Below are 144,179 nucleotides of genomic sequence, written 5' to 3' on the forward strand. Positions count from 1 at the left end.
CCCCTGTGTTCCATCTGCTCATCCCTCCCTAACCCCTGGCAAACACTGGATCTTTTTACTCAATAGTTTTGCCTTTTCCAGAATGTCACTTAGTTGGAATCATACAGCAGGTAGCCTTTCCAGATTGGCATCTTTCACTTAGTAATATGCAACTGAATTTCCTCCTTGTGTTTTCATGGCTTGATAGCTCTTTTTTAGTATTAGATAATAATCCATTGTGTTGATGTAGAACAGTTTATTCATCCATTCATCTATTGAGTCTTGGTTGCTTTCAAGTTTTGACAAGTTATGAATAAAGCTACTCCAAACACTCACATTCAGGTTTTTGTGTACATGTAAGTGTTCAACTTATTTGGGTAAATGTCAAGGAGTGCCACTGATGGATGATGGTATGGTTTCTGGCTGCTCATTTTTAAAAGGATTATGTAGGTAGTATTGGTCATAAATATTTGTTAAAATCTACTTAACCTTTAGTCCCTAGACCCATGATGGGTTTCAGGTATTCAGAAATCCCACCAAAATAATACACAAACTAAAGGGTAATGTGCATTTTCTGGGAGTATGTTTCATTGTTTTCCTCAGACGCTCAAAGGTGCATCAGGAAACAGCTCTCTGGAAACTTTGAAAGGAGTATAGCTGAGGTGCCCACACAGGTGGTATGCCCACACAGGTGCCCACACAGGTGGTTCTCTTTGCCACCAGACATCCGTTACTGGGAATTTGCCATATTCCTGATACTGTTAGCTCCCATATTAAAAAGAAAATAATAATAGTAATGCTAAAAACAATATCTGGGACTTACTAAGAATCTAATTAATAAGTTAAACTTTACTTAAATAAAGTAATAAAGTTTAACTTATTACTATATGTCAAGTCTTACAATGACCCTATGTTTAGAAACTATTTTCAGTTTATAAAAATGATGAAGGATCAGAAATATGACATTGCTCAAGTTTGTACAGCTAATTATGAGGCTGAAATTCAAATGCAGGACTATTCAGATTCCATTCCTGTATAATGAAGACAGTAAATCAAAATTCCTGCCTTTGATGACTTACATGAGGGAAGACTGAACTGGTTCCCTCTGCTGGAAGGAGACCTGCTGCTGCTGCTGCTGCTGCTGCTGCTAAGTCACTTCAGTCGTGTCCAACTCTGTGTGACCCCATGGACCGCAGCGCACCAGGCTCCCCTGTCCCTGGGATTCTCCAGGCAAGAACACTGGAGTGGGTTGCCATTTCCTTCTCCAGTGCATGAAAGTGAAAAGTGAAAGTGAAGTCGCTCAGTCGTGTCTGACTCTTAGCGACCCCATGAACTACAGCCTACCAGGCTCCTCCATCCATGGGATTTGCCAGGCAAGAGTACTGGAGTGCGGTGCCATTGCCTTCTCCGGAAGGAGACCTAGGGATCCCCAAAGAGAAGGAGAAAACGTCTGAACTGAATCTTTAAGGGCAATAAAGACCTGGCTAGGCAAAGAAGATGGAGGCAGTGATGGAATTCCATGTAAGAAAGCATCACTTGCCATGACACAGAACATGAGAAAGAGACTGAATTTAAGTCATACTGACTACATCCCAGCAATGCCTGGCAAAAATAACTTGCCAGCTCTTGGGGCAATAGGACAAAGATCAATCATCTCTGACCTTAAAGAGAAGAAATTTCAAAAGTGGATCGAAATAGATAAACCAGACTTCACTAAAGTTATAAATCTTTGTGTTTCAAAGGACACCATCAAAAAAGTAAAAAGACAACACACAGAATGGCAGAAAATATTTGTTAGTCCTATATGTAAAATGGGACTTGTACCAGAGTAGATAAAGAACTTTTATAACTTAACAGTAAGACAACTCCATTTTAAAAAGGGCAAAAGATTTGGATACATTTGTCTTTAAAGATGACATACAGATGGCATATAAGCGTATGACAAGATGATCGACATCATTAGTCATCAGTTCAGTTCAGTCACTCAGTCATGTCTGACTCTTTGTGACCCCATGGACGGCAGCACTCCAGGCTTCCCTGTCCATCACCAACTCCTGGAGTTCACTCAAACTCATGTCCATTGAGTTGGTGATGCCATCTAGGCATCTCATCCCCTATCATCCCCTTCTCCTCCTGCCTTCAATCCTTCCCAGCATCAGGTTTTTCCAATGAGTTACTTCTTCCCATCAGGTGGACAAAGTATTGGAATTTCAGCTTCAACATCAGTCCTTCCAGTGAATATTCAGAATTGATTTCCTTTAGGATAGACTGGTTGGATCTCCTTGCAGTCCAAGGGACTCTCAAGAGTCTTCTCCAACACCACATTTCAAAAGCATGAATTCTTCAGCGCTCAGCTTTCTTTATAGTCCAACTCTCATATCCGTACATGACTACTGGAAAAACCATAGCCTTGCCTAGATGGACTTTTGTTGTCAAAGTAATGTTTCTGCTTTTCAATATGTTGTCTAGGTTGGTCATAACTTTCCTTCCAAGGAGTAAGCGTCTTTTAATTTCATGGCTGCAGTCACCATCTGCAGTGATTTTGGAGCCCAAGAAAACAAAGTCTGTCACTGTTTCCATAGTTTCCCCATCTATTTACCATGAAGTGATGGGACTGGATGCCATGATCTTAGTTTTCTGAATGCTGAGCTTTAAGCCAACTTTTTCACTCTCCTCTTTCACTTTCATCAAGAGGTTCTTTAGTTCTTCTTCGCTGTCTGCCCTAAGGGTGATGTCATCTGCATATTTGAGGTTGTTGATATTTCTCCTGGCAATCTTGATTCCAGCTTGTGCTTCATCCAGCCCATATCTCATGATGTACTCTCACTGGGGACATGCAAATAAAATCCATAATCATTTTATGCCCACTAGGATGACTAAAGCAAAAAAAAGATGATAATAAATGTGAAGAAATTGTAACCATTACACATTGCTGTGGGATTGTTTCCTGTCCAAACTCATACTTCTTGCCCCACAACAGGCCAATAAATTGAGAGATAAGGTGTTTGGACAAGGAATATTCATCTTATTTGGAAAGCCAGTAGGCTGAGAGGATTGTGGATTGGTATCCTCAAAACCCATCTCACTGGAGTTAGAATTCAGACTTCTTTTACACTAAAAGGGGAGGAGGTGTGTGGCTGGTTGTTGCAAACTTCTTAGTGCTGGCCAGACCCCAGAGGGGAATGTAATGATCTTTTGTTCTTGCATATGTCCATGTAGATCTGCTAACAAAATTCCTGAAAACCTCCAACAAGATAAATGTTCTCTGTTCCATAACTTTTTATCTCTATATGAATGAAAAGTGTTATACCTTTAAAGGCTTGGGAGGCAGAGCCTTGAGAACGGGCTACGATGTGTATTTCAGGCTATAGGCAACATTCCTTTACAGAAGTGCAGGGCCAGCACGACCAAGCAGAGGCAACAGAGCACAAGGGCTAGAGCTAAAGGACTGGATCCAGTATGGAGTCAGGTTTGTTTTTCTCCGTTATAGAACTGTAAATGGGCAGACACTTTGGAAACCAGTTCTTCAAAATGTTAAATATAGAATTACTATGTGATCTAACAATTCCACTCCTAGGTATGTACTCAGGTGAATTAAAAACATGCAACCACACAAAAACCTATACATGACTGCTAATAGTGGTATTATTCAGTCAAATGGTAGAAACAGCCCAACTGTCCATCAACTGATTGTATAAATAAAGTGTGGAATGTCCATATACTAGAATTTTATTCAGCCATAAAAAAGAATGAAGTGCTGGTATAGGCTAAGCATGGGTGAAACTTGGAAACATTCTATGCAAACTGAAAGAAGCCAGTCACAAAAGACCACGTGGCACATGATTTTATTTATATGAAATATTCAGAATAGGCAAATTCACACAGACAGAAAGTAGATTAGTGGTTGCCACAGGCTGGAGGGAGACGAGGGAGAATGAGGAGTGACTGCTACTGGTACAGGGCTTCTTTTCAAGGTGGTGCAATTTTAATCCTGTCCACCACCTATGAAGGAAAAGGAAATGGCAACCTACCCCAATATTCTTGCCTGGAAAATCCCATGGACAGAGGAGCCTGGTGGGCTGCACCCCACGGGGTTGCAAAGAGTCAGATACAACTGAGCGACTAACACACCACCTATGAAGTAGAAACTGCTATTATCCCCATTTTTTTACTGATAAGAAAACTGAAGTAGAGAGAGAGATGGAGCTGGTATTTAAACCCAAGTATTGTCCTTTTATAACAGTTTATAACTTTTCAAAGCTCTTTCATACAAATGGAATAATATATGCAGAAGTGCTTTGTGGATGATAAAGTACTATGCAAATGAAACTAATTAAACTATTTTAATGTAATCTGATTTGACCTCCATGATATTCCAGCGAGAGAGATAAGGTGTGTAATACTAGATCATTCTGTATACAAAAACAAACACACACAATTGTGAAGTTCAAAGTAAAGTGACTTGGCCAAGGTCACAAAGTTAGTATTTTCAGAACTAGTGCCCACATTTTTTAAGTTTTATCTCTTAGGATGATAAATACTGTAAGTATTTTTCTTGCCAAGTGTATTTATAACTACATTAATTATTAGAATTAAAAGCATTTTAGTGCTCATAAATAAATCTTCAAATTATCCCTTCTGTATTTTCAATGCCAGTCACTCCATAGATATCTTCCTGCTCCTCCCCATTTTTCCCCTATTCTCTAATACCTGGACTCTGACAGACTTTCTCTTACCCACTCCAGGAATTAGGGAAGAGCCATCCAGGCTTCAGATTCCTCAACGCAGGGAAGACACATTCATCCTCTTAATAGAATGAGACCAGATCATTAGCTCTTAAGACAGAGTCAGAGGGCAGTCACTAGGAGAAAGATGGATGTCTTCAGGTGACTACACAGCATTTGAAAATCACTCTTCAAATTAAAAAAAAAAAAAAGAAAATCACTCTTCAAAGTGATTAAATGTACTTGAATTTAGATGCTAGGGATCAGAAGGAATTAGCTAAACTCCAAAAAAAAAAAAAAAAAAGGTCGGATGAGTGAACCTAAATCTGGTGAAATCCTACACACTTGGGCTACATTTATAGAGCTGTAACAACGATTTGGCTTCCCCAGTGGCTCAGCGGTAAAGAATCCGGCTGCAAAGCAGGAGACACAGGTTTGATCCCTCAGTTGAGAAGATCCCCTGGAGGGAAGAAATAGCAACCCACTCCAGTATTCTTGCCTGGAGAATCCCATGGACAGAGGAGCCTGGCGGGCTATGGTCTATAGGGTCACACAGAGTGCAACACACGCACACAACAACCACTTATTGAAGACCTACTGTTGCCAGGCATTGCGTCGGGGAACTTTCATTTACTAAGCACACACACACAAAGTTCTTTCCATTTCACAGATGAAATTAAGCCATTTCCCTAAGGTCACATAGGTGGTAAGTGGTAGAGCCAGGATTTAAATTTTAAACTCTAAGCCCAAGCTCTTACCTTCTATTCTCCCTTGCTTTTCTCCATCTACACTCTAGCTATCTTTTTCAGTTGAACTTTGGCTATCTCAGTTCTGTCTCATCAGATTTGGTCTGCAATTGTTTCCACCTGTGTTTCCTCAAGTACTATTTTTTATGATGTGTGGTAAACTTTATTGTGTCCTGCCTACATGAGAGACACAGTCACCTATCCCTTCTATCTTAGCCTATTTGGTATAGCTGTATATTCTTCTGCTGCTTTTATTTATTGACACTAGATTTGGGGGACGATCTATAGCTTTGCTACTCAAAGTGTAGTTTGAAGTCCAGTAGCATAAGCATTTGGAGAAGGCAATGGCACCCCACTCCAGTACTCTTGCCTGGAAAATCCCATGGACAGAGGAGCCTGGTGGGCTGCGGTCCATGGGGTCGCTAAGAGTCGGACACGACTGACTTCACTTTCACTTTTCACTTTCATGCATTGGAGAAGGAAATGGCAACCCACTCCAGTGTTCTTGCCTGGAGAATCCCAGGGATGGGGGAGCCTGGTGGGTTGCCGTCTAAGGGGTCGCACAGAGTCGGACACGACTGACTCGACTTAGCAGCAGCAGCAGCAGCATAAGCATCACCTGGGACTTGTTAGAAATGTGGACTCAAAGGTCACACCCTGGACTTACTGAATTAGGACTTTCAATTTATTAAGATTCCCCAAAGGAATGTCTGACCAACTCTTTGTGACCCCATCAACGGTAGCCTGCCAGGCTCCTCTGTTCATGGAATTCTCCAGGCAAGAATACTGGAGTGGGGAGCCATTCCCTTCTTCAGGGGATCTTCTCAACCCAGGCATCAAACATGTGTTTCTCTCATTGCAGGCAGATTCTTTATCATCTGAGCCATATTTAAGTAAATGAATGAGTGCTTAAATGATTCTGAAAAGGAGCACTAGGGAGCTGGAGGAAGGAGCCAGCAAGCAGACTGTCTCCCTCATTCCTGGCTTTTGACCTCCTACTCAGACACAAATTATAGTCAGACATCCAACTAGTACAACATATTTTGTTTCAATAAACTTGACATATGACAGACAAATTAGGAAGTGGTTATTCATTGTACAAAAAGATGACAATGATTCTCTAAGACAGTGTGGCTTCCAGACTAGCAGTATCAGCCTCACCTGGGAATTTGTGAGAAATGCAAATTTTCAGACTGCCCTTTACTGCCTGATTCAGAAACTCTGGGGGTGGAGCCCAGCAATCTGCATTTTAATGAGCTTTCTAAGTGATTTTCCTGCAATTGAAATTTGAGAACTACTGTGCCAGAGGATTAAATGAGAAGCTCCCCACCTGATAAAAGAATGTTGAAGAACATATTTACTGTTGAAGGAGACCTTATTTGTATTCTATGATTGAGTTTTTCTATGGGGCTTCCTAGGTGGCTCAAATGGTAAAAAATCTGCCTGTAATGCAGGACACCCAGATTCGATCCCTGGGTTGGGAAGATCCCCTGGAGAAGGGCATGGCTCCCTACTCCAGCATTCCTGCCTGGAGAATTCCATGGACAGAGGAGGCTGGTGGGCTATAGTCCATGGGGTTGCACAGAACTGGACATGACAGAGTGACTAAGAAATGGATCTTCAGAATCTTCCAGATTGTAGTTGTGTTTCTTTAATAAAGCATTTAACACATAAATAAATTACTACTTATACATTTACTATGAATAGATGTATAGGGTACAATAGAAAAATATCACACCACACTGCACATGATGAGGGTTAAGTATTCTTTTATGACACTTCTACTGAGCTATTACGTAAAATATACCTCTTGCTATAAATAATGGTCAAAAACAATGTGAAAAGCATGGCTGTATATGGCACAAGGTTTGGTAGTTCTCATCCATAGCAACAGGAAAAGAACTGTAAACAGGCACACAAAAGAGTTAATTTTAAGGATCAAATTAGTAATCCTTGCTAAAGGAGAACATTCCTCAGGTTTTAAAAACACTTTATATTTCTGTGCTCCTGTCTCAGATTCAAGCAGCAAATTTGATTTCTTAGGTTGGTTGGGTGGTTGTTTTTTCCTGAGTGTCTGGGTTTTAGTGAGATGAGATGAAGGCACCCAGCAAATTATTAAAATCCCTATGCTAGACTACTATTAATACTATGTATGTCAACAACTATTAAAAGCAATTCATTGTTTTGGGATGAAATGTCCTATATATATCAATTAGGTCTATCTGGTCTATTGTATCGTTTAAAGTTTGTGTTTCCTTGTTAATTTTCTTTTTAGTTGATCTATCCATAGGTGTGAGTTGGGTATTAAAGTCTCCCACTATTATTGTGTTATTGTTAATTTCTCCTTTCATACTTGTTAGCATTTGTCTTAAATATTGCGGTGCTCCTATGTTGGGTACATATATATTTATAATTGTTATATCTTCTTCTTGGATTGATCCTTTGATCATTATGTAGTGACCTTCTTTGTCTCTTTTCATAGCCTTTGGTTTAAAGTCTATTTTATCTGATATGAGTATTGCTACTCCTGTTTTCTTTTGGTCTCTATTTGCATGGAATATCTTTTTCCAGCCCTTCACTTTCAGTCTGTATGTGTTCCCTGTTTTGAGGTGGGTCGCTTGTAGACAACATATGTAGGGGTCTTGTTTTTGTATCCATTCAGCCAGTCTTTGTCTTTTGGTTGGGGCATTCAACCTATTTACGTTTAAGGTAATTATTGATAAGTATGATCCTGTTGCCATTTACTTTATTGTTTTGGGTTCGAATTTATACACCCTTTTTGTGTTTCCTGTCTAGAGAATATCCCTTAGTATTTGTTGGAGAGCTGGTTTGGTGGTGCTGAATTCTCTCAGCTTTTGCTTGTCTGTAAAGCTTTTGATTTCTCCTTCATATTTGAATAAGATCCTTGCTGGGTACAATAATCTAGGCTTTAGGTTATTTTCTTTCATCACTTTAAGTATGTCTTGCCATTCCCTCCTGGCTTGAAGAGTTTCTATTGAAAGATCAGCTGTTATCCTTATGGGAATTCCCTTGTGTGTTATTTGTTGTTTTTCCCTTACTGCTTTTAATATTTGTTCTTTGTATTTGATCTTTGTTAATTTGATTAATATGTGTCTTGGGGTGTTTTGCCTTGGGTTTATCCTGTTTGGGACTCTCTGGGTTTCTTGGACTTGACTGATTATTTCCTTCCCCATTTTAGGGAAGTTTTCAACTATTATCTCCTCAAGTATTTTCTCATGGTCTTTCTTTTTGTCTTCTTCTTCTGGAACCCCTATGATTCGAATGTTGTAGCGTTTAATATTGTCCTGGAGGTCTCTGAGGTTGTAAGACATACAGATGGCTAACAAACACATGAAAAGATACTCAACATCACTCATTATCAGAGAAATGCAAATCCAAACCACTATGAGGTACCATTTCACGCCAGTCAGAATGGTTGAGATCCAAAAGTCTACAAGCAATAAATGCTGGAGAGGGTGTGGAGAAAAGGGAACCCTCTTACACTGTTGGTGGGAATGCAAACTAGTACAGCCACTATGGAGAACAGTGTGGAGATTCCTTAAAAAACTGGAAATAGAACTGCCTTATGATCCAGCAGCCCCACTGCTGGGCATACACACTGAGGAAACCAGAATTGAAAGAGACACGTGTACCCCAGTGTTCATCGCAGCACTGTTTATAATAGCCAGGACATGGAAGCAACCTAGATGTCCATCAGCAGATGAATGGATAAGAAAGCTGTGGTACATATACACAATGGAGTATTACTCAGCCATTAAAAAGAATACATTTGAATCAGTTCTAATGAGGTGGATGAAACTGGAGCCTACTATACAGAGTGAAGTAAGCCAGAAAGAAAAACACCAGTACAGTATACTAACGCATATATATGGAATTTAGAAAGATGGTAACAATAACCCTGTTATTGTTAATGAAGATCATGGCATCTGGTCCCATCACTTCATGGGAAATAGATGGGGAAACAGTGGAAACAGTGTCAGACTTTATTTTTTTGGGCTCCAAAATCACTGCAGATGGTGACTTCAGCCATGAAATTAAAAGACGCTTACTCCTTGGAAGAAAAGTTATGACCAACCTAGATAGCATATTCAAAAGCAGAGACATTACTTTGCCAACAAAGGTTCGTCTAGTCAAGGCTATGGTTTTTCCAGTGGTCATGTATGGATGTGAGAGTTGGACTGTGAAGAAAGCTGAGCGCCAAAGAATTGATGCTTTTGAACTGTGGTGTTGGAGAAGACTCTTGAGAGTCCCTTGGACTGCAAGGAGATCCAACCAGTCCATTCTAAAGGAGATCAGCCCTGGGATTTCTTTGGAAGGAATGATGCTAAAGCTGAAACTCCAGTCCTTTGGCCACCTCATGTGAAGAGTTGACTCATTGGGAAAGACTCTGATGCTGGGAGGGATTGGGGGCAGGAGGAGAAGGGGACGATAGAGGATGAGATGGCATCACTGACTCGATGGATGTGAGTCTGAGTGAACTCTGGGAGTTGGTGATGGACAGAGAGGCCTGGCGTGCTGCGATTCATGGGGTCGTGAAGAGTTGGACATGACTGAGCAACTGAATTAACTAACCACTGGAGGAGACTGTCTTGTCTCTACTATTTTTGTAGCTTCTTATGAATCTATAATTATTTCAAAATAGAAAGTTAAAAGAAGAAAAGGATCCCTGGCTGCTGTGTAGAGAACAGATGTGAGGCAGGACAGAGGTGGGGAAGCAGGACTGGAAGTAGGGAATGAACAGGATGTGAAATATAGGGGCCAGCAGAGAGAGGTATGTCAAAGTCTTTTAGGGGACATAACTATTGATATTGAAGAGTGAAAACTATATGGTGGGTAAAGGAAGAAAGAAAAAATAGAAATGGTGACATAGTTCACCCTCTTGTATTCTGTAGGCCCATACTTAAACTATGTTAGTTAAAATCATTTTTGTCTCTCTTTTTTAAGGTATCCAATGGAGATTGCAATGTCTCCCACTTATGAAGTCCTTTAACAAAGCTCATTAAATGGTAATATTGCTAACATGTTGCCTGTAACCTGGACTTAAAAGTATTTTCCCATATTTGTGATTCCCATTCACAGCCAGACTGGACTTCATGGGTTTCTCCAAATGTTCTCTGAACTGCTTCTACCTGGATTTTTTCCTTCAATTCCTATTTCAGTTTCAAGGCCTGGTTCAATTGCCACCTCTTCTTTGAAGCCTTCTGATTCTCTCTGCCAAAAGAAAGAACTCTTTACTATGAACTCAGAAATAATTTTATTTATATATTTCTTAAAGCATTTATCAATTCCTTTCTCTGGTTTTTGTTACTTATTGGAAAAGTATGTCCTTCTCATTAGACTGTAGACAAGTTTCCAGAGGTGAGAGACCCTGTCTCACCTAGCTGCTAGAGAGTAGTCCTTGCTGGCTCCAACTAGAGAAGCCCCCACACACAGCAACGAAGGCCCAGCGAAGCCCCCACCAAATGTTTAAAAAAACACAACATTCCTGTGCTCCCCATGGGGAAAAATTGCTTTACAATGTTGCAGTAGTTTCTGCCATAGAGCAACCCAAATCAGCCATTCAATGAATGTTAAATGTTGAATGACTGAATGATATCACTGGGTGATGTTTTCATGTAGTTTACAGTTACTTCTGTGTATAGCTGTTAGCACTTCCAGGAATACTTCTTCCACCTCCAACCCTGGGGCAAACTTACTTAGCATTGCAATGTGAAAGAGTGATACATCTTGATTCATGATATGAATATATTCCATTTGGCCTGGTACTTGAAGTATGTAGGTAATGGAGGAGAAATATTGTTTGAAATGTTCAGAGACAGAGAAGACCACTCTGCAAAATTCTTCCACTCATGAGATTTTCAAATTGTATGCAGAGGATTTGGTTGTCATTGGAGCCTTGTCAAAAAGGAAAAATCTTCAGTTCAGTTCAGTTCAGTTGTTCAGTCATGTCCAACTCTTTGTGACCCCATGAACTGCAGCACGCCAGGCTTCCCTGTCCATCACCAACTCCTGGAGCTTGCTCAAACTCATGTCCATCGAGTTGGTGATGCCATCCATCCATCTCATCCTCTGTTACCTATTTCTCCTCCTGCCCTCAATCTTTCCCAGCATCAGAGTCTTTTCCAAGGAGTCAGATCTTTGCATCAGGTGGCCAAAGTATTGGAGCTTCAGCTTCAGCATCAGTCCTTCCAATGAATGCTCAGGACTGATTTCCTTTAGGATTGACTGGTTGGATCTCCCTGTAGTCCAACGGACTTCCAAGAGTCTTCTCCAACACCACAGTTCAAAAGCATCAATTCTTTGGTGTGCAGCTTTCCTTATGGTCCAACTCTCACATCCATACATGACTACTGGAAAAACCATAGCTTTGACTAGACGGACCTTTGTTGGCAATGTAATGTCTCTGCTTTTTAATATGCTGTCTAGGTTGGTCATAGCTTTTCTTCCAAGGAGCAAGGGTCTTTTAATTTCATGGCTGCAGTCACCATCTGCAGTGATTTTGGAACCCAAGAAAATAAAATCTGTCACTGTTTCAATTGTTTCCCCAACTATTTGCCAAAAAGTGATGGGACCAGATGCCATGATCTTCCTTTTTTGAATGTTGAGTTTTAAGCAAGCTTGTTCCCTCTCCTCTTTCACTTTTATCAAGAGGCTCTTTAGTTTCTCTTCGCTTTATGCCATTAGGGTGGTGTTATCCACATATCTGAGGTTGATATTTCTCCCTGCATCTTGATTTCAGCTTGTGCTTCATCCAGCCTGGCATTTCGCATGAGGTACTCTGCATATAGTTAAATAAGCAGGGTGACAATATACAGCCTTGACGTACTCCTTTTCCAATTTTGAACCAGTCTATTGTTCCATGTCCAGTTCTAACTGTTGCTTCCTAACCTGCATACAGATTTCTCAGGAGGCAGGTAAGGTGGTCTGGTATTCCCATCTCTTTAAGAATTTTCCACAGTTTCTCTTTTAGTAGAAATATATACAATATGTAGCTTATACAATTGAAATGAGTCATATTTTTAAAAATCCTGGTGAAAATCATGCAAAAATAGAATTTATCAGACTTCATTTGTAGAACACAAACCTATAGCAATTATAATTATTACAAATAATAGCTATTTTTAGTAGACTTTATTTTTTTAGAGCAGATTTAGGTTCACAGCAAAACAGAGTGGAAGGTACAGAGATTTCTCATGTATTTCCTACTCTCCCCCCCAACTCCACCCCCATGCTGTCATGCAAAGCCTCCTCCATTTTCAACATTCCTCACTAGAGCAGTACATTTGTTACAAGTAATGAACCTACCTTGACACATCATCCCCATCAGAGTCCATAGTAAATACGAACTTTCTGAGCTAGTGGTAAAGAACCCGCCTGCCAATGCAGGAGACGAAAGAGATGCAGGTTTGATCCCTGTGTAAGGAAGATCCCCTGGAGGAAGAAATGGCAACCCACTCCAATATTCTTGCCTGGAGAATCCCAAGGACAGAGAAGCCTGGAAATTTACAGAGCATAGGGTAGTGAAGAATCGGACATGACTGAAGAGACTTAGCATATTTATAATAATAATTCTACGTATTTTTCTTAATTAATGCTTTCCAATTTTATAAACTTCAGGACCCACAAATATTTGCTTTTCAACAAGGTGATTAATGTTTCCTTTTAGGTTCTAGTCTCTATTGAGAATTATTCTTCTTATGCAAATATACAACCTTGAAATTGCCTGAAGTGATCTCTCCTGTTTATTTCTGGCCAGTCTTCCAAATTATATTTCAATCTGGGTGGGAAATTTCATTAAGTGCTATTTTAAGGCTTACTGTGAGATGTCAATCCTTTTTTTTTTCATTAAGAATTTAGATATGTTGGTAATGAATACAATTAATTCATAAAGGAATACTCTAAGTTTGTTGATACATTGTTGACAACTAGCTTTAGTGCAATAAATTATCAGCTTTGTAATCATAAAAGTAGGGATAGAATAAGAACAATATTGACAAGTCCAACAAACTCATGCAAAGAGAGGAGCCAAAATGCAAACCTGCTCCCAACACTAAAGAAAACCACAGCCTTCAATTTCTTTCTTAACATGGTTTTCATGATTTCAGATTGGAGCTTCAGTTCAGTTCAGTTGCTCAGTCATCTCTGACTCTTTGCCACCCCATGGACTGCAGCACTCCAGGCCTCCCTGTCCATCACCCACTCCCGGAGTTTACTCAGACTCATGTCCATTGAGTCGGTGATGCCATCCAACCATCTCATCCTCTGTCGTCCCTTTCTCCTCTTGCCTTCAATCTTTCCCAGCATCAGGGTCTTTCCCAAGGAGTCAGTTCTTCTTATCAGGTGGCCAAAGTATTGGAGTTTCAGTTTCAGCATCAGTCCTTCCAATGAATGCTCAGGACTGATTTCCTTTAGGATGGACTGGTTGGATCTCCTTGCAGTCCAAGGGACTCTCAAGAGTCTTCTCCAACACCACAGTTCAAAAGCATCAATTCTCTGGTGCTCAGCTTTCTTTATAGTCCAACTCTCACATCCATACATGACTACTGGAAAAAACATAGCTTTGACTAGATGGACCTTTGTTGGCAAAGTAATGTCTCTGCTTTTTAATATGCTGTCTAGGTTGGTCATAACTTTTCTTCCAAGGAGCAAGCATCTTTTAATTTCATGGCTGCAGTCACCATCTGCAGTGATTATGGAGTCCCCCAAAATAAAGTCTGTCACTGTTCCCCCATCTATTTGCCATGAAGTGATGTGACCAGTTCTATGAAGACCTACAAGACCTTTTAGAACTAACACCCAAAAAAGATGTCCTTTTCATTATAGGGGACTGGAATGCAAAAGTAGGAAGTCAAGAAACACCTGGAGTAACAGGCAAATTTGGCCTTGGAATATGGAATGAAGCAGGGCAAAGACTAATAGAGTTTTGCCAAGAAAATGCACTGGTCATAGCAATCACCCTCTTTCAACAACACACAGAAGACTCTACACATGGACATCACCAGATGGTCAACACCAAAATCAGATTGATTATGCTCTTTGCAGCCAAAGATGGAGAAGCTCTATACAGTCAACAAAAACAAGACCAGGAGCTGACTGTGGCTCAGATCATGAACTCCTTATTGCCAAATTCAGACTGAAATTGAAGAAAGTAGGGAAAACCACTAGACCATTCAGGTATGACCTAAATCAAACCCCTTATGGTTATACAGTGGAAGTGAGAAATAGATTTAAGGGCCTAGATCTGATAGAGTACCTGATGAACTATGGACTGAGATTTGTGACACTGTACAGGAGACAGGGATCAAGACCATCCCCATGGAAAAGAAATGCAAAAAAGCAAAATGGCTGTCTGGGGAGGCCTTACAAATAGCTGTGAAAAGAAGAGAAGCAAAAAGCAAAGGAGAAAAGGAAAGATATAAACATCTGAATGCAGAGTTCCAAAGAATAGCAAGGAGAGATAAGAAAGCCTTCCTCAGCGATCAATGCAAAGAAATAGAGGAAAACAACAGAATGGGAAAGACTAGAGATCTCTTCGAAAATTAGAGATACCAAGGGAACATTTCATGCAAAGATGGGCTCGATAAAGGACAGAAATGGTATGGACCTAACAGAAGCAGAAGATATTAAGAGGTGGCAAGAATACACAGAAGAACTGTACAAAAAAGATTTTCACGACCCAGATAATCACGATGGTGTGATCACTGACCTAGAGCCAGACATCCTGGAATGTGAAGTCAAGTGGGCCTTAGAAAGCATCAGTACAAACAAAGCTAGTGGAGGTGAAGGAATTCCAGTTGAGCTATTCCAAATCCTGAAAGATGATGCTGTGAAAGTGCTGCACTCAATATGCCAGCAAATTTGGAAAACTCAGCAGTGGCCACAGGATTGGAAAAGGTCAGTTTTCATTCCAATCCCAAAGAAAGGCAATGCCAAAGCATGCTCAAACTAACGCACAATTGCACTCATCTCACATGCTAGTAAAGTAATGCTCAAAATTCTCCAAGCCAGGCTTCAGCAATATGCGAACCGTGAACTTCCTGACGTTCAACCTGGTTTTAGAAAAGGCAGAGGAGCCAGAGATCAAATTGCCAACATCCGCTGGATCATGGAAAAAGCAAGAGAGTTCCAGAAAAACATCTATTTTTGCTTTATTGACTATGCCAAAGCCTTTGACTGTGTGGATCACAATAAACTGTGGAAAATTCTCAAAGAGATGGGAATACCAGACCACCTGACCTGCCTCTTGAGAAATTTATATGCAGGTCAGGAAGCAACAGTTAGAACTGAACATGGAACAACAGACTGGTTCCAAATAGGAAAAGGAGTTTGTCAAGGCTGTATATTGTCACCCTGCTTATTTAACTTATATGCAGAATACATCATGAGAAACGCTGGACTGGAAGAAGCACAAGCTGGAATCAAGATTGCCAGGAGAAATATCAATAACCTCAGATATGCAGATGACACCACCCTTATGGCAGAAAGTGAAGAGGAACTAAAAAGCCTCTTGATGAAAGTGAAAGAGGAGAGTGAAAAAGTTGGCTTAAAGCTCAACATTCAGAAAACGAAGATAATGGCATCCGGTCCCATTACTTCATGGGAAATAGATGGAGAAACAGTGGAAACAGTGTCAGACTTTATTTTTTTGAGCTCCAAAATCACTGCAGATGGTGACTGAAGCCATGAAATAAAAAGACGCTTACTCCTTGGAAGGAAAGTTATGACCAACCTAGATAGCATATTCAAAAACAGAGACATTATCAAAAACAGAGACATTACTTTGCCAATAAAGGTCCGTCTAGTCAAGGCTATGGTTTTTCCAGTGGTCATGTATGGATGTGAGAGTTGGACTGTGAAGAAGGCTGAGTGCCGAAGAATTGATGCTTTTGAACTGTGGTGTTGGAGAAGACTCTTGAGAGTCCCTTGGACTGCAAGGAGATCCAACCAGTCCATTCTGAAGGAGATCAGCCCTGGGATTTCTTTGGAGGGAATGATGCTGAAGCTGAAACTCTGGTACTTTGGCCACCTCATGCGAAGAGTTGACTCATTGGAAAAGACTCTGATGCTGGGAGGGATTGGGGGCAGGAGGAGAAGGGGATGACAGAGGATGAGATGGCTGGATGGCATCACTGACTCAATGGACGTGAGTCTGAGTGAACTCCGGAAGTTGGTGATGGACAGGGAGGCCTGGCGTACTGGGATTCATGGGGTCGCAAAGAGTCGGACATGACTGAGCGACTGAATTGAACTGAACTGAACTGATGGGACCAGATGCCATGATCTTAGTTTTTTGAATGTTGAGTTTTAAGCCAGTTTTTTCACTCTCCTCTTTCACTTTTATCAAGATGCTCTTTAGTTCTTCTTCACTTTCTCCCATAAGGATGGTGTCATCTGCATATCTGAGGTTATTGATATTTCTCCTGGCAATCTTGATTCCAGCTTGTGCTTCATCCAGTCCAGCATTTCTCATGTTGTACTCTGCTTACAAGTTAGATAAGCAGGGTGACAATATACAGCCTTGACAGACTCCTTTCCTGATTTGGAACCAGTCTGTTGTTCCATGTCCAGTTTGAACTCTTGCTTCCTGACTTGCATACAGATTTCTCAGGAGGCAGGTCAGATGGTCTGGTATTCCCATCTCTTTCAGAATTTTCCACAGTTTATTGTGATCCACACAGTCAAAGGCTTTGGCGTAGTCAATAAAGAGTGGAACATAACCCATTCTAATGTCTTTTCAACCCATACTTCCCTTCACATTCTCTCCAGTGTTAAGACTGAGGTTTCATTGCACCCTAAGGGCCTTAGGAAGCTATGAAATGAAAGGACTGCAATGGGTTAGTACCTTTTACCTTGTCAAAGTTCCAACATGTGGGTCATGCTCTCAAATTTCAACTGGAATAATGTTGAGGAAGCTTTTTGTAAATAATGTGTTGTACAGGGATATCCCCGGTGGTCCTGTGACTAAGATTCTGTGCTCCCATTGCAGGGGGCCCAGGTTCCATCCCTGGTTAGGGAACTAGATCCTACAGGTGGCAACTAAAGATCCCTCATGCTGCAATGAATATCGAAGATCCCACTGCTGCAACTAAGACCAGCACAGCCAAACAAATAAAGATTTTTTTAAAAGTGTTGTACAAATGTTACTTTGTTGATGTTATTGTTGTCATCATAATGCGGATAACTTTTCACCTCTGTGAAACCAAATAATATCCTTCAATTTATATTAGAGGAGATTCAGCTGTTAATGGGGAAAATCCTGACACTGAAATCAAGTAATGAGGTATAATGTTAAAGAAGATTTGCTAAGCTTTGATAGTGAAGGTTATCCTAGGGTGGAGAAGGGGGAAAAGACTGGAAATAATTGCATGTATCTTATTAATTTGGTTCTTTCCAGTCTCTTTGAGATTAATTACATTAAGCAGAAAATTAAATCATGTTGACTATGGCTACACAAATGTATTTTGGTATGTATAAATGTAAGTCAACACCAGTAGTTGCAAGCATGAATGAGTGAAAGATTCACTCTAAGGAAAAAGCAAATTATTAGGAGGAACCAAAGAACAGCCAGGCTTTTTACATTTGAGAGGAAATATCTACCTAGCAATTAAAATGAATTGGTGAAAATTCTCACCTACAGAATAAATTTACATATAGAGAAAACTTTAAAAATGTCTTTTAACATGTCCTGTAGACTAAAGAAAATGTATTTGTAGCTCTAGTTCAACCATATTCACTGCTATTATATCTTTCATTTAAAAGATATCTTGAAAGAAACAATTGTCTAAAAACAATTAAAACAATTAGAGTCAGAAAATTGTGATTAATTAAAGGTATGATTCGGATTTGCCTTGGAGAATATTTGGGTGACCTGAGTTCATCTATGATGAATAACATTAAGTTCTAAGACAAAGTGAATTTATACCTTTGAAAATAGAAGATACATTTTCAAATCTTTAATCTTTTAATTTGGTAAAAAAATTCATATTTTAGATTGGTCTAGAGTTTAGCAAATAAATGTGATTTGTTCAAAATTTTGTTTCATGGTTCAGTTCTGTTCAAACCACTCATATGCATGACCCAAAGCTGCAGCGAATTACTCCTGCAGAAAAAACATCATAAGAGGAATATTTATCATGAATAATTTATATTGCCACAAGGTTATAAAACTGATGTATTATCTTTATACAAATGCTGAGTAAAACCTATAATCAGAGTAATAAAAAACAACCATTTCAGCAGTATTAAAACCTGGGAAAACTTATTACAAATTCAAGAGAAACAAGAGGAACTTCAGGATCCTACCCACTGCAGTTGAGCCAATTTTATGACAAATTTGTTTCTGAAGCAAGGCAAATTGCTTTGGGCATATCAGCATTCGGTGATCACAGTGCTGTGCTGACTTCATAGTCCAATTCTCTTCCCCTCACTTCTGTTCTACTTCTTCCCCTCAAATACCGTCTTTGAAAACTTTATACAGAAAAAAGTGATGATAGGAATACAGAGAATTGATTTTTTGAAATTTCGTTTCAAAATGGGTAGGTAGGACATTTGAAAGGGGAGAATGCATGTGCATATAGTCTGTTATGAAGTCATCCCTGATTATGATAAATACTATCTTTGAGGACATGAAATAGAAGATGATACGTGACCAGATTTCTTTTCTAACAATGGAAGGTATATTGAAAGGAGCCTAGTAAATAGACTATATAACCTTAAAGTGAGTTAAAATATAGTGTAATATTAATCATATTGTTTTCCAATTTTCACTATGAAGTGAAGTGAAGTCGCTCAGTCGTGTCCGACTCTTTGCGACCCCATGGGCTGTAGCCTACCAGGCTCCTCTGTCCATGGGATTTCCCAGGCAATAGTACTGGAGTGGATTGCCAAACTGCCTTTAATCTTCACAAAAGCTCTGTGAGGTGAGTCGGGTGGGCCTTTCCTTTTGGTCCCCTGAGGGACGATGCAGATGTTGGGACAGGCCCCGGTCAGAACTGCATCGGGAAAACAGGCTCGTTCGCAGATCAGGGCACCAGCAGTCTCGGCTCCCAGTTTGGCTGACACCAGCTTCTGGGATCTCACAGCCGGCGAACAAAGAGGCTGCAGAGAGCGTCTGCTCTCCCAGCGGTCCCTCCTAGCGCGGATTCCTGCCCACGCTCTGCGCTGGAGTGCCAGTTGCTCTCAGGGGAATGCGAGGGTCGGCGACGAGTTGGTAGTCAGGGGGCTCTGGCTTTGTGGCGTCAGCGTAATCTGAGTTTGAACCCCCAGACCTTCTCTTACTGTGCTTGACTGTAGGCAATCTCTCTGAGCCTCATTTTCCTTTATCTGGAGAGTGGGCATGCTTTGATTTATTCCAAGGAATTCGCCGACCATCATTTAAAGCAATAAAGGTCTTTGCCTACCACGTGTGTCGAAGAAAATGCTATGAATATTTTAGCTCTGGGATAGGTCGGTCACCATCTCTACCAGCGTGGGAAATCTCCATCTGCAAAATGGGCGCAACGTAGATCGCGGTCTTTTAAGAGCTAACATCGCTTTGCAAAAGGCCCCTACCAAACCCCTCACCGGCCCTCCTCGCAGCTCCCGCTTTGTCCCCACGCCGCCCTATCCTGAGAGACCCTAGTTTCCAAACTGTGGAGGAGCCGATTCGGAACTTAAAGAAGCATTCTTATCAAACCAGGGAAATAGAAGAGAGTGTATGACAGGGTGACGTAGGTATGGAAGACAGAGGAGGCAAGGAAGACTCAGCTCTGCTTCGAATGGGTGCGACCCCGCTCGCAGGCAGGTGAACCGCTCGCGCCCACTGCTCGGCCGGGAAGCCTCGGCTCGGACCCAATAAACAGACCATCGCGACCTGGAGTGGGACCCTGGGCCAGGAAACGGAAGTGGTGGGGGGGGACGAGAAACTTTAGGGGTAGACGCGGGGCCTTAAAAGAGGGTCTACCAGAGCTCGAGGGGCGGAGCTGAAGCTAAGCGGGCAGGGTTAAGGGCGGGACTTCGCGGAGATCTTCGGCTGCGCGCGCCACGTCTCCTTCAGCGAGCTAGTGGGGGAGAAGCGAGGGGCGGGGGAGGGAAAAACCGAGTAGGGCGGGAGCTCTCTCTTCTCGCGAGAGCTGGAGACGGCAGCGGCAGTGGCGGCGGCGTGTCCCTAAGAGTAGCGTGGGGGCGGGGAGGAGAGGCGGCGGCGGCGGCGTAGGAGCTACGCCACACGGGGCCGGGGAGCTGGGAGCTGGATTGCAGAGCGGGGTCGTGGCGGCGGCGGTGAGAAGAGGGAGGCGGAGGAGGGGGTGCCATGGCGGGGCAGCAGTTCCAGTACGATGACAGCGGGAACACCTTCTTCTACTTCCTCACCTCCTTCGTGGGGCTCATCGTGATTCCGGCCACATACTACCTCTGGCCCCGAGATCAGAATGCCGGTGAGTCCCGCCGGCAGCTGCCTGTTGACCCGCGCAGGCCCCACCGGCCCCTCCGGGCCGCGCCACTCCGGCCCAGCCCAGCCCGCCGCGCACGGGGTGATACCGCCCGCGCGGCCGGGCCTCGCGTCCAGGCGTCCGCCGCCCGCGGGGCCCGGGCTCGGTGGTGTTTCCCTGGGTGTCTCTCTGGGCTCCTCCCACCCCCATTATTGTCCTCCTCAGGAGTTTCGCTGTGCTCCCTCTCCCCTATTGTTCTGGACGCTCTTTGCAGCCGCGTCCTGCCCCTTTGTCTTCTCTGCCTCGGGTTTTATTGGTATTTTTCTTTATGGAGGGAGCAGGATGGGATCGCGAGGATGGGAAGGAAGGTGAGAGAAGAGTTGGCAAAGGAAGAAGACAAGCGTGCAGGCTCCACTCTGAGCCGCCAAGCCACGGTCCTCTTTCTCCGACACCCCCGTTTCCCTGTTGCAGCTGTCGTTACAGATGTTTAGGGCACCATCTGAGTTGGGTGGCATGTATAGGACTCCAGCTGAGCTCCCCAACCGTCCCCCACCTCTCCGTGCCTTTCCCTCGTTGCCTTTTCATTTGTTCACTCACACTGTGGGGGTTGGAAGCAATGATGTTATTCTCCTTAGCAAGAATTAGGCATTTCTCTATTTCCTTCTCTTCTAAGTTTCCTGTTTATGGCGAAAAAAGCGCAAGTATGAAGGAAGGATTAAATCTTGTAGGTAGATCGGTTGTGAGGTGGTTGGTCCGTTTTCTTTCAGTTCTAAATTTTTTCACTTTGAACGACATCGGTGTAGAATACATAATTAAATAGATTCTTGTCAAGGCATTTTATGTTTGGGTAATGTTTAGATTCCATTTGTTGCACTCTTGTTAGGACATATGGCAGGTGATATTCTTAAGACTGATAGAACTGCAAGGCCTTAATAGGTTGTTTATGGAGGTTGCTTATGGTGCGTTAACAGTAACAGGTTTTGAATATGAACATTTAGGGAAGGTTTTCTGTTTCTCAAGAGCTCTGGTAACTTGAGTAAATAGACTCTCTCAAGTTGGGTGTGTTGGGGGTCTACGTTGTCCAGGTGATATACTTTACTTTGGGGACATTGTGACCCAGTGAAGCATTGAATCAACCCAGGTCTTGTTAAGCTTTAAGACTGATTTCAGTGCTTTTGGCTGCTTACTGTTTCACAGGAAAATCAAATAAGTTCAAATATTAAAATATCATGTTGTATTGTTCAAAATTACTACTACAGACCCACACCCTTTATTCAAAATGCTTGAGGACAGATATACCACAGAATTTTTCAGATTTTAGAAAGATAATACCTGCCCTAACAAGCCATTAAGGGTCTAAAACATCACTAATAATCAAGCAAATTATTCCAGCAGCACTAATAATCAAGCAAATTATTCCAACAGCAGAATATGACTACTTTTTAAGTGAGATGAATAAAGATTATAAATAGCCTCCTATCAGTACAAGTCACCAAATTATTTTCCTTCAAACATATGTAGGCATATGATGATTTTGAATTTCCGAGTTCTTATGGCAGTCTTGACTTTTCAGGAGTATCTTCTATGTGAAAACATAAAAAGATTTCCTTTGCCAGCAGTTATACAACCTTAAAGTTGAGTTTAATCTTTGTTTAGTTATTTTTTAAAAGATAACACTTTTGGGGGCTTTCAGTTTTCAGGTTGACGGTTGTTTCAGTGTTGCTCTTTCGGAATTGTTGGGCCCATGAGTCCATCAAGAAAGCATGGCGCTATTTCAGGTTTGCAAATCTTGGATTTGAAAAATAGAAGTAGCTTGGTCTTTGCATTGGCATATTTGAGATGTTAGTTGAAGTTACTCTGTTAACATTATTACTGGAATCCCATTTCTGTTGTTGCTGTTTAGTCCCTAAGTTGCTTCTGACTCTTTTGCGACCCCCATTGACTGTAGTCTGGCAGACTCCTCTGCCCATGGGATTTCACAGGGAAGAATACTGGAATGAGTTGCCATTTCCTTCTTCAGGGAATCTTCCTGACTTAGGGATTGAACCTGTGTCTCCTGCACTGGTGGATGGATTCTTTACTGCTGAGCCACCTGGACAGCCCCATTTTGCCTTAACTTTTGTCTAATCTGTTGGGCTAAGTGCACTTATAATTAATACCCCTTTTAGTAGTTGAAGGGTCCTGTTTATCTTACTCTCTTGGTTGTTTGCAAGTTGGCTGAATAAGTGACTGAATACTTTTTCTGACCATTATGAAAAAAGTTCTGTTTGAAGTAATAACATGGAGGGTTTGGATTTCCTTAGTAGTTAAGGAATAGTGGTTCTTAGCCCTGACTCCTTGTTAGAATCATTTGGGCGAATGTCTAAAAACACTTAGACCCATCACCAGGTACTCTGATTTAATTGATCTGGAGTGAGTGCTGTGTATTGGTTTTTTACAAGGTTGTAAATTGTAGCTAGGTTGAATTGCTAAGGTAGGTAGTGGTCTTTAGCTGGAATTGTCGTTTTGGGAGGTGGCATATTTCTTTTAATATGGGCACTTTGATAAAAACAAAAAAGTCTCTAATGTCTTAGCCTTTTGGTTTTACCAAGCTAAGAAGCATTTAGAGTAAAACAGTGCTATAAAATAATGTAGTTGAAAGCAGAATATTTTTGTTAAAGTAACTTTAATAGGTTTACAGTGATACTTGACAAGAGAAAATTAATGCTGTAATTATTATAAATTCAAATAATACTGCTGCTGCTGCTGCTTCTGCGTTGCTTCAGTCGTGTCCGACTTTGTGCCACCCCATAGATGGCAGCCCACCAGGTTCCCCCGTCCCTGGGATTCTGTAGGCAAGAATACTGGACTGGGTTGCCATTTCCTTCTCAAATAATCCTGAGAGGACTTCTGTTCTTTCCATAGGTTAAGGATTATAGATCATTTGAATTGAGATAAAATATATCATTACTTTTCCCCAAATTTGGGTTTTTTTTTTTACTCCTTACTTTTCAAAACTAGTTTTGAAACCTGGGTCTGCCAATTACTGTGTTAATCTTAGGCAAGTGGTTTAACTTCTCTGTGTTTTAGTGTACTCATTTGTGAAATAGAGACAGTAGTTATGTTCCATAGAATTAAATTAATAAAATAGGTATATGTAAAGTGTTTAGAACAGTGTCTGGCACATATTGGGGCTGTTAGGACGTGCTGTTTTTGCTGGTTACTTGGACTTTCTGAAACAATTTGATTTGGTACACTCATGTACTCAGATTGTTTGAAAGGATTAATGAAACTTTAAAAGTTGCATTCCTTTATTCTTTGTTCCTTGCCTTTCAGATATGTACAAGTGATTTAGCTCTCTGACTTGGGAATGTAAGAGTTCACTTTTAGTGCTCAATAGTAAAGTGAAAAACTCATTTGAAGTTAGAGGTTTTGGGTTTAAGTTTCAGCCTAGTCCCTGATTAGTTGTTTCTGAACTCTCATCCTCATTTTCTATGAGTAGTAATAATAAACTGCTCTACCTACCAAGAAGTGATGATGAGAAGCAAAGGAATAAATGCATATAAACATGTTTGCTTTAAAACTAAAGGCACTGTAGAAATTTGTTCATTTTGCAAGTTATTTATAGAGCATAATGGGCTTCCCTGGTAGCTCAGTGATAAAGGATCCACCTGCATTGCGGGAGACCTGGGTTTGATCCATGGGTTGGGAAGATCCCCTGGAGGAGGAAATGGCACCCTGCTCCAGTATCTTTGCCAGGAAAATCCCATGGATAGAGGAGCCTGGTGGGCTACAGTCTGTAGGGTTGCAGAGTTGGACACGACTAGAGTGACTGAGCACACACATAGAGCATATAAGACTGCTAGATGCTGCTTCTAGGTGATAGATCAGGTTTTTAAGGGTTTAGAGCTTTTTTCTTAATAAGTTACATATACTCAATGCAAAAAAGATCAAAGGGACAGAACAAAAATTGCTTGTAATTCTGTCACCCAAAAACAGTTAAAATATTTTGGTGTGGGCATCTCCTTTGAGATGACTTGAGGTGTAGTAGTCCCTTTTGGTATTGGGGGAGATCCCACATCCCCTTCCAGTCTGAGACAGATGATTGTAATCCTCATGTCAGGCGCTGCAGCTGTTCTTTGAATGTTTACTACCCTCAAGGATGGGAAGTGCTGAATGCACTCACTGTATCACTTTGAGTTAGACTCAAGTGTTATCCCAATTTTATTAACGAGAAAATAAAGCCAAAGAAGAGCTAACCAACTTGATTAAAGCATATTGCTGCTAAGTGGAAGATTGGTTGTTGGACCCAAATTCATCTTATGCCAAAGCTTCTCTTGCTAGCCACTACCTTGCACTTCCTCCGTAATTAGTATAACACATTATAATAAGTATTAAAATGAGAAGTGGAAAGCGCTGTGTGCAAGGCAGTATATTTTATGAATGTTCATATTCCACTTAGAACATACAGTCTTCCTAAAATTTTAGATTTTGAAAGGGGTATTAGAGATCTAAAAAGCTTGACTCATTTTAAAATCAAGTCATTGTCTCTGTTCTGTCCAGACAGAAAGGGTACCAGACATGAGCATAGACACATTTAAGTTCCACACAGTCGAGGAAACCAGCTGAAAACCTGGCAGTACAAGTTTAGGTTTTATAAATATGGTGACAAACATTGGGATTAGTAAATGCATTACATAAATTGTTTTTATTTAAAGGTCATCTTGCATTCTAGCTTGATCTTGGAGAACCTGAAAGACAAAGATAGGTTTATTTTCATATCAAATAAAACTTTCAGATGTTCATTCCCTTAATTATACTTTTTGTTCAGAAATTAAAAAGTTCAAACAAATGTATCCAGGCTTCCCAGATGGCTCAGTGGTAAAAGAATCTGCCTGCTAATGCAGGAGATGCAGGTTCAGTCTCTGCATGGGGAAGATCCCCTGGAAAAGGAAATGGTTACCCGCTCCAGTATTCTTGCCTGGAAAATCTGATGGACAGAGAAGCCTGGTGGGCTACAGTCCATGGGGTTGCAAAAGAGATGGACACAACTCAGCAACTAAGCAACAACAACAAATGTATCCATATTGTACTTGGACTTCTTTGAAAAAAAGTTTCCTGTTACCAGACTTTATTGATAATAAATATATTTACTCCATCTCACCATCATATTGTTTGTTTGAAAGGCATTATTGTTCATTTTCTTAATAAGTGAAACTAAGTCTCCCTAGACCCTGAGTTCCTCTGCAGAGTTTATGATTAACCTCTATCCAAAATTATTCCCTTCCTTGTCCTGTACCTATTCTTTTCAAGAGTGAAGAGAACCAAAGGAATGGGGGACTGAAACCAAGCAGGACCCTGCAGGACCCTCCCAGGTACAAAAGCCCTTTGGTGTTCCCCATTTCTTGTTTGTAGAAAAAGACTTCAGTCTCGTGGGCCTTCCTTGAGTTCCATAGAGTAGGCATAGGTAGTTACTTAAGTAGGGAAGTGAGTGAATGCAGAAACAAAGGAAAAGAAGTTAAAGAAGAAAAGTAATGACAGGAGTTCATGAGTAAAAAGAGTGCTAGTTCATCCTCAAGGAATATACAGGACAGTCTGAAGGATCTCTTGGAGTTGTTCTTTAGGAACTAAGACCTGCATCCCTAAGGTGACATTGGAAGGTTGATAGTTGAGATTCCTGAAACCACTCTACCTCACCACTCCAATCAGAAGAAAGTCATGTATCCTGCATCCCCGAAGCCCCCAGAGGTTGCCTTTAAAAACCCTTGGAGTTTGGGTTGTGGAGTTTGGGTCTTTTGAGCATGAGCTGCCCCTACTCCTTGCTTGGCATCCACGATAAACACTGTAGCGTCCTTCACCACACCTAGCATCAGTAAATTGGCTTTGCTGTGGTAGGTAGGTGAACCCAAAGTTGGGTCTGGTAACATAAGGTGTTCCTTACATTTTGGAATTACATTTGTGTCAGTATGGATGAAGGAATTTTCTCATGTGTATTCCAGATGTTTTTTGCTATAGATTTTTGCCAGTTTAGTTAAATCTAGTAGTTATTGATTGAGCACTCACTGTTTACCTATATAAAAACAGCCGACAGTACAAAGAGGCATGCAGTGTAAATATAGTCTTTTGTTACAGTTTATAACCCAGATAGGGTGGGAGAATTAGAATTAGACAAATACAAATTATTATTAATATATCCAAAACACAGCAAAGAAAATGTAGGTAAAGTGAAAATAAGTGCTGTGGAAGTTAGTTGGATAAAGTATTTGCATCTAATTGGTGGTAGTCGTCAGTATCTAGAGGTGAGGAAAGTCTCTTTAGAGTTAGGTTGATTTTGACTGGACTATTAAAGGATGAGGGATTTCCCTGGTGGCTCAGTGGTAAAGAATCCTCCTGCCAGTGCCAAAGACACGTGTTTGGATCCCTGCAGTATTCTTCAGTATTCTTGCCTGGAAAATCCCATGGATGGAGGAACCTGGTGGGCGGTGGTCCATGGGGTCACAAAACAAAAGAGAAAATTTGTAGTTTTACTGTTTTAAGTGTATAGTTCAGTAGCATTGATTAGGGTTCACAATGCAGCGCAACCATCACCACTGTTTCCAAAATTTTTCATCAACTTAAATAAACTCTGCCTGTTGAGCAGTAGCTTCTTATTGTCCCTTTCCTTCGGCCCCTGGTAAACTCCATATATATAGACAAAACTATATAAATTTGCCCATTACCAGTCCATTCTGAAGGAGATGAGCCCTGGGATTTCTTTACAAGGAATGATGCTAAAGCTGAAACTCCAGTACTTTGGCTACCTCATGCGAAGAGTTGACTCATTGGAAAAGACTCTGATGCTGGGAGGGGTTGGGGGCAGGAGGAGAAGGGGACGACAGAGGATGAGACGGCTGGATGGCATCACTGACTCGATGGACGTGAGTCTGAGTGAACTCCGGAAGTTGGTGATGGACAGGGAGGCCTGGCGTGCTGCGATTCATGGGGTCGCAAAGAGTCGGACACGACTGAGCGACTGATCTGATCTGATCTGATTCTAGATATTTCGTATAAGGCGAATCATACAGTATTTGCCTTTTCGTGTTTGGCTTATTTCATTTAGCATAATTTTTCTAGATTCATCCATGTTGTAGCATATATCAGAACATAATTCTTTTTATGGCTGAACAATATTCTGTTGTATGGATATATCCACATTTTAATTCACTCATCTATTGATGAACACTTGGGTTATTTCTGTTCTTTGTTGTGAGTGATGCTGCAGTGAACATTGTATACCAATCTGTGAGTTCTTATTTTCAGTTCTTTTGAGTATATTCCTATGGATGGAAATCCAGTTGTCCAAGCAGTATTTATTGAAGAGACTGTTCATTTTTCACTGAATGAACACAATCTTTTCAAGAATCATTTGGCTGTAGATGTGAGGGTAGTATCTGTTTTTTCGTGGGAAGATTTATTGAGGATAGTTTACCAGTGAGGACCTCAGTATTAGAATACCTCTAGGCTGATACCTTAACTTCTTTTCCATCTGTACTTCCTTTGGTGATCTCACCCAGTCTCATGATTTTAGGTATCATCTATGTGACTCATAAAAATTACATTTCCCAGACTTACATTTCCAGTCTAGAACTCTTCTTGAACTCTCCACATTTCTATTTGCGTATCTAATAGAGATCTTCTTATGCAAAAAACCAATGTGATTTCTGTCCATTCTCCCAACCTTCCTGACCTGTAGTCTTTCCCATTTCAGTTAATCACAACTGTTTCTTCAACTGTTCTGGCCAGCAGTCTTGGAGTTTCTCTTGGCTTGTCTTTGTCTTATGTGCTGCTTCCAGATGTTAGTGTGTCCTGTTGGCTCTACTTTCAAATTACATCTAGTCTGACCATTTCTAATTGCTTTGCTACCAGCACTGTCCTGTTTTATTACCTAGATTATCGTTAGCCTCCAAACTGGTCTCCTTGTGTCCACCCTTGCTCCTTGCAGTGTGTTCTCGAAATAGTAGCACAGTGATCCTTTTTTAACTGAAGCTGGCGCATGTCACTCTTGGACTCAGAACCCTTTAAGGCTCTCCCATCTCAATCTGAATAGAAGCTAAAGTCATAGAGTGGTCTATGAAATCCTTCATGAACTTTTGGACTTCATTTCTTGTTCCTTTCTCTCTTGCTCCTTCCATTCCATTCAGACCAGCTGCTCCACCGTTCTTAGGGCACGTGAGGTATGCTTCTGTGGAACCTTTATGGTTATTGCTTCCTGTGCCTGGAATGCTTTTCCTCTAGATAGCCTGTTGTGATCTTCCTCATCTCTATTATGGCCTTGCTCAAATGCCATCTTTTCAGTGTTGCCTTCTTTGAGCACCTTATTTTAAATTGTTAAGTTTCTTTCTGCCTGCAAAAAAGCTCTTCCCTTTTTCTGTTTTATTTCTCTTCACAGCACTTATCATCTTCTAATATACTATAAAGTTTATTTTTTTACTGCTGTCTCCTGAACTGGAATGTATGGTCTGTGAGAGCTGGGACTTTTATATTGTTTTTTGATGTGTCCTCAGTGTCCAGAAAGATCTGGGCACATAGTAGGTACTTACCAATATGTACTTAATAAAGGACATTTAATAATGTTTTCTAGATAAAGGAATTCTGTACGTTCTTTACAAATATTTATATAGTGCCTATTATATTCTTGGCAGCTGGAAAGGGGAGGGGTGATTATGTATAAGAAAACAATGTCTGCTTCCAGGAGTTGAGTGCAGATTAATAAAAATGGACTTGATTACTGGCTGCTGAAGAATGGTGGTGCTATTCATGCAAACTGCTGAAAAAGAATGTATAGTCCTACTTCTTTTTTTTTTAGAAGAGAGCTATATACATGTTAAAAACTTTAAATTTAATAATTCCACCTCTAGGGCAGTGTTCTAAGGATATAGGTCTAAATACAGGACTAGAGAAAGATACTGTGATATTGTGACTTAAATATATTATGGTCATCTGAATGACCAAATATGTACTTCTTATATACATTTATGTATAACCTCCTTGCCCTTTCTCCAAACCCTGCTCTATGCATCTCTTCTATTTGTCCGTTCCTGAGTTGTATCCTTTTATAATAAACTGGTAATACAGTAAGTAAAATGTTTCTCTGTGTTCTGTGAGCTGCTTTAGCAAATTAAACCAAAGGAAGAGGTTGTTGGAACTCCCAGTCTATTATCTGGGCTAATGACTGGCATCTAAAGTAGGGGGGCTTGGGTGTACAGTCTTGGGGGACTGAACCCTCAACCCTACAGTCTGGGTAGATAGTGTCAGAGTTGAGTTGAATTCTTGGACACCTAGCTGGTGTTCCAAGAATTGCTCATTGGAGGTATGGAGACTTTCCCCACCCTCACTTTGGAAATTACGTCTCAAAGAACACCCTGTATGCCCATAATGCCAAGAAGTTAGGAACAGTTTATATGTCTAATTATATAGGATGGTAGGTATATTATGGTGTCTTAATTCATTTGGTTATTAGTAGTCATTAAATATTGTTTACAAGTTTCTAAACATGGAGATATTTAGAAATTAAAAAATTAAAACTTTAGCTTTATGTGTTTGTGTCTCTCCATTTGGACATTGGTACATTATACAGTGCTTTCCTTAAATTAGCTTTTGTATGTCCTGTTTGTTCTGCTGTCTGAGAAACTCACTTGGGCATTTGCTGCACTGGGAATAGTAGTAGATGTCATGTTTACTGCTGAAAAGAGGGTTTGGAAGGTCCTTGAGAGTCTTGATTGAGGCAGCCCCACAGCCCTTCAATTGAGGGAAGCATATTGTCCCTAGAAATTAGTTGCTGGAATTTCCTTGTTCACAGAGAAATCTTTCCTGAGTATGTACCATCCACCTTGCCAACTTTTTTTCTTCCTGCTTCCCAGATGTTCTCCTAAAGAGGACTACAAAGGAAGCATATTAAAATGTTATTAGTGATTATTACCTGGGTGTTGGAATGGTGAATGTTTTCTTCCTTCTGCTCTTATATATATGCTGAATTTATTATATGGATTTATATTAATGTCTAAAAGCTTATTTAAAGAATCTCTGGCCAGATTGGCTATGATCTTGAGGAAGACATTCTCAGTACCTCTTATGTCTGCGGGCCCTTTCAGCTCAGTGAATTGTTTCTACTTTGGGGTATGTAGTGTTTAAGGTTCTAGTGGGATGTACATCCTTGTGTTTTAAGTTGCTTCTTTTTTTAAAGCTATCATATCTTTAACAGTATTTGAGTTTCGGAGACAGGGATCAAGACCATTCCCATAGAAAAGAAATGCAAAGAAGCAAAATGGCTGCCTGGGGAGGCCTTACAAATAGCTATGAAAAGAAGAGAAGCGAAAAGCAAAGGGGAAAAGGAAAGATATAAACATCTGAATGCAGAGTTCCAAAGAATAGCAAGAAGAGATGAGAAAGCCTTCCTCAGCGATCAATGCAAAGAAATAGAGGAAAACAACAGAATGGGAAAGACTAGGGATCTCTTCAAGAAAATCAGAGATACCAAAGGAACATTTCATGCAAAGATGAGCTTGATAAAGGACAGAAATGGTATGGACCTAACAGAAGCAGAAGATATTAAGAAGAGATGGCAAGAATACACAGAAGAACTGTACAAAAAAGATTTTCACGACCCAGATAATCACGATGGTGTGATCACTGACCTAGAGCCAGACATCCTGGAATGTGAAGTCAAGTGGGCCTTAGAAAGCATCACTACGAAGAAAGCTAGTGGAGGTGATGGAATTCCAGTTGAGCTATTCCAAATCCTGAAAGATGATGCTGTGAAAGTGCTGCACTCAATATGCCAGCAAATTTGGAAAACCTCAGCAGTGGCCACAGGACTGGAAAAGGTCAGTTTTCATTCCAATCCCAAAGAAAGGCAATGCCAAAGCATGCTCAAACTGCCGCACAATTGCACTCATCTCACATGCTAGTAAAGTAATGCTCAAAATTCTCCAAGCCAGGCTTCAGCAATATGTGAACCGTGAATTTCCTGATGTTCAAGCTGGTTTTAGAAAAGGCAGAGGAACCAGAGATCAAATTGCCAACATCCGCTGGATCATGGAAAAAGCAAGAGAGTTCCAGAAAAGCATCTATTTCTGCTTTCTTGACTATGCCAAAGCCTTTGACTGTGTGGATCACAGTCACAGGAAAATTCTGAAAGAAATGGGAATACCAGACCACCTGATCTGCCTCTTGAGAAATTTGTATGCAGGTCAGGAAGCAACAGTTAGAACTGGACATGGAACAATAGACTGGTTCCAAATAGGAAAAGGAGTCCGTCAAGGCTGTATATTGTCACCCTGTTTATTTAACTTATATGCAGAGTACATCATGAGAAACACTGGACTAGAAGAAACGCAAGCTGGAATCAACATTGCCAGGAGAAATATCAATAACCTCAGATATGCAGATGACACCACCCTTATGGCAGAAAGTGAAGAGGAACTCAAAAGCCTCTTGATGAAAGTGCAAGTGGAGAGTGAAAAAGTTGGCTTAAAGCTCAACATTCAGAAAACGAAGATCATGGCATCTGGTCCCACCACTTCATGAGAAGTAGATGGAGAAACAGTGGAAACAGTGTCAGACTTTATTTTTCTGGGCTCCAAAATCACTACAGATGGTGACTGCAGCCATGAAATTAAAAGATGCTTACTCCTTGGAAGGAAAGTTATGACCAACCTAGATAGCATATTCAAAAGCAGAGACGTTACTTTGCCAACAAAGGTCCATCTAGTCAAGGCTATGGTTTTTCCTGTGGTCATGTATGGATGTGAGAGTTGGACTGTGAAGAAGGCTGAGCGCTGAAGAATTGATGCTTTTGAACTGTGGTGTTGGAGAAGACTCTTAGGAGTCCCTTGGACTGCAAGGAGATCCAACCAGTCCATTCTGAAGATCAGCCCTGGGATTTCTTTGGAAGGAATGATGCTAAAGCTGAAACTCCAGTCCTTTGGCCACCTCATGCGAAGAGTTGACTCATTGGAAAAGACTCTGATGCTGGGAGGGATTGGGGGCAGGAGGAGAAGGGGACGACAGAGGATGAGATGGCTGGATGGCATCACTGACTCGATGGATGTGAGTCTGAGTAAACTCCGGGAGTTGGTTATGGACAGGGAGGCCTGGCGTGCTGCGATTCATGGGGTCGCAAAGAGTCGGACATGACTGAGCGACTGATCTGATCTGATCTGATCTGATTTGATTTCTTTTTCTCTTGGTTTGTCTTAGAAGTAACCTTTGACTTGGGCTATGGATTATCACTTTAGATAAAGGTGAAAAGAAAATTAGAGCGCTAATAGAGGATTAGATGAGGAGTAAAGCAGCTAACAGGGTAACTGTGTTGTTGGCTGATGACATGGCAGGGCAGAGAGCACCCTTTGGTAGGATCTTGGGTCATGCTAAGGAGACATAGCATCCTTCTGGAGACACACTTGGAGCACACTATAGTTTGTTTAGATTTCTCCACCATCTTGCACCTCTAGTCCAGTTTAAGAAATGTAACTGAATCATTTCTACAATTGAAACCTCCCATCTTTCCTTAGTATTATCTTCTGGGTTAGAGACAAATGGCTTATAAAAATGCCTGTGTCCTACAGATACGAAGGATGGATGTTTGTTTTTCCTTTGAATCTTGACATTTCTGTAGCAAATTGAACTAAAACAAACAAAAAAAGAACTGGTTTACCATCCTCCCCTGCCTCCAATTTATGTGCTACCTTGCCTTGTCCTACACTCTTTAATACTGAAGTCCTTGCAGTTATTTTATTTGTAGTACTTTTTTTTTTTTGGTCTGTAAACTTCTGTTTCACCAGACTTTTTTTACTAGAGGATCACCTCATTGGTTGTTTTTAGCTACTCCTTGTTCTTAAATTTTTTGTCATTTTCTGTTTAGGAAATATAATCAGTTCTGGTTAACTTAATGAGAATAGGGACACAGTATATTTTAGCTGCTTTTGAGAGTTGTCAAGGCAATCTAACTATTCTTTGATTAGGAAAGACAGTTAAAATAAAATGATTAAGTGCACAGGCCTATGAATTTAAACCTGGGCATAAGTCCTGTCTGTATTCTTTAGTGATTATTTGCAGTTCCTTTGGTAACCATCTGTAACTTCAGGTAAGTTATTTAACCTCTCTGAAACCTCAGGTTTTTGTTTGTTTTGAAATATAATCATACATATTGTTGTTGATCAGTCGCTAAGTCATGTCCAATTCTTTGGGACCCTATGAACTGTAGGCCGCTAGACTCCTCTGTCCATGGGATTTCCCAAGCAAGAACACTGGAGTGGGTTGCCATTTCCTTCTCCAGGGGATCTTCCTGACCCAGGGATCCCCCCTGCATTGGCAGGCGAGTTCTTTGACACTGATCCACCAGGGAAGTCCCATGGGATATTTACAAGTTGCTTATAAGTGAAAGTTTAATAGATATTTTAGTTTTAGTAATTTATCAATTTATAATATTTATGTTATAAATAACAAATCCAATCCCAAAGAAAGGCAATGCCAAAGAATGCTCAGACTACCTACCGCACAATTGCACTCATCTCACATGCTAGTAAAGTAATGCTCAAAATTCTCCAAGCCAGGCTTCAGCAATACGTGAACTGTTAACATCCTTATGTTCAAGCTGGTTTTAGAAAAGGCAGAGGAACCAGAGATCAAATTGCCAACATCCGCTGGATCATGGAAAAAGCAAGAGAGTTCCAGAAAAACATCTATTTCTGCTTTCTTGACTATGCCAAAGCCTTTGACTGTGTGGATCACAATAAACTGTGGAAAATTCTCAAAGAGATGGGAATAGCAGACCACCTGACCTGCCTCTTGAGAAATTTGTATGCAGGTCAGGAAGCAACAGTTAGAACTGGACATGGAACAGCAGACTGGTTCCAAATAGGAAAAGGAGTTTGTCAAGGCTGTATATTGTCACCCTGTTTATTTAACTTATATGCAGAGTACATCATGAGAAACGCTGGACTGGAGGAAGCACAAGCTGGAATCAAGACTGCCAGGGGAAATATCAATAACCTCAGATATGCAGATGACACCACCCTTATGGCGGAAAGTGAAGAGGAACTGAAAAGCCTCTTGATGAAAGTGAAAGTGGAGAGTGAAAAAGTTGGCTTAAAGCTCAACATTCAGAAAATGAAGATCATGGCATCTGGTTCATCACTTCATGGGAAATAGATGGGGAAACAGTGTCAGACTTTATTTTTGGGGGCGCCAAATCACTGCAGATGGTGACTGCAGCCATGAAATTAGAAGACGCTTACTCCTTGGAAGAAAAGTTATGACCAACCTGGATAGCATATTCAAAAGCAGAGACATTACTTTGCCAACAAAGGTCCGTCTAGTCAAGGCTATGGTTTTTCCTGTGGTCATGTATGGATGTGAGAGTTGGACTGTGAAGAAGGCTGAGCGCCAAAGAATTGATGCTTTTGAACTGTGGTGTTGGAGAAGACTCTTGAGAGTCCCTTGGACTGCAAGGAGATCAGCCCTAGGATTTCTTTGGAGGGAATGATGCTGAAGCTGAAACTCCAGTACTTTGGCCACCTCATGCTAAGAGCTGACTCATTGGAAAAGACTGATGCTGGGAGGGATTGCGGGCATGAGGAGAAGGGGACGACAGAGGATGAGATGGCTGGATGGCATCACTGACTTGATGGACGTGAGTCTGAGTGAACTCCGGAAGTTGATGATGGACAGGGAGGCCTGGTGTGCTGCGATTCATGGGGTCGCAAAGAGTTGGACATGACTGAGCGACTGAACTGAACTGAATATTTATGTTGCCTGATAGCACACACAGACATGCACACGCATACAGATAAAAGTAGCGTCAGAAATTTTAACGTCAAAAAAAACTTCTGGATGTGTTAAACTTTCCTAATGTTCTTTGGCCATGTATGCCAAAGCATTTAGAGGTGAAGTGTCTTGATGTCTTCAGTTTACTCTAAAAAAATGGGGTAGAGAGAGGGAAAGAAGGAACTAGAGATAAAGCCAAGAGTTGCAAAATATTAATAGTTGGTGGATTTAGGTGAAGGGTATTGTTCAGTGTAATATTCTTTCAACTTTTCTGAAGGCTTGAAAATTTTCAATATAAAAATTTGGGAAAAATAGTCACGGAATATAACATTAATTTTAAGAAGGATGTGTCAGTAGTATAAGAAATGACTTACTAGGATAAAAATATATTACAATTAGGATAAAATTATGTGGGGGAGGTAGGATGAAGAGCTTGTTCATGAATTTCTGTAAATGGATGATGGTGGGTATGAAATTGCTGTGGTTTTCAGATTTCATTGGTACATCTAAAAGCGATGAAACTTTTATTTTAAAACGTCAACTTATGTTGGAAATGACATATTTGCCACCTCTTCAAATGTACAATGAAAATTTTAGATGCCAAATTGGAACTCTATAAGAAGGTACATGATTTTAAATTCTTTTGTAATAAGCAGGCACACAGATTTGAAGATCTCATCTGGCTAACATTCTTTTAGCTCTTCAGGTTCTAGGAGTACGGTGCTAAGGGTTCACTCTGTACTACAGACTGGCAGATCATTCTGCAGGACAGATGGATGTGACTGTTTTAGTGAAGGCTTTGTATAGCTTATGAATCACAATCATAATAACCTATCCCCAAACCTGGACTATTCCTGTGAACATACAGACTTTATGATTGCTGAGAGCAATCATCATATGTTGCTCTTTTGTTTTCTAAATCACAGAATTATTTTATGACCTTGTAATTTCCTTTTTCTATAAATGTGAGTAATTTCTTTAAAAAGTATAAGTTAATGATATTACTTAGATAGTTTTTCCTGGCCATGAAACTAGTAATTCTATAAACTGCTACTGCTAAGTCGCTTCAGTCGTGTCTGACTCTGTGCGACCCCATAGACAGCCTCCTACCAGGCTCCCCCGTCCCTGGGATTCTCCAGGCAAGAACACTGGAGTGGGTTGCCATTTCCTTCTCCAATGCATGAAAGTGAAAAGTGAAAGTGAAGTCGCTCAGTCGTGTCCGACTCAGCGACCCCATGGACTGCAGCCTACCAGGCTCCCCTGTCCATGGGATTTTCCAGGCAAGAGTACTGGAGTGGGGTGCCATTGCCTTCTCCTAATGAATTTCTTTTTATTCTAAGTGTCTTTATTTTTTTTTTTTTTTAATTTTATTTTATTTTTAAACTTTACATAACTGTATTAGATTTGCCAAATATCAAAATGAATCCGCCACAGGTATACATGTGTTCCCCATCCTGAACCCTCCTCCCTCCTCCCTCCCCATTCCATCCCTCTGGGTCGTCCCAGTGCACCAGCCCCAAGCATCCAGTATCGTGCATCGAACCTGGACTGGCAACTCGTTTCATACATGATGTTACACATGTTTCTTTAAAAGAAACCGTCTGGAAGGACTTCACTTTTTTTCTTTTCCATTATGGTTACAGGGTGTCGAGTACAGTGGCCTGTGCGGTTACAATAGGACCTTGTTGTTTATCCATTCTGTATGTAATAGTTTGCATCTGCTGGTCTCAAACTCCCAAGTCAACCCTCCTTGTGAAAAGATTTTACTTTTGATAGTTACTTTGACTTGAGGTCGTATAGAATTTTGGAATGTGTACTATGAATATTTAGTTGTGCTGGATGCCACTGTGTTACTGTGTCAGCCAAACCCCATACTACTTACTGATTAAATATCCTCCTAAAATGTTAGGATGTGAATTTTGGATTGAGAGTAAGAAGACAAGGTTCATGTACACATTGTGCAAGACTTTGGGGGCTGAAAACCATGTGTACTTTCTCGTGGACAGAAACATTGGGAGAATATCATTCCTTTGAATAGATCAAGCCATCTGGTTATTAAAGAGACTTCAGCATGTTCTTGTAACATGTTTCCTTGGTTTTATGCTTAAAATGGGAGCCTGTGGAGGCTTAATTTAATGAAATACAGATTTAAAAATCTCCAGTGATGTTTTCAAAAGTGTCCATAATTTAACTGTGAAAATCAGGAAATTAACATTATAACTGTATCATTTTCAGACCTATTCAACTTTTGTCACTTGTCTCAGTGGATGTCCTTTTCAGAAGATTTGTTTAAGAATCACACATCACATTTAGTTGACGTGTTTCTTTCCTGTCCTTCAGGCTGGAACAGTTCTTCACTTTTTTCTTGACTTAAGATCTTAGGCCAATTATTTTGTAGAATGGACCCAAAGTTCTGTTGTCTGATGTTTTCTCATGATTTGATTCAGGTTATATATCTTAGAGAAGAATTTTGCAAAACTGATTCTGTGTTCTTCTCTTTGTGTTCTATCAGATGGCTTATAATTGCATTTGTCTCATTGGTGGTGATGTTTACTGACACCTGATTAAGATGGTACCCATCAGATTTTTTGTATTAGTTTTCTGTTGTTGCTGTAACAAACCACAACCTCAGTGGCTTAAAATAATACACATTTATTCTTTTATAGTTCTGAAGGGCAGACTTGCCAGGCAGGTTTTACTTGGCTTGTCATGGTGTTGGCAGGGCAGGTTCTTTCTGGAGGGTTTAGAATAGAATCTTATCTTTTCCAGCTTTTGGAGATAGCCCGTATTCTTTGGCTTGTGGCCCCTTCCTCCGTCTTCAAAGGAAGTCACTCCAACCTCTGCTGCCAAGGTCACATCATCTTCTCTTTGACCCTCCTGCTTCCTTATTAGGACCCCCATGATTATATTCAGTTCAGTCGCTCAGTCGTTTCCGACTCTTTGTGACCCCATGAATTGCAGCACGCCAGGCCTCCCTGTCCATCACCAACTCCCGGAGTTCACTCAAACTCACGTCCGTCGAGTCAGTGATGCCATCCAGCCATCTCATCCTCTGTCATCGCCTTCTCCTCCTGCCCCCAATCCCTCCCAGCATCAGAGTCTTTTCCAATGAGTCAACTCTTCACATGAGGTGGCCAAAGTACTGGAGTTTCAGCATCATTCCTTCCAAAGAACACCCGGGACTGATCTCCTTCAGAATGGACTGGTTGGATCTCCTTGCAGTCCAAGGGACTCCTAAGAGTCTTCTCCAACACCACAGTTCAGAAGCATTAATTCTTTGGTGCTCAGCTTTCTTCACAGTCCAACTCTCAAATCCATACATGACTACTGGAAAAACCATAGCCTTGACTAGACAGACCTTTGTTGGCAAAGTAATGTCTCTGCTTTTGAATATGTTATCTAGGTTGGTCATAATTTTCCATCCAAGGAGTAAGTGTCTTTTAATTTCATGGCTGCAGTCACCATCTGCAGTGATTTTGGAGCCCCCAAAAATAAAGTCTGACACTGTTTCCACTGTTTCCCCATCTATTTCCCATGAAGTGATTAACCAGATGCCATGATCTTCATTTTCTGAATGTTGAGCTTTAAGCCAACTTTTTCACTCTCCTCTTTCACTTTCATCAAGAGGCTTTTGAATTCCTCTTCACTTTCTGCCACAAGGGTGGTGTCATCTGCATATCTGAGGTTATTGATATTTCTCCTGGCAATCTTGATTCCAGCTTGTGCTTCTTCCAACCCAGCGTTTCTCATGAACTCTGCATATAAGTTAAATAAGCAGGGTGACAATATACAGCCTTGACGGACTCCTTTTCCTATTTGGAACCAGTCTATTGTTCCATGTCCAGTTCTAACTGTTGCTTCCTGACCTGCATACAGATTTCTCAAGAGGCAGGTCAGGTTGTCTGGTATTCCCATCTCTTTCAGAATTTTCCACAGTTTATTGTGATCCACACAGTCAAAGGCTTTGGCATAGTCAAGAAAGCAGAAGTAGATGCTTTTCTGGAACTCACTTGCTTTTTCCATGATCCAGCGGATGTTGGCAATTTGATCTCTGGTTCCTCTGCCTTTTCTAAAACCAACTTAAACATCAGGAAGTTCACGGTTCACATATTGCTGAAGCCTGGCTTGGAGAATTTTGAGCATTACTTTACTAGCATGTGAGATGAGTGCAATTGTGCGGCAGTTTGAGCATGCTTTGGCATTGCCTTTCTTTGGGATTGGAATGAAAACTGACCTTTTCCAGTCCTGTGGCCACTGCTGAGTTTTCCAAATTTGCTGGCATATTGAGTGCAGCACTTTCACAGCATCATCTTTCAGGATTTGGAATAGCTCAACTGGAATTCCATCACCTCCACTAGCTTTGTTCGTCGTGATGCTTTCTAAGGCCCACTTGACTTCACATTCCAGGATGTCTGGCTCTAGGTCAGTGATCACACCATCGTGATTATCTGGGTCATGAAGATCTTTTTTGTATAGTTTTTCTGTGTATTCTTACCACCTCTTCTTAATATCTTCTGCTTCTGTTAGGTCCATACCACTTCTGTCCTTTATCAAGCTCATCTTTGCATGAAATGTTCCCTTGGTATCTCTAATTTTCTTGAAGAGATCTCTGGTCTTTCCCATTCAGTTATTTTCCTCTATTTCTTTGCATTGATCGCCGAGGAAGGCTTTCTTCTTATCTCTCCTTGCTGTTCTTTGGAACTCTGCATTCAGATCCTTATATCTTTCCTTTTCTCCTTTGCTTTTCGCTTCTCTTCTTTTCACAGATATTGGGACCACCCAAATAATACAGAATAATTTTCCCATCTCAAATGTTTAATTTAGTTACATCTGTGAAGTCCTGTTTGCCCTGTGAGATCATACATTCACTGGATCTGGGTACTAGGATGTGGTAGACATCTTCAGGGGGAGCAGTTATTCAGCATATCACTTCCCCACTGTAAAGTCATTCTCTTCCTTTTGTAATATTTTGTGGGAAGATACTTGGATCTCTGGTTCCTGTTAGTGGAGAATGCTATTTGGAAATCAAGATCTGGGTGCTAGGTGTGTTCACTGCTACTGAGATGTCATTGTTCCTAGGCTCACTTAGTCGAGTTAGGAAAGATGTATGTATGTATGTGTATAGGTCTCCATCTGTATTTCTATATTAAAAGATATTAGTTGGTTCATACTGATGCCTTCAGTTCCAGTCTTAATACCACAGAGGTCATTTCATGTTTTCTAATCATACATGTAACTCACTTCTCTGACATGAAAAACTGACTCCAGTTGTCCTTACTGTATTAACTTACTTGATAAGTCTCCTTGCATATTACCACTCTCCCTTCTGCAACTGCTCCTCCCCCTTCCTGAATCCCTCTTCATCTTACCCGATTCTGATAACTCTTGCCACATAGCGCTCTCATGGGGATTCTTTCCTCAAAGCATGGTGGTAACAGGAGGTAGACTTCTTAGATGACAGCTTTGGAGCATTCTGTTATATACAGAGTTCTTTTATTTACTTATCTGGTATCTCGTTTAAGGACTTTGGTTTTGTAGGTGTTTTTTTATTTTTCTTGCCATGCCACGTGGCCTTTGGGGATCTCAGGTCCCTGACCAGAGTTCAGACCTGCGTGCCCAACAGTGGAAGTGCAGTCTTAACTACTGGACCACTAGGGAAGTCTCGTTTTTTTTTAATATTATGAAAGATGTTTTATTTGATACTAAACAGCTAATGATCTCAGTTTTGTTGGCAACATCCAAAGCATTATAGTGAGGAGCCTGTTGAACATATACCTTCCCTCCATCAGCCCTAGTCAGGGTGTTGACCTGGGCCATATCAATGTTGTAGAGCTTCTTCGTAGATGTGATACTTTGTCTTTGATATCCATAACGAACACAAGTGTGTTGCTGTCTTCTATCGTCTTCATGACCAACTCCCTGCTCAGGGGGAACTTGATGATGGCACAGTGATTAAGCCTATTGCTCTTCCAAGGGTAATGGGCTGCCTTTGGAGTATCGTGGGCCACCCAGAAGGTGGGTAATGTGATCTTCTCTCTTTCTGTGGCTGTGGATGCCTTTTAGCACTGCCTTCTTGGCCTTCCAAGCTTTCGTCTTTGGCTTTGGTGTGACATAGGCTTCTTTCTTTGCTTTTTGTATGCCGTCTTCATGAAAAGGTAGATTTTTATTTTAAAACTTAATCTAAAACTTTTTTAAACTTGGGAGACTTATTTAAACCAAGTGATTGTGGAGCTTAGAAAAACAGTATATGGTATGTTGTCTTTGGTTTAATTCCTTTTAAAATTGAATTGCAGATTTTTCCTGGGGACTAGAATAATGCCTTTTGTTACAACTTTTAAATCTGTTTTAATTTCTTATGAATTTGTGTGACTTTTCTCATGTAACTTAATTATTTTTATGTTTGAAGAGTATCAAACATATTTCATATTTCAACTATTTTGCACTTTTTGTTACTTCTATAGCAGAAGGAGAAGGAGGAGAGAATTTTCTTAGAAACTACTATGTAATTAAATATTTTGGGTTCAAGTCAGGTTTTAAGTTTTTCAATTAAAAGTTATATCTCACATGAGAAATGATTGCCTGGTAGTTGAATAAAATTTTCCAGATAGATCACTTGTTCTAAGTGGTAGAAAACTGAGCCTATCTTGTGAATTTTTCTTAAAACGTTAAGTAGAGAGTACTTTGAGGAGGGCATGGCAACTCACTCAATATTCTTGCCTGGAGAATCCCCATGGACAGAGGAGCTTGGTGGGCTGCAGTCCATGGGGTAAAACGTTAAGTAGAGAGTACTTTGAGGAGGGCATGGCAACTCACTCAATATTCTTGCCTGGAGAATCCCCATGGACAGAGGAGCTTGGTGGGCTGCAGTCCATGGGGTCACAAAGAGTCGGACACAGCTGAGCAACTAAGCACAGCACAGAGAGTACTTTGATGTTCCAGTGAAGTATTAGCATGATAATGAAGGTTAATATGGTTTTAACTCTGATTTTGCCTTCACTGTGAAAATGGTTTAACTTATCCCCTTCTTTTTCTTTTTTGACAGAGCAAAATCGATTAAAGAATATCAGAAAAGTATATGGAAGATGTATGTGGTACCGTTTACGGTTATTAAAGCCCCAGCCAAATATTATTCCTACAGTAAAGTAAGTAATTGGTTTCAATTAAAAACAAAACAAAACATGAGTTGTGTTTACTCTTTGCTAGGTATCATATGAAATAGGGGTATAAAGATGAATGGGCTTCCCAGGTGGCGCTGTGGTAAGGAATCCTGCCAGTGCAAGAGACACAAGGGAGCCAGGTTCAATCCTTGGTTGGAAACTGCCTGGAGTAGGAAATGGTACCTCACTCCAGTATTCTTGCCTGGGGAATCCCATGGGCAGAGAGGCCTGGTGGGCTACAGTCCGTAGGGTCGCAAAGAGGCAGACACAACTAAGCACATAATGAATAAAATCTGTGTCTGTGAAGAAATTGTAACCTTAGTAGGAGTAAGATGTGATTAGTAAATTTGAGAACAGTCTGAACTGAGTGGTTTAGAAGTTCAAAAGAGAGAGAGGGTACTTCTGACTAGAGGGAGGAGAGGAGAAAGAAGTCAAATTTTGAAGGAAGATCTTAAATATCTTGTGTCAGGATTTGAATTTTGTCTCAAAGACTATGGAGGAATCTTTAAAAGATTATCAGAAGCATGGAGGTGACATAGTCAAGTTCGCATTTCATAGTGATTGAAGTTTGTTGATGCATGCTGTGTGGCAGGTGCTGTACTAGGATTTTACATGTTACTCATTAGCTTTATATTGACTTTTAGGTAGATGTTTTTGCTTTTTCTCGAATGAGGAAACTGAGACTAAGAAGATGAGGAAACTTGACTAAGTTCTTGCAGCAAGAAATGGTAGAGTGAGGATCTGATTACTCTTTATTTTTGCAAGGCCATCTACATAAATAGGCCATTAGCATGTTTAATCAGAGTAGATGTCTTTGATTTTTCGAGGCTTTGTTGGTTAGCACCTGGGCTTTGGATCTTCACCCTAAGTCACCAGTTTAGAGGTAACATGAAACTGAGGGGAAGTGAAAGAGCTGCCATTAGTGAAGGACTCCTGCTGCTGCTGCTAAGTCACTTAAGTCGTGTCTGACTCTGTGCGATCCCATAGACAGCAGCCCACCAGGCTCCCCCATCCCTGGGATTCTCCAGGCAAGAACACTGGAGTGGGTTGCCATTTCCTTCTCCAATGCATGAAAGTGAAAAGTGAAAGTGAAGTCGCTCAGTCATGTCCAACTCTTAGTGACCCCATGGACTGCAGCCCACCGGGCTCCTCTGTCCATGGGATTTTCCAGGCAAGAGTACTGGAGTGGGGTGCCATTGCCTTCTTTGTCTGAAGGACTTTACCCTGTGAATTATCTGCATATATCTATCTAGTAGATAGGAGGGCAAGACCTGGCAGAGGAAATTAGTAAAAGCAGAACCAGTTATTTTTAAATCTTGGTTTAAATGATGATAGTTTTCAACATATGTGTATTACTTAAGGAGACTTAAATAGTTCCTTTGTGGAGGGAGGGAAATCTTAGCTTTAATGGTGTGAAACTAAAAGGCAAAATTAGTGTTTACCAGAGTAGTTTCATGTTTGCTATGTATTCCTTGCTATTGCTTCTCTTTTTAGATTAAACTTATGAGGCAGCAAGGCAGATATATTTGGCTTTCCAGTTTCTTCTCTTTTGGGCTTTGGTCAACACATTGTGGGTATCTGAACCTCAATTTCAAGGGCAAAAAACCTAACTTTGTGATGTTTTCTTCAGTAATTAGTAAAGATATTTACTTAAATTGAACTTCAGATTATTGGATGTTCAAGTAAGAATTAAATAATACTGGTAAAAATATAAATAAGGTCAGGAGCCATCAAAACTTTTTTGCTACTTGACCCTGAAGCATTCTTTCAAAATTAAGCAGTCATTATCTATTACTTTAATTTCTGGAAGTTGCTTCCAAAATGACTTTTAAGGTATGCTTAAAGAAAAAACAAAGGACACTAATTATTGAAGCCACATGTAAGGAAAATGCATGTCTTTTCAGAGAAACCAAATATGCTTTTAAAAAACTGGACCCAGAGCATGATGTAATCTGTTACGTTTCTTCCTTTGGTCTGGCTCTCAGGAAATCAGGATGGTTTTTATTGGTTGTGGTACTTTTCATCAGTTTGGGAATTCTCTCGTCAACCTCTGCTCGTCCCTTTATCCATTGGCTCAGAGGGCCAGATGCTGCACATAGAGCAGTCTAACACGGAGTGTAGTGCATTTTAGGTATTTTGTTCCCTTTCTCTTCTAACCTTGTTTGCTTTAAAAATTTTACTTTAGTGGTTTTCAGTTTCTCTTTTATCTTTGTTTTTTGAGCTTTGTAGCCTTTTGGGAAAGTTGGCAAAACAAGATGTGGAGTTACTAAGTTTGTGTGGAAATAAAATATAATTTAAAGTGTTCTTTAGCATATTGAGGGTATTAGCAAACTTTGGCTTTGAGTCACAAGTTCCTATTTTAAATTATTTTCATTATTCAATAAGTAGTTACTGTGTGCTGTGTATGTGTCAGATATTATACTAGGTGCTGATATACTGTGAGTAACAAAATACTGGCGAGTAAACAAATGATGATAATAGTTTAGTAAGGGTTGTAAAGGAGGATTGGGGTGCCATGAAAGAACAGAGGGAGGGCTCTTAACTGGCTTGAGACAGTGAAGGCATTCTTGAGTAAGTGAGGGGTCCTAGTTGAGAGCTGAGACATGGGTAAGAGTTAGTGGTAACAGCCAAGAGCTGCCATGAGTTGTTTGTTTATCACCTGTGAAGCGCTTTTTAGATGCTTTACATAACTTTGTTGTTGTTCCTAAGTCAGGTCCGGCTGTTTGCAATCCCACCGACTGCAGCACGCCAGCACACCAGGCTTCCCTGTCCTTCACTATCTCCTGGAGTTTGCTCAAACGCATGTCCATTGAGTCAGTGATGCCATCCAACCATCTCATTCTCTGTTGCCCTCTTCTCCTCCTGCCCTCAATCTTTCCCAGCAACAGGGTCTTTTCCAGTGAATCGGCTCTTTGCATCAAGTAGCCAAAGTATTGACTTCAGCTTCAGCAGCAGTCCTTCCAATTCAGGGTTGATTTCCTTTAGGATTGACTGGTTTGATCTCCTTGCTGTCCAAAGGACGCTCAAGAGTCTTCTCCAGCACCACAATTTGAAAACCTCAGTTCTTTAGCACTCAGCCTTCTTTATCGTCCAACTTTCATATCCATACATGACTACTGGAAAAACCATAGCTTTCCTTCCAAGAAGCAAGCGTCTTTTAATTTCATGGCTGCAGTTGCTGTCTGCAGTGATTTTGGAGCCCAAGAAAATAAAATATGCCACTGCTTCCACTTTTTTCCCCCTCTATTTGTCATAAAATAATGGAACCAGATGCCATGAGTTAGTTGTTTGAATGTTGAATTTTAAGCCAGCGTTTTCACCTCTCCTCTTTCACCTTCATCAAGAGGCTCTTTAATTCCTCTTCGCTTTTTGCCATTAGAGTGATATCATCTGCATATCTGAGGTTTTTGATATTTCTCCTGGCTATCTTGATTCCAACTTGTGCTTCATCCAGTCTGGCATTTCACATGATGTACTCTGGTGGCTCATATGGTAAAGCATCTGCCCGCAATGTAGGACCCTGGTTTGATCCCTGGGACGGGAAGATCCCCTGGAGAAGGAAATGGCAACCCACTCCAGTACTCTTGCCTAGAAAATTCCATGGATAGAGGAGCCTGGTGGTCTACAGTCTGTGGAGTTGCAAAGAGTCAGACATGACTGAGTAACTTCACTTTACTTAACTCACTTGACTCTGCATTTAAGTTAAATAAGGAGGGTGACAATATACAGACTTGACATACTCCAATTTTGAACCAGTCTGTTGTTTCATGTTTGGTTCTGTTGCTTCTTGGCCTGTATCTAGGTTTCTCAGGAGGCTAGTAAGGTGGTCTAGTAATTCCCATCTCTTTAAGAAATTTCCAGTTTGTTGTGATCCAGACAGTCAAAGGCTTTTAGCTTAGTCAATGAAGCGTAAGCAGAAGTTTTTCTGGAATTCCCTTGCTTTCTCTGTGATCCAACAAAAGTTGGCAGTTTGATCTCTGGTTTCTCTGCCTTTTCTAAATCCAGCTTATACATCTGGAAGTTCTTGGTTCACATACTATTGAAGCCTAGCTTGAAGGATTTTGAGCATTACCTTGCTAGCATGTGAACGGAGCACAGTTGTGTGATAGTTTGAACATTCTTTGGCATTGTCGTTCTTTGGGATTGAAATGAAAATTGACCTTTTCCAGTCCTGTGGCCTTTGTTGAGTTTTCCAAATTTACTGATATATTGAGTGCAGCACTTTCACAGCATCATCTTTCAGGATTTGGAATAGCTCAACTGGAATTCCATCACCTCCACTAGCTTTGTTTGTAGTAATGCTTCCTAAGGCCCACTTGACTTTACATTCCAGGATGTCTGGCTCTAGGTGAGTGACCACACCATCATGGTTATCCAGGTCATTAAGACCTTTTTTGTACAGTTCTGTGTATTCTTGCCACCTCTTCTGCTTCTGTTAGGTCCTTGCTGTTTCTTTGTTTTATTGTGCCCATCTTTGCATGAAATGTTCCTTTGATATCTCCAATTTTCTTGAAGAGATTTTTAGTCTTTCCCATTCTATTGTTTTCCTCTATTTTTTGCATTGTTCACTTAAGAAGGCTTTCTTATCTCTTCTTGCTATTCTCTGGAACTCTGCATTCAATTGGGTGTATCTTTCCTTTTCTTCTTTACATACCTGCTGCTGCTGCTGCTGCTAAGTTGCTTCAGTCATGTCTGACTCTGTGCGACCCCAGAGATGGCAGCCCACCAGGCTCCCCCGTCCCTGGGATTCTCCAGGCAAGAACACTAGAGTGGCTTGCCATTTCCTTCTCCAATGCATGAAAGTGAAAAGTGAAAGTGAAGTCGCTCAGTTGTGTCCGACTCTAGCTACCCCATGGACTGCAGCCTACCAGGCTCCTCTGTCCATGGGATTTTCCAGGCAAAAGTACTGGAGTGGGGTGCTAATCTTATTTAATTCTCGGACCCACTCTAGAAATTGGAAACTGAGCTAAACAACTTGCCAAGATCTCTTAGGTAATAAGGGGTAAAACTGGGATTTGACTTAAGGTAGTTTTGTTCCAGAGCCTATCACTAGATAGGCAGGTAAAACTGGAAGTATTCTAGGTATTCTTTGTCTTTGGGCATGTGGAAAGCAGCTTCCAGTATTATGCCCTTTAATAAGGTTTAGAACATGGATTTGACCAGGTAGAACAAAATTTGCGTCTGAGTGCCATTTGTGTTTGTTACTCTGAGATTAGTTAGAACTGAGTATAAAATCCTGTCCACATGCTCAAGGAGTTTGCAATGAGCCAGAGGGTCATGGTTTATGTTTCTTTGTGACTGTAATCATGGTCTTCCTGTTGATTATCTTGACAGCGGTTATGGATTGGGTGGATAATTTGAGTTGAGTCTTGAAGGATAAATACAGTTTGGATATGCAGAAATGAAGAATGGGAATTCTAGGTAGAAAGACCCAGGAGAGCAAAAGCATGATGGTGGAAAAACTTAGGGAACTTTGGGAGGTGGCAAGGAACTTTGGGAGGTGGCAATTTATTTTGTTTGAAAAACTAGGATGATAAAAGTAAAGAGGTAGGTAGGAATTGGGCCTGAGAAACTCAGTCCAGATAAACATGTTTTAAGCTATGTTTCTATCAAGAGAGCTTAAAGGCATGAAATGTTTTCTTTTTGTGTTTGAAAACAGATCACTTCGGTTTGTTTGATTAGGATTCCTATGATTCATTTATGTCTTTGTTCCTATCTAATATAACAGATTGTGATACAAAACATATAAAAAATAAAAATTATTCCATTTCATCACTTAAAGATAAACACCATTAAGATGATTTACCGTCTATATTTTTATTTATAATAAACTTTATTTACAAAAAATAGGATTACATTGTACATACAGCTTTGAAATCTGTTTTTCTATTTTAACACTGCAAAGTAGAGAATCTTCCACAGCAAGTATTTTTAGTGTCTAGATAGCATTTATCTATAGATACACTGTTACTGATCTGTTCAGTACTCTACTGATGGACATTTATATGTGTTTTCAGGTATTAATTATATCTGTTACCACCCTTATACTTTATAAACTTAGTTTTAGTTTATTTGCTTCTTAATTTCTTGAAGTGGAGTAGATTGATAGTTTAAAAGGTATATAGTTCTTTAGGACTTTTGATAACCTTATTGCCAGATATTCCGTCAGAGTGTACATTGTATGAGAGTTCTTTTTTCCTTAGCTTCTCCAACACTGGTAATATCAATTTTTAAAATGTTTTTATTAAATAGAACATACTGAAGTAGAAAGAAATGATTTTCCCCCAAAACTATATATTCTTTTATGTCTTTTTTTTTTAACCTGTAGTGCACATCTTTCTATCATGCTCAGTTGCATCTGACTCTTTGTGACCCTTTTGACTGTAGCCCGGCAGGCTCTTCTGTCCATGGGGTTTTTCAGGCAAGAATACTGGAGTTGCTTGCCATTTCCTCCTCCAGGGGATCTTCCCAACCCAGGGATGGAACCTGAGTCTCCAGTGTCTCCTGAATTGCAGGCGAATTCTTTACACATTGAACCATCTGGGAAACCCACATGTCTTTCTGTATTTGTTAGCTAAAAATGTTCCATTTTGTGTCTTTATCTTGGTTTATTTAATTAGTCTCCTATGAATGATTTAATTAGTTCCCAATAAATGGACATTAAGTTTGTTTCCAAATTTTTACTGTTATGGTAAACAAGACTACTTAAGGCCACTTACCTTTGCATAATTGACCAATTATTTTTTGTAGTTTACCTTACTAAAAGTGTAATTGCGAGGTCAAGAGCAATTCTTTTTACATTAAATGGTTAACTGAATAGTAAGTATAATATATTTGATCTAACTTAATGCATCCAGTAAATGAGAGTTGAATTAACTTCTTACTTAAAATTCTGCAAATAGGAACTGAGAGAATATTACATGCCAGGCACTGCTAGATTCTAGAGAATTCAAAGGGGCATAAAGACACTGTCATTATTGTATCTTACAAGCCAATGATTACAGAATTTAAGTCAATAGCACTAATTTAAGTCAGTGAGACTACTTTAGATTATTCTATGCCTTGGTCTTGCCAAAATGTCTTTAGAATCTAAAGGAAACCCAAAGAGTTGTATTTACTTATATTTCACTTATCTTTTTTCTCAACAGGAAAATAGTTCTTCTTGCAGGATGGGCGTTGTTCTTATTCCTTGCATACAAAGTTTCCAAAACAGACCGAGAATATCAAGAATACAATCCTTATGAAGTATTAAATTTAGATCCCGTAAGTAGTATTTTTATATAATGTACATTAGTTTAATGATCCCTTGAAAATACTGTAGGCCCACAGCCTAAAAGAAAGTGAGTTGTGCCTAAAGAAATCAGACTCTGATCAGTTAAAAAGATACCTAATCTGTTTTTATTCTAATGCATATATGTATATATGTTTTTGAAGCTACAGAGGTCAATTACCATCCTATTAAGAGTTGGTTTATAATTGCTAAAATGTAAAAAATATTTGGAGATGAGAAGTTAGTATATTTTTAAAAGACGTTTCTAAGATTGATTTAATGCAAAATTAGAACCAGGAGGTTTATTTATGTTAGTTGGATAGGACCCTGTTTTAGTTGACACTAAGGCAGAATGTTAAGTCTTTATGTCTTGTAAAGAACTGGTAGCTTTGTCATAGAAATTCAGATTAACCTGGAATGTATCTGTTAGGTGACCTTCTTCTTCTTTTTTTTTTTAGCATTTTTTAAAAATTAATTTTTATTGGAGTATAGTCACTTTACAGTGTTGTGTGTTAGGTGACTTTCTTAATTGAACTTGATTGATGGATCTAAGTAGAAAATTAGTCTTTTAAATTTATCTGTGGCAAGTTAGAACTGAATGTATGGTAGAGATCATCTAGCGTTTTCTTCTGATGGAGGAAATGAGGCCTGGAAAATCTGTGTTTTGTCTGGTGTCCCATAACTTCCTAGTAAACAAGCTGAACCTAGTGCTCTTTCCATTTCTCCCCCATACTGCTCTCTTTTATTTCTTGTCTCTGCTCAGTAGATGGCTTAATCCAGAGATTCACATAATGCAAAGTAAGGAGTGTATTTATCTTCTGGTTTTCTGCTTTGTAGAAAAGTTTGCATACCATCTGAATTTTCTTACTGTGATGATTATGGTCATCAAGAGAGCTATTTTAAGTTTTAAAGGTTTGGGGACAATTTAATGCCATAAAAAAAAATCAATGTGAAAAATTGATGAATAGAAATTGAATCTAATTAGGAAACAACTAAGGTAAACTTACTAAGTTACTTAATATTAAAATGTTGTCAAACAGATGAAACCAGATAGTCTTCAGATTATTTCTTAGAAAAGAGGTTAACCTTTGATTTGAGTTTTTTTTTCAGCCAGACTTAATTAACTTGATCATTCTTTGATATTTAAAATTCTGTGTCATTTTATTTTATTTAAATGGCATTCATATATTATCAATCTCAAATCATCTATATGCATGGCATATAGTTAGATGCTCAGTAAAATAAAATATATTGGATAGCATAAATATTTTTACTTAAAAATATGTGAGTGAAATTTATAGGACAAGATATATAGGAGGAAAACTTCATTTTCTGAAAATATTGAGTAGTTCAATATTTTAAGTTCAGAATGGGATGGATTATGTTTTACAGTAGTCTGCTTATTTTTACTAAAAGAAAGCCTTTTCTTTTAGGGGGCAACTGTAGCAGAGATTAAGAAACAGTATCGTTTGCTGTCTCTTAAATATCATCCAGATAAAGGAGGTGATGAAGTTATGTTCATGAGAATAGCAAAAGCTTATGCAGCGTAAGTATTTTAGGACTTGTTATACATTTTTAAGTTTTCTATTGGAATAAAATAGTAATCAGTAAAATAATTGTCATATACTTTTTTCAAGTGTTGACCTCATATGTTGAGTCTTCTATGGAACTTCCTGATAACCCTGCAGGGGTAATTTAGCTAAACCTTAATTTTAAGTAGCTCACGGTAGTGCTTTTGCCATGTGAGTTGATTAAGTAGTAAGTGATATGTTAATTGAGCTATTTTCAAAGCATACTGATTAGAAGAGGATATACTAACACTTTGCTTTCATTTCTAGGCTTTTTATTAGGCTAGATCTAGTTCTTTTAAATGAGACAAGCATACAAGCATTATAGCTTGTTTTATTTAAACTATTTAAAGATGAGTTTAATTTTTGGAAAACAGGATAGAGGATATAAAATTTAGTTATTTCTGGGGTGTTAATATTGCAGGAGATAAAAAGGTAGCTGGATTCTTCACGAATTATGATAGGTATATCCCACACAACCCTTACGTTGAATTAAAGAGTAAAATACAGACAAGATGTTATCTGTTTTTGAGGAAAACTCAGTAATGTACAATTTTGTAAGCTAACTTAAAAAATATAAGTAATAGAATATGCAGATATAATAGCAGGCTGTGAAAGTGGAATATGAATGACAAAAGTTTGGGAAATACTGTCTTATGCATTTTTGTGCCTAATAGAAGTATATTGACCGTGTCTCCTTTCTCCCTACAGCCTCCTCCCCCACCCCCTCCATTGGGTGTTTTCTGTGTGAATATGCTTCTGTAATAAAGCAGTACTTGCAGGAGCTTCTGAAGTGTGCTCTACATTTTCTTTTCTGTACAGCAGATGTTCTCCAGATTGCTCTTTCAGTTGGTGTGTTCTTTCCCCCTTTTTTCAGTGTCTCCTTCATGCATTTACCCTTGGTGCACAAGTATCACAATACAATGCCTTAGTTGCTGTCTTCAGGTAATTGAAGAACTGGAGATTTCCAGAGGTCAGATAGCCAAGATTAATTAGCGTTTTTAATTTTAGTGTTTTTGGTACAGTTATTTTCCCCCCCTTAGTTTTCAGGTATTGTAACATTTTCAAGGTCATGATTTTGTTCTCAGGTTACTGGAAATCTGGCTTTATTATGTATGGTCACTATTCTAAAAAGTACTGAAGAATAATATATGGCTTTTGGTTTTAACTCAGTTGCATGATCATGATGTAGAGTGTTTTGTATGTAAAGGGTCTAAAATAGTTGATGGTCTGTCAGGCAGATGAAGAAGTGAAATGATTACAGGACCCAGAACTCTTGAGTTATTGTAACTTGTACAAGTATAACTAGATTAGTTAAAAGGGTACATTTTACTGAATATGTATGTAATAGGTTTGAGTCATTGAATTGAAGCTGCTGTCCTAAGATACGTATTTCAAGCAACTTGTGGAATGCAGTTATAGACTTTGATCTACAAAGTTTTTCAGAATTTGCCTTGGTTATTTAAGCTACTTTCTCTTCCCTTATTTGCTCATTATAATAAATAAGTGGGTTATTCCTATTTCTTCGGGCCAGATTGTTACTTGAAGGAGGTATGGTTATTTTTGAAGAGTTAGGCCAACTTATGAATTCTCTGATTCATTTTTCTGGATACAGTTGGGATTTTGCTTTTGGGTGTAGAACCTGTGTTTAAACTATTTTTTAATACATGGGCAGCAAGAATTAACATCCTTAAAACTTTTAATTTTTATAGCCTATGTTTGCATGTATTCTTACGTATGAATACATAACTTAGCTGTGTATAGCCAACTCAGGCCACTCATATATAATTTTGTGAAGGCATTCTCTGGATTAGGATTTAAAATCTGAGGTCCCTGAAACAGTATACAGAATTTATGTGTATTTGTAAATGTGCATTTTTTTCCAGGACAAGAGGGGCATAGATTTCACTAGATTTAGATTCCTAATAGGGTTTATGGTATAACCTCCCACCCTCAAAGTCAAGGAATATAATCATGTTTAGGAAACTTGACTCTCCTTGAATTAAAAAAAAAATTACATTAGTACCAGTGGTGTTGTGTGAGCTTATTATATATAAATTATACTGAAATCACTCAGCTTCTAAGTTCTTTAAGTCTTAGAAATGGTATTATACTGAAGCACTAACAAGAAGCAAAAAATCAGTTGCTTTCTTAAACTGACTTTTAAAAAAAATTGATAATTCCTTTGACTGGACAGACTGGTTATACAACAGTTGTACACAGATTGGTTTAATGAATGAATGAATGAAATTTTAATCAGATATGTGTGCAGGTTGAAAAATCAAATGCTTCTTTGATGTAAGCTGTGCTTTATTTTGCTAATCTGAGGGCATTGAATAGAGAACAGAACAGTTTATGTTCCTGCCATCATTAGAAAGGCAGAAAGGAACGAGATAATTATTTTGGGAAAAAGAATCTGATTAGGAGACAGAAAATTTAAAGAAACAATAGCTAAAGCTCTTGATTTAGTGGACAATTATACAGGGAAACCAAGGCAAACGTTTTTGAGAAATATCCCTTCCTTAGCGGAAAAGAATCTTAGCACCACTCCTTATTAACTTGCAGTCTAATAATGCCTTTCCTTGGCTCTTGTATTTTACTGTGGCCTTAGGTTAAATAGTGTAAGTGAAGTTACAGTTGAATAAGGACAAAAGATGTCAAGGTGCTTGTTTTCATAAGTGACCAAATTGATAAGTGTAAAAATATTTTCAAATCACTGAAAAATTTTGCAATTTTATTAAGGTATTTCTGCATTCTCTGTCTCAACTTGGAGATTTATTAAATAGAAAATACATTGTATCTTAGGTACATATGCTCTGGGAAATAAATTTATGGCTAAAATTCAGTTCAGCTCAGTCATGTCCGACTCCCTGCGACCCATGGACTGCAGCATGTCAGGCTTCCCTGTCCATTACCAACTCCCAGAACCTACTCAAACTCATGTCCATCGCGTCAATGATGCCATCCAACCATCTTATCCTCTGTCGTCCTTTTCTCCTCCTGCCTGCAATCTTTCCCAGCATCAGGGTCTTTTCCACTGAGTTGGTTCTTCATATCAGGTGGCCAAAGTATTGGAGTTTCAGCTTCAGGCCTTCCAATGAATAGTCAGGACTGATTTCCTTTAGGATTGACTGGCTGGATCTCCTCGCAGTCCAAGGGACTCTGAAGAGTCTTACTAACACCATAGTTTAAAAGCATCAATTCTTCGGTGCTCAGCTTTCTTTATAGTCCAACTCTCACATCCATACATGACTACTGGAAAAACCATAGCTTTGACTAGACAGACCTTCATCGGTAAAGTAATATCACTGCTTTTTAATATGCTGTCTAGGTTTGGCATAGCTTTTCTTCCAAGGAGCAAGTGTCTTTTAATTTCATGGCTGCAGTCACCATCTGCAGTGATTTTGGAGCCCCCCAAAATAAAGTCTTCATTGTTTCCATTGTTTGCCCATCTATTTGCCATGGAGTGATGGGACCAGATGCCATGATCTTAGTTTTCTGAATGTTGAGTTTTAAGCCAACTTTTTGACTCTCCTCTTTCACTTTCATCAAGAGGCTCTTTAATTCTTCTTTGGTTTCTCCCATAAGGGTGGTGTCATCTGCATGTCTAAGGTTATTGATATTTCTCCCAGCAATCTTGATTCCAACTTGTGCTTCATCCAGCCCAGCGTTTCTCATGATGTACTTACTCTGCATAGAAGTTTATGAATAAGCAGGGTAACAATATACAGCCTTGACATACTCCTTTCCCAATTTGGAACCAGTCTGTTGTTCCATGTCTGGTTCTAACTGTTGCTTCTTGTCCTGCATACGATTTCTCAGGAGACAGATCAGGTGGCCTGGTATTCCCATCTCTAAGAATTTTCCACAGTTTATTGTGATCCACACAGTCAGAGGCTTTGGTGTAGTCAATAAAGCAAAAGTAGATGTTTTTCTGGAACTCGATGATCCAGAATGTTGGCAGTTTTGTCTCTGGTTCCTCTGCCGTTTCTAAATCCAGCTTGAACATCTAGGAAGTTCATGGTTCACATGCTGTTGAAGCCTGGCTTGGAGAATTTTGAACATTACTTTGCTAGCATGTGAGATGAGTGCGATTGTGCAGTGGTTTGAACATTCTTTGGCATTGCCTTTCTTTGGGATTGAAATGAAAACTGACCTTTTCCAGTCCTGTGGCCACTGCTGAGTTTTCCAAATTTGCTGGCGTATTGAGTGTAGCACTTTAACAGAATCATCTTTCAGGATTTGAAATAGCTCAACTGGAATTCCATCACCTCCACTAGCTTTGTTCATAGTGATGCTTCCTAAGGCCCACTTGACCTTGCATTCCAGGATGTCTGACTCTAGGTCAGTGATCACACCAACGTGGTTATCTGGGTCCTGAAGCTCTTTTCTGTATAGTTCTGTGTACTCTTGCCACCTCTTCTTAATATCTTCTGCTTCTGTTAGGTCCATACCATTTCTGTCCTTTATCGAGCCCATCTTTGCATGAAATGTTCCCTTGATATCTCTAATTTTCTTGAAGAGATCTCTAGTTTTTCCTATTCTGTTGTTTTCCTCTATTTCTTTGCATTGATCACTGAGCAAGGCTTTCTTATCTCTCCTTACTATTCTTTGGAATTCTGTATTCAAATGGGTATATCTTTCTTTTTCTCCTTTGCCTTTAGCTTCTCTTCGTTTTTCAGCTATTTGTAAGGCCTCCTCAGGCCTTACATGCAAAAATGCTTTTTTGCATTTCTTTTTCTTGGGAATGGTCTTGATCACTGCCTCCTGGACAATGTCATGATCCTCTGTCAATAGTTCTTCAGGCACTCTGTCTATCAGACCTAATCCCTTGAGTCTATTTGTCACTTCCACTGTATAATTGTAAGGGATTTGATTTAGGTTATACCTGAATGGTCTAGTGGTTTTCCCTACATTCTTCAATTTAAGTCTGAATTTTGCAATGAGGAATTCATGATCTGAGTGACAGTCAGCTTCCGGTCTGTTTTTGCTGACTGTATAGGGCTTCTCCATCTTTGGCTAAAATTAGGTTTGAACATAAACATAATCTTTTGCCAGTAGGTCTGCAAGAATGTCTTCCTTATTATGTTATTGGTCATTTTTGTATGTTTTTGACTGCCTTGTCTCCTTAACAACATTATAAAGTTTCTGAAGGAAAGAGTTCTTTTAATGTTTTTATTTTCTTTAAAAACCGTCTATGCCAGGACCTGGAATAAAGCTACTCTTACCCCGTGCCTTGAGCCATTGCCCAGGTCATATATGTTTACGTATTTTAAAAAAAAATCACTGTCCCTCATATTGCCTGAGTTGGGAAGCTGTTGCTTTAGCAAGTATTTGCCTAGTCTTCCTGGAAGTTGGCTTAGGAGAAAACTGTGATCTCAGCACAGTACAAATGACCTTTACCACAGCAGTGGAATTTTATAGGTGTTTTTTTTTCTTTGAGAATGTGGTGCAAGTTTTGGAGGGATTATTATTAATCGTGTATTGTTTATATTTAAAATATAGGTATATGTCATTATTAAAAGCATGCCCATTGAAAAAAATTTGGGAAATAAGTGAATGTATAAGATTGAAAAAAGTCACGTCTAATTCCCCCTGCCTCTTTAGAAAATGTAATAGCCTTTAAAGTTTGATCTTCTGTCTTGAACTGGCTAAACTTGAGAACTCTTGGGCCAACTAAGAATTTGTATCCGGGTTCATTAATTAGCATTTTTTGTTAATGCTGAATTCCTTCCTTACCTGTCCCTATTTTTTTTCAGATTTCAGGGGGTTTTTCTTGATTCTCTGAAATTATTTCTTTTAAGAAATGAGTTGGTTGGTTAATGGAGTTTGTGTAGTTGAGTACTTATTTTTCAGATGTGGTTTTCTAATTTTGCACCTTTGTTCTTTTTATGCTAGTTTAACTGATGAAGAATCCCGGAAAAATTGGGAAGAATTTGGAAATCCAGATGGGCCTCAAGGTGTGGTAAATGATGATTAAAAAAATACTGGGGTTAAGGTATTGCGTATATTATGAAAATGTTAGATTTAAAAGAACGTTTTAATTTTCTTAGTTTGTGAATAGAAAAATTACAACCCCACAGAGTTAAATGGATACGTAAATTGAGCTTCCTTTGCTTAATTTTTCTAGAGATTAGTTGGAAAGATAGATCTTTAATTTGATGAGAAGAGTAGTCAGTTTTGTTATTCATCATTTCCAGTTCAGTTCAGTCGCTCAGTCGTGTCCGACTCTGCGACCCCATGAATTGCAGCATGCTAGGCCTCCCTGTCCATCACCAACTCCCAGAGTTCACTCAGACTCATGTCCATCAAGTCGGTGATGCCATCCAGCCATCTCATCCTCTGTCGTCCCCTTCTCCTCCTGCCCCCAATGCCTCCCAGCATCAGAGTCTTTTCCAATGAGTCAACTCTTCGCATGAAGTGGCTAAAGTACTGGAGTTTCAGCTTTAGCATCATTCATTTCCAGTTAGTGGTCGATAAAAACAGGATGAAAACTCTGTTTTTTCTTTACTGACTAAACATTTTCCCATATATTCATAGTGTTTACATAAACTCAGGACATGTAAATGGATTTAAGTGTTCTGAGAAGAAGGAATTCATGCACTTTGATTTTTTTTTTTCTTTTGGGAAAATTTGAAGTTTCAGATAATAAACCATATCACATCAACTTTTGTGTATGAGACACACATAGTAAGATAATCTTAAAGTTTTTTGGAAGTGACAGGGGAGGTAGAATTTAGGGATATAAATAAATGAAGCTGGAAGTTCAGACTCTTCAAAAATACTCTTCCTGTTTTAGCCACAAGCTTTGGAATTGCCCTCCCAGCTTGGATCGTTGACCAGAAAAATTCAATATTGGTGAGTACACTTAATAAGACACATGATAATGTGTTAGATATATCTTGGTAATATAAAGATAACATTACAAAGAAAATTCCAGTATAGTGTTTCTAATTTAACTGTGTATTATGGAAACTTCTTACGTAATGGAGAAAAGAATTGGTTCTTATTATTGCATTGAGGTTTGGGGGACTGTACTCTAGTGTAGTTTTAGAACCTTCAAATTGTGATTTGTTTTGGAGGTAGTTTCAGATTGGGTCCTACCCTTGGTTTAGGGAACTACTGTTTCTTATGGTGTTGACATTTATCCCTAAGTAGTACTCAAAATTTAAATTACCCTGTATTCTGCATTTATCCAAGCTAAATTAATTTTAATGTGTCCTAACATAATAGTATGTATTCTATATGGTACTTTAAGGGGCAGCAGGATGATCAGACTTCAATCAGAGATGAGAGGCTGCAGCTCTTAAAACGTCAGAGATTATCTTAACCTGTTGTTTAGGAATTCACTACTTCTCCTTTCTTGAAAATAATTATCTAGGGGCTGTCTTTAAAGCAATAAAAACCAGTCTGTCATTTGTAACATTTGTTACAATCCTTACAGTCTGTCATTTGTTTTGAAAATGGCTAGTGTCATTTTATGGCTATTTACTTACATGTTTTCTTCCAGGGTATATAGTTGTTGTATATAAGCATGTTGAGGGAATACTAGTGAAGAGAAAGATTGTTAGCTACCAGATTTGGGATTGAGTAGTAGGACAAAAATCATACCAATGGAAATTACCTGCAAACAGCATTATATGTTCTGTTTGATATTGAGGCAAAGAAACCAGGTTCTGTCATTTATTTCTGAGGCACTAACTATTAAACAACAGGGGCTTGAACTGTGTAAAGTGAAAGTGAAAGTCGCTCAGTCGTAATCGACTCTTTGCGACCCCATAGACTACACATCCATGGAATTCTCTGGGCCAGAATACTGGAGTGGGTAGCCTTTCCCTTCTCCAGGGGATCTTCCCAACCCAGGGATCGAACCCAGGTCTCCTGCATTGCAGGCTGATTCTTTACCACTGAGCCACCAGAACTGTGTAGGTCCACTTATATATGATTTTTTTCCCCCAATAAATATGGACTACAGTACTCCACAATCCATGGTTGAATCCATGGATGCAGAGCCACAATATGGAAGGCCAGCTCTAAAGTTATATGTGGATTTTCCACTGCAAGGAGGTTGGTCCCCCAGCCCCTACATTACTCAAGGTCAACTGAAGTTGGCTCTCCCTATCAGCATGTTTCACATCCCTGGATACTCTTTTACCACCAATTTATATAAAGGACTTGAGCATCCCTGAATTTTGGTATCCTTGGGGGTTTGGAAACCAGTTCCCCTCAGATACCGAGGGATGACTGTATATGCTGCAGATTCCCTATCTGCAAAAAGAAAATAATAATGGTACCTTCCTCATAGAGTTTGAAAGTAAGGATTAAATGAAATACATAAGATGTGCTTTTAATAGTGCCTCTATGTAAGCCTCAAAATAAGTGTTCATGGATGTTGTAATTTACCTCATGAAGGAATGAATGGTCTTCTTTTTCCTCCTTTTCAATTCAAGGTTTTACTTGTATATGGCTTGGCATTCATGGTTATCCTTCCAGTTGTTGTGGTAAGTTCCAGCTCTTTTTATTAACATTTTTTAGGGAAGAGAGTGGATGGCATGATTTGGGGTCTCCTTATAAGATCATAATTTGTGTTAGAATATAATCCATAATCCATTAATCCTTGAGTTTTAAGAATTTCATATTCAACTATCCTTTAAGGTCTTCTAAAAGTGACATCACTTGAGTATGTTAAAATGTGTCTCCTCATGATTCAAAAGTTACACACAAATGAGATAATACAGATATATTTAGAATTTAAAATGAAAGTCTTCTGTCACCACGTCCCCCAATTCCATTTCTCTGTTGGAGATAATCGCTGCTAAGTTTGTTGATTTCCTTTTCAGATCTTTTTCTATGCATTAAATGTATATACATGTTTTTTAAAATGTGGTCTTATTATATATATTGTCCTGTGACTTTTTTGCTTCATACAGGAATACAACATGTAGAACAAGCTCATTTTTAAAAACGGCTGCATCAGTTCAGTCAGTTCAGTCACTCAGTCGTGTCTGACTCTTTACGACCCCAAATATAGAGATACCATAATGTTTATGATTTTATTGTTTATTACCTTCATGACTGGTGGTGTTCTTACTGATCTTAGGGTTCCTATGATCCTGTAGTGAGGCTTACAATTAACCTGTCTTGCTTTCTTCATAGGATTGTTGTGTTAGAATCCAATTGTATGGAATAATGTGAATGAAAGTAGTATATCAACTGTAAAATTGCTCTTACACTTATTTGTCAAACATTTATTGAAGACATGCCATGTGTCAGAAGCCAACTTGTTGCTTATAGCAGTGGGTTGTTTCATTCCTGTTTTGTCTATAAACAATTTCTAGTTGAAACTTAAATCTTTAAATCATATATATGTAATGAGATAGGCTGGTATTTAGGCATCATGCAGCATAAATACTTGCCAGATAAATCATTTGAAATTTATAGTAAAGGTATTTGTTCTAAAGAGCAGATATTTTTATTGGTTTATGAACATTTAGAAAATTTGACCATAAACATTCTGCATCAAAGTTAACATTTATTGTGGTTTTCATGTTTTTTCCTTGTTTAATTTTGTGTCTTAGGGCTCTTGGTGGTATCGCTCAATACGCTATAGCGGAGACCAGATTCTAATACGCACAACGCAGATTTATACCTACTTTGTTTATAAAACTCGAAATATGGATATGAAACGTAAGTAAATTTAAGTAACTGTGATAGTAAATTATTTTCTGAGTCATTTATATGGAATTGGTATATGTATTCAATTGGAGAAATTCCATTTTATAGTTTTAGGGATATTCAGTTCATTATAGCTAAAGCTGGAGGAAGATGCTAATACCTTTTGTCATATTTCTTGATCTGTAGTTCTGTTATTCTCATTCACTCAGCTGTATGTATATGTATATATTTTCCCTTCAGAGATTTTATGGTAAAGCTCTTTGTGGACTAATTTTGTAGTAATTCCAGCTAACATTTCTTGAGTATTTGTTGTTGCCAAGTATTGTGAGGCACTATCCTGTATTAACTCATCTAATCTTTGTATGCTCCCATAAATAAGTGCTGTTTTTAAGCACATTTTATAGATGAAGAAACTGAGCTCAAGGATACATAGTGAGTGACAGCTGGGATAGAACTCAAGCAGTGTGGCTCCCAAGCCAGTACATTATACCATGCTAATGGTGTAAAATAAGTAGAGGTCCTGGGAGTGTTTAAAGAAATTTGCCAAAATATTTCATTCCCAGAGGCTTATTTCAGAATTTATTATGATATAAAAAGTAACATCCTAAATACTTTCTTTGAGCTAACATTGTAAATTTTATCCCTGGAATACTTTATATTACCTTACAGAATCACTGCTCTGTTGAAATCTTACACATTAAAAAAAAAAAAGGACATAAGTTTAAAATTGTGCTTCATGGGTGGATGCATTTTTGTTCCAAAACCTGAGTGGACTTTGTCATATTTTGTGTTTGCCAATTTTATTAGCTCTTGGTAATGAGAAAGAGATTTATCATATAATCCCAGGATTATATGACTGTGTGAGTTGATTTTGTATTTCTGAAGAATGAGCAGGTCTTTTATTTCTGAGGAATGAGTGAATGTTACTCTCCCTTGTGCACATGTACACTCTTCTTTGTGCTGGGTTGAAATATTAATATATAAACATTCTCCTTTATGAAAATATTTCATGTTTGTAACCAGTTTTAATATGTTTTTTGGATCAGTGATCTTGATTTCTGTTTCATTTCTGAGGGTGGTACTTAGCCTTACACAATTCTGTCAGAAAAGCTTTGTTTAGCTTTATTTAATTTTGTTTGGTTAGTTATCATTGGTTTTAGGACTGGCACCATTTATATAGCTGTCTTAGGAACCGTTGATTTCATTCAAACATTTGCGGGTAGTAATAGTAATAGCTCACACACATTACTGTGTTTATGTGTGTCAGGCACATATGAAGAAATTGAGGCCCATAGAGAAGTGAAGAAGATTGTCTTAGGTCATTCAGCTAGGACTTGAAAGCTTCAGGGTTTATGCACTTAACTCCTATACTGTCCTGATTTTTGTGAGAACACTGCATGCATTTCCTGCCATAAGGTGAAGATTGATAACTCTAGTGCCGGTCATTAAAGAGCTTGTATAGACTAAGAAAAGTAACACTAATATATGTGACCTCAACTCATGTGTATTTCAAGGAACACTATTCCCACAAAGCCCTCCATGATTCCATAATAAAAATTTTTGTAAATTACAGTATATTTTAGATTACTCATGGCATTGAGGAATCATGAAGTGAAGAAACCTGAAACCCTTTTTAACCCCCTTTTTTCTTAAAGCAGTTAGTAATGTCACATAGAATCCTTGCCGCTGCTGTGTAGCTCAGGGAACCCTACTCAGTGTTCTGTGGTGACCTAAATGGGAAGGAAATCCAGAAAAGAGGGAATATATGTGTACGTATAGCTAATTCACTTTGCTAAACAGTAGAAACTAACACAACACTGTAAAGCAGCTATCCTCCGATAAAAATTGATTCTTTTTAAAAAAGAAATTTTATGTGGAACACATGATAACATCTAGAAACTGATGCTATTTGTAGTGATTTTAATGCATCTAGTTGCTTCTGGGTCCTTAATTTGATGTGTATTTCTATTTACTTGTGATAGGTAATATTACAAACACTTTTTAAAAATGAGATGTTTCTTTTGTTGTGAGAGAAATTTATACCTGTTAATATTGATTTTAGCATTGTGTGTGATTAGAAAACTGCCTCCCTCTAGGATTAATCTGGTATCGTTTGGGGAGGATGATTAAGGGTCAGTAAATTTATTTTTCTTCGTATTTCTTTTTTTTTTTAGGTCTTATCATGGTTTTGGCTGGAGCCTCTGAATTTGATCCTCAGTATAATAAAGATGCCACAAGCAGACCAACAGATAATATTTTAATACCTCAGGTTAGGCCTGTCTCCCAAATTCTTTGATAAACATTTAAATATTAAAGTTTATGCTTTATTAAGTATACATTTTTTAAATAATTATTTTTTTCCCCTAGCTCATCAGAGAAATTGGCAGCATTAATTTAAAGAAGAATGAGCCTCCACTTACCTGTCCTTATAGCCTGAAGGCCAGAGTTCTTTTACTGTCTCATCTTGCTAGAATGAAAATTCCTGAGACTCTTGAAGAAGGTATTTTGATTCTACTGTCTGTAGGGTTTTAGTGGTACAAAAGCAATAGATTTAATTAGGCCTCATGGTGCAGTGTTTTTGTCACTGTTCTTTTTTGCTCAATCAGATAATTACTCAAGGACCTTTTAAAAACAAATCTATATGCTACATACATAATTACTTTCACAAATACTTTGAAGGTCTTAGTAAAGTCAAATGATTTGGCAAATGTTAAAATGGTATATTTCAGGGTAAGAGAATACTCGATGAAAAATGTCTAGTTAATTGCAGATTATTCAATAATTCCTGATGACTTTAAAAAAAAAAAGAATTTGAAGCTTTTTGTGGGGAGAAAAAATGGATTTCACAACAGATATCTCAGTTATCACCACTAGTACCACCACCATACTCCAGCTGCTGCTGCTGCTGCTGCGTAGCTTCAGTCGTGTCCGACTGTGCGACCCCATAGACGGCAGCCCTCCAGGCTCCCCCGTCCCTGGGATTCTCCAGGCAGGAACACTGGAGTGAATTGCCATTTCCTTCTCCAATGCGTGAAAATGAAAAGGGAAAGTGAAGTCGCTCAGTCGTGGCCGACTCTTAGCAACCCCATGGACTGCTGCCCACCAGACTCCTCCATCCATGGGATTTTCCAGGCAAGAGTACTGCAGTGGGTTGCCATTGCCTTCTCCCCATACTCCCGCAGTAGTTACCAATAAAATGTCTGTTTAGTCTTTACTTAAACTTCATCAGTACTTGAAGCCATCTGTTCTACTTAAATAAAGCATTAGATTAGGACTGTGGTGTCTCCAGGAATATTGTGAATTTGAGTGTCACCTCTTTTCACTTGTATTATTTCCATTGAAAGTTTTAAAAGAAAGTTATTATCCTTAGAGAATAAATTTTCTTTCTGAATGAACCAACCCACCCTCCCCCTGCTTTAAGCCAATAATGCAGTGAAATGCCTTTGAAAACAAGGTCAGTTGATGCTCAGTGATTAATGATAGTACCATAGGCTACATATGATGGAATTAAGGAACACTATTAAGGCATTGTTTATTGAAGTTGCAAAGTAGTAATTCTGTTCCTAATGTTCTGTACAGATATGAAGCCATCTCCATTTTTACCAATTATATAAGGAACAGGAAACAAATTTATTTTAGTTTATCAACCCCACTGAATGATTTCAGTGGTTAACTATTATTGCAGTATAAGTGAAAGAATCTCTCTCCCCTTCTCCTGTCCTCTCTCTCCATTTAGTTGACATTCATTCTCAGTCTTAGTCTTTGGACTTATCCATAATTATAGAAACTTAGATGCACAAGAAGAAAATTTTTGAAGTTCTTCAATTAGTGAGGTTATGATTAAGTTTAAGACTATTACCAGAAAAAAGGTAGGGAGTAATTTATAAAGCCAAAAACCATAATATTAAAAGTTTGCCTTTAAAACATTTAATCTGAGCTAGGGTTTTCTGACTGATTTTTTGACATGGTGCTGCCATGGAGAAACAGTTGTGTTCAGCCTATAAAATTCTGAGGTCATATGAAAAATTTGTTCGACAACTTAAATTTAGCTTTAGTCTTGGACTACAGGTAATAAAAATGTTTTTGTATAAAAGAAGAATGATTTGTTTCAGGTGTTTTATTGTTTTGCAGATCAGCAATTTATGCTGAAAAAATGCCCTGCCCTACTTCAAGAAATGGTCAATGTAATCTGCCAGCTAATAATAATGGCCAGGAGCCGTGAAGGTGAGGAGGAAGCATAATTATGTTGTACTTTTTCTCGCAAGCATATAGTACAGATTATACTTTTAAGATTTATGGGAACCTAATATATTTCTGTCTTTAAGTTGAATCGGCTTTCCCAGTTTTGCTTATGGTTTTTCTTATTTTTCCTGTATTTTCTATCATGTAAGGTACCACAACTTATGGTTTTTAATTCAGTTTTTTCATTGTTTTATTGTTTATTTTTTTCTTGTTTGCAAAGGTTTAAAATATCCTTTTCTTCCTCTGAATATTTTTAGAATTAGGTTAACAATGAGTTTGAAATAATTCTTTTATGTGCTGTGATGATTTGTCTGACATGTGTTTTTTGCATGAAGGGAAAAAGAACAAGGGAGTTTATGGTCTGTAATGGAAAGAGACCCTTAAAAAGGAGGGAGTGGTTGTGTTTTGTTGTTATGGATGATGTAATTTTGTGGCATGACATCAGTATGTTCTTAATACCAAAAATGTCTTATGATTTACTGGTTTGGAAGTGGTACAAAGAATGTTTCTATTAAAATCAATGGTTGTTGCTGGTTAATGTACATTTGACCAAGTTTGTATATTTTCTGTGTCTTATCCAGTAACTTTTAAAGGAAAGTCAACACTGTGATCATAAAATTTGAGGTGTTAAGGATGTTCACGTGGATTTGTGTTTGTTATGAATTGTGTACTCTGAACATATAAATAGTCCAGCCCTGTTTTTGCTTTTCCTTCTGTTCTTTCTAAGAAAGGGAGTTTCGTGCTCCAACTTTGGCATCCCTTGAAAACTGCATGAAGCTTTCCCAGATGGCTGTGCAAGGCCTTCAGCAGTTTAAGTCTCCCCTTCTGCAGCTCCCTCACATTGAAGAAGACAATCTTAGAAGAGTTTCTAATCATAAAAAGGTAATTTGGCACTTTAATATTAGTTTTAAGCCGTTTGTCATGTCACTTAAAGGTAACATGAGTGAAAATTTTTCTAGAAGTGGTTATATGAACATCTTAGATTTACAGTGTTTCAGGCATTCTAAAACTATGCCTCAAGTGATTCTGTTAACACTTTCTTGAATAGGTAGCTGTTTGATAACATTTTATTAATACTACTGAAATGATCTTACTACTTTGGAGGGGGGGGTCAAAATTTTAGCAGTTAACACTTTGTTCTTTATGTTGCCAAAAGTAAATGTACTGTGTAAAAATGCACTGTATACTTTTCATTTATTTCATTAATGGTTTAAAGCTTGAGCAGCAGTTTGTTGAGTATGAACAAAAAAATTAAGCATTCAATATATAAGTAGGTCATATAAAGATAATTCTTATTTAGAAATTATAGTCTGTATATAGATTATGAGAATGAATCTTAAGGCACAGCAAAAAATGTGTATAAATGAAAAACCTGAGGAAATATAGGAAAAAATGGAATGAAATTATAATTTTAAACCACTTTGTATATATTAGAGGACAGAAGATAGACATTGGACTTGGTAGTAGTAAGGTAGAACTAATAAATGTATATTAGAAATTTTTAACAGAGCACTCTTCTCTCAAGTAAGTGTGTTGCTCTTTTAAATTTGATCACATTTAAAGTCATAATTGAAAACTTCAGCATTCAAAAGCAGGCATTTCACATGCCTCATGATCTAATCCCTATCTGTGAAAGTAAAAATTAATAACTGGCACCAAGTACTCAGAAATTAAAAAACCTTCTCCTTGGTATTCATTTAGGCAGGTATTGGTATTACTTGGGATTGGTATTACTTGGGATTGGTATTACTGCAGTAATAGTTATATTTAGAAAATAACAAGAATGAGAATATTGCATCAGTTCAGTTCAGTCCCTCTGTCCTGTCCGACTCTTTGCGACCCCATGGACTGCAGCACGCCAGGCTTCCCTGTCCATCACCAACTCCTGGAGCTTGCTCAAACTCATATCCATCAAGTTGGTGATGCCATCCAACCATCTCATCCTCTGTTGTCACCTTCTCTTGCCTTCAGTCTTTCCCAGCATCAGGGTCTTTTCCAGTGAGTCAGTTCTTTGCATCAGGTGGCCAGTTATTGGAGCTTCAGCTTCAGCATCAGTCCTTCCAATAAATAGTCAGGACTGATTTCCTTTAGGATTGACTGGTTTGATCTCCTTGCAGTTCAAGGGACTCTATCAAGAGTCTTTTCCAGCACCACAGTTCAAAAGCATCAGTTCTTTGGCACTCAGCTTTCTTTATGGTCCAACTTTCATATCCGTACATGACTATTGGAAAAACCACAGCTTTGACTAGACGGACTTTGTTGGCAAAGTAATGTCTCTGCTTTTTAATATGCTGTCTAGGTTGGTCATAGCTTTTCTTCCAAGGAGGAAGTGTCTTTTAATTTCTAAAAAATAAAAGAATATTGCATAGTAAAACCTAAAGAGTACACATGTAGCTATATACTTGGAGATAAATTCATATTCTTAAAGGTTTTTATCATTAAAATTAAAAATAGAGGTCTGCAAACGGAACAAATTAAATGACAGTAGTTCTGTTTGGGTCAAGAGTCTATATAAATGTTACTATTTTTTTCCTCCAACTTTATTTTTTTCTAATTTAAAAAATAACTATTAACTTTGTAATAAAAATTCTTAAATTTAAATTTCCTTGAAGAAAAAGGCTGTGAAATGCCACTAAAGTTGTATTTTCTACTTTTAAATGTATATAATTTTAACATTTTTCTAAAAGCTTTTGGATTTTTAGTAAACATACTAGTAATTTTCTTTTTATGAAGAGTTTCATGGCTTTAAGATTTATTTTCTGTCTCCTTTTAAATTTAGTTCAAAATTAAAACTATCCAGGATTTGGTGAGTTTAAAAGAATCAGATCGTCACAATCTGTTGCATTTCCTTGAAGATGAAAAATATGAAGAGGTTATGGCTGTCCTTGGAAGTTTCCCATATGTGACTATGGACATAAAGTCACAGGGTAAGTGAGAGGCTTCCTGTTGTTTCCCTGTTGATGGACCGGCTCTTGTTTATTTGGCTCAAAGTTCTCAAAACACTTCACTTCATAACTTTTAATTAGACTATAGAATTGTAGTTTACCTGTCAGATTTGCTGTGATGAAAGATGTAGTTAGTGTTAGTAGTTTTGGTTTGAGAACACTTTTGTTCTATAGTTCAACTCTTAACTTTTCAAATAATGGAAGAGATTTCCAAATGTAATGGAAGATATTTGAAATATGTCTATTGTTAGTATAAAATGGCTGCTTAGTTCTAAAATTAATTTTTTAAAAACCTAACTTATTTATACATATTAAGCTTTGAAAATCACCACGCTCTGTGCCACATTTCATGTGTTTTTCTTGACTTATTTTCATTTTTATGTCTGCTTGGAGTGGAAAAAGAGAGATTATTTTTCTACTTATATAATTGTCCTATGATTCCCATTTTACAACTGAATATAATATTTTAGAATGGTGACAGAATTAGAGATTATTCTGCTCCATTCCTTCATTGTGACATTATTCTGAGCTTTGGCATTTACTAAGTTGCTATTGTTAGAATATTCTTGTGGGACCAAGAATAGAAGGATGTGTTAGGAATCGTTCCTGTTTTTAAAGGGCTTGTAGTTAAGTTCATTTTATTATTAAGACTTTTGGGGATGTGTATAGCAAATGTGTTTTAAAAAAATAAACAAAAAAACATTGCAGAAAATATCTTTAAGGTGCTTTTTTCATATAAACTATTTTGAAGTTCTTGCCTTAAAAAATAAGTATTTTTAACATTGCTTAGAATACTAGTTTGGAGGCATTTGATTATACAGGTAAAATCTTGTGAGTATAAAGTTTATATAATTTAATAGAGTGACAGAACCCTCTTTTATATCACTGAGAGAAAGCTATGGTAATCCTCACAATATACTATATTTTAAAACATCTCGACTTGAAACTTGGCAGTGCCAGCATAGCCATTTTGTGGCCTTGGGCATTTTACTTTATTCCTTACCCTCAGTCTCTTTAAAGAAATAATAATAATGCTTTATAGAGCTAATTTAAGGATTAAATGAGTACATTGTTGAAGACATCTTCTGGAGAAATTTATATAGAGTAGATAGTAAATTATTTTTTATTTAGTATCCTTAAAATTTTATATGTTTGAAATACTAAAGTCTCAGATTGATTTGGATAAATTAAGTTTTGCTGTTTGCCTTGACGTAAAGCTTGATTTTTATTTATTTTTTTTAATGTCTTACAGTATTGGATGATGAAGATAGCAACAACATCACAGTAGGATCCTTAGTTACAGTTTTGGTTAAATTGACAAGGCAAACAATGGCAGTAAGTAGTCTGTATTTTTATGCTTTGAAAGTTTATATATCTGAGAGTTTAAGATATTTATGTTTATTTTCTCACTTCAAGTTATACATTTTTAAAATCAAAATTATATAGTTTTGCAAATCTAATTTTGCAGATTGTTAGCCATTTTGAAATTTTAATTTTAGATTTTCTCATTTGTTTTCACACACACAAAGTTGGAAGATAGATGAATTCTTCAAATGATGATTTGTTAATTCCCTATAAAGCATTATAATGTAATCTGGGTATCTTTCTTAAACTATAAAATGTTATACAGAGATTGATTATTGATTATTGTTGAGAACTTAACATTACCTACTCCTTTTTAATCAGTTCTTGAGAGAATTTACTCCCTTTTATTTTTTATTTTAAAAAGTACAGTAAAATAGCTCTTTTCCTAATTATGTAAAAAATTTATGCTGTCCAGGAAACAAATTTAGGCAATGCAGAAAAGTATGGGAAGAAATTAAAATCACCTAAAATTCTACCACTCTGAGATCATCAGTTTTGAAGCTCATCCCTTTAGATAGCCTGATGCATGAATACCCACAGAATTAAAATGATATTGATAACATGGATCCCTTATTTCACCCCTGCTTCCTTAGAAAGCCACCTTATCAGACCCAGATGACCAGAGCTCAGTCTTGTGTAAATCCTTTTGTATCTTTCTTCATGCTCATGTTTACATTCTGGACCTTTCAGTGCATATATGTACATGCATATATATGTACGCTGGTACTTTTCTCATTCCTTTTCATTAAATCTAGTCATATGTATGTTTCCTGCATCTTGTTTTTCTCAGTTTCTATTACATATTTATATTACCTGCCAAGCTAAGCACACCTCCCAAGTTGCAAGTATAGTTGTAACTAATTTTTACTAAACTATATAGTATTTCAGCTCAGTTTTATTGAACCAGTGGTAGATTTTAGCCTATTCTACTCAGGTCTATGGGCATCTGCAGGAAATATGCTGCATTTAAAACCCATGTCTAAAACCTCTGGTAGAAAAAGCATATTTTTAGTTGTTGTTGTTGTGTTAGTTGCTCAGTTGTGTTGGACTCTTTGGAACCCCATGGACTATAGCCTGCCAGGCTCCTCTGTCCATGAAATTCTCCAGGTAAGAATACTGGAGTGGATAGCCATTCTATGATTCACAGTAGGACATATCAAAACAAAGATACTGATTTTATGGTAGCAGGTGGTAAAGGAAGCATTTGTATATATCATGGACTGTGGATGAGAGGTGCCTCCTGGGAGATGAGGCTGCTCTAAGCTAGTGGCCAGGGTTAGGTTTCGACACTGCCTACGTGCTTTGGAATTCCCAGCCCGAGAAATGAGCACAAAGTTGTCCTTGGGCTGTTGACATTTCTCAGGTAATTGGTAAAGAAAAAGCAGACTTGGCCTGGAGAAAGGGGAAGAATCAAGTATTTATCTTCTAGTATCAACTGTATTTCAATATAATTATTAGAATTCAGCTAACAAATGAAGAAATGAAGCAGAGATGATAGAATTAGGCTAGGTGATGACAAACTTTTTCTCTAAAGGTTCAGTCAGTAAATATTAATATTTTTGATTTTTACAGGCCATACAGTCTCTGTAGCAATGGCTGAACTCACAAATGGGCATGGTTGTATTCTAATAAAAGTTTGTTTAAAAAGCAAAAAATGGGCCATAGTTTGCTGGCCCCTGCATTAGGCCAACAGTTTAGAGCCCAATAGTTATCATCATTTTTCACTTGTTAGCTTTAATAATTCTGGGGAGTTTATGGAACAACTCACTTATCATGTTCTATATAGAGTCGCATTGAATTCTTACTGCATTTCAAATTCTAAATTTATAGTGTCTGTACTGATTCAGAATGGATTATTGGGTAGGTGGGTATGTCTCAGATATGTAGATTTTCTTGGTGTTCCACTTAGTTATATCTAAGTTATATCAGTTATAATAGCAATATTGCATACAATCATAAATAAACTAATATTGGTCTCATAAAGTTTTGATGTTAGAGTAATATAATGTATTCAGATTTTCATAACTTTAAAATAGTGATGTCTGATTACTGTTAGAAAAAAGTAAAAATTTAAATTATGAAATGACTGACTTTATAGTAATTTTACATATTTTAAGGCATTGCATTTATAAATTTAAATAGAATGTACTTTTCAAAATACATTCAAGACAGATGTGAAATACTTCAGAAGGTAACTTCTAAGGTGTCCTTTAGTGATGGCCAAATTTGCACACATACATCATTTAGTAATTGCTAAAAGCCCTCCGTCTAGCCATGTGTTTGTCCCCACCTCCTGTATTTGTCAGCAGTTAATAAACTTACTGATAAGGCTTCCCTGATGGCTCAGTGGTAAAGAACCCACCTGCCAGTGCAGGAGACGGGTTCGATGCTAGATCCGGGAAGATCCTACATTCTGTGAAGCACCTAATTCTGTGTTCCACAACTATTGAGCCTATGTTCTACAGCCTGGTAGCCACGACTGCTGAGCCCACGTGGCGCAACTGCTGAAGCCTGTGCGCCCTAAAGCCTGTGCGCTGCAACAAGAAGCCACTGCAGTAAGAAGCCTGCACACTGCAGCTGGAGAGTAACCTCTGTTCTCCACAACCAGAGGAAAGCCTGCACAGCCACAAATAAATAAACTTACTGATAATATATATTGAAAGATTGTTATATATGAAAGTTAAATATAAGTGGAACAAAGTTTTTATTTTTCTTGCTCCCTCTATTCTAGGAAGTATTTGAAAAGGAGCAGTCCATCTGTGCTGCAGAGGAACAGCCAGCAGAAGATGGGGTAAAAACTTGAGTTTACCTATCTTTTCTGGTAAAAGAACTCTTTTGTTTAGTCCTCTGATTGGTTTATCTTGCTGTGGAGAATAATTCACTTTACTAAAACATTGTATTAGTTAAGCCATTTCCATCTAAAATTTACTATGACTCCCAAATGAAACTATTGCTACAATGTCTGAGTGTGGATGTGTGTTGTGATTTATAGCAGGGTGATACTAACAAGAACAAGACAAAAGGAGGATGGCAACAGAAGAGTAAAGGACCCAAGAAAACTGCTAAATCAAAAAAAAAGAAACCTTTAAAAAAAAAGCCTACACCTGTGCCCTTATCTCAGCCAAAGCAACAGAAACAAAAACAGGCTAATGGAGTCGTTGGGAGTGTAAGTTTACTATCTTACGTAAAGACTATCATTATTATCATCTTTGTTGAGATCTGAAATACACTAAAATGTTTAAATCTTATATGTACAGCTCCTGAAGTTTTATAAATGTATGTACCCATGATACCCAGATCAAGATATAAAACCCACCAGCACCCTAGAAGGCTCCCTGGTACCCTTCTCAGTCAGTGACCCCTCCGTCCACCCCCACTCCCTTCCCCACTATGCTGTTATTACCATAAATTAGTTTTGCCTATTCTTAAAATGCGTGTAAATAGAGTCATTTGGCAGCTTTCATTCAACATTGTCTTTGACATTCTTCTGTATTATGTGTAGCAGCAAGTGTGTGTGTGTGTGTGTGTGTGTGTGTGTGTGTGTATGTGAGAGAGAGAGAGAGAGAGAGAGAGAGAGACTGAGAGAGATTCCATTATATGAATATACTACAATTTGTCCTGTGATTGGTAGACATACAGGTTTTTCTAGTTTTTGCCTATTATGAATAAAGGTGTTATGATTTGATACATGTCATTTTGTGGACATCCATTTTTCCTTGATATGTGCCTCTTAGTAAAATTGCTGGGTCATAAAATAGGTGTATGTCTAACTTGCTGAAAGAGCCCATTTTCTAAAGTTGTACCTTATTATGTTCCTACCAGCAAAATATGAGTCCAGTTGTTCTACATTCTCACCAGTACTTGGTTTTACCAGTCTTTTTTATTTTAGCCACTGTAATGGATCTGTAGTTGGTATTTCTGTGTGTGGTCGTTTTTGTATTTACCTTATGACTAATAGTATTGAACAGCTTTTCACATGCCTACTGGCCATTTGGATATCCTCATTTATTTTTGGATTATTTGTCTTCAGACAGCTCTTAGGATTCTTTTATGTATTGTGGATAAGTGTTTCTTTTAACTCTTAATGGAGTTTTAGATGATTCTTTAATAAGTCTGTTTCATCAGTGTTTATGGTTAAGTGCTTTTGTGTCCTGTTTAAGATATCTGCCTATCCCAAGGACACAAGGAGAGGTAGATACTTTGTTTCCTTCTATAAGTATTACTACAGTAATTTACTTGTTATATTTAGCTCTATGATGCATCTTTAATTTTTGTGAATAGTGTCAGATTGGGATTATGGGCCATTTATTTTAGCACCATTTATTGGAAAGCTCTCTGAATTGCAGTCGTAATTTGTTGTAAAATGAGTTACTTTAACTGTATATGTGGAAATCTCTTGATGGGCTCTCCTTCCATTGATTATTTGTCTCTTTTTGTGCCAGTGCCACACTGTCTTAATTATTGTGGCCTGAAGTCTTAAAATGGAATAATGTAAGTCCTCAAACTCTTATTTTACTTCTTCAAAATTGTCTTGACTACTTTAGGTCACTTGCATTTTCAGCTAAATTTTTAGAATAATTTTGACAATTTCCACCCTCAAAAAAGCTGCTGGCACTTAGACTGGTATTGTGTTTAATCTTTGGTGCAATATGGGGAGAATTCACAGGTTAACAATATTGACTGTTTTTATTCATAATTATGCTTTATCTTTATTATCTCCCTTTTTCTCAGCAGTGTTTTGTGATTTCTCTTGGCAGAGAATGACACACCTTTCATTAGATTTACTCCTGTGTATTTGATGCTTTCTAGTTCTTTTGCAAACAACATTAAAAAAAGTTTATTCTTCAGTGTTTATTGCTGGTGTATAGAAATACAGTTGCCTTCTAAATATTTACCCTGTATCAAGGGTTCTTGATGAATTGACAATAATTGTAACAATTTTCAGATATGAAAAAAAGATTTTTTACATACACAGTCAGCCATCTGGGTATGGAAACAGCTTTACTTTAATATTTATGCTATTTCATCCTTTTTGCCTTACTGGTACCAGCCAGAACTTGCAGTAGTTGATTTGAAGTGAAGATGGCAGTCACCTTGTCTTATTGGTCTCATGGAAAAAGCATACATTATTTCACCACTGAGTATGATGTCTAAACTGTTTATCTGGGTTTGATGATACTTTGTTTAGGATCCCTGTATCTATTTTTAGGAGAGAATATCAGTTTGTCATTCTTCTTGTATTATTCTTGCCTGGTTTTGGATTACATTTATGCTGGCCTCATTAGTTAGAGATTACTCTCTTTTTCCTGGAAGGATGTGTAAGATTGGATTTGTTTCTTATTTGGAAGTACATACAGAAGCCATCTGGGCTTGGAGTTTGAAAAAGAATTTAGTTAGTCTATTTCTTGAACGTAGTCTACTTTTTTTCTCATATCAGTTTTAGTAAATTGTGTTTTTCAAGGACTTTGTCTGTTTCCTCTAACTTGTCAAATTTATTGACAAAGCTATTCATAATATCTTTATTTTTGATGTCTCATAATATCCTTATTTTTGATGTCTTTTGGATCTGTAGTTATGTATCTTTTATTCCTAATGTTGGTAATTTTATTGTCTCTTTTCCTTTATCAGTCTTGCCTAATTTATGAATTTTATTAATCTTTTTAAAGAACCAACATTTAATCTTGTTTGGGTGTCCCTTTTTCATATCTGTTTTCTCTTTAATTGATTTCTGATCTGTATTATTTGCTTCTGATTTCTTTGCATTTAACTTGCTGTTGTTTTTCTTGCTTCTTGAAATGGACTATTTTGTCTGGGACATTGACTTTCCTTTCTGCATTATGCTATTAGTTATTGAAGATAATAATAAATTCGCAAAGCAGTTCTTTCCTATAAACTTTTAATTATATTGTATAAAATGTTATATAATTGATGTTTTTGAAAAATGAATCAGCTTACCATTGTCATAGTATATTTTGCAAATAGAAATAAAAATTTTTTTTTTGTTTTATGAGCTATGAAGAATGAATAAAATAACTGACAAATAAGCAAATAAGTCAAACATTAAAGCTCTTCAGCCCAACTCCCACATATTTATATATAAGAATGTTCATAAAAATTTTTTTAAATGCTATATCAATAGTGAAATTGTAGTCTTGAGCCAGTTTAATTATAAGGACCATAGATTAGTTTCAGGGACTCAGGATGTATTCACTGAAACATTCAGAACTTTTGTGGTTGCTTTTTCCTTTTAGGAAGCTGCAGTAAAGGAAGATGAAGAAGAAGTTTCTGACAAAGGCAGTGACTCTGAGGAAGAAGAAACCAATAGAGACTCTCAGAGTGAAAAAGATGATGGTAGTGACAGAGACTCGGATAGAGAGCAAGATGAAAAACAAAACAAGGATGATGAAGCAGTAAGACATAGGTTTAAATAACTGGAATTATACCTCTGATGATAGTTTTGGTTTTTGTTGTTGTTTTTCTTTTGCTTGCTTTCTTTCTTTGCTTGTTTTAAACAGTACTGCTGCTAAGTCGCCTCAGTCGTGTCCGACTCTGTGCAACCCCATGGACTGTAGCCTACCAGGCTCCTCTGTCCATGGGATTTCCCAGGCAAGAAGAGTACTGGAGTGGGATGCCATTGCCTTCTCCGATTAAACAATACTAGTATATTTTATACTGTTGCATTACTTTCAGACAGTGTTTTTGAGAGATGGTAGTTGTAATTATGAAGAAAAATTATTTCTGACAAGGACTGGAAATCCTAATTTTCTTAAATCTTATATTGTTAGATAGAGTAAGACCTGGGTCTGAGGTGAACTCAGCTTGTTCTCCTAAGGCAATTTTTTGTGTTGGAGGTAACTCTGGAAATATGAGGAAGGAAAGGTGGGTTATGAAATAGGTAGCAGTTACTTGGAAGAGGTTCTCAAAAATTCCAGGCAGTGTTTAGGGTAAAGAAACATTGCTGTGGGCTCTAACGTCAAGAGGTTGGTTAAGGGAAAAGCTAATATTTACAGAATGCCACCTTGTTTCAAGAGGTATATAACACATTTAGGAAAAGGGGAAGTCACTGAGGGATTAAGATGGTAAGGGTATAGGGAATAGAAAAAATCTCATGGCATGGTATGAAGTTGTGCATGACTTATGAGAAGGCTTCAGAAAAGAATATTTGGTGAACAAATAATGGCCCATAGACGCTCACTGCAGATGAACTGTAACTTGATCAGCCAGTTTTTTTTTTTTAATGTTTGTGTTGTTCTTGACTGGGCCATTGGTCTAAAAATAACTCCTGTGGTTTAGGAATTATAAAGAGATTCCCTGAATAGCCTCTGAAGCAAAAGCAGAGGCCGGAAAAAAAAGGGGTGGGGGAGGGCAAAGGATAAAAGTATAAGGAGATAAAGTACTTGCCTTTGGGATGGGAGAAAAATAAGGATGTCTGTTTTTAGCAGTTGCTGGCCCTTGAGTGTTTTCGTACTTTGAGAATTAAGTTGGTTGCCATGAAATTAAAACCTATCAAAGAAATTATTACCTCTCCCTTTCTTTGAGAAGGAGTTGACATATTTCTTTCTGATTATGGCTCAGTTGGTAGGAATCCTTCTGCAGTGCAGGAGACACAGTAGATCCCTGGGTTAGGAAGATCCCCTGCAGAAGGGCATGGCAACCCATTCCAGTATGCCTGCTTGGAGAATCCCATGGACAGAGGAGCCTGGCAGGCTGCAGTCCATGGGTCACAGGAAAGTTGAACACAACGGAACAACTAAACACAGCATTCTTGCTTTGACAGAAAGTTGACATATTTCTTTGTGATTATATTAGGGTTAGTAGAGGTGACTTCGGAGAAGGCAATGGCACCCCACTCCAGTACTCTTGCCTGGAAAATCCCATGGATGGAGGAGCCTGGAAGGCTGCGGTCCTTGGGGTCGCTAGAGTCGGACACGACTGAGTGACTTCACTTTCACTTTTCACTTTCATGCATTGGAGAAGGAAATGGCAACCGACTCCAGTGTTCTTGCCTGGGGAATCCCAGGGACGGGGGAGCCTGGTGGGCTGCCGTCTGTGGGGTCGCACAGAGTCGGACATGACTGAGGTGACTTAGCAGCAGCCGCAGAGGTGACTTTGGGGTTTTGATAAACTGATTTCTTCAGATGACCAAAAATACATTCATTCAGTTGACAAATAATTATACAAATAGCAAATATTAATAGGAATACAAAGCCAAATGTGAAACAGTTTCTGCTGTTGAATGATAGTAGCCTGAAGGGGAAGGCAGACTAGTGAATAAACATTATAGTACAAAAGCGACTATGCACATTGTGCAAGGGGCAGTGATGGCACAAAGACAGGCGTGATCAGCTCAGCTCTGAGAGGATGGTCTGCGGGACCCAGGAGCGCGCACTTTAGGCTCCAGGTGCTCCTGAAAAAATAATGAGTAGGAATCTGCCAGGTGTAGAAAAAAGAAAGCAAAAATCCAAACAGGGTTTAAGAGTGAAGTAAGTCAGCAGGTTGAAATGACTAGAATAAAAAGTGAAGAGAGGAAAGCAGTGACAGGAGACTGGAGAGACAGGCTCAGGTCAGGTCATGATTGGCAGTGTAGTTCATGCTAGACAGGTTAGATTTGATTTATGAAAAGAAGCATTGGAAGTTTTGAGCAGGGAAGTGATTTGTCGGACTGAACTCTAGTATTTAGCATTGTCAGGAATGCCATCTGGAAGAAGATGGACACCCTTCAAAATGATAAAAAAACATGCTTGATTTCCATTATTTCTAATTTTCACTTTACTAGGAGTGGCAAGAATTACAACAAAGTATTCAGCGAAAGGAGAGAGCACTACTGGAAACCAAATCAAAGATAACACATCCTGTCTATAGTCTTTACTTTCCTGAGGTGAGTTATTCATCCACAGCCTAGTGTTTTCCTTCCTCTAGTCAGATATTTCTTAGTTGCTCTTTATCCTTTCTGTAGCGTGAATTGACTCTTATCCTCTCTGTAGCGTGTACTGAGTCAGATGCGCTGAATGTGTATTCTTCATATGTCACATTTTTGAAGCATATATTTCAATATACATTACTTTGAGTAAATGAGTTGTTTAAAAGGAGGATTGTCAACTTTTTAAGTACCTTGTTGTTGTCCTGGACTTCTGTCTCTTCTGTGCCTGGAGTTCTGAGGGTTGTACTTACTGCTGATTCCTCATTTGCAGTTCAGGCAGTCTTAATCAGACAAATGCATATTTTGCCTATGACTTTGTGTGGCTTTTGTGAGTCTCATACTTGTCTCTTACTTCTACCATGTTTTGAATAGGATGAAAATGTTCTTAAATTCTGCTCATGGATTTTTTTCTGGGGGTCCTATACTGGCCATCTGGAGACACTAGACTTGTTCTGATAATTGCCCTGATCCATGGGAAAAAGGCAAGCCCAGGCCTGAGGGACCCACTAAGTTTAGTAAGAGCTGGTCCCCAAGCTCCAGGCTGATCGTTGCGATGTTCTTTGTTCCCTTGTGCTTGTTTACTTTGTGGTTGTGGCCTGTTCAGCTTTCGATCTCTTTGATAGGCTGTTTGTCTTTCAGATGAATTTGAGATCAATTTGAGATCTTGACATACTGCTTTTGCAGATAATTCTCTGTGGCTAGAGGTCAAGGACTATTGCCTCTTAGTTCAGGGAAGCTGTTCCGCAGACTGCTTCACAGCTTTGCCACAGAACTTTCTGCTCACCACTTGTGTTTGGTGGGTGATTTCATGTAAAATATGCTTTCTGCTCTAGAATGTCAATCTATAGTTGCTGGGGGCTGCTGAAGGCAAGTTCCTATTACTAGTAATTTGGCTCTCCTAATAAATGAGTGGCTATGCACAGACTTTTGTTTTTTGACTTGGAGAGCAGTCAGCCGAGGATTCCATCTTACTGTGCACGCTGATCTTCTGGCATGTCCTGAGCTATAGCCCATCTGTTAGGGGCTTTTCGCCCATTGCAGTATAGTCTGCCAACACCAAGGCTCCTGAAATCAAGCGAATAAATTTCATTCACTGATTGGTTTTAAAAGTACCATGGGATGCTGTAAGCTGCATAATTTGTACCCTTATAATAGACAGCTTCATTTTAGACCATGCTTAGTTAATAGGCAAAGCATTCGTTTACTCCCTTAGAACATTTTAGCAGTGAAAGTGCCTTCTTGTAATTTTATCTGCATGGTAAAACATCTCAAAGTGCCGTTTATCAGATAGACTTTATTTGGGATTTTCCTAACTTCCTACCTGTTTACCTTCTCATTTACCTACCTATCCACCACACTAACCACTTATAGTACTCAAAGTTTTATGTTAATAATTGACTTAAATGTTATTAAAATTCATATATTTAATAAGAATGGTTGGGAATCCCACGCAACAAAAAACCAGTTTTGTTTAAAGTGCAAATAACTCATGGTAGAGACTCTTTTCTACTTTAACCATGTGCATCAAGAGAATCTGGGTGCAATGCCATAGGTTGACAGTCACTAGCTTCTTAATGTTTATTTTTCTTAAATGAATCTCATTTTAATCAAATAGATTTGGGGCAGTGGGAGGCATTCTCTAAATAGAGATAAAGAATAAATGCACATTCTTGAACATGTATGTTCTAGTAATGATTCTGAAAATGAAATGTCAGACTGCTTAAAGATAGAAATGTTTACCTAATTTCATTAATAATCATAACTTTTAAAATTGTTGTTGAAATATAGTTGACATACATTGTGTTAGTTTTAGGTGTACCATCTAGTAGTTTGATATTTGCACATATTATGAGATGATCACCACAGTAAGTCTGGTAACTTCCCATACAGAGTTACTATAATATTATTGATCATCTTCCTTATGCTGTATATTACATCCCATGACTTATTTATTAATATAGCTGGAGGTTTGTACTTCCAAGTCTCCTTCATTATTTCTCCTGTCACTTCCACCCCTCTCGCATATTTGTTCTTTGTATCTATGAGCCTGTTTTCATCTTATTTTGTTTCATTTTTTAGATTCTACAAATAAGCGAGATTGTGGTATTTTGTTTTTCTCTGACTTCACTTAGCATGATATCCTCTAGGTCCATCCATGTTGTTTCTGATGTCAAGATTTTGATTTCTTACGGCTTGAGTAATATTCCATTGTTTATATGTACCTTCTTTGTTCATCCATCAGTGGACACTTCAGTTGCTTGCATATTTTGAATATTGTAAATAATGATGCAATGAATTGATGTGCACATATCTTTTCAAATTAGTGTCTGCTTTTTTTCCTTGGGGTAAATTGCTAGAAGTAAAATTGCTGAATCACATGGTAGTTGTAGTTTTAATTTTTTGAGGATCTTCCATACTGTTTTCCAGAGTGGTTATATTGATGTAACTGTAATTTCATTGGACTCTGTGTCCTAGGCATTTTAACAGGTATTTTTTTTTGTATTATCTCATTTTATCTTCACAACACAACTTGAGGTAAGCATTCATCACTTAACAGGGAAAAAGGGTGAGGTTTCAAGAAGTGAAATAATTGGGTCTGGATGACTTTGAAATAGACATTGGCAGACTACTTGCCTGCAGACAAATCTGCCTCCCAGCTTGTTTTATAAATGAAGTATTATTGTAAATGAAGTTTTATTGGAACAGAGCCACACTCATTCTTTCTGTAATACAATGGCAGAGTTGAGTAGTTACAGCAGAGTTGAGTAGTTACAGCAGACTCTTTGGCCCTCTAAGTCTGTGGGTTCTGCATCTGCAAACGTGGTGGGCCAACTATACCACGACATTTTATGTAACAGACTTGCACATTCATGAATTTTGGTATTCTGGAGGTGGAGTGATCCTGGAATCGATCTCCTGTGAGTACAACAGTACTCCACTTTGAGTCTGTTGTGTTTCTGCCCATTTCGTGTGTGCAAAACACACGTAGAAAGACATGTGTATACACCTATACCTTTTGTTGTAGTAGTCCTAACCCTTGGATTAAGCAGAAGTTGAGTTAGTCATCCACTTATGATTTGTTATCCTGTTTATTAATGTTGCATTGCCTTGTAGTTGAAGGCATTTAAACAAAAGCTTTTAGTTGAGCTTAGTGTACCATTATTGGGAAGATAATAAACTGTATTTTAATGTCTTAAGATTGAAATAAAATAGAAAGCACAAGTGATTTTGGCTTAAAGATATAGACATTTTTCCTATGAAACTATTTTCAATAAAAAGTTATTTTTTAAAACTTTTCTTGGATAATTGAGACTCTAGTGTTGCTTTGGTTAATTAGATACAATTTATTTTACTTTTAGCTCTAAAACTTTTTTTAAGCCATTTTAGAAAGGTATCTTCCCTATCCCATTCTTAAACAGTGGATGCAAAGTGGATGAATGAATAAAAAGTTACTGATCTGTGCTGTGATGCAGTGGTGGTTGCTGACCACACTGAAGTTTGGTGCTCCCAGACTGGTCTTCTGTTTTTTTTTTTCCCTAGATTTTTGTCTCCTGTCAGTGTTTCCTGCTGTCATTGTGCGCTCTGGTGACAGTTTCTTTACTCAGCCCTTTTTATGCTCCTAATCTTTTATGTAGTACAACTGAAAATGCTGAGCTTATTGAAATTGTGTACCATAAATGGTACAAATAGATTCTTAGAATCTGAGATGCTGTCTTATAAGTAACATGTTTTAATGTATTGATTTCTGATATTGTTACCATTTAAGTCCCTTCCACTCCTACTTTCTGCCTTTTGCTTATTACTAGGTAAGATTACTAAAATGATTTGCTAGATGAATTCGTGATAGCTTATACTGTTTTATTTTTTAGCATATCTTTTATCATTTAAGGTTAATCAGGAGTTTTTAAAATACAGAGATTCATCAGTAGGGTTTAAGGGGCCATTTGAAACCCCAAAATTACATACAAAATTCTTTTGTTGGAGAGTGGCTCTAAGAACAATTTATTCATTCAGTAAATGTTTATTGACATCTATTTTGTACCAACCATGGTGTCTGTGCTGGGGATACAGCAGTGGCTAAAGGGCAGTACAGTTGGCCCTCTGCATCTGTGGGTTTTGCATCCATAGATTTGATCACCTGTGGATTGAAAATGTTGGGGGTGGATTCCAGACAGTCCAAAAAGGCAAACTTGAATTTGCTGGGTATTGGCATAGCAATTACATTGTATTAGATATTATAAGTAATCTAATCTAGAGGCTAGATAAGGTGTACAGGAGTATGTGCATAGGTTATATGCAAGTACTGCACCAATTTATGTAAGAGATTCCAGCATTCATGGATTTTGGTATCTGCATTGTGGGGGTGAAAGGGGAACTTGTCTGGAATCAGTCCCCCTCGGGTACCAAGGAGTAACCATACCCCTAAAATGAGATAAGGCAAAACTGTATTTCTGTAATTCTTTCTGGCTATTTATACTCTTCTCTTTTTTTCTTTGCAGGAAAAGCAAGAATGGTGGTGGCTTTATATCGCAGATAGGAAGGAACAGACATTAATATCTATGCCATATCATGTGTGTACACTAAAAGATACGGAAGAGGTAAGTATCCAGCAACATTATTTAGATATAGAAAACAGTATAGAAATCCATTTATCATATATGGCGTATTGCATTTTATTGAAAACACATTTTATAACTGTTCTCTGACAGCTTTTGGAGGGAGCTCATTGGAAATTTATAGAGTATTAAATTGAAGTAGACAACTTGGTGGTCTTTTAAAACCTTGTTCTCAACTATTAGTTTTCACTAATACTTGCCTTACCATATCTCCAGAATTTAGTTATGTTTTACAAACACTTGTGAGTTTTATCCTCGTTGGATTAGTGCTCAGAAATTATGGTTTGTATCCTCATTGAATTAGTGCTTTTGTGTTAAAAACAAATGTAAGTACTAGTGGTTAATTTTTTAAAGTGGAATTTTTTATTTTATAGGATTGTCCACTGTCAGTGACATCATTTAAATAACATTGTGATGAACATATTTTGACCTTGGATTTCCTTGTTTTTCTTCTTGATTTTTTTACGTTACTATTTGAGAAAGAAGGTTCTGTCTACCTGGACTTGGTGGACAAGAGCAAAGCTTTTGAATTTCAAGAGAGTTCTATAATGATGATTTTTTAAATCCAAAAAGTTTTTTCCTACCTTTCTAACCAAGTAGTAAATGTTTAAAGTAGTTTATTGTTGTTTGACACTTAGCGATAGTGCCAACTTATGGGTATCTCTTTCACAGAGTAATTTTAACATTTTTTAAAATTTAAATTTTACCCATTTTTGAATGGATAATACATTTGCCTAGTTAGTGTTTCAGAAGATATACAGAAGTGCACACACTGCAATGCATCTCGTATTCCTGTCTCTCAGTCACCCATTCCACTTCCTGGAAACCATCGATATTACCAAATGTTTATGTATTCTTCATGTGATATTGTAGTAAAGTACAAGCATATACATAGGTATATTCCCCCCAGCTTTGCACAAAAAGTAGCATACATCATGTTCTGCACCTTACCTTTTTCTCAGTGATAAAACTTGGAATTTGTACCATATTAATACAGAAAAAAGCTTCATTGTTTGTTTTTACAGCTGCCTGATATTCTTTTGTGTGGAAGTTTATTTATTCAGTGCTCAGCTCTTTAGTGGACTTACAAGGTGTTTCTTGTCTTTTGCTGCAATGAATAACCTCATATCATTCAAACACATCTATAGGATAAATTCGTAGAGGTAGAATTAGTGAATTAGAGGCTCTGTACATTGTAATTTTGATAGATATTGTTAAATGTTTATTTCTCCATAGGGAGAAAGAATGGTCAAGTGTAGTATGTTCATTGCCTCTCAGTTTGTGAGATACAGAAAAATGTTGCAGGCATATTATCGTGCCCCCATAGACCATTCATCCATAGTTTTGACCTCTTTCTTTTTCTCTGTGACACCAGCTGAGTGTCCTGTGGTTTAACTCAGTGCTGACACTATTTCCCCAGACAGCTCAGATTAAGGTTCAGTCCCAGAGGACTGCTGTTGCCCCGCTGTCCATCTTTAGATGCCAGTTGCAAGTCCCAGGTTGTCATCTGTACTTCTGATCAACTGGCTGTAAATCATGGTTTCCACGATCCCTTCCTTGGGTTCAGTAATTTGCCAGAATGACTCAAAAACTCAGGGTAACATATTTACCAGTTTATTATGAAAATAGTATGATGAAGTAGATGAATATCCAGATGAAAGAGATACATAGGGCAAGGTATATGGGAAGGGATGTCGAGCTTCCATGCTTTTTCTGAGCAATCCGCCCTCCCAGCACTTCTGCATGTTCACCATTTTGAAAGCTCCCTGAACCCCTTATTTTGGTATTTTTATGGAGGCTTTATCACATAGGCATAATTGATCATTAACTCAGTTTTCAGCCTCTCCGGAGAATAGGGGGTAGGACTAAAAGTTCCAGGCTTCTACTCATGGCTTGGGCTTTCTGGTGACTGGTCCTCATCTAGGAGACCAAGAATTGCCTCATTAGAAGAGAACTCATTCTTACCATCCAGGAAATTCCAAGGGATTTGTTAGCTCAGTGTCAGGAACCAGACCCAAAGACCAAATTTTACAACAGAAGATGCTCCTTATGTGCTCTTGTCACTTCGGAATTACAGGGATTTGAGAAGCTCTGTGCCTGTGATTGAGGGCAGAGACATATATATATGTGTGTGTGATGAATGTATTTTCTGTTCTCTCAACATTTGTTCTAGAAATAAGAAAATTTGGCAAGAACTATTCCTGTTCAGTGAAGTCTGTTTTAGTTCAACATTTCATTTATTTTACTTTTATACACAGCTTCATTTCTTCAAGTTATCAAGATAGAACTTGGTTGCTTTAAATATGTTTTCTTGAATTCTGGAGATAGAAATTAACCCCATCAATTCTGCCTATTTTTATTTCCTTTTTACATAGTATATATATGACACAAATGTCATATATGTAAATACATTTGTTGTCATTAGAACTTTTGTAACATGTTTTAGGACCTCTTCTGTCATCTGAGTAAGCATTGGCTATTAAATACTCTCTGGTCTAAATATGTTAGGAGGAAGCTATTGTTTCTTCCACTCTTTAAAATACAGATTTTAAGTTCTGATTTATCTTCTAGGTAGAACTGAAGTTTCCTGCACCAGGCAAGCCTGGAAATTATCAATATACAGTGTTCCTGAGATCAGACTCCTATATGGGTTTGGATCAGATTAAACCACTGAAGGTAAGAATAATGACTATTCTGTAAATATGGTGTTCCCTAGAAATTGTCATTCTGAGTGAAGTAAGTCAGACACAGAAAAACAAATATCATATGACATTGTTTATATATGCACACTAAAAAAAAACTACAAATGAACTTATTTACAAAACAGAAATAGAGTCACAGTTGTAGAAAACAAACTTATGGTTACTGGGGTGATAAAAGTGAGGGGGCAGGGATAAATTGGGAGATTGGGATTGATCATATGCATAGTACTATATATATAAAACAGATAGCTAATAAGAACATGCTGTATAGCATAGGGAACTCTACTCAATACTCTGTAATGCCCATATGGGAAAATAATCTTAAAAAAAAAAAAGTGGATTTACGTATATGTATAACTGATTCTTTTTGCTACACACCGTGTCAATCAGCTATACTCTAATAATAAAGTTTTTTTGAAAATGAATTTTTTTTTTAATTTATGGTGGGTATGGATTTGCATTATTATACTTATGTGGGAAATAAAAGTTACCACTTACTCCTTTTTGAGAAATTTTCAAATACCTGAGAAGGAAGGAAGAAGAGAGATACACAGAGAAAAAGAGTGAATCAAACCATGCAAAAAAATTTTTTATACATTTTTGAGGTAATAAAGGGAACTTAAAAAAATAAGGTTGTCTATTTGAATAAGTGTATTACATCTTAGGGAAGCAGTTCTAGTTTTGAAATGTAGAATAACAGGGAAAGAGGTCCTCTCATACTTTAACATAATACACTTGATGGACTGCTCTCAATAATAAACTTGTGTTAAAGGAGTATGATGATTTAGAACCTTGAGTATAACTTACCAGTGTGATAGGTCGCAAAGAGTTGGACACGACTGAGCAACTGAACTGAACTGAACTGAAAGTATGCCATACCTTTATAGGGCCTCACCAGATGGTTTCTGTTTTCTTTAGAAAGACACATGTATTTCATTTTAGAGTATACACTTGTGTGAGTATCATTTGAAGCACATTCTCATTGATGTTACCATTTCAATTGTGAAAGTAAAAGTAGTGAAGTTGCTTAGTCATGTCCATTTCTTTGTGACCCTATGGACTGTGTCTATGGGATTTTCCAGGCAGGAGTACTGGAGTGGGTTGCCATTTCCTTCTCCAGGGGATCTTCCCAACCCAGGGATCGAACCTGGGTCTTCCACATTGTAGGCAGACCCTTTACCATCAGGGAAGTCTCTTAAGCTTTTTATAAAAGGCATGCTATTGTGTTAGAGAGATTGTGCTGAAGAAGTGTTGCGCTGTGTACTGGGACTCAACTGAAAGGAGCCAGCAAAGGCGTGGCTTTTTTTCCCCATGAGGGCACTATATTTCTTTCCATTGGCTATAGGATGTTAACTTCATGAGTAGTCTGGAGGCTGCAAATACCTCTTTGGAAGTCACACTTGAACTTTTTTTCCATCCACAGAAGACTTACTAAGAACAGTGTTCCTGCTCAAGAGTCAGAATTATTCATCTTTCATGCTACAGAATAAATAGTATATAGCGCCTGTAAAATCATACTATTAAACTACACTAGAAACTTAACTATACTAACATGTTACTAGATTCACGTTTTTATTTTGTGGATGAGTGTTCTTAAATATGTTAAATTTAGAGTTAAAAGATGTAATCTTTTCAAGTGCTGTTGTCAAAGAAAACCTTTTCTTTACCAGATATTTCTTCCATTATTCCTCCCCAGATTTCTAATGTCTGCATTTAATTCTTTTTTCTAGTTGGAAGTTCATGAGGCTAAGCCTGTGCCAGAAAATCACCCACAGTGGGATACAGCAATAGAGGGGGATGAAGACCAGGAGGACAGCGAGGGCTTTGAAGACAGCTTTGAGGAAGAGGAAGAAGAGGAGGAAGATGATGACTAAGCAGGGACCACAATATTTGCACATATTTGCAAATTTTTGCTGTTTCGGAAGTGTATAATAAACCAAAAGCAGTGCAGAACTGATGTTGAGGGAAGTGTTCCTAGAAATGGGTGTGTTGCTGAGGCAGTGGTGGTGCCTTGGTACCGTCTGAAAGATGCTTAAGGTTTGTGAAAGCCTTTCAGGTATGGGATGGTGCATTTATTTCATCTGCAAATGATAATAAACCCTGTGTTATAACTGTCCAGAAGTGTGGGCTATGTATTATCTCATCATCTGTGGTCCCAGTAAAAGTAAAGGTACATGAAAAACAATCTATAAATGAGTGACCTTTCTTTGTTTAGCTTTAGTTTTAACATTAAAGTATGTGTGATAAACACCACAAATGTTTTAAGTAACATCTGCTCAAGTTTTAATGTCTTAATAAGCTCTGTTATTCATTTACTGACATGTTGCAGTGATATAAGACTATAACAGCTCCATTCATAGCTTTAAACATTTTATTTTTGCCTATCTTGGTCATAAGTTGGCATTCTGCCACATTCCACATAATCTAGAGGGCTACATTTTGGGATTTTCCTTTTCTTAATTGCCCAGAGTTACCAGAAAGATTATAAAAATGGCTTTTAATGGCTTAAAACATTTTTAAGCCTCTATTTTAGCAGATCAATGCAAGATCTAATTCTTTTTATAAGCTATAGATCTAAAAATGATTGTGGGACCATACGTTCTCTGATGTTGGTGATTGTGTTACTAAACCTTTTTAAAAAGGTCACTATAAAAGCTGAAAGACATTCTTAGCTTTTAATCTACCTGACTCTGTCAGAAGCCTTTTAAGGTAAAATATAACATGCAAAGGAGGCATTTTTTTGTATTCATTTTGGACTCCTGTCAATAAAATAGAAGTTTGACTCATTTTATGTTTGTAATGGTGTGTGTCTTTTTACTCCCAGAAAGGGATATAATAGGAGAACTCATTCTTTGATTTCTCAACTAAAAATTTAGTGATACTGTCCATGACTGCTAAAGTGTCTGCTGTTTCTGTATACTATAGAAAAACCTGTGATTGAGGGGAACTTCCCAATCTTACACTCTCACACAGTACAGCCTGCAAGGATCATGCTTACAAGGAGTAGAAATGTGTACATGATGAATTATTGAGGTAAAATGAATATTTTTGTTACTAAATATGGAGGAAACATAAGTTTATATTATAGTACTGATGGTAATAATCCTCCCCTATCAAAATCGCCATAGATCCAAGTGCTGTCAGAATACTAATTTGTGGCCTTGTTTATTTAAAAGGTTGCCACTTCCCATGCAGAACTACCACTGGTATTTTGTTACTGTAGTAGTTGGAAATAAAATTTGAAACTGACCAAAGCATGAATTATTATTTTTTTTCTTGGTTCTAAATTTGGGATGTAGTATTTCCTATAATATGGTCAAAGCAGATTTTTTTTCTCTGGAGCCTCCATCGTCTGTTTTTGTTTTAAAGATGTTAGTGAGACCCTTCCTTGGCAAGCAGGAGTACCACTGATTTGTTTGTGAGGATTTGTTTCATTTTGTAAGTAGAGGGTAGGTTTAATTTTCAGGTGAGGTTTTGCTGGGAAGCTGCTGGTCACCTAAGTGAGGTGGAAGGGAGCGAGCCAGCCAGTAGCATCCAGGGAAAGGAGAGGTTAGAGAAAACTCAGGCGGTGTGAAAATGAGCAAATGAAACTGTCGCTACACAGTCCTGGCTTTCTTGAAAGACACTTCAAGAAAAGTAACTTACTCTAGTGGCTGTTTTGTCTTAAAGAGGTTTTATAAGTTATTCAAACAACTGGCTTTCTCATTTTTAAGACAAGAGGATGATTTCACAACCTAGTAACTCACCACAATGCTTAAGAAAAGCCAGCATCACCTCATTGGGAAATCCTACAGGTCTGTGTTGCTTTGCCATTTGTGTGATATATCTGTACTTCGCAACCAGTAACACATTTTCCTCTAATGAGTACTTTCAGTAAGCTCTTTCCATATTGCCATAGTGAAATGACTGAGCTTTCATTGTATCATTCTCTTCTCTCCAGTGAGTCTCTGAACTCTGCATCCCTTCTTTCCTTCTCTTGAGATACAGTAACTGATTTACCCTTGTGTGCATTTAATCAAATGGGACTTTGATTAAGTGTAGTTTCAATTTGGTCCCATCAAGAAACACTGACATTTTGTCAGCAGAACAGATGAACATATAGATGAAAATCATCAGTGTGTGTATGCAAAGTGAAGGTGTTTTTTTTAATGAAGTTAAGCCACTTAAATTGTGTAGTATTTTTATCTTTTTGAATTGGTGAAGTACCTATTAAAAGGTACTCCTCCAGAGGAGACCATCAGTGAAAGTCTTTCAGTTAAAAATTTTTGTTGCACAACTTGAAGCTGTACGTGCATATCTCAATCTCAAAGTCAGGTGTTCATATCCTTTAAAAATTAAAAAAAATTTTTGTGAATTTTTTTAAAATTAAGGAATACTTGGAATAAGGTTTTCTGTGTAGAACATAACTGTGTTCTCTTTATCCCAATTTGCACTGCGTGCTGGAGAAAGATGAGCCTGTCTGGCCGCAGGGCTCCCCCATGACGGGGGAAGCTCAAGTCCTGGGTAGAAGCAGAGCAGGTGGACCAATGGCCTGATGTGGGAAAAGAGAGCAAGGGTGTGAAGGAATGTAAAGAGGCTCTGAGCGTGTTATTCTTGACCACAACATTTATCCAGTCATTTGCTTCAGCCAAGCAAAGATGGATACTGGAGTGGTCTTTAGCAACAATTGTAATTCCAAATGTAATTCCACATCTCACATATTTTTCGAAGAGTTGTTCATTGTTCACCACCTGTTTACTGAATTTCAATGTGTCCAGGTCTGTGATCAGACACTGGGGCTATTTAAAAAAAAGAATGTGTTCTTATGGCTCACAGGTATTAAGGCAGGCAAATAAATGTATGGCAATCTATTTTTATCCATTTGCATTCTAATGGTCATTGTTTGGAATGCATTTTTTTGTTTGTTTTTCCACTGTAGGCAGGGGAGGTTTTTTTTTTTTTAGGTGCTAGCTATTTGTTGGTTTTGAATGTTTCTTTAAAGCTTTTCCTCCCTAAATATTAAACTTCACAGACTCCCCAGTGTAATCTGCTCTATGATAACTGAGACAGCTATCAGTGAACTGTAGTGTGACATTTTACCAGCTGCACAGTGATTAGTCCAATTATGTCTTAAAAAGTTAGCATCAAGCATCTTCACATTTAAACTTGATGCTCAGGCTATTTTGCAAAACTTAAAAAAGCTGTGATCTTGTACATTTTTCTGTAACTAGCTAAAAATTCAAATCTAGCAATCATTGGCATGCTTTAGGGCTGTGGTTTTAGCTGGGGATGTGTGCCTCCCAGGAGTATGCAGTAATCAGTCTATTGGGAAAATGTTAAAGTGGTTGTTTGTATTTAATCTCAACCTTTTAAATTTCTATTTTTGTGTGTTTTATAATGTACATAATATATTGTACAATTGTACACTTCTATAATTTATAAATAAATACATTTATTGGCGTATTAGACATTTTTTTCTGATTTCAATGCTTGATCAAATATTTGGATATGCTGCCTTAAAGTGTTGGTATAGTGCCATTTAAGCAGAAATGAAGGTTTGGGGTTTTAGTACTTACCATTTGAGTTCGCAAGATGATGCTCCTTTGCTAGAGTCAAAGGGTCAGCATTCACTGTGTAGCAAAGTGCTTATTTTCTGAGGTGGAACTGAGTAGGTATGGTGACAGTGTTAATAGATGAGCACAGGGTTCTAAGCAGCTGTTGTCCACAGAATGAATGTGGAACGGGTGAGGGCAGAAGTGCTAGGTGCGGCTTCCAGGGACTTCAGCAAAGTCTGCAGTCTGTTAGTGGTCCCTGCAGTCAGTGGCTGCTACAAATTGCAGGTGAGTGTGAGAAGGGCTGTCCACTCTTTAGCACTAGGTGGTCCAGCACTAACCTGTCAGGCTTGGTATGCAAAGGGAGCTGTGTACCTTTTACCTTCGTGAGCACCTGAAGCTTGCTTTTTAAAATCTGCATAACTGCTGCAGTGGATACCACTTTGTTGTTAAGTTGCCAAGTCGTGTCCTCGTCTTTGAGACCCCATGGTCTGTAACCTGCCAGGCTCCTCTCTCCATGGGATTTTCCAGGTAAGAATACTGGAGAGGGTTGCCTTTTCCTTCTCCAGGGGATCTTCCTGACCCAAGTATCAAACTCATGTCTCCTGCATTGGCTGGACGATTCTGTACCACTGAGCCACCTGGGAAACCCCTGGATACCACAAAGGGTATGAGCAAATTTCAGAAAGAACTTTAAACCATTTTCCTGTAGTTTCTAGCTTGGTTCCGGTAGAGGGCGATAGGGCTATAATTTTCTTTAGCAAAAGAGTGGTTTAGTTTGTGAGACAACCAAAATTAAAGACATGCTGTGTAATTTATTTCTGTCATCACCTTCTAGGCTTACCTCCTTCCCCCTTAGTGTTTTCTTTCTTATATATGTCTTTTAATATATTAAACTTCTTGGTTTTCTGGCTTGATCCATTGAGCCCCGTTGTAGCAAACTCCAGAAGACAATCCACATTTATTAAATTGTGCTAGAATTGTATCAGATTGTTTGCCTGAGAGAAGTGGGAAGTCGGGTAGGACAAAGAAATCCTTTTATTGTTTGAAATTGGTTTTGGGATGGCAAGTGTCAAAAACCATGAAAGGGTCTGACTCTGTGCAAGCTAACACTCTGTGCAGTGTCATGGATGCTGGCAGAAGACAGGAGACCCCCAAGTCAGAGGCATCACAGACAGCTTCCTGTTGCCTAGTTACTCCTCTGTCCCCCTAGTTCCATGGGGCCGACGTAGAGCAACCCAGGTGGAAGCTGCATATCCTGAGGAATTTTGAGCTCAAGAAACCTCTCTCAAGTGTATGCAAGCATAGCTGCCCAAGAGGGAAGTACTCTTTCTTCCAAGGCTGTTCCTTATGCAAATATAAAAAGATAGTTTGGAACAAAAGCAGTGTGCCTCTGCTCACAAGGTTTGCAGAAACATGAGATAGCTATAGAAAATTGTCTCTCAAAAGTTGGAATTCAAAATATATAGTATCTCGATTTACAAAGGCATGAGCTTCCCCAATGGTTCAACAGGTAAAGAATCTGCCTGCAATAAAAGAGACACAAGAGACTTGGGTTTGATCCCTGGGTCGGGAAGATTCCCTGGAGGAGGGGATGGCAACCCACTCCAGTATTCTTTCCTGGAGAATCCTCTGAACAGAGGAGCCTGGCGGGCTACAATCTGGGGTCGCAGAGTCAGACATGACTGAAGTGACTGAGCACATGGAGTACTTATTTTCAAACAGAATGAGTTCTATTTAGTGAAAATTAGGACCAGTGAGCGGAGAAGGCGATGGCACCCCACTCCAGTACTCTTGCCTGGAAAATCCCATGGACGGAGCAGCCTGGTAGGCTGCAGTCCATGGGGTCGCGAAGAGTCGAACAGGACTGAGCGACTTCACTTTCACTTTTCACTTTCATGCATTGGAGAAGGAAATGGCAACCCACTCCAGTGTTCTTGCCTGGAGAATCCCAGGGACGGGGGAGCCTGGTGGGCTGCCGTTTCTGGGGTCTCACAGAGTCGGACACGACTGAAGTGACTTAGCAGCAGCAGCAGCAGGACCAGTGAGACCGTCCTCCTTGACAATAAACCTCTCACAAATGTTTTATTGTCAAAGATAATTTTATGTTACAGTTGAAGACAGTTTACTTATGTGTGCCAACTAAAAAAAGGTCCGGAATTTTCCAAATTGAATCCAGAGCAGTGTGACAGTGGAAAAACAGGTGTCTAAAAATGAACAACTATAGTTGTTATATATTGTAACCATAAAATCTTTTGATAATTGCCTCTGTGCCTTTCCCCAAAACCTCAACCTAAAACATGTCCTTCGCCGACATCCATCCACCTTCTCTCCTAAATCACACTCTTCCCAACAAACTGAAAGTGTGCCTCCAAGTGAGTCTGGATCCTTGTAGAACGGCTGCCAGTCCTTTTTCGTAAGATGCTACCCAAGTCCAAGAAGTCTTTGGAACATCTTTGACTGAAATAATCGAGAGACCTCTGAAATACTTTTCTGAACAGTTGTGCTGGCATCTGATCATCCTTTGAAAGAATATTTATTTTTTTCCTGTGAAAAGTATTTAGAGATGATGCAAATAAATTTAGAGGGTAGTCACATTTGCTGATTATTTCGATGAAAAATTAAGCATGTGACTAAAATTCAATGAGTGACTTTTAAAAAAATCATGATTTTTATTTAAAGTGCACTGAGGACTCCCAAGGAGACATTCAGTAATATTACAGGGTAAGTATACACACACACACACACACACACAGAAGTCGCTCAGTCGTGTCCGACTCTTTGTGACCCCATGGATTGTAGCCCACCAGGCTCCTCGGGAGGGACTGGGGGCAAGTGGAGAAGGGGACGACAGAGGATGAGATGGCTGGATGGCATCACTGACTCGATGGACATGAGTCTCAGTGAACTCCGGGAGTTGGTGATGGACAGGGAGGCCTGGCGTACTGTGATTCATGGGGTTGCAAAGAGTCGGACACAACTGAGCAACTGATCTGATCTGATCTGATCTGAGGCTCCTCGGTCCATGGGATTTTCCAGGCATGAATACTGGAGTGGGTTGCCGTTTCCTTCTCCAACAGGGTAAGTATAGCCTCCCTCATTTTTAGGAATTAATCCACATCTATATATATCTTTGTGGAATTAGTCTACTTTATAATCGCATCCACAGTGTCTCCAGCTTTTAAATTTCTTGATTCTCTGCCACTTTTCTCGTGACTCCAGGTGCCGACTATCCTGTACATCAACTTTTCAAAATTTTCCAGGAGCCTACAGTTCCTCTTTTTGACATGACAACACATATATGAGTGAGAGAGAGAGAAAGGGGAACACCGAGAGAGGTGCCCCCAGTTGAAGGGAAGCGGGGCCTCCCTTCCAAGTATCGGAGTTGCAGCTCTTCCCACCACCAAGTCCGCATTCAGAACTCCACAGTTCCTTCACCATCCTGAGAAGATACTGCTCCATCTACCCCACCCCGCTCCCCACGTGCTGATCTGGGTCTATTATCATGGAAATTATAAGGATTAATGTGATTTTCAGCAGGGTGCTCTTGAGAATTGGAAATGAAACTAGTGTTATGACTCATAGCATTATTTCTTTATACACTGAGCCCCCACATCTTTCAAGTCTTCTGACTTAATGACAGGATATCACTTTGAGTGTCAGGAATAACACCTCAGGAGCAGCACATTTCAGATGAGCTTAGGTTTGAATTTTGAGTAGAATCGTGACTGTTTCAGTGTGTTGAAATAATAATTTTTAGAATGAGAAAAAAAAAAAAAAAACAAAAACTCATCTCCCTTGGTGTGATTTGTAAAGTTTTCTTTGCATTTAGTACCAGGTACTTACAATCTGATTGAACCAAGTGCCTGCCCACACCTCCCCTCCCTCAACCCCCTCCACAGCCTAATAAAAGAGCCCGGGATATAGGTATGGAAGCAAAATCCATAGATTTTAGTCTTGGCGCTACCTCCATCAGGTGGCATTACAGTGGGGAGTTAATGAGAGCATGAGTGTACATGCCAAGGCCCTGGGAGGATCCCTGTCCCCAGCTTTGATTCGGAGTAAGTCGTACTCCCATCTGCGCCCACAGAGGGCAGGGGATTGACCTGAGGGAGAGACAAGGAAACGAAGATGCAGGTAAGAGAAGTGACCCGTCACAGTCGGTGACAGACCTGGAGCTGCTTCCAATCGCAGGGTGAGCCCCTAAGCCCAGCACTGCCTGGGCTCCTCCAAGGGCTGCAGGTACAGGTACCTGAGGTAGAGGGGAGCAGCAGAGGATGCGCCAACAGTGGACTGTGGTTTACAGTTCTGGGTGCTTGGGATGCAAAGAGAGCAACACAAGAAAAAATCAGACAAAGATCCCTGGGGACATTCTAGAAGAGGAGAAAGAATGGACAAAAAACAAAATTTATATAGTATCACTGAAGGTGATAGGGCTTCCCAGGTGGCTTAGTGGTAAAGAATCTGTGGCCAATGCAGGACACTCAGGAGACTCCCATTCAATCCCTGGGTCGGGAAGATCCTCTGGAGAAGGGAATGGCAACCCCCTCCAGTATCCTTGCCTGGAGAATCCCCATGGACAGAGGAGCCTGGTGGGCTATAGTCCATGGGGTCACAAAGAGTTGGACATGACTGAGCATGCATGCACACATTGATGGTGATGAGTGACGGGAAAAAGAAAGTAGAGAAAAGCAAAGCAGGCAGATGGAAAACAGGTTTTAATTTTTATGGTCAAGACGGGTCTCATCTCAAAGCTGACATTTGGGCCAAGGAGTGAAGAAGTTAGCCTGCAGATGTTTGGATGAAGAGCGTTCTAGTCAGAGGGCGAAGCGGACACACAGGCTGTAAGACAGAAGCAGCTGCAAGCGTGGGGAGCAGCACGGGGACATCAAAGTGGCTGGAGCAGAGCCAGGGGAGAACAGCAGGACATGAGCTCAGAGAGACGAGGAAGGTCAAGGGCGCAGCAGGAAAGGCCCTGAAGGTTGTTTAAGGACTGTGGTTTCTGCTCTGGGTGAAGAAAGAGCCACTGCTGGGTTTTGAACACAGGAATGACAGGATCTGGCTTCTGTCTTCAAAGGATTCCTCTGGCTATTGTATTTAAAAAAAAACCAAGTGAAGGAGAGAGGGGTTGAAGTAAGACTACCAGTTAGAAGGTTACTGAAGAATTCTCTCTGGAATTTTTACATGTGTTATGAGGCAATGGGTAATATACAGACAGACCTCAGAGACTGCAGCCTTGTTCCAGACCACTGCAGCAAAGCAGGTATCGCGATAAAGTGAGTCACAAGGTGGTTTTTTTGTTTGTACAAATCATCACAACAAATATTATAGAGAAAAAGCTTGAAATATTGTGAGAATTACCAAATTGTGACACAAAGACATGAAGTAGGCAAATTCTGTAGAAAAATGGGCTTGATAGACTTTCTTGAAACAGAGTTGTCAAAAACTTTCAATTTATAAAAAAGAAAAAAAGCACAATGAAACTAGGTATGCCTGTATGAGGGAAAGGAAGTGTTAGTTGCTCAGTGATGTCCAACTCTTTACGACCTTATGGACTGTAGCCCTACGCCTCTGTCCATGGGATTCTCCAGGCAAGAATACTGGCATGGGTTGCCATTCCCTTCTCCAGGGGATCTTCCTGAGCCAGGGATTGAACCCGGGTCTCCTGCCTTGCAGGCAGAGTCTTTACAGTCTGAGCCACCAGGGAAGCCTCTATGCCTGCATAGCTCTCTTTTTGTCCAAGTTGGGGCTTCTATGGGCTGGCAGCTGTGTGGAGGTGGGGTGCAGTGTTTGGATTTGGGATGTGCATATTTTGAAGGTAGAAGGTGCTGATCTCTATAACAGCCATTTCAGTGGAACAATTGGAGACAAAAACCCTACTCCACGCAGGATTGAAATTCCAAATGGGAATTATAACTGCAGTATTGGGACCAGAGCAGACAAGGAGGCCAATGACTCAGAGTGGGAATCCAGAAACAATCCCACATGTGCAGACAGACTCACACACTTAATATATGTGACAGTTTGGCACTGCAGACAATGGGGGAAAGAAAGGCATTTTCAAAATATGGTGCTGGGACAATAGGAAATCCATTTAGTTAAAAAAAAAAAGATGCAAGGCTTCTGTCTCATGCTTTATACAATAATTAATTCCAGGTTGCATGCATGTAAGTCTAAAATTGAAAGGCAAAACAATAAATGCTTTTGAAATATAGGAGAATTTATTCATGACCTTAGGGTAGGATACAATGAGCATGTCTAAAAAAGAAAATTGAGAAACTGAATTATATCCAAATAAAGGACTTCTGTTCAAAGACACAATAAAGAAATGAAACAGCAAGCCCCATAGTGGGAGAGATATTTGCCACACATGTATTTGACAAAGGACTTGTATCCATATTAAATAAAAAATGCTGACAAAACTGGTAAGAAAAAAAGGCAGATAACTCAATAGGAAAATGGGCAGGCTTAAAAAGACACTTTGTGTCACAGACTGGGTTCTTCAGAAGCAGACCATGAGAAGGAGTTTGTGGTATGAGATGTTTCTTAAGAATCAAGATGCTTATTGTGAACCAAAGGGAGAAGAAGCAGGTCTGGGAGGAGAAAGGAGCTGAACTTTGAGGCAGGCTCAGCAAAGCCCAGGCTAATCCAGTGGAGGTTGCTCATTGATGTGTCCTGTGTCCCGTGTCAGGTTGATGCAGCTGTACCTTGCTCAGCCAGAGTGTGAGCTTTCCAGGAAGAGCATGACCTTGGACAAGGTGGTTCTCTGCTGTTGAGGCTGACCCTGAAGAAGCCGCTGGTTGGAGGCTGTCTGGGGACCACACTTCCTGCTGCTGGGCAGTAAGTCCTTCCTGGAAGAAGGAGCTGAGTACCATGTCTCCATATCTACTACAGTTCACAAAACACTGTATCCTAAGGTCCAAAAAGACACACAAAAACCTGCTCAAATCCTTTAGCCATCAGGAAATGCAAATGAAAACTACAGTGAGATATCACTACAGACTCACAAGAATGGCAGAAACTGAAGAGATTGACAATGCCAAGTGATATTGAGGACAACTGGAAATCTCATCTACTGATAGGCTTGTAACTTTGTAGATTACTATATAAAACAGTTTGCCATTTGTTATTAAACTTGATGGGGTTTCTCAGGTGGCTCAGGGTTTTCTCAGGTAAAGAATCCACCTACCAATTCAGGAGACTCAGGAGACGCTGGTTCAGTCCCTGAGTGGTGAAGATCCCCTGGAGGAGGAAATGGCAACCCACTCTGGTATTCTTGCCTGGGAAATCCCATGGACAGAGGAGCCTGGTGGGCTCCATAGGGTCCATAGGGTCACAAAGAGTGGGACACAACTGAACAACTGAGCACACCCCGCTCCCCCCCCAACACTAAACTTGACATGCATATACAGTGACTTAGAAATTACACCTTTAGGAATTTGTCCAGCAGAAATGCATGCATATATGCACCAGTAGGCATGTACAAGAATGTTCACAGAAGCCGTATTCATAATAGTCTCAAACTAGAAGTAACCTAAATATTGATTGATAATAGAATGGATAAATCAAGTTTTCTATGTTTATACAAAGGTTGAGGTGGACAGCCTCCAAGACGACCCCCAGTGATGCCTGTCTCCTGGTGCTCACACCCTTGGTGGTCCCCTCCCACACTAGACCAGGATGATCTGTGTGATCAACAGCTTACAACAGCAATGTGTCACTTCTGAGATTAGGTTACACAAAACATTGCAGCTTCCATCTTGGGAGCTCCTTCAATCACTTTTTTTTTTTTTCTCTTGGACTGTTTGCTCTGGGGAATCTATGTCATGAGCGGCCCTATGGAGAGGCCCCTGTGGCAACACTCTTGTCAACAGCCATGTTAGTGAAAGTGGAAGAGGATCTTCCAACTCAGACTAAGTCTTCAGTGATTATAGTCTCAGGCAACGGCTTAACTGCATCTACACGAGACACCCAAAGCCAGAATACCCAGCTAAGCCATAAATGATCCCTGACTTTTAGGAGGTAGGTGATATCATTAATGCTAGTTTCAACCCACTAAATCTTGGGGTAATTTGTTACATAGCGATAGATAACTAGTGCAATGGGGTTTTATAAAGTAATGAAAATAAATGAAATACAGTCACATTTGTCAACATGGGTGAATTTTACTAACATGATATTGCATGAAAGAAGCCAGGATCAGAATCCATTTTTTATTATCCTACTGTTAAAGTTCAAAAACCAGGTAAAACTACAGTGTTGAGGGATGCATGCCTAAAAGGCAAAACAATAAAATAAATCAAGCAAGTGTTGGTCATAAAAGTCCGGATGGTGGCTACCTTTGGGGGCAGACAGGGAAGTAGGAGCGGGCCTGAGGAAGGCTTCTGTGCTATTTTAGCAAAGGTATTTGTTTCTAATAAATCATTAAGCAGTATGGTTCTGTTTTTACCTTCCACTCCCCTCCCCCCTTTTTTGTATATGTGTTGTATTTCATGATAAAAAAAAGGCAAACAGAGAATGGGAGGAGAGAACTAGAGAAAGTGCAAGCAACTCTTTAGAGGAATATTGTTACAAAAAGACCAAAGGTGGGGGTGGGGGTGGGGGAGGGGAAGACCAAAGAGAGTAGTGGCTGGAAGAGAAATGAAATAACAGTGTTTTATGCAGAAGGAAATAATCTACCAGAGAGGAAAAACTTACAAGACAAGAGAGGGGAATTGCTTAAGCCAGGTTCTGCAGTAGGCGAGAGGGATGAGCTGGACTGAGTCTGGACTGAGCTGGGTGCCAGCCAGATATAGACATCTCTATATCTATGTATCTGAGAGAGAGGGAGACAGACAGGCATTTTAAGTAATTGGCTCAAACAATCGTACAGGCTCAGTTCAGTCAGTTCAGTTCAGTCGCTCAGTTGTATCTGACTTTGCAATCCCATGGACTGTAGCACGCCAGGCCTCCCTGTCCATCATCAACTCCCAGAGTTTACTCAAACTCATGTCCATTGAGTCAGTGATGCCATCCAGCCATCTCATCCTCTGTACAGGCTGGGCAGGCCCAAAATCTCTAGGGTGGCTCAGCCTTAGAGACCAGGGAAGGGTTGGTGCAGTCTTGAGTCCAAAGGCAGTTTGGAGGCAGAATTCCCACCTTCCTTGGGGGAAGTCAATCTTTTCCCTTTTGATCTCTTCAACAGATTGGATGAGACCCACACACATTATGGAGGATAATCTACCTTACTCGGAGTCTACTGATCAAATTGGTAATCTCATTTAAAAACTACCTTTACAGCAACATCCAGACACGTGTTTGAAATATGAGAGTCCTTTGGCCCAGCCAAACTGACACATAAAATTACCACTCACTGTGAAGACTTTGACAGTATTTGTCAATTAACTTGCTTGGGTGGAGAAGGAGGGAGACAGTCATTCGGCTGCTAGGACTCCTTGCCTTCAGTTTTCACTAGAACGTCTGCCTCCTGATTTTTCTGTCCACCTAGAGAACGTGCACACAGCATTGTGGGAAATGGAGAGGATGGGCTCATTGTGTGAATCAGGTAAAACAAGACCCAAGACCTTGATCTTTTTGAGTTTGCAGCAAGAGCCTGAGGATATTATTAATTCTGAGTAAGCAAGATATCCACTTACATCTTTCTTACACTTTGGCAAGTCTTGTGTTTGAAAAGATGGGCTCTTCATCGCATTTAACGCAAGTTATTCTAAGTGGTGGGGCTAGCAGAGCATTAAGCTAATACCTGCAGAAGTCATGGGCAAAAGTGCTCTCAGAAGTAGTGAGGTTGTTCCTGGGGGACTTTGACCAGGAGCTCAGTTATTCCCTTGTCTCTGAAGACCCTGAACGAGGTGCCTTCAGTTGAAAGAGTCACTTTCTTCTGCCCTGTCCCGTGAAACACTGGCTCCCCCAGGACTCTGCCCCTTCCATGCAGGTGTTCAGTGCAGGTGTTCAGATTCAGGCGGGAACGGACTCAGGGTGTGCCGCGTGTCCAGCTGCGGCCGCCAGGGGGCGCGAGGAGGCCTAGGAGGAGCCGGGACATCCGGGGCCCCTTCCCGGAGCTGGCGGTCTGAACCTTTGTGGCGGGAACGCCGCTGCGCTCCCGCAGCCCAGCCGGCTCCTGACGGCCGCAGGGCAGGCCTCCGCCACTCCCGAGGTCCGGGCGGCCCGGAGTCCCGACAACGAACCCCCTTCCCACTCCCCGGACCGAGCTGCTTCTCTTCGGACCTCTGGAGGCAAAAGGGAGTCACTGTCGCTTTGATTGTTGGTCTCTCGGATGGTTAGGGCTGGCGCCCTGCCCAGAGTCCGCCCCCCTCCCCGCTGTCCCCAGGACCCAGCCCCTGAGCCCTACCCTGAGGGCCGACAGCTTCCTACGGTCATTGCCTTGGAGGAGTGACCCAGGGAATTTGGGGGTCTCTTGCTAGAGCAGGGAGAAAATACAGGCACCCCCAGGATAAATACATTCCTTCCGAGCTGTCAGGGGCCTGGCTCTGGGGCCAGGAACAGGGTTGCCGGACTTAACACGCACACAAAAGAATGCCAGGTAAATTTGAATTTCTCATAGACAACAGATTATTTTTTTAGGATGTGTGTCTCATGCAATATTTGGTACACACTTATTCTGAAATGTATTTAACTATATATTTTTATACTATGTGTTTAGGAAAATATGCTAAATACATTACATAATATGTATAAACATTATTAATATACATGTATCAGGAATATACATTTGGTATACTAAATGTATATGTGTGTATGTGTGTGTGTTTCTTGTTTCTCTGAAAGTTGAATTTGACTGCATGTCCTATATTTTTTCTGGTGACTAGGAGAAGGCAGTGGCACCCCACTCCAGTACTCTTGCCTGGAAAATCCCATGGACAGAGGAGCCTGGTAGGCTGCAGTCCATGGAGTCGCGAAGAGTCGGACACGACTGCGTGACTTCACTTTCATGCATTGGAGAAGGAAATGGCAACCCACTCCAGTGTTCTTGCCTGGAGAATCCCAGGGATGGGGGAGCCTGGTGGGCTGCCGTCTACGGGGTCGCACAGAGTCGGACACGACTGAAGTGGCTTAGCAGCAGCAGCAGCAGCCAAGAATGAATTTATGTGGAGGGAGGAAGGGAAAGTGTAGATGAATGGAAGAATGTGTGAAGCTCTCAGCACTCAGATATTCATTTCTGTTCTTTTGAATGTCTTCTTATCTATATATTTTAAACTCCACTCGTAAAAACCTGGATAGTTTTTTTTTTTTTTTTTTAATACAATTTTTCTCTGTTTTGTTTCTGGTAAACTCAAGTACAGTTTTGTCTGTGACTTTTCTCCCAAGCCATCAGCTTTCTTAACAGATTTTAAAAAGAAACAGCCAATCACTTAGATCATGGAATTCAGCTAAAGCTGCTGCCCTTTATGTCTATGGAACCTTTCCTTTCAAGAAGCTTAATGTTTTTATATTGTTGTTGTTGTTCAGTTGGTAAGTGGTGTCTGACTGTGACCCCATGAACTGCAGTGTGCCAGGCTTCTCTGTCCTTCACTATCTCCCTGAGTTTGCTTAAACTCATGTCCATTGAGTCAGTGATGCTATCCAACCATCTCATCCTCTGTCGTCCCCTTCCCCTCTTGCCCTCAATCTTTCCCAGCATCAGGATCTTTTCCAGTGAGTCAGCTCTTTGCAGCAGGTGGCCAAAGTAAACTTATTTTAATAGGCAAATTTGTGCTTTGTCATTTTGGCAGAGAGGTTTACTTTCTGACTGGAGACCAGGCTAAGTAGGACTGTTGGGTGGGGCAGAAATATGGAATTCATGATGCCACTGATACACCACCCTGTACAAAGCCTGCTGGAAGCCTCCTGGAGACTTCACTTCTGGATAAGCATTTTATAACCACCATCCTATAGGACACACACACACACCAACAGTCTGTGTGTCTGTTACATTTAGATTTTGGGTCAAAGGACTCAATCCCCAGTGAGGGAACTGATCCCTTATAAAATTCCTAGTAACACTGCTTGGCCCTTGTTGAGCTTATTTCCTCACTCCACTGTGGAATCCCATCCAAAACAGGACTGATTTGGATCTAGATATGCTCTCCTTGGTCCTGACCTGCTTAGTCTGGGAGGAGAGGAAGTCAATGTATTAGTTTCCCAGGGCTGCTCTAACAAATAACCACAAACGGGGTGGCTTCAACAACAGAAATATATTGTCTCTGTTCTGGAGGCTAGATTTTTGAAATCAAGCTGTCAGCAAAGTTGGTTCCTTCTGAGAGCTGTGAGGAAAGGATCACTCCAGGGTCTGTCCTTGGCTCGTAGATGGCGTTTTTCCCTGGTGTCTCTTCACACTGTCTCCCCTCTATACATGTCTGTCTGTGTCCAAAGTTCTTCTTTTTATAGGGATACCAGTTCATATTGAATTAGAACCCACCCTAATGACATCACTGGAGAAGGGAATGGCAAGCCACTGAAGTGGTTTCAGTATTCTTGCCTTGAGAACCCCATGAACAGTATGAAAAGGCAGAAAGATAGGACACTGAAAGATGAGCTCTCCAGGTTGGTAGGTGCCCAATATGCTACTGGAGATCAGTGGAGAAATAACTCCAGAAAGAATGAAGGGATGGAGCTAAAGGAAAAACAAACCTAGTTGTGGATGTGACTGTTGATGGAAGTAAAGTCTGATGCTGTAAAGAGCAATATTTCATAGGAACCTGGCATGTTAGGTCCATGAATCAAGGCAAATTGGAAGTGGTCAAAAAGGAGGTGACAAGAGTGCACGACGACATTCTAGGAATCAGCGAACTAAAATGGACTGGAATGGGGGAATTTAACTCAGATGACCACTATATTTATTACTGTGGGCAAGAATCCCTTAGAAGAAGTGGAGTAGCCATCACAGTTAACAAAAGTCCAAAATGCAGTACTTGGATGCAATCTCAAAAATGACAGAATGATCTCTGTTCATTTCCAAGGCAAACCATTCAATATCATGGTAATCCAAGTCTATGCCCTGACCAGTAATACTGAAGAAGCTGAAGTTGAACAGTTCTGTGAAGAACTAAAAGATCTTCTAGAATTAACACCCAAAAGAGATGTCCTTTTCATTATAGGGGACTGGAATACAAAAGTAGGAAGTCAAGAAACACCTGGGGTAACAGGTAAATTTGGCCTTGGGAGTACAGAATGAAGCAGGGCAAAGGTTAATAGAGTTTTGCCAAGAGAACGCACTGGTCATAGCAAACACTCTCTTCCAACAAGACAAGAGAAGACTCTACACATAGACATCACCAGATGGTCAATACTGAAATCAGATTGATTATATTCTTTGCAGCCAAAAATGGAGAAGCTCTATACAGTCAGCAAAAACAAGACTGGGAGCTGACTGTGGCTCAGATCATGGACTCCTTATTGCCAAATTCAGACTTAAATTGAATAAAGTAGGGAAAAGCACTTGACCATTCAGGTATGACCTAAATCAAATCCCTTACGATTATACAGTGGAAGTGACAAATAGATTCAAGGGATTAGATCTGATAGACAGAGTGCCTGAAGAACTATGGACAGAGGTGCGTAATATTGTCCAGGAGGCAGTAAGCAAGACCATCCCTAAGAAAAAGAAAAGCAAAAAGGCAAAATGGTTGTATGAAAAGAAGAGAAGTGAAAGGCAAAGGAAAAAAGGAAAGATATACCCATTTGAATGCAGAGTTCCAAAGAATAGCAAGGAGAGATAAGAAAGCCTTCCTCAGTGATCAATGCAAAGAAATAGAGGAAAACAATAGAATGGGAAAAACTAGAGATCTCTTCAATAAAATTAGAGAAACCAAGGGAACTTTTCATGCAATGATGGACACAATAAAGGACAGAAATGGTATGGACCTAACAGAAGCAGAAGATATTAAGAAGAGGTGGCAAGAATACACAGAAGAACTGTACAAAAAAGATCTTCATGACCCAGATAACCATGATGGTGTGATCACTCACCTAGAGCCAGACAACCGGGAATATGAAGTCAAGTGGGCCTTAGGAAGCATCACTATGGACAAAGCTAGTGGAGGTGATGGAATTCCAGCTGAGCTATTTCAAATCCTGAAAGATCATGCTGTGAAAGTGTTGCACTCAATATGCCAGCAAATTTGGAAAACTCAGCAGTGGCCACAGGACTGGAAAAGGTCAGTTTTCATTCCAATCCCAAAGAAAGGCAATGCCAAAGAATGCTCAAGTTACTGCACAATTGCACTCATCTCACATGCTAACCAAGTAATACTCAGAATTCTCCAAGCCAGGCTTCAACAGTTTGTGAACTGTGAACTTCCAGATGTTCAAGCTGGATTGAGAAAAGGCAGAGGAACCAGAGATCAAATTGCCAACATCTGCTGGATCATCGAAAAAGCAAGAGAATTCCAGAAAAACATCTACTTCTGTTTTATTGAAGCCTCTGACTGTGTGGACCACAACAAACTCTGGAAAATTCATAAGAGATGGAAATACCAGACCACCTGATCTGCCTCCTGAGAAATTTGTTTGCAGGTCAAGAAGCAACAGTTAGAACTGGACATGGAACAACAGACTGGTTTCAAATAGGGAAAGGAGTACGTCAAGGCTGTATATTGTCACCCTGCTTATTTAACTTCTATGCAGAGTACATCATGCGGAGAAGGCAACGGCACCCCACTCCAGTACACTTGCCTGGAAAATCCCATGGACAGAGGAGCCTGGAAGGCTGCAGGCCATGGGGTCGCTGAGGGTCAGACACGACTGAGCGACTTCACTTTGACTTTTCACTTTCACGCATTGGAGAAGGAAATGGCAACCCACTCCAGTGTTCTTGCCTGGAGAATCCCAGGGATGGGGGAGTCTGGTGGGCTGCCGTCTCTGGAGTCGCACAGAGTCGGACACGACTGAAGCGACTTAGCAGCAGCAACAGCAGCAGAGTGAGAAATGCTGGATTGGATGAAGCACAAACTGGAATCAAGATTGCTGGGAGAAATATCAATAACCTCAGATATGCAGATGACACCACCCTTGTGGCAGAAAGCGAAAAACTAAAAAGCCTCTTGATGTAAGTGAAAGAAGAGAGTGAAAAAGTTGGCTTAAAGCTCAACATTCAGAAAACTAAGATCATGGCATCTGGTCCCATCACTTCATGGGAAGTAGATGGGGAAACAATGGAAACAGTACAAGACTTTATTTTTTTGGCCTCTAGAATCACTGTAGATGGTGACTGCAGCCATGTCACCATAAAAGACACTTGCTCCTTGGAAGAAAAGCTATGACCAACCTAGACAGCATATTAAAAAGCAGAGAAATTATCAACAAAGGTCTGTCTAGTCAAGGCTATGGTTTTTCCAGTAGTCATGTATGGATGTGAGAGTTGGACTATAAAGAAAGCCGAGCACCAAAGAATTGATGCTTTTGAACTGTGGTGTTGGAGAAGACTCTTGAGAGTCCCTTGGACTGCAAGGAGATCCAACCAGTCAATCCTAAAGGAAATCAGTCCTGAATATTCATTGGAAGGACTGATGCTGAAGCTGAAGCTCCAATACTTTGACCCCCCGATGAGAAGAACTGATTCATTTGAAAAGATCCTGATGCTGGGAAAGATTGAAGGTGGGAGGAGAAGGGGACGACAGAGGATGTATAGTTTGATGGCACCACTGACTCAATGGACGTGAGTTTGGGTGAACTCCGGGAGTTTGTGATGGGCAGAAAGGCCTGGTGTGCTGCAGTCCATGGGATGGCAAAGAGTCAGACACAACTGAGCAACTGAACTGAACTGAACTAATGATGTCGCTTTACTGTGATAGACCCTATCTCAAATAAGGTCATGTTCTGAGGAAGTAGGGGTTAGGATTTCAATATATTTTGAAAGTATATTCAACCTGTGTGTGTGTGCGTGTTAGTCACTCAGTCGTGTCCAACTCTTTGTGACCCATGGGCTGTGGCCCACCAGGCTCCTTTGTCCATGGAATTCTCTAGGCAAGAATACTGGAGAGAGTAGCCATTTCCTTCTCAGGAGATCTTCCCAACCCAGGGATCAAACCCGGGTCTCCTGCTGCGGGCAGATTCCTTACCATCTGAACCACCAGGGAAGCCCCAATTCAACCCATAACACCAAGAAAACCCTGCTGAATGAAAGTGCAATTCATTGGTACCTGAAAGATGACTCGGGGGGAGGGGTGTCCCATCTGGACCTTGATAGCCAGCACTTTGGCTGCCAGGCTGGAGCTATGTTTAGGAAGCTCCCCAAACCCAGAAAGTGCTGGCTTCCTGGGAGAGCCCACTGTTCCCATCAGATGCTTAAACTTGGTCAGAGAAACCAGCTGAGCTCCTGACAGGAGAGGTGCTTTCCTCTCCACAAATGAGCCTTTATGTGGTGGAGATGTTCACCCCAGGGAGGGGGTTCTTGTTTTCCCCAGGGCAGAGGCCCACTTGTCTTCTCTCACTGCAGGTGAAAACAGGACCCTGAGCAGAGCATCCTCCATGGATTTGTCCAACACACGTGACTCCCAAGTTCACTGGGGAACTGGGAATTGGTCCAGGAAAGAAAAACAAGGGCAGGCATTTGGAGGATTTGAGGTAAAAGTTTAATAATGTGTAGTAAATGTTTATCATAATTTGGGTCTCATAAAACCCTGCCTCCCTGGACTATATGTTCTTACTTGGATGATAGAACTCTAATGCAGTGCTGTGTTCTGTTACATACAATTGAAATCTGAAGATTCAGAACAATGCTTTGCCTAATTCTTTCTGAGTATAGTCGCTGTAGAGTTTCAAACTCAGACTTTGGTCACCTTATTGTTCCGTAAGATTTTAATATTCTAATTAGCAACAGGAAATCTTTCAGGTAAGTGGGAGAATCCCAGTTCCTCCAGTGATTTATGGAAACAAAAAGAATCCAGTCAATCACTCTGTAGTTTCCAGAGAACCATCGCCTGTCCAGTAGCCGCTAAGTTCAGAGTGAAATCAGGCTAAGAGCACGTGTGGTCTCCCAGCATTGTTGGTCCCCGGGAGAGTGTCCAGGCCCCACCAATGCTAACTCGGTAGTCAGGGCCATCACGTCCTGCCGTATTTGGAAAGATTTTTGACAACCCCCTGCCCTCAGGCCTAATTTTGAATGGTCCTTCTTGCCAAAGTGAGATCTGTTGTCTTACTATGTTGGGGATATGAATTTTCAATTTCCCTACAATATTAATGTACTGAAGGTGCAAAATTTGATATGTGAACAAATGGGATGGAGAATGGCTTCAGGGAGGAAGTCCCCATTCTGTGACGGCCAGTGCCATTTGGGGCTTTGGAGGTAGTTTGGAAAATGAATTGGACTCTGTCCTTAAAAATAAAGTTATTTGGCAAAGTGAGGAAGCCTTGATCCAGCAGAGAGCCCTTAACACCCTTCTGTACACCTTTAAAGATGTTGGAAGCTATGACTGCTAATCAGTGCCTACAAATCATTTAAATCATCAGTTTCTTGATCCATGGTGAGCACATTAATAATGTTCCTTCATGCATTTTAGGTGAAAAGAGATTTTGGGTGGAAGACTAATTGAATCGCTTGTGTGCACGGGCGCCGCTGCCCTTTTTCTTGCCTTCCCTCTTCGGCCCCCTCCTTCAACACATACCCCCATGCTTTTGTGAGTCAGCTCTGCCCCAGGGTACCCACTCACTTTCCTGTGAACAACATATGCTTTCTTCCTGTCAGTTCTTCATTTCTTTTTTCTCCTCCTGACACACATTCACACCTGTGTCCCATCACTTAATTGTTCTGTGTCATGGTATACATTTTATCTTTTAATTTTCTTGTCTACCATCTTATCTGCCTGCAATGCAGGAGACCCTGGTCTACCATCTTACATCTAGCTTTTCTTTAGCAAACACATACTTGTTTTATTCTGATACTGTGCTCTTGATTGTGTCTTCTACTCAGTTTGCCATTATTACAGTTTTTCTTTTTTTCTGTTGCTTTGGTTTTTCTCTCCCAGGGGTGAAAGTGAAACTGAAAGTCACTCAGTCGTGTCTGGCTCTTTGCGACCCCATGGTCTATACAGTCCATGGAATTCTCCAGGCCAGAATACTAGAGTGGGTTGCCATGCCCTGCTCCAGAGGATCTTCCCAACCCGGGGATCAACCCCAGGTCTCCCGCATTGCGGGTAGATTCTTTACCAGCTGAGCTACAAGAGAAGCCCAAGAATACTGGAGTGGGTCACCTATCTCTTCTCCAGCGGATCTTCCCGACTCAGGAATCGAACTGGGGTCTCCTGCATTGCAGGTGGATTCTTTACCAACTGAGCTATGAGGGAAGCCCTCTCCCAGGGGTGTGGAAACCAAATCGCAGGTGCTGAAACTGATCAACATCGCCAGCAGCCCTGGTGCCAGCAGCCCTGGCGCCATACCTCCCAGGCTCTTCACCAGTGAGCTCTCTAGTTCTTGCGAGAGCAGGTGTGATCAATCCCTGTCCGGCCCCCTCCAGCCTGTTTCCAGAAATTTGGGTGGGTCATTCCCACCTGGCAATATGTTTAGTCTCCTTCCCTGAAGCTGAATGTGCCTACAGGGGTCCTGCTCTTCTCCAGTGCCCTTCTGTAGGGCTTGTGGGGGAACAGCTCAGAAGTCACCTGCAGGGCTGGTGGGCAGAGCAGGCAGGTTGATGAATAAACTGGTAAAAAGAAGTGTATGGTGTGTGGGGAGTTGTTCTTCTGGATTATTTTGAATAAGGTGCTTCTCTAATGTCTTGTGCTCAAAAGGCATGTTATTGAAATTGTTAAGATTGCTGCAAAACAGATGCTCCAGGTTTGGTGAAGTCAATTCTGTTTTTTCCTTTTTAAAATTTTGGATTGATGATCTTCTAAAGAGGTACTGGAATGATGTTTCTGACTACTTTTTGAGAGTCTCTAGTCTTCCCCAGGGAATGTAATATGCCTTTTTCCCCCCTCTGACTGTCTTCAAGATTTCCTTTTCATCTTTTATGTTCAGCAGTTTGAAAATGATATATCTAGGTATGATGTTTTTGTTTTCTGCTTGATGTTTCTGAGCTTTTGGATTTGTGGTTTGGTGTCTGTTATGAATTTTGAAAAATTCTCAGTCATTAGTGCTTCCAGTATTTCTTCTGCCTCATTCTCTCTCTTCTCCTTCTTGTATTTCAATTGCTATATTAGGCCACTTTACATTGTCTCGTTTTAAATATAAAAACATAGATACATTGTGAGTAAAGGATGAAAAATAAATATGCAAACACTAAAGAAAGCGGGAATAGCTATATTATATTAATAGCTGAAAAATTAGACTTTAATATAAGGTATATTGTCAGGGATAAATAGTGATGTTACATAATGATAAAGGGATCAATCCTCTAAGAAGACATAGCAATCCTAAATATCTGTGTATCTAAGGCAGTACTTAAAAATACATGAGGAAAAGACTACTGGAACTGCAAGAAGAAAGAAAAAAAATTGAGAAAGAGACTTCAACAATTATAGATGGAGACTTCAAGGACTGATAGAAAAAGTAGACAGAAAACAGTAGACAAAAAAGATCTGAATAATATCAATATTGACCTAATTGATGTTTATAGAATACTCAGAAAGAGCAGAAAACACATTTTTTTCCCAACACATTTATTTCCAACAAAATATTCACCAAGGTAGACCATACAGTGGCTCATAAAGAAAACCTTAACAGGCTTAAAATGGAAACCTCCTCTTGGTCCCTGGAGTTTGGCTGTGGGCAGGAGTGGGGGTGCCGCCTACAGAGTGTGCATGCACCCTTGCTGGGCCAGCGGGTGGAGGGCAGGTGGGCAGGTTAAAAAATAAAGGAAAGCTCACAAAGTATGTTCTTAAAGTATACTAGAATTAAGCTAGCAATCAGTAACAGTAAGATATCGGGAAAATTCCCAAATATTTGGCAATTAACACACTTCTCTGTAATCTATGGGCCTCAAGAGGCTAGAGATGTTGGTCTGTTTGTTAAGCTGAGCCGAGAATGGTGCCTGGCACACAGAAGGCACTCACTGCATACTGCTGAGTGGATGAAGAAGTAAACATTTCTGGTCATTTCACTTATTATAAGTTAGGGGAAGGGCATTCCAAAATTAGGAATCTTTGAGCACCTGATATACCAGACAGCTCAAAAAGTGCCTATTTAGTATAAAATCCCTGTAAAAATAGGGGTGTACTAGACACAGAATGGGTAACGTCAGTTATTCCAGATCAGGACCCCAAAATAGATCCAACACTGTCTCTGCTTTCAAGGAACTCTTTTCTCCTTACTCAGAGATAGGATTAGAGTCACTGAACTCTGAATCTAGAAAACTAGATGTTTACAAGTGTTTAATGAATTAGTTATCTCTCATTCATTTATTCATCATTTAACAAACATTTATGGAGTGCCCACTATGTGACAGGCACTGTTCTAGGCACTACATTGCTCACTGGATCTATCCAAGAAAAAAATTTCCAGTGTCCAACTAGAGAGCAATGGTTGGTATTCTCCTAAAGAATCTGTAATAACACAGACATTTTTTATTATGTGTAAAAACACCCAGCGTGATTGATTAGATTTACTTTAAAATCTTAAAAATTTTTATTTTATGGTTGGATTTCATTACATATTTTTAAAAAATGCCAACTCTTCTTAGGTGAAAAAAATCATGCTCCTACGATTTATAAGTTCCTCCACTCTCAGAGGTAGAAGATCAGTGATCTTTTTTCTATTTTAATGGGCATGCTTAAAATTTTGTACTTAATGCTTTTTACAGTTAAACTTATGTATGTATGAATATATGTATCTATTGAGAAAGAAATTAAAAAGGGAAACAACTCTGTAAAATTTACATAAAGAATAATTGTTCCCTATCCCTACTCTCCAGTGACAACAGTGTTTTCAGCTGTTGTTTCTGATATTTGCCTAAATTTCTAATTAAACTGCATATAATACCCTTTCTTATTTTTTTATTTTAGATACAGTCTGTCGATCTCTTTTATCTGAAGATGAAGGTTTATCTTGAAGACCTCATCCCACCTTTTCCTCTTTCCATCCTCCCAATAAAGTTATGGCATAATATTTAGTGAAATCAATACTTAATATTGTTTTGAAAAACTATATATCATTTGAATTGAATCATGTGATGTACTACAGTTACATTTTCTTTGTCTTTCTCTGACTTAATAATTCTGTCTCTTTCTCTATTAAAAAATTTTTTTCCCTTGGTTTTCTAAGTACCTATCACAAATTTATCCCCAAATGATCTGCCAGCACTGATAGTATCTACTGGACATGGGAGACATTTATGGATGTTCCCAGGCTCTCTGAAGAAGGTGGGTGGGGAGGGAAATCGAGACTGGGAGTCAAGAACCCAGGATAAGCTCCAGAACAGCATTTGAATATACAAATCCCGATGTATGGAGGGACAAAGACCACTTGAGAGATTAGACATATATCACTGTAGGAGTGATGGCTCTGAGAAGTGTGGTGCTCCACAACTTCATGGCCCTGATCATATCCCCACTGAAAACGGAAGAGTATGTGATATTGTGGGGAAGACTGTGGTGTTTGTATCCCAGCAACTTACCAAACATCCAGAGTTCAGCAAGGCAGACATAAAGAAATGGCTAACTTCAGGCCGATTTTTGAGTAAACCCTGGGATATGTATTCCTGATTAGCATTTCTGGGGGGAAGGAGTGGAAGCTTATATAATACAATGTGTATCATGCTTTGTTTCGTATGAATTGGTTGTACTAAAATACTGATTAACAGATGCCATCACCTGTTCGTGGAGTCACCACACCTATCTGGGCGATCAAAATTATTAGTGGGAGAGCTCCTCCCATCCCTGACTAAAGAGATGTATGACGTATGCTGTGGCCAGGGTGGTGCTTGGGAGGTCCAGAGACAGTGAGGGTGCCCCCTGTTGTTGGGAAGGCCTGGGTGGAAAGTCCCTAGGTGTTGTGATATGGTTAGAAGTTTCAGTTCAGTTCAGTTCATTTCAGTCGCTCAGTTGTGTCCGACTCTTTGTGACCCCATGGACTGCAGCATGCCAAGCCTCCCTGTCCATCACTAACTCCTGGAGTTTACCCAAACTTATGTCCATTGAGTCAGTGATGCCATCCAATCATCTCATTCTCTGTCGTCCCCTTCTCCTCCCACCTTCAATCTTTCTAAGCATCAGGGTCTTTTCAAATGAGTCAGCTCTTCCCATCAAGTGGCCAAAGTATTGGAATTTCAGCTTCAACATCAGTCCTTCCAATGAACACTCAGGACTGATATCCTTTAGGATGGACTGGTTGGATCTCCTTGCAGTCCTAGGGACCCTCAAGAGTCTTCTCCAACACCACAGTTCAAAAGCATCAATTCTTCAGTGCTCAGCTTTCTTTATAGTCCAACTCTCACATCCATACATGACCACTGGAAAAACCATACCTTGACTAGATGGACTTTTACCTTTGGTAAAGTAATGTCTCTGCTTTTTAATATGCTCTCTAGGTTGGTCATAACTTCCCTGCCAAGGAGTAAGTGTCTTAATTTCATGGCTACAGTCACCATCTGCAGTGATTTTGGAGCCCCCCCAAAATAAAGTCTGCCACTGTTTCCGCTGTTTCCCTATCTATTTGCCATGAAGTGATGGGATTGGATGCCATAATCTTAGTTTTCTGTATGTTGAGCTTTAAGTCAACTTTTTCACTCTCCTCTTTCACTTTCATCAAGAGGCTCTTTAGCTCTTCTTCACTTTCTGCCATAAGGGTGGTGTCATCTGCATATCTGAGGTTATTGATATTTCTCCCTTGATTCTAGCTTGTGCTTCATCCAGCCCAGTGTTTCTCATGGTGCTTAGAAGTTTAGCATCTGAAAATTGGACTTTACCCAAAGTGGTACCTGAAGTGCAGTTTTATCAGTTAAGATGTTGATGATGTGGCCTTTGGGTAGGTGAGGGATAAAACTGAGAATAAGGCAACAGGGCCCTCTGACCTACAGGATTCATTCCTGTGCCAGCTCCAGATCCATCTGTGTGTCTTTAGAGTACTTCTCCTGCTAAAGTATTTTCAAATGAGAGAGCAACAATATTCCAATTGACATACTTTTCCAAACCAGAATGGTTTCTTAAAAGGATGTATAAATCTGCCTTAAGAAATTTATTCTCTGCTTCTAATATACATCTTAAAGCAGGGGAACAAAAATTGCTGCAATCAAATTTTACTTAAGATTATTCATGTCAGCAAAATGATCTAGGAAGCTCCAAAACCCTTGTTTCCCCCCAAAGACGTCCAAATACAACCAAAACCTGGCTATAATAAACTTGCAGGAGGGTGAGGCCAGGAGGGGCATGTATCTCACTTCTGCGAACCCCTCAAGGGGCATCAGCCTGCCATGTTTCTCCTACACTGCCCCTAATTTCTTCTAGTTTCTTTTAGTTTTTTCTCTCTTCTTGACAATATCCTTTGATCTTTCTATTTTCCATTTCTACTCTCATATTTTTAATTCCAAAGATCCTCTTTTATCCTTTTAATGTCTTTTTTTTTAAATAACAACCCATTCTTATGTTAGTGATGCAGTATGCTATGTCATCCAGGACATTAATGATAGTTAAAAAAAAAAGTTTTTTTTCCTCCCTGAATTTTGCCTGTTTTCTCCAGAAATAATTTCTTGTTTGTTGGTTTTGGTCCTGCCTTTTATGTTAGAAACCCAAATTTAGTGAAGTTCTTATTTATTTTGGCCACACCACATAGCGTGTGGGATCTTAGTTCCCAGACCACAGATGAAACCTGTACCCTCTGCAGTGGAAGTGTGGCGTCTGAACCACTGGACCGCCAGGGAGTTCCCTGCTGCTGCTGCTAAGTCGCTTCAGTCATGTCCGACTCTGTGCGACCCCAGAGACGGCAGCCCACCAGGCTCCCCCATCCCTGGGATTCTCTAGGCAAGAACACTGGAGTGGGTTGCCATTTCCTTCTCCAGTGCATGAAAGTGAAAAGTGAACGTAAAGTCGCTCAGTCGTGTCCGACTCTTCATGACCTCATGGACTGCAGCCTACCAGGCTCCTCCGTCCATGGAGTTTTCCAGGCAAGAGTACTGGAGTGGGGTGCCATTGCCTTCTCTGAGGGAGTTCCCTAGTGGTCCTTAAAATGTGACTGGAAGCTTTCTGTGTATGGGCAGCCTTGTCACTGGTGGGGGATCTTGCTGGGCCTTTCACGTGAACCCCACGTGTCCAGGTGTGTAGATCTTTTCTCCCTATGATGTCCTGCCTGGGGGTCTAAGTCTCACTGCAAACAGTCTGATGGCTGAGTAGGGTGGGCTCTGTGGGTCCCACTGTTAAGGATATGAGTTTTTCTGGATCTGGTTTTGGTTACAGCATCTCCGCCCTCAGCTGGGTTGTGTTGAGGGGCCATTACCAGCAGCATGAGAGAGGGAAGGGGTATGGTCTTCTTGTTCTTAGTCCCCCCTCACTTCCACTTTTGGAGATTCCCAAAGTCTCTAATTTCAGAGGCTTTCATGGTGTGAAGTGTGTGCTTCATGGGATCCCTAACTTCAGAATAAACGTTCAGATTTTAGGAGTCCACTAGATCAGTTTCCTCTCGTCCATTGGCCCATCTGCTTTGCAGATTCTACAATTTTGTTACTTTTATCTCCTTTTCCTTCTGTTTCTCAAGTGTGTTTGTGTCATTTGGATTCCCTTTTCCTTACTATAGCTATTCATTCATTCTAGGCACTATTCTAGCATCTTGACTTTATATCAGTTCTAACTCATTTAATCCTCACAACAGTAGTACTATCTCCCATTTTATGATGAGGGAAGTTAAATAAAGCACAGAGCGGTTGAGTTTCTTGCTAAGAGTACAGATGTGGTCAAGCCAGAATTCTTGCTCTAAGCCACTGAGCATCACATGAAAGTTATATGTTTCTTGTTAAAATTTATTTTCATTTTAGTTTTTGCTATTCCCATCTCTTTTAGTGTTCATATGAATATAACTCCCACAAACTGGGAGATGGGCATCCCTCACTCGGGAGTCCCCCAGACTCTCTGGGTTTTGTACTAGTTCAGGATTGTTCCTGGTTTCAGTCACTGGAAGGTCAGTAAAGGACCGTTCCCTGATGGTGCTGCCATGTCCTGTCACTGCCAAAAGCCAGTAGCTCCTGCATCCCCACAGTATCCCTGAGTTCTCGCCTGGCTGTTTTCCCAAGGCTTGCCTACAGCCCCCATGTGGTTCAAGAGAAGATCCCATCCTCCCATCCATTACCTGCAGGCAAGGCCTGGCTTTTATCTCCCATTCCACAACAGACACACACAGCTGAGGGACAAACTTCACAGCTAGGCTAAGGTAATCTTAATAGTTCTCAACACTTTCCTCAGACTGTGAGTTTTTCAATCTTGAATATCTCATCTGGCAAGTTGCAATTCCAGGCAACCCTTGCCCTCCAGAAAATCCCTCCTCTTTACTAAAGGATGCAATACGGCTAATTATACACCTAATCTACATGGATCTAGCCCCTTTGCCTGCTGATTGCCTTTCCGTCCCTTAAATTCAGGATTTTCACATCCAGGGAAGTCCACAGAGTCCCACCACTTTGGCTTAACAGTTAACTACTTCTCCAGGCTTAATAGTTGCTAAATCCCTTTGGTATTGGCCCCTGGCTTCTCATGTGCTATCTTGGTTTCACCTGCATCAACCGAGGATACAAAACTCAGCCTCATCACCAGTTTCTACAAGAACTTCAACCACATCAAGCACGTCACAATTTCTGTGGTCTTTCCTGGAGATCATGTCTGAGAGTGCTGTAGGGCTGAGGGCCACATGTACAGCATACACCATCCTATTGTCTCTTCACCCCCTGCCCCTGCTCTTCTCTTCTCCTACCTCTCCCCCTCCCTACCTTCTACTACTCAGTCACTTCTTGTTAGTTATGGTCCTTTAGCACACATTGCAGAACATTGCAGTTATTCAGTTGTGCAGCTGCCCTCCCCAGGCAGCTACTGTGCCTGGGAGAAAGCAGAATCCATCCCCCACCTTCTCCAAAGGTGGACTTAAGCCAATCAGCATATACTAGTGGCTGTCATTGGTTCAGGGATGGGGCATGGACCACTTCCAGCCAACGAGATGAGAGGATTCTCTAGGAAAGAAACTTCTTAGCTCTTCTGTGGGAGGTACCTTGAGAAGCTCTCTCTTGTGTTGAATGTAAATGGGGAAATATGTAGCCTGGAAACAAGTGGAAGCCATATTGGGATGCTGAAAGCCAGGCATGGGATGATTCACACCAGCTCTTTGGTTGTATTGGGCTTCCCTTGTGGCTCAGCTGGTAAAGAATCTGCCCACAATGCGGGAGACCTGGGTTTGATCCCTGGGTTGGGAAGATCCCTGGAGAAGGGAAAGGCTACTCACTCCAGTATTCTGGCCTAGAGAATTCCATACAGCTCCTTGGGGTTGCAAAGAGTCGGACACGACTGAGCAACTTTCACTTTCACTTTTGGTTATATCACTGAGTTGGGTCAGCGTCACTGAAAACTCACTGGACTCCCTGCCAATGAATGGTCTTTATTTTAAAGCCAATCTGAGGTGTTTTTTTTTTTTTTCCTGTTAATGTAACTTTACTTCTCTCTTCCTTCTTATTTGCCCCAGATTCAGTTTTCTGGGTTCAGCTTCTAACACAAGTGGGCTTGTCAAAGAAATGGCTCATGGTAAAGCTGATTATCCTTATAGAGAACTCATCAACTATTTGCTTCTTATTCACCAACCAGCTGTTTTTAAATCTAAAGACAGTGAAAAAGTTTAGGCTGCATCATCTCATTCAAGTTCTGTTTCAAGGACAATGTTTGTATTCTTGCCCTTCAGTGACTAAAGGTCCCATCTTGGAGATCTTCCCTCAAGTAAAGGGAGATGAAGCTTCAGATGATCAATGACTTTATTCCAGAAACTGAAACTTCAGGCAACCCACAACAGGCTATTCTCTAAGCGACATTTTTAAAATGTCTTAGCTGGGCCCCCTGCTATGTCCTTCCTACTTTACACACACACACACCCCTTTCTGTAGAAATTGGGTCTAGAAGCAGTAACTGTTATCAGCTAAATTGCGTATATTCCTGTTTTTTTTTTTTTTTAAATAGAAGTATAGTTGATTTACAATGTTATGTTAGTTTCAGGTGTACAGCACGGTGATTCAGTTATATGTGTGTGTGTGTGTGTGTATACATATGTATATAAATTCTTTTTCAGATTCTTTTTCTTTATAGTTTATTATAAAATATTGAGTATAGTTCCCTGTGTTATACAATAGGTCCCTGTGGTTTCAGTTCAGTTCAGCTCAGTTCAGTCCCTCAGTCGTGTCCAACTCTTTGCGACCCCATGAACTGCAGCATGCCAGGCCTCCCTGTCCATCATCTATTCCCGGAGTCCACCCAAACCCATGTCCATCGAGTTGGTGATGCCATCCAACCATCTCATCCTCTGTTGTCCCCTTCTCCTCCTGTCCTCAATCTTTCCCAGCATCAGGTCTTTTCAAATGAGTCAGCTCTTCTCATCAGGTGGCCAAAGTATTGGAGTTTCAGCTTCAACATCAGTCCTTCCAATGAACACCCAGGGCTGATCTCCTTTAGGATGGACTGGTTGGATCTCCTTGCAGTCCAAGGGACTCTCAAGAGTCTTCTCCAACACCACAGTTCAAAAGCATCAATTCTTTGGTGCTCAGCTTTCTTTATAGTCCAACTCTCACATCCATACATGACCACTGGAAAAACCAGAGGCTTGACTAGACGGATTGTTGATAAAGTAACATCTCTGCTTTTTAATATGCTGTCTAGGTTGGTCATAACTTTCCTTCCAAGGAGCAAGTGCTTTTAATTTCATGGCTGCAAGCACCATCTGCAGTGATTTTGGAGCCCCCCAAAATAAAATCTGCTACTGTTTCTACTGTTTCCCCATCTATTTCCCATGAAGTGATGGGACTGGATGCCATGATCTTAGTTTTCTGTATGTTGAGCTTTAAGCCAACTTTTTCACTGTCCTCTTTCACTTTCATCAAGAGGCTCTTTAGTTCCTCTTCACTTACTGCCATAAGGGTGGTGTCATCTGCATATCTGAGGTTATTGATATTTCTCCTGGCAATCTTGATTCCAGCTTGTGCTTCCTCCAGCCCAGCGTTTCTCATGATGTACTCTGCATATAAGTTAAATAAACAGGGTGACAATATACAGCCTTGACGAACTCCTTTTCCTATTTGGAACCAGTCTGATGTTCCATGTCCAGTTCTAACTGTTGCTTCTTGTCCTGCATATAGGTTTCTCAAGCGGCAGGTCAGGTGGTCTGGTATCCCCATCTCTTGAAGAATTTTCCACAGTTTATTGTGATCCACACAGTCAAAGGCTTTGGCATAGTCAATAAAGCAGAAATAGATGTTTTTCTGGAACTCTCTTGCTTTTTCGATGATCCAGTGGACGTTGGCAATTTGATCTGTGGTTCCTCTGCTTTTTCTAAAACCAGCTTGAACATCTGGAATTTCACGGTTCACGTATTGCTGAAGACTGGCTTGGGTGATTTATCTATTTTATATATAATAATGTGTATGTGTTAATCTCAAACTCCTAATTTATCCTTCCTCCTGCCTTTTCCTCTTTGGTAACCATAAATTTGTTTTCTATGTCTGTGGGTCTATTTATGTTTTGTGAGTTCATTTGTATCTTTTTTTTTTTAGATTCTACATATAAGTCATATCATAGGATATTTGTCTTTCCCTGTCTGGCGTACTTCACTTAGTATGATAATCTCTAGGTCCATCCATATTCCTGCAAATGGCATTATTTCTTTCTATTTGGCTGAGTAATATTCCATTGTGTGTGTGTATACACCACATCTTCTTTATCCATTCCTCTGTTGATGGACAGTTAGGTTGCTTGTGTGTCTTGGCTATTGTAAATATTGCTGCAATGAATATTGGAGTGTGTATGTCTTTTCCAATTAGGATTTTCCTTGGATATATGCCCAGAAGTGGGATTGCAGGATGAAATGGTATTAGTAACTCTATTTTTAGTTTTTTAAAGAACTTTCATATTGTTTTCATAGTGGTTGTACCAATTAACATTCCCACTAATAGTGTAGGAGGGTTCCTTTTTCTTCACACGCTCCCCAGCATTTATTTGTAGACTTTTTGATGATAGCCATTGTGACTGGAGGGAGGTGATACCTCATTGTAGTTTGGATTTGGATTAATCTAATTATTAGTGATGTTGAGCATCTTTTCATATGCCTGCTTGCCATCTGTATGTATTCTTTGGAGAAATGTCTAATTTCATTTTTTTTCCATTTTTTGATTGGGTTATTTATTTATTTATTGATATTGAGCTGTATGAGCTTTTTGTATATTTTGGAAATTAATCCCTTGTCAGATGCATCATTTGCAAACATTTTCTCCCATTCTGTAGGCTGTCTTTTCATTTTTTACATAGTTTCCTTTGCTATGCAAAAGATTTTAAGTTTAATTAGGTCATTTGTTTATTTTTATTTTTTACCTCCATTACTCTATTTAGGAGATGGATCCAAAAAGATATTGCTGTGATTTATATCAAAGAGTATTCTGCCTATGTTTTCCTCTAGGAGTTTTATAGTATCCAGTCTTATGTTCAGGTCTTTAAACCATTTTGAATTTTTTTTGTATACTATGTTAGAGAATGTTCTAATTTCCTTCTTTTACAAGTAGCGATTCAGTTTTCCCAGTACCACTTATTGAAGAGACTGTCTTTTCTCCATTGTATATTCTTGCTTCCCTTGTTATAGATTAATTGACTGTAGATGTGTGTGTTTATTTCTGAAATGTCTCTCCTGTTCCATTGGTCTACGTTTCTGTTTTCATGCCAGTACCATACTGTTTTGATTACTGTAGCTTTGAGTATAATCTGAAATCAGGGAGCCTGATTCTTCCAGCTCTGCTTTTCTTTCTCAAGATTGCTTTGGCTATTCAGGTTAAAAAAAAAAGAGAGAATATTGCATACACTCTTTACTTTATTTGAAGTCTCTTTTTCTGTCTTTTTGGAGTATATATACAGATTTCACTGAGGCTCACTTTCTCCATTTCTAGGAGTTTCTCAGCCCTCCAACATTGGTTTCTCATATTTAACTTGGGGAAAATATTTTAGGAGGTAAAACGAAAACTAGAAAATAGCCAAAAGTGTTGGAGAGTAGCTGTATGAATTCTGAATAAAAATTCATCAGTTTCAAACAAACATGGTTCAAAGCAGTAATGATGCCAAGGAGACAGCATTTTCAGAGCATAGAGGAGGCGGGAGATAGGAAATGGAAGTCATCCGTTCCATTTTAACAAATTAAGATTTTTTTTTTTTTTCTGATGGCAGATATCCAAAATCAATCCTTTTTGGAGTGGAGAAAAGGAAGGAATTGGGTGTAAAGGACTATACTAATATTGATTAAAATTAGGTCACTTTTTTAACCCCTAATTTCTTTTATTCATTAAGCTTAAAGTATTTGTTGATTTCCTACTACAGACCAGATACATGTTGGGGATTTAGTGGAGAGCAAGCCTACTTCCCTGGCAGCTTACAATCTACAAACTAGTGACCAAAGAAAAAGCCCTGGCTGTTGTCCCCCACAGCTCTGCTGGCTGTCAGCACACACCGTCACTGCACCAACTCTGTTACCAGACACTGCCCTTGGGATGAGGGTCGCCAGACTTGCTACCACCAAAACTGCCAGGTCCTGAGACAAATATTTCCACTAAGTCAATCCCTGAATATCAGCCAAGGCCACAGGCCCAGAGCCACAAAGTTAGAGGCCCCATCTGAAAGGAACTATGTTTTAGGCCCAGGAGAATTGGAATGAGTCACTTTCTCCTTGAATGGGAGTGATTTTAACTTCATTTGATCACCATTCCCCCTCCTCAACTCTTTTATCTTTAAAATTTGGCTTTACTAAAACAAGGCTACATATTATCAGGTCTAAAAAGACCCCATAGACTGTGGAAGCTCTTAGGTATGAAAGGATAGGGAGTCTGTCCCTGATTTTGTGTTAGTTGTGCTGAGCACAATGCATGGGCTCAAAGATATGAGGTGATGATGAAGCCGAGTGGGGACAGGAGGATAACCTGAATGAGTTGAGGAGCAATCTTCAAGCTTAAAGCACTGGCTGAGGCTATGGCTGAAGGTAGCCTACAACCACCAGGCAAAGGATTAATTATTATTTCATTGATGAAAAAGGGTTGAGATTTAAGATTTATGACAATTATAAGCAAATATGCTTGCAGATGTGATAAGAAAAAATTATCACTAATCAACTAATTCACATTAACTTTTTATTACCACAAAAGTAAATCTTCCTTTATAGAAAATATAAAAAAGAAAGATTAAGAAGATAGACATTACTCATAATCCTATCACCAAGTGATCATCACTATTACCGTAGTGATATATTCAGTATTTGCAAATCGCTGTTTTTAAAAATAAGATTCTATTCTGCATATTCTTTTGTAACTTGTGTTTTTTCATGTCATGGCCTTCAGTGGCATCCTTTTTGGTGATTATGTTGTATATTCTATAATGTGGACATGTGACTGTTGTTCAGTTACTAAGTCATGTCCAGCATTTTGTGACCCCCATGGACTATAGCATGCAGGGTCCTCTGTCCTTCACTATCTCCCAGAGTTGGCTCAGATTCATGTCCATTGAGTAGGTGATGCTATCCAACCATCTTATCCTCTGTTGCCCCTTCTCCTTTTGCTGTCAATCTTTCCCAGCATCAGGGTCTTTTCCAGTGAGTCAGCTCTTCACAACAGGTGGCCAGAGTGTTGAAGCTTCAGCTTCAGCATCAGTCCTTCCAATGGATATTCAGGGTTGATTTCCTTTTGGATGGACTGGTTGGATCTCCTTGCTGTTCAAGGGACTCTCAAGAGTCTTCGCCTGCACCACAGTTCAAAAGCATCAGTTCTACAGCACTCAGCCTTCTTTATGATCTAACTCTTACATCTGTACATGACTACTGGAAAAAACATAGCTTTGACTATAAGGACATTTGTCAACAAATGATGTCTCTGTTTTTTAATACTCTGTCTAGATTTGTTATAGTTTTCCTTTTCAGGAGCAAGCATCTTCGTGATACATTAACTTCATCTCTTTTTATTGGTCATTGAGGTTGTTTCCTGTTTAACCACACTATAAAGAGCAGTTTTGCTTTTCATTTCCAAAGATTCCTGCTTGTATAGTTTAAACAAAGATCTGACCCTGTGGAAGGCAGAGCTTTGAATTGAAGAAATGGCAGTTTGGGGAAACCAAGAAATCTGGGTCTACAAATTGTTTCTCTTGTCTGATTAATCAAGTTAACCATTTGCCTCAACTCCCCCTCTGGCAAAATGTGATCATGAGCTTCATGCCTTCCATAATGCTGAATTTCTTAAATTCTCAGGGACATTTAGGGAAAAGTATGCTTTGAATAATGTAGAAGCAGTGTCATGGGGCCTCTTGAGCATGGAAAACGGGACTCCTTTTGTTACTTTAGGGATGGAATCTTGGCCTTTAAAACTTCCCTGTTCTTTCTCCATGCTCTCTCCCCCACTGTCACCATCCCAAATTGACAGTTCAAAGCACTAGTTTATCAGATCTTATTCTCATGAAAGAGAGGGTGCTTTTTCCCCCTTAGTAGTCATGGCCATAGCCACAACCACAACTGAATTCACGTCCAAACCAAAGTATTAGTCTGTTCCAGACCAGCAGGTAAAGCAATTCATCAGGCTGTAGAATGTTAGGACCATAAGAGACCAGAAAGGTGTTCTAGTCTCCTACTCCCATCCCTATGTTATAGAGAGTGATTCACCCAATGTTATTTGGTTAATGGCAGAGCTGAAACAGGAGCAGTGCCAGGAGGCTGTGTGACCAGATGACTAAGTATCATGTCTTTGGGACAAACAGCCTGGGTCAGTCTTGTATCTAACGCTTCTGAGCTATGTACTTGAGGAACTTATTTAAAATCCTCAAGTCTCAGTTTCCTTATCTGTAAAATGGGGGTGATACTCATAATACGTACTTTGTAGGGTTGCTGTAAATGAGATAACATATGAAAAGGACTGGTACATAATATTTCCCCAGTAAATGTTTGTTATCATTATTATAACAAGGGTTGTGTTTTCTATAGCACTGATGCCCTTGTCCAGGACACAGTCTTAGCTCTTTACCTGATTCTTGTGTTGGAACCACAGCTCTCCACCAGCAGCTGACAGAGGAGGATTACTCTTCAGATAGAGGCTACTCTAAGTAGGTTTGTGTTTGGGAGGCCCTAAAATTAGCCTGCTCCTTCTGGACACTTCTTGCTTACCATAAATCCAGTAGCATTTGTATGGAAACAGTGGAGCATGCTGCCTGTGGTCTGAGACAGAAATGTAACCACAGCACCAAAGAAAATTGACAACATGGCACAGCTAAGCATCCTGATCATAGCCCAGGGATGTAGCCCAAGACCTGGAGATACATTAGCTTGGAAAGGCCCCTTTTCTTCCCACAGACTCCTGAGCTTGTCTGCAACCATCCTACCAAATTTCTTTTCTCTTATGTGTTTGACTTAAATTTTTCTTGGAATTAAAAACATGAACTGTAATTACTTAAGACCTATAGTCATGGTTGCGTAAAGAAAGAAATCCCAGTAAAATTACCAATTTTAAAAAATCTAGCTGCCATCTATCTAGTTTTTTAAAGCAAGTTTAGTTAATTTCTATTTTAAGCCTCATTATGCGATTTACCTGTGCTACCAATGCCTGTATCCCAGATACCCTTGACTTAAGGACAGGTTTTGTGGGCCCCAAGGACCAGAATCACCAACCCTCACAGAGCTGGATAGGACAACTGAAAATTCCTTTATTTCAGGCAGATCCTGCCAAGCCTTTTTCTTCTTTTACCGGATTTGGGAAATAGTCTCGATTATTTAGGAAAATTTTATTTGACTTCTCTGAAGAACCATTTTAAAGTGAAGACTGGTCATCTCAGGCCAACATACTTTGCTGAGTGTAGTGTAGGATTATGTTCAAGGACATGGGCATAAAATACTACCACTGCTGGCCAAACGGAAATCATCCATTGGGTCCTGTTTTCTTTCCTCCTCCTCTTCCTCTCCCCCTTTAATGAAATAAACTTGTATTAAATGAGCAAAATGAAAAACTACCAAACTTGCCTTTTCCCACACAAAGCAAAACAACAAAATTACATGATTAAGTAAATTAAAGTGGTGAATTTACTTCTTGCTCAATAAGTACAATGCTTTGATTTCAGAAAAATTTAACTTTTTTCTATGTTTATAATCTGAGGAGGGAGATTTCTTATTTCTTTCTTATGGGACTCTGTATATATATTCAGAAAAACCTCAAGTTGTAATTTCATTTTTTCACTCTCAGTAACTGTCCAAGTTGTGGCCTAAACCTTAATTAGCCCTGGTTGATGTTTGGTCCTGGCTAAATTTGCTTGTTGCTCATCCCCAGGAGTAAGCCTGTGGGTGGTCACATATTAAATGGATGTTTCATTTTGTAGGAAATACTTGGGAATAAAACGTCAGGATGGGGTGAAAGAGGTGGGCAATGGGGAGCCTTGCTCCACTTAACAAAGAAAAGAAGAAAAAGTCCCTTTACCAGTATAAATTGATTTGCCACAGAGAATACAATAGGGCATGGAGGGTGAATAGCAGCCCTTCTCCCATGTGAGGACCATTCCACACCATGAGGCCCCTATTATATTTATGAGTATAAACCATGTTTACACTTCTGCATTTACACATAGGTCCAGGGCCCAGGTCAGTGCCCTGTTTAAAAGAACTAACCATATGCGTTGTATGCAGCTGTATACATATGACCATGGTATGCTCACCTGTGTAGGCACACTCTTCTGGCAAATGCAGTCTCCTAAACAATGATGTCATTAGAATAATTCTTTTTGTTTTATTTGTCCAAGGTCAAACATTCACTCTTTCAGATCACCGGTATCTTATAAGCCCGGTGCTGGCTCACACTGCTGCAGGACTGGGACAAAGAGATGATGTTACAGTCTGGTTTCCATGGCAACAGAGGAGGGGTAATGAAAACCGAAATGTTGGAAACACCCATTCTGACAATTGTAACATAATTCAGGTTATTACAAGGATGTAACTACTAAAGAAGCAGAAGTGTCATTACCTTGCAGCTCGTGTCGGCAAAAAAGCTACACTGCACATTTCTCTAGTTGGGCTGCTAAGAGGAAGGAAACACACACACAGACACACACACACACACACACACTCGCGCGCCTCGTTTTCTGCATGTAAAATGTGTGTGTTCTTTAAAAGCCAGTGGTTGGCTGGTTTTCCGGACATGATGTGGTTGAAGCTGTCATCGTAATGGAAATTCATTGCTGTAGCTATGGTAAATCGAGTTTTCTGCCTGTGCTGAATGCATTAGTCTAATGAGATGTTTGCAGCCGGAGAGCAGGGCTGCTGGAGACTAACTATGAGCTACTAACACACGGGTGGAAGATTAGCTTTTGCAACACTCGGTTTGCATGTACTGAAAGTCATCTGTCTTCTGAGTCAACATTCCCGGCCTGGTAAAGAACCTGATCAGGGCTCTGGTGCACGAACTGTAGGTAAGGGAGATGCACAATCGGTGGGTGTGCCGCTGCCATGGGATCCTTCTCTTTTCACTATCAGCGTGACAGGTTACCTGTTTCAGATCTCCTGGGTTGCATGTCTACCTTTACAACAACGCACAAGCATCCTGCACTAAAACTGCTGAGGCTGGCAGGTAAACTTTAGTTCCTCCTACTCAGAATACAGTGATGTCTTGGCCAGATCTCAGAGGGGGAGATGTGGTATAGAATTATATAGTTTATCCATTTGGTGTGCACACACTACTTTCACTCTGCATTTGAATATGTAGAGAGTTACTGTTTTTCCCAAATGTGAACTCAAATAATTGGTTCGCTTATTTTTGGGCATGGTGATTTCACTTTTTTTGTTTTTTAATTATAAAAAATTACAGTTCATCTTGGGATAAAATATATTAGCCTAAAATTTAATGTTTATAATCAATATGTTGTGAACATGCAAGAGTGGTTTTTAACATTGAATTTTGTGTTTTATATCTCAGATGGAATATTTCATATGTCTTTGTGTTGGTTTGCCTAATTTACCAGGATAGACGAGAATACTATTTATTGCTAGCTGCTGGTGTTGGTTAGTTTTGGAAAAAAAAAAAAAAAAAACCCAACAAAAAAACCCAGGTGATTGTGGAGTGTCAGGAACAGTTTACCCAAGTTCGAATACAGTCACCTCCTTCTCAGGTGGGGCTTTTTGTGACTTGAATCCAGCAGCATGAAGCTGCCTATCAGGGTTGCTTGCTGAACAGGACAGGACAGTGAATGAGGGTGAGGTGCCAGCTGCAAGGGAATCATTTCATTGATGGTTCAGGTGCAAAGTCAAAAGTTCTTTCCACTACCTGTAGCAGTTTAGGAGAAGAGGCTCTGGATTCTACAATGATACTCATGAGGGTCAAGACAATCAGTAGCTTCCTGAGAAAGTGGCTTTTGGGTTAGTTTCAGAAATTGTGGTATTTGAGAAAGTAATCCAGTCACTTCAGAATCCAGATATTTGTTGTATACTTTGTTTTTCTTCTTTTTTGGAGGAACCATTTTTGAAAACTGAGAAACTTGGTTCTTTTTCATCCTCACGACTTTTTTTTTTAATAGGCTATTTGGAGTGAAAGCATAAAATAACTTTGAAGGAATTTACAGTGTGGAAAAGTAAACTACCTAGGGTGCAATATTCCTGTGCAGCAATTTTGTGTGTGTGTTGTTTGGTAAAACTAGCCTGAAAAAATGAAGCGGGTATTTGAGCAACAGCGCTCGGTGATTACCTAGCAAAGCAGTAATGAATCGTCTAAACTCAAATAAAATGTGAATGTAGAACCTTTGGTTTTAGGGAAGTAGTTTGGTGACTTCACAGTCTTTATCTTTCAAACATATTTGTGACAGATATTTAAAAAAAATATGAATGTACTTTCTTTATCTCTGTAAGTTGTGTATGTGGAGAGGCTATGTATCATTTTGGTAAATTTATGTCTGCTTGATTTGTTGAATTATAAGAAAAGTGAAAATTCCACAAATACCCAGTTCTTTTATGGTTAACACGTTTAAATTTCTTCCCTGTGCCACTTAAATTACTTTTATTTTGCTGCCAGCGCCCACCACCCAAAACAACAGCAATAATAAAAACCTAACAAGAAAATGAACAATAATAGAAAGAAAACAAGAATAAATTGCTTTCGGTCATTTATTTGCTTTTTGTGGTGTGTTTTTGAGGCAAGTGAAACCAGCAGAAGCAGTTTCACTTTCTATAGTTCTTGGTTTCTGGGGTTTGGGGTCGCAGGGGTTCTTCCAGCAGCAGGTAATATAAGCAGTCGAGCTGCTAGAACACAAGCCAGCCCCAGGTACTGTCTCTGCTCTAAAGCTTTTGTATTGAAAATTCAAAAAATAATGACTTTTTAAATGTGAAATAATGTTTTCTTATTATAAAAATTCAAGCGATGCCCCAAAGTACAAAGATAGGATTTCTGGTTTTTTTTTTTTTTTTAATTTTAAACTTTAATTGATGTGAAAAATCAAAAGCAGAAACCTCTTATATTGTGGCGGCTTTTATGTATTTTTAAATCTCAATTTTGGACCTTAAACACTTCAACAAGTTTAAGGAAACATTGCTGAAGTGCCCTTTAAACAAGGGATGTCCAGAGAGAAATCATCTTTACGCACACGTGGGGAGTTAGATTTTACAGGGTTTGGTAGGTTTGTTTACAGTCTGGCGCGGTGGGCGGACACATCACACATGTTCACTCGCTCCTGAGGACGGTTTAGAGCGAACGCGGGTCGGGCAGAGATGAGGCGGGGCTCAGAACTGGCACCCTGGGGCTCCGGACAGAGCTCCGCGGGTTGAGGTTCCTCCCGAGGCTTTACCCCTGGAAGCCGCAGCGTCACCCCAACGCCAGGTGGCCCGGCATGCTTAGCCCGATCCACCCGTCCTGGAGAGAGCAGGAGACCACACCATCTGGGAACGTAAGAGCCCAGACACCTCCAGTTTCATTCCCTGAGGCTTCTCCTCCACCGAGCCTCTGCTTTTATTTGGGGATGGTGTGGGAGAGAAAAGAAAAGAGATGAGGAAAGACTGTTTTCCATCAGATTATCGAAGGGCATACAATTCGGTTTAATATTTTGGAGATGAAGTTTGTAAAAGCAGTCCCTTTTGGTGTGAGCACATGTGCTTCTTCATTTCCGTGGGCAAATCTGACATTTCTAGGAGAGAACTTTGTGTGAGTGCCCCCTGGACGGCTTACTTCTTAATCCTGCAGTCTCTCAAAAGGCTTTTTAAAGATTTACACGTTTTTAATGCTTTTGTTGCTTTCAAAGGCAGACAGGTGAGGAGAGGCAAGGGGGATTAAAAACAGCCACTGGGAGAAAAATCAAATGGTTTGGTCCCTACATAATATAACAGAAGCCACCACTGTGTCTAGTAAATTACTCTAAATTTTAATTAATGAGTCACAAAAGCCACACCATAAGCTTTAAAAATTACCCCTTTATCAATAAGGTGATAATTAACTTTCTCTGGAATTAGCAATTCTCTCAGCCCCGGGCAGTATGCAGCCTAGTAAATTCTCTGGAAACTTGCCAATTTTTAACAATTGGTCTTTTGGCAGACCTACTGGATTTTAATTCAAATGTCTATTGTGACATTTTCTAACGTGATTCAGAGACCATTAGGATCACCCAAATTGTGGTAAAATTTCTGAAGTTTGAAAGAGTGGCTCAGAGTGTTTGGATTGCCTTTGCATCTGTCGCTTTGTCTTTCTTCATTTTCCTTTTCTACCTTTCCCCCGCGGCCCGCACCCCCCCCCCCCCCGAAAAAAACCTCTGCATTTGCAAGAACCCCACAAACTAGTCTCTGCTGTAAATCTCTGCTAGAATCTCTGCTGTAAATCTATGTGGTGAAGCCTGCGTTTGTTGCTACGTACAGACCAAGTTCGAGTGTTTGGCTATGAGCCCACGTGGTTCTAAGTGTTTTTCATTGTTGTTGCGTTCATCTCGGTTTCAGTTCTGGCAAGGGTTCGTTCCTCAATATGTCTGCAAACTCTCACCCGCGGTTTGTCCGATGCCGAGATTGACTGAGACTGATGAGAAGAGGGGCAGGCCATTTTCGACGTGCTCAGGGCTGTTTGAAATCGGGCTTATTCTGAGCTATGAGGATTAATGTCTGAGGAGGCAGAGGAGCCCTGAGCAGCCTGCTCTACCGCGAACCCTCCCCTACCACACACTCCCGGGGCTGCTGGTCACTTGTGGATGGCATTCAGGGGCAGCCTGAGGAGGGACGCTGCTGTCCGGCCACAGAGGCTGGAAGGCAAGTGGTGATGGGTGTAGATTGCTCCTTCCAGGAGTCAGACCTCTCTCTTCACCCTCTGGGTTCTTTAAACATTAGCATCGGTGAGCTGTTACTTCTCTCAGTCAAGAGGGCTGGATAGGACAGGATGCTGGAGACAAAGCTTCCTACTGGATTAAGCTGGCAGTTCTGACGCAGTCAAGATCATTCCTCCCTTGGCGGGGTGGGGAATGGAGAGGAACAACCAGCAGAATTTGTGCATTCTGGAATAAATCAGCATTTTTCAATCTGAAGAGGCACTTTGCCATCACCGAGATAAAACACCTCTTGCTTCTTGCAGTGATTACTTCGGGGACTACTATTTTAGCCCAGAAAGGAATTTATTACCCAGTGGCAGTTCTCACTTTGCATTAAACTGAAAAGTCATTCCACTGAGTCTGTGTGACACCCTGAGTAACCGGAGTGTATTCTGAGATCCACAACGGGGCTTCCCTGGGATTGCTGTCGTTACTGTTTGACCAGCTGTGATTTATAGAGAATTGTAGAAATGCTTCCTTACCATCCCACCAGCTCAGACACATTCTCCCTGAATTTTTATTTGTGGGGAGGCAGGTGTGCATTTCTTTGTCATCAGCTGCATTTATTGATTACATAAGTGGAAGCTGGTCCCAGTGTTGCTGCTTCCCACACCCCCCGCCCCTTCATGTTAGTGCTTTTTAGGAAAGATTGCACCCTCCTTTGAGCCCTTTGGGGAAGGGGTTGGGCTGAGGGGTGGTGGCCTTCCTGTCTCCATAGGGCATTCAGCACAGAAGCAGAGGGGTGGAGTTGGCTGTTGTGAGAAAATTAACGTGCCAGGGAAAAATAGTGTCATCGCTATACTTTGAAAGGCGGTGATGTTGTCTGGTTAGCTCCGTGACTGTGACTCAACTTTTGGGAGCTGAATCTTTGGTAACAAAAGCCTTGCCCTTTTTGTCTCTCTGTGCCCCAATTCTTTCAAAGCAGAAACATATGGCTGAAATTCATTCTAATGAAATAGACAGCCTTTCATCAAGATGGGCACTAAACTTGGGAGCAAATGCTGATCGGGGCAAAGCAAAGAATTATACGGGTTGGGTCCTAGTCCATCCCAGGGAAAGTAGCACTGAACCAAGGTAAAAACCAGGGAGAGAGCTTGTTTCATCCCTCTTCCAACGAGGACTTGACCATTACCCTCTCTTCCTGTATCCCTTGGTGCAGTTCAGAAAGGATTCAGTAAGAGCCGACAGTAGCTCATGGCTGTCAGCTCACAGAGCTTATGGGTTGTTCGTTTTCTTTGGGAAGGAAAGATTTTCTATGTTCCCTTTCACATTTGTCCACAAGTCATCCTGAGACATGGTTGTTCTGATGAGAACACCAGGGTGGAACGCCAAGGAGTGTGTTTTTCTCTGGTGTCCCGAGCCAGGCCTTGAGCCCTCTTGCTGGACTGACGTTAACACTCAGCGGCCATGTGTCGGGGTCTGCCTTGAATGCAGCCTTTGAGCAGGCCTGGGGCTGGCGTCAGGATTTGAATCCTGTTTTGACAGAGTTTTGGTAAAAGAAAAAAGGAAGAATTGAGAAAAACCCATGGTACAAAACAACTTTAGGGCATTCATGCTTTTTGTTTTGGAGCTGGTAGCTGGAGCTTGTGTTACTTAATTCCTCTGGGTCTAACCATTTCTAAACTATTACAAGCCAGGAGGCATCATTCTCATTCTTTGTGGCCTTCCAGAAAAGAGGCTGACCTCTTTTCTTCACAGCCTTTAGGATTTAGTGCCCTCACTGTTGGGAAATTATGGTGATGTCAAGGTTTAATCAAACCATTAGCTTTTAAGATATGCTCTTTATTCTAAAGTGAATAACTCCTAAATTCACTTTATCCTAAAGTGAATAACTTTATCCCAAAGTGAATAACAAAATGTTGGGTGAGGCATTGGGTTTCTTGATCAGGAAAGAACTCCACTGTCGGAATGCAGCTCTATCATTTTTCAGTCCGGAGAAACCTGTGGTCACTAGTGTGATTCATGCTGTTGCCATTGTTGCCTGTGCTGGGGGGCTTTGCTGCGAGATTTGGGGGTCAACAGCCATCTGTGCGTTCCCACTTCTATTGAGCATTCCCCCTTACAGATGCCAAAAGATACTCAAGCACATTTGATTTGACCACTTTACAATCTCATTTGCAAAGGTGCTTCAAGTGGAAAGCTGTAGAAAGCTTTAAATTTTGGTGCACATAATTATAAAGCATAGGAACAGTGGGGAAAAAAATCCATCTGGCTCTAATGCCTGAAATCATCACCTACAGTGTGAAAATATAGCCCTTGTATTGAGTGTTTGCAATGTAATTAATACTAAGTATTTAGCATAAATAATAAGAGCAGACTGTAAGGTGAGACTGTGTTGGTGCCTAATGTGGAAATAGTTAATTGGTCCCACAGTGAGAAGCTGTACAACTGTTTTGTGTTAATGAGACTAAGTGAATATAAACTCTCTCCAGGGAATTGAAGTTAGAAACTGAAGTTGGGGTGCAATGTGTGTGGTGATGTGTGGGGGCCAAAGGTACACGATGCTATAAATGGACTGGTCCTTTCTTTCTATTGCCCTTCTTTTAGTTATGAAGTCATTTGGCATGAACCCAGTAAAGAATAAAGTACCTAAAATTCTCTGATAGCAAAGTAAAGAAAAAATACATTCAGAAAAGTTTGTCTTTTACACACATTTCCCTGGAAGCAGCCCAAATCTGCTAGGATGAAGTGTGGAGAAATTGAGTTCCTACTAGTTGGCTTGAGACCAGAGTAGTGTAGGATAAACTGGAAGTACAGTCAAATCCGCCTGCAATGTAGGAGACCCCAGTTGGATTCCTGGGTTGGGAAGGTCCACTGGAGAAGGAATAAGCTATCCACTCTACTTCTTGGGCTCCCCTGGTGGCTCAGACAGTAAAGAATCCACCTGCAATGCAGGAGACCTGGATTTGATCCCTGAGCTGGGAAGATCCCCTGGAGGAGGGCATTGCAACCCACTCCAGTATTCTTGCCTGGAGAATCCCCATGGACAGAGGAGCCTGGTGGGCTACAGTCTATGGGGTCACAAAGAGTCAGTCACAACTAAGCAACTAAGCACAGCACAGTACAGTCATCAAGAAAAAAAAAAAAAGATCTGTTTCTCTTGGGCCACTGCTTTTATGACTATACTTGACATTTCTAAGCCCAAGGAAAAAATATTTCCATGGGACCAAGACTTAGCTGGTCTTTGTAGATTTCCAACAGTGGACAGGGTGGTTTAGGTGGCTTCCTGGACAAAGTTAAGCAGTGACCAGCTGCCCTTTGGTTGAGATTTCATATATTCTGCTTGTGCACTTGCTAGATTTGGGACAGGATAAGAAGAATTTACACTGAGACTGTGGATCCACTTAAGTCTTGGACCATTTTCTAGCCAGCTCACCCCTCAGTGGAAGCTGGAAGGTTAAAATAATAGCCTAAATAATGATATTGAGGGAAAAACATCTGACATTTGAAGAGAAGAGTTAAAAATGAAAACATACTCTGAGAAGTGGTCTCGAAGTGATCACAAGATTCTTTGACTGAATGGGTTTTGAAGGTCTCCCTCCCAGGGCAAGCCTCAGTCTAGTTGTTGGGAAGGGTACTTGGGATAATGTACATAAAGTTCAAAGGAGACAGTATATGGAAAAGGGCATTATAAACTGTAAAGTGCTATACAAATGGTAATGTTCTTAGCCTCCTTAATCAATGGAAATTGATCAGAGGCCAGGAAAGAAATTCAGGCAAGGCTTTATTGGGGCCCCTCCTGCAGCAGGAGGGAGCAAGGACAAGTAACAGGTTCCCTTGCTCCCTTGCTTACTCCCTGAGGAGGGCTGAGCTGGTTGCTTATATGGGGTGAGCTGTAGGGGGTGTGTCCAGGGGTTGGGCAGAGTGGGGTTTGCCCACCCCTTTGGTGATGTTGTGTGCAGGGGCCATGCATAGTACCCTGCTTTTGCTTCCAGCAGCTTTCTTTTGCTTCCCACTTTTAAGAAGTGGCAGTCGGAGAAGGCGATTGCACCCCGCTCCAGTACTCTTGCCTGGAAAATCCCATGGACAGAGGAGCCTGGTGGGCCGCAGTCCATGGGGTCGCTAAGAGTCGGCCACAACTGAGCGACTTCACTTTCACTTTTCACTTTCATGCATTGGAGAAGGAAATGGCAACCCATTCCAGTGTTCTTGCCTGGAGAATCCCAGGGATGGGGGAGCCTGGTGGGCTGCCGTCTATGGGGTCACACAGAGTCGGACACGACTAAAGTGACTTAGCAGTTGGGTTTTTGGTTTTTTGTATCTCATTGTCCATAATTTGCCTCAACTGCACATGCACATAGCTATTTTTAGTCCCATATAATTTCTTTGTCTTTTGTTGCTCCAAGAGACATTTGTCCAGGTGCAAGCATGAAGCAAAGGGTACCAGGTCCCAGCCTGTCCCAGTAGTAAATGCCTGTTTCCATTTATTGAGCACCATATGCTCAGGGGTGTTGAGGAAAGCACGAAACATGCTTTATCTCATCTGTCTGATTTAATCCACATAGTAAGTCAGTATGGGAGGGGCTATTTTTACCTTCATTACACAGATAAGGAAACCAAGGCTTAACTTGTCGTGGGTCACATGGCCCCGTGGTCTTCTGAGCCTTGCCTTCAGTTTTGAAAAGCTGATGAAATGTCCGTGTCTCTTCACCACTGAGGGTGAAGAGAAAGAGTTCTTTCGTGCCTTAATGCCAGCTGCTCCTGCTCAGCCTGGCTGGGCTGCTCCTAGGTCCAGCAGGTTCCAAAAAGGAAATGATTCCCTGGTGTTTCCACTTGGCAAGCCATTTTTGATCCAGAGCAAACTTTTTCTTTTTCTTTTTTTTTTTTTAAAGCAATGGGCTCTCAGGCTTGTCAAACTCAACTCTCATTTTTATTACAAATACTTTTTCACACCCTGTTTACAATCCTGGGCTTCCCTTGTGGTCAGCTGGTAAAGAATCTGCCTGCAATGCAGGAGACCTGGGTTTGATCCCTGGGTTGGGAAGATCCCCTGGAGAAGGGAAAGGCTAGCCACTCCAGTATTCTGGCCTGCAGAATTCCATGGACAGTATAGTCCATGGGGTCGCAAAGAGTCGGACACGACTGAGTAACTTTCACTTACAGTCCTGAAATAAATTTCCCAGATAATATAACCCACCCACATCCATAATTTAAGAAAAGTCAGCATGATGTCACCCGTGAGGTATTACAAAGAGGAATGAAGGCAGCACGACTTGTGATGACTTCCAGCGCAGGTGCCCGGCTCTGGATGCTCCACAGTGACGAGATCAGGTGCGTGACCTGCCACCTCCAGTGCAGCTGGAACAGTGAGTGGGACTGGGCCCTTGGATAGCATGTGCTCACGCTGCTGCCAGTGACAGGATTTTCCAAAGTGGTAAACAACTCTTGGAGTTGAGAAGAGTCTTTCCTTGATTTATGTACTGATTGAATGCCTGGAAAATATCATAGCCAAATAGAAATACATTATGTTTACATGTACAGGAAGTTAGTTCTAGTTCAGAAAAATGAGGTCTTCCGTCATGTGACGGTCTGGTATGACGCTGCCACCTTATGTGGGACAGCTCCGCGCACTCAGCATCCCTGGTCGCCACCCTCCAGTAATGTTCACCCTGCCCCCAGCTGCGGACCAGGTGAAAGCATCTCCCACACATTTCTAAAATGCCCCTCCACAGGCGGTGTTATCACCACCACCAAGCACCTGGAGGATCAGAGCCTGCCAAGTTGATTAATTATGGCTTAGAAAGAAGATGGTGCTGTTTTGCCAACTCCCTACATGATTACTAAGCAGAGCCATCTCAGGTATCACGGTAGGAATCTGGGGGTAACTGACATTCTAAGAAGATGCTTGCTGGTGAATTTCCTCCAAAAACTGTAGCTTTTAAGCTAAGTGAGAAGGCTCTTTCTATTATGTCTCATTTTCCTTCAGAGTGTGAGTAGGTTTTATGGTAAATACAGTATTTTATAAATACCTTTGTAAAATCATCACTGTTTTCCTGGGTTTGCTTAAGCTCATTAATTCTTACTGATTAAAGTTTTTATTTTTACTAGGTATCCACACAATAACCCTGGAACATACCATTATTCCACTTTACAGATAAGACTCCCCCATGCAACCCCCATACCCCCTGAGATTCAGTGAGGTTAAGTTCAAGGTCACCCAGTCAGTGGTATATATGGTCTCAAAGCTGACTGTGCCTGACTTCAAACTGATGCCTTTGCTCCAGTGTGACCTGGCTCCTGCCTTCGTTCTGGATACATGATACACTTTTATCCATGATGTGGAAACCTCATGTCTGAGTACTTTCTCCTTCTTCCATACACAAGAATGGGGTGAAGGAATAAAGATGGCACAGATTCTTTGACATTCCTCCCATGGAGCTGTAGGGGTTCATTCCCTCTCTTTGACTCTGGGCTGTCCTAAGTGAGTTGCTTGGCTCATAGGATGTGACTTCCAGGACAGAGGTAAAGAGCCTCTGGGACTCTTGGAATGCTCACACTTGGAGTGCTGAGACACCACGCAAGAAGCGTGACTGCCCCAGGGCTGCCAGGCCACAAGAAGCTCTGGAGACCCTGGAGAATGAGACACCCAAAGGGAGAGAGAAAGAGATGGGAAACATGGAGCCACTAGACATGTGAGTGAAGATGCCATCCTGGAAGTGGATCTTCCTGTCCCAGCCTCCCCAGCTGACGCCTCAAGGATCAGAGACAGACTGCTCAGTTGAGTCCTTCCTAAGTCCCTGACCCACAAAATGATGAGATCTGCATAATAAGCCACAAGTAGTTTGGAGTAGTTTTAAGTGTAGCCACATTAAAGCACACAGTAGTGTCACTCTGTGTGTTGTGCTGTGTGTTGGGTATTATTTCTGGTGCCCAAGAGAGAAGGATTTTCCACTTAAAAAGGAGGGTAAGATTCACTATAAAATATAGTTGATTTCCATTTGGTAGGAATTGAAATGAGAGAAGTTTGGTCCATGTACAGTTACCATCAGAAGTATGTGTTTTCAGGGGAGCTATTATTTTAATGTGTGTATTTAATCTTACAGTTAGCTTATATGTTTATATTTTTAATAAAAATGTTTGATTTGAACATCAATATGACAGGGTTGCATTTTAAAATTCATTTATTTAAATAGGCTGTTTAAAGATTTAGTAGTTATTAGGTAAATATGGTACAGGAGGTATATTATTAGGGTTCTCTGGAGAAACAGAACCAAGAGGATAGATAGATAGATTAAATAGAGACAGATTTATTATAAGGAATTGGCAGGAAATTCCCTGGTGGTCCAATGGTTAGGACTCGGCTTTTTCACTGCTGTGGCCTGGGTTCAATGCCCAGTTGTGGAACTAAGATTCTGAAAGCCACGTAGCATGGCTCCCTGCCCCTTCCTCCCACTCCCACCTTGGCTCAAATGATTATGGAGGCTGAGAAGTTCCATGATCTCTGGTCAACAAGCTATAGACCCAAAAGAGCCAATAGTAGTTCCAGTCTAAAAGCTGGCCAACTTGAGACCTAAGAGGAGCTGATGTTTCAGTTCAAGTCTGAAGGCAGGAAAAAACCTGATGTCCCAGCTCAAAGGCCATCATGCAGGAAGAGTTCCCTCTTACTTAGCCTTTGTGTTGTATTCAGGCCTTCACTACCCCACATTAGAGGGAACAAATCTGCTTACTGAGTCTACAGACTCAGATGTTAATCTCATCCAAAATCATCCTCACAGATACACTCAGAATAATGTTTGACCAAATTATCTGGTTGTCCTACAGTCCAGTCAAGTTGACACACAAAATTCACCATCACCATAGGAGATGTTCAGACATGACAGACATCGCAAAAGTTGTAGCTAAGGATCTAAAGTTGGCTAAGCACTGTACTGTGCCCTAGGCCGTCCCTATTGAGGGTCTGAAAGTTTGGAGCTAAAATTCTTGGTGATATTGCTTAGTTCACCTATAGAGGCTGTGAGACTCTGAATCCTCCCTGTAATGTGCCTTGGAGAAGTTATACTTTGGCTTTCAGAGGAAATTTTAGATCAGAGAATGTCCTTGTTGGTGACTCTTCTTCTGGGGAGATTTGAGCCACCCTTCAGACTTCCAGCTGTCTTCCTGGGAATGGCCATTCCCTGCACCCCACAGCTGGTTACCCTGTTTTCTGTGGGCACCTCAGGCCACCCCTGCCAGCTCCTGCACAGAATTGTATGTCACAGCCAGCTTGGTCCTCTGGTAAGAGAGTGTCTACCCTGGGAGTCAGGGTCGCTGGACATCCTGTCTCAATATGTAATGTGAAGTCTGGCTCAGTGGTGACAAGGAGCTCAGTTGTGATGTATACAGTGTGACATCATAGGTGCTATAATAAGGTCATGTCTCATGACCATGACGGGAGTTGGACATTTTCATATGCCCCTCTGGGCTGGGCTTGTTTGGATGATGCTGTGTGACACCATCCATTTCACTTACCTTCTGTCCTCTCTCTGTGAATTTGTGTCCAAACTGCCCTTGGAGGTGGGATGAAAAGTCCTTAGAACAACATTTTTATTTCTTTGACCTCTTTGACTTAGTTTTATAGCAGAACAGAAAATCAGAGGTGGGTACCTCAGTGGGATTGAAGAAGACATCTTTTTCTCCAGGCGGGTTCCTTTGACTGGGGGTACTCTGGACAGCCCTCGCTCACACAAGGTGCCATGAATCAGCAGAGCCTGTAATCATCCTCTCCCTAACTTCAGTGTCTGAGAGACAGATGGAACTTTCTACAGTGCATACTGCCCCTCTCAGTAGGACACAAGACCTCCTAAGATAATGTCCTGGGAGACATCCTAAGATGCTTTGTGTACCATTTGGGTGGGGGGAGGCTTGAAGATACAGATTCTACTCAAGTGAAAACTACTAATCTACATTTCATCCCTTTAACTAGATTTTCTTCAACTCTTCATTGTAGTAGTTCCTTCTTATTCTTGAGAGGTTAACCTGTTGAAAATGAATGATAATTATTGTGACCTGAATTTGACACTGATGTTCAGATGCATGTGGTTAACAGGCTTTGTGCGAGGAGGCTGACGTGCTCTTGCTGCTGTGTCTATGACAGTAGCAGGGTCAAACATCCTGAAGAGGTGTTTTTGTTTTCTTTTTTTTTCATCCAGCTTCTCTATTACTCTGGGTAAAATATGTCTCCCACAGATGAGTGCGGAGGTATGCAGCCAGACCAACAAAGCAGGAGGGAGTCATTGAGGGAGATGTGCAAAAGTAAACTGAATTCTGAATATCATGCAATTGGGCTGATGTGATTTGGAGCAATGTGATGCGTGATGTTTGTTTTCCCCTGACACTGTAATTAATTCAAGGAAGCACTATAGATTGTTAAATTTTAGTAAGCAGGTAATAGAGCTGTTCTTTGAAGTAAAATCAGTGGCAACAACCTAGTCGTTTAACAGTCATGTGAATGAAAGACAATTACAGTTTGTGGGAACTGTCTCCATCAAGTTTGGAGAACTGTCTCCATCCAATGCATACAACATCAGCAGGGCAGGGCGGCTTGTCTTTGGCAGGGTGTTGCTGTGAACACAAATCACAGAGTTGATGTGTGTGCAGGGAAACGGCCAAGCATTTTTCCCATCTAGCCAAGGAGAGTACTTAACTCGCTTTTCAGATATTCCAGCCAGTGTCCAACAGGGAATTGTGCTAATAAATATGACAATAACATTGTAATGGGACAAGAAAGGCTGACACAGCATTTAGTTAATTTGTGTTCAGCATTAGCAGGGAGCTTTGCAACCCCTGGGCAATGAAACAGGAGCATACTGGTTGACTGTAGGCATTTTAATTAGAGGTCTTGGGAATATTTCTCTGCTGTTGTAGCTGAGTGAAACCTGGCCCCACAAAGTTTACCCAAGGCAGGCTTTCCTCCTTGCCCTCAGCAGCCATTAAAAGGTCTTACCCAAGGCAGGGAGCTGGGGGAAGGGAGGAAAAAGTTTCTATGAAGAGAAGGACTCCTGGTGGGCTGGCGTCCAACACCAATTAGCTACTCAGCTGTCAGCACCCAGAGCCCTTGTTTTAAGCAAGTGGTGGCAAAGATTGACAGAAATGGCTCGACCCCATGATGGGTCCCCAAGCATTTTTAAAAGGTTCTTTTGACTCTTGCTACCTTTTCATAATTTGGCATAAATACAATGCAAGAATAAAGACATTGTAAATCAAAAGCTGTTAGTGCACATGGCCCCTGAAATTTATGGGTATTAAGTAGAAAAAGCTTAGGAACATTTCACCAAATAATTTTCCAATCCCCTAAGACTCATTTAAATTTCCCTCCTCTCCCTCCCCTGTTGCTGATGCACGTGCTCTGGCTGCCAGAGATTTATCACAGAGGAGCACCTGAGCCCTAAGGTGGGGGAAACCAGTTCTTTGCCATCAGACAAGCTGGGGGATTCTTGTAGGGTGGAGGTCAAAGCTCTGCCCAGCTACCAGCACCATATGGGCAAAGAGCCAGGGAACCAAGAGAAAGATATGGCAGCTGCCCTCAGGTCAGTGATTCGGCCTTGGAGATGCATGAGTCAGAGAGATGAAAAGAGGCGATCTAATCACCTCGGCAGTGGCAGGGCTGGGATTCAAATCCTGGGTTGCTCAGATACCAGTCTTGCATCACAACCTCAAGTGCGAGGCAGCAGCTGTCCTCAGAGATTTCCCTCAGTGACAAGTCACAGTCACACACATGAAATAGATAACCTCCAACCTAAGGGAGCCGGGGATTGAGGTATTGACCTGAATGGCTCTCTAAGAGAAAGTACAAGAATTGGGTGAAGGCAGGGAGGCTTCCTGAAGGAGGTCATCCTTGAAGGGCAGGAGACTCACTTCTGGTGCTAGTGGATCTGACTTTGTCTATCTGAATGGCCAGAGTAAGTTTCTTTTGTGTGTCTCACCTGTCAAGAGGAGTTCAGTAATTTTTTGTCAAGTTGACTAATTAACTATTACTAACAAACATTCAGATGGTGACTGCAGCCATGAAATTAAAAGACACTTACTCCTTGGAAGGAAAGTTATGGCCAACCTAGATAGCATATTCAAAAGCAGAGACATTACTTTGCCAACAAAGGTCCATCTAGTCAAGGCTATGGTTTTTCCTGTGGTCATGTATGGATATGAGAGTTGGACTGTGAAGAAGGCTGAGCACCGAAGAATTGATGCTTTTGAACTGTGGTGTTGGAGAAGACTCTTGAGAGTCCCTTGGACTGCAAGGAGATCCAACCAGTCCATTCTGAAGGAGATCAGCCCTGGGATTTCTTTGGAAGGAATGATGCTAAAGCTGAAACTCCAGTACTTTGGCCACCTCATGTGAAGAGTTGACTCATTGGAAAAGACTGATGCTGGGAGGGATTGGGGGCAGGAGGAGAAGGGGACGACAGAGGATGAGATGGCTGGATGGCATCACTGACTTGATGGACGTGAGTCTGAGTGAACTCCAGGAGTTAGTGATGGACAGGGAGGCCTGGCATGCTGTGATTCATGGGGTCGCAAAGAGTCAGACACAACTGAGCGACTGAACTGAACTGAACAAACATAAGTAACAACACCAGTTGGTTTCTACTTCACTACTAGCAGAGAGACTTAGTAACCACCATCTAGGGCACAGCTGGGTGATTCTGCTCCTTATGTTGACCTCTGATGGGCCCACTGCTCTGCAGACATGAACACCTGTATCACAGGTAGCTCTGGAGACAAACAAGGTAAGATGGGTATAACACTAGCATATTGCCTGGCCACAGGGAGTGTGCAATAAGTTGAAGCTAACGTGAGTCTCTCTTTTAGCACATGGATTTTCAGCTGAGCCCCTGTTCATTGTCTGTGAGGACAAAGTCTCCTTCTGATTGTCTGTCCTTCTGAGTTGATAGGGGACCCTCTAAGTTGATAGCTGCTTGGAAGAAGTAGAGAAGGTAGTAGGCCCAGAACTCCCTATGTGTCTCCTGGCCCTATGATAAATCTTATTTTATTCAATGAGGAAGGAAGAGAAGATGAACTCCTCCTTAGATATTCTTCTGAAGCTGACAGAAATCTATAGATCAAGAACGCATAACTGTGGCCTTCTCCACATGAATCCCTGGGCTTTCATGCTCTCTGATCCCCAGCAATCCTGGTTCTCCTCAGAGATAACATTTGTCCATTTCAATGGCATTGTTCCTATTATAATTAAGAATGTTATATTTTAGACCCAGGCTAACTTCTCCTCAGGTCTCCAATATTCTAGCTATCATGTGCTCTTAGATCTGAGGGCCCATAAAACCGCTCACCATACATATGAAACGTTACGTCACTCTTCACTTAGCTAAGTTGGAAATTTTATAGTTTAGGAGAACACAAAGTCAGGTTGAAAATATGGCTTTGGCTGGGTCTGGGCATAATTGGGGTTTTCAGGTGTAGTTTGGCAGCTTTCATCTAACAGGAACATCAGGGCTCATAAAATCAGTCCAATGTCAGAGTTTCAAGGTACTCTATTAAATATTCCTGCACTGGCTGCCATCCCTCACTTTTTAGAAAATGAGGGTATGCTAATGGAATGATATGTTGCTTTAAAGGCCACAATCTCAATTGTTCTCACAATGAGGGAGAAAAAGCATGCTGTTAAAAATAGATGGTATCTGATGTTTTCCCATCCATTCATATTTTAACATCTAATAGCAGTTCTACATTTTAGGCACTATTCTGGAATACAAGAAAAAAGTTAAGTCATGGTCCCAGCCTTCATGGAGCTGATGATATACTGGAGGGGTCAGCAAGCATTTTCTGTAAAGGGCCAAATTGTCAGATGTTTTAGGATATGGGCCATTTTGTTTGCAGCCCCTCAATAGTGCCTTCTCCACGCCCCTCAACTCTCCAGTCCCCCCTCCCTCCCTTCAGCCTGCTGACCCTCACTCCTCACCTTATGTACCCCCAGGGTCTCCTCACCCAAAGGACAGCTGGCAGGATCTCCAGCACAGGCTGATTGTGAGGATGAACCAAGGTGACAGTGTAAAGCTCTCACTCAGACCCTGGCTGCCTCCCTTCCTTCCAGAGGAATCTGAGAAAGTAACATCCCTCCCCTCTCCTAGGTTAGATCATTGACTCGTGCCCCACTGCAACCCAAACATCTTCTCCAAGACTACTATCC

The 144,179-nt window shown here is 40.1% G+C and overlaps 1 protein-coding gene and 1 long non-coding RNA gene across 2 annotated transcripts; both read left to right on the plus strand.

Moving 5' to 3' along the window:
- Positions 1-20,635: 20,635 nt before the first annotated feature.
- On the plus strand, positions 20,636-88,908 carry SEC63 (SEC63 homolog, protein translocation regulator). Its single transcript, XM_055535280.1, has 21 exons — positions 20,636-20,883; positions 42,704-42,803; positions 49,967-50,081; positions 51,522-51,634; positions 57,555-57,616; positions 58,456-58,514; positions 60,107-60,157; positions 61,235-61,343; positions 63,506-63,600; positions 63,699-63,831; positions 65,463-65,555; positions 66,301-66,455; positions 68,353-68,500; positions 69,771-69,853; positions 72,615-72,674; positions 72,876-73,049; positions 76,135-76,293; positions 78,660-78,761; positions 83,303-83,401; positions 85,991-86,095; positions 87,852-88,908. The coding sequence occupies exons 1-21, from the start codon at positions 20,760-20,762 to the stop codon at positions 87,993-87,995; spliced, it is 2,283 nt and encodes a 760-aa protein (XP_055391255.1). The 5' UTR covers positions 20,636-20,759; the 3' UTR covers positions 87,996-88,908.
- A 12,826-nt stretch (positions 88,909-101,734) lies between these two features.
- LOC129660015 (uncharacterized) lies at positions 101,735-112,806 on the plus strand. The gene is made up of 3 exons (XR_008718307.1): positions 101,735-102,192; positions 108,085-108,212; positions 112,583-112,806. It is a non-coding gene; the product is annotated as an uncharacterized LOC129660015 (long non-coding RNA).
- Positions 112,807-144,179: the final 31,373 nt, after the last annotated feature.

This window comes from Bubalus kerabau, chromosome 9 (assembly GCF_029407905.1).
Source record: "Bubalus kerabau isolate K-KA32 ecotype Philippines breed swamp buffalo chromosome 9, PCC_UOA_SB_1v2, whole genome shotgun sequence".
NCBI lineage: Eukaryota > Metazoa > Chordata > Mammalia > Artiodactyla > Bovidae > Bubalus > Bubalus kerabau.

Excerpts from the sequence above, each read along its gene's own strand:
- SEC63 (XM_055535280.1), top strand. The coding sequence starts at position 20,760 with ATGGCGGGGCAGCAGTTCCAGTACGATGACAGCGGGAACACCTTCTTC. Across the intron at positions 61,344-63,505 it reads TCGAAATATGGATATGAAAC|GTCTTATCATGGTTTTGGCT; the intron begins GTAAGTAAATTT and ends TTTTTTTTTTAG. Across the intron at positions 76,294-78,659 it reads AAAACAAGGATGATGAAGCA|GAGTGGCAAGAATTACAACA; the intron begins GTAAGACATAGG and ends TCACTTTACTAG.